Here is a 136,439-nt window from a genome sequence, read left to right as displayed (position 1 = left end):
AAAGGAATAAGAACCTTTTTTTGACTCTGAAACATCAAAGCATTGTTCTGTTAGACCACTAAGGCACCCATCAGTCTTAATACAAGCACCAAATCCAGTAGTTGTGATGATATTACTCTGACTATGGGGAGAAGCACCATTTCTGTGGTAGCTTGGAACAGACTTCTCTGTTTTAAGTTCCCTCTCAAACCTCTTCTTGGGATTGAATACTTCCCAAGCTCAATCAAGAATAGTGGTTTAGTATACTGTATTTTGCATCTACAGAGCACTTCTTATCCTAGGTGATCTCCGGTAAGCTTCAGCCCCGAACAAGTCAATTTACACAAAAGGTGTTCAGATACACCAGCATTAACTGGTAATACAAGAATAGTGACTTGTCTAACCTAGGTCTGATTTTAACAGAGCTACCATACACATGTTGCCCATTATCATCAATCAAAATTTCATGAGAAAATTGAAAAACATCACAGTACGCTTTCAGGGCTATATTCACAAGTTGTGAGTGCTACACAAGACTTTGTGGCCAGTCAGTGAAAAGAGCCGTGTATCTCTCAAGCACTGTTCAGAGGGTCTAAGTAAGGCACTATGAAGGCAGCACTGAGAATTAGTGAGCTGTAAACATCAGGCACAGAGATCTGGAAGGAATGTAGGCATTTTAAAATGGCTTACAGTGCCTCTGACAACAAGAGGCATACATCTTATTACAGACATGGAGATCAGTGCACTGCCACAAGTCCAACACTTAGCCCAACACTGCAATCAGGAGATTGCAGCGTAAGTGGTATCTATAATGCTGCAGCCACAACACGTTTAAAACAAAAGGGAACAAAGCATGCAAGACAAACCTGCCTAGGATAGTGGCAGCTCAGTAATCTCTGATCAAACAGAACATCTACCTGCTCAACAAAAATTTCTAGGATAATGGTTTCACACTTCAAAGAGTTTCCTCTTAGGTACTTCTGGAGCATGATTAAACATTCAATGCCTAACTTTTTTTTTTCATCTGCATTGTTACTGCAACCTCCTTCTTCATTCCAGCTGTAGAGTTTTCCAGTTTTCAGTACTTTAACCTCTCTAGTTCTGCTTACTGGTTCATGAACCAGTAACTTCGAAATTACCTTTATCACAGAGTCAACTGGCAATCTCTGTTTCCCTAGATGAAGTTGCTATCTTCCCCTTTCCTAAAAACAGCTTTTTATATTACTACTCAAGAAATCTTTGTAAAGACAAGATGTACAAAAACTATTTATCACTGTCATAGCTTTTCAATGAAGAGGCTTAATGAGGCACATAGGAATATGAAGGATTTCTTCAAAAGGAACAAATTATACAGTTTTTGCCTCTATCTTTAAAACCTTTCTCATCCCTGGTATCTCAGCATCTGTTGGAAATTCATCATTCTCAGAACGGAATCTGCACAGAATTCTCCAGCATTTCACAGCAGGAGATTTTTTTGGGCAAATCTGCTAAGCTGTAGATACGGATGTGTAGTTTTGGTGCTCACAAATCTCCTGGTGATATTCATTTAGAGAGTACTTTCAAATGCATAAACGACAGCCCACTGCTAACCACTGCTTGCACCTTTTTTATACTTCTGCAAACTATACCATTCAGATATGTTGAGCACTGAAAATTATCATGTGTCCAAAGGAAACACATCGTAGTAATGTCCAAGAGCCTTACTGTGGACTGTGCTAGGTGCTGCATGCACAGAACCAAAAGATCGACTCCATCCCAAAGACCTTTCAGTTATGTTCTGTGATCTGAACTGCATTTTTCATTTAATTCACTGTCATTCCTCAACCTTGGATAAATTCTAAAAAAAAGTGAAACAGAAATATGAAGATGAACTAAACAGGTATTATATAACTTAATGTGATCACACTGTCATCTGTGTATCACTCTCATACAAACACCCACATATACGGAGAGTAAAAAATGCTATTATCTCGATATATTCTTAAAATAACAAACCCGATTGAGCTTCCATAGTGGCTTGTTTTACCACACATTTCTTACAGCTCCAAAAGAAACAAAGCTGTATACGCATCAACTAATAAACTTAGTTTTATTATATGGTACTTGTGAGTGCATACACTCACATTAAATAAGTGCTGAGCAGCATGGCTCCCACTAAAGTCAATAAAAGTTGCAGATGGTTCAACTACTTCTAAAAACCGGCAACTACAATCGGGCAGGACAAAATTCTGCATACCTTATTTCTTGTGACTTCTCTTCAGGAAAATAATTAACACTGTGCTACCCAGGTGGCATGGTTATGTATTATTGTTCATACCCATGCTTTGTAGCCTGCTTCATTGAATTAAATAGCATTACCAAAATTGCAATGGTTTTTACAGTGCAAGTAATACTTTGGTCCTTTAATAATACTTTCTACAGGACTGATTATACAGAATTTGACCAGTATTAAGGGGAGAGGAACCAGAAAACTATCAACCTCAACAAGTTACATAGGAGCCTATCATTTCATTGTGCATCTGTGATGCACAAAAATGTCACCACAGACATATATAGAGCATATAATACTCACCGGGCTCCTAAGTGCTTTCTGAAGCTGCCTGTGTTCCAGTTAAATACTAGAAAGAAAATGTAGCAGTGCTGAAAGATAAGCAGTATATGATTCACATGATGCTCAAAACAAATTGCATCCAAGGGGAAAATCTGAGACTAGAAAGATATGCAGTTTTCACAGATGGACTACTCACAGGGAAAAACTGTCATTTAGGTTCCATGTAGGTACATGCCAATTTAAGTTTTTTTTTCTCCCCTAAACCATTTGAGAAGGTGTGTGGAGAATAGACAAATATAATAACAGGAAGTGTCAACACAGATCCTCAAGATCAGTGAAGAGTAGATTAGAATAGTGGACACTACAATGCTAGATTTCTTCTACATCACTCTGTATCTGGGAGGTAGAAGAAATCACTTCAAGAAACGTATGGGTACAGAGGAATGAAAGATACTGAAAGGCCAACTGAAGAAATGCAAAGGAAGGCTAACAGAAAGGCTAAGGTACGGAACAAAGAGGAGAAACAACATGATTAGTTTCACAAGAAATTATCTGCAGTATAGCGAGGAATCTGTACCCCCACCTAAGGCTGGGCTAGAGTGACAAAGGCAAATTCTTTGGGTTCCCCGCTATTGATCGTCTTCTGATAGTTTCACTCTAAATCAAATCAGCTTCAAAACATATTTTAAAGTAGTCTGAAATTAGTGGTATAATAGTTATATTTTTACTTCTAACTAAACTAATCACTTCTAGTACTAAAGGTCTCCACTTTAAAATATCAATGTTAATTTAACCTTTTGGACCTGATTCATTGTTTTGTTAAGACTGAATTCCTAAAATGGTAAATTCTCCTAGTGAAAAGCTGCAATAACTATGAACTATATCAGACACCCATGTGTCAAAAAGAATTCCATTTTTTATGATTTGAACTGTTAAGCAAGTTAAACAAAAGGAGTAGCTTTTTTACAAAGATCAACTAAAAGTTTGGTTTCCTAGAGCAAAGTATCTTCCTAAAAGTGAAAAATAAGAGCTAATGGGCTATCTTTTGCTCTCATGACATTGGTGTAGTCCGTTTTTTCACAAATGACAAAAGAATAGAAAGACAGTTAAAGTAGGGCAGACACTCTTATGTTGATCTAAAGCTGCCTTATAACTGTTTAGCTTACAACCTAGGGGCATGGACAAGCCCTATAATTAACTAATGATGAATAATATTTCTTCCATACAGAAGATTCTTCCTCCCTTCCTTAATCCTAAATTTGCCAAGTGGCTTTTTATATTATTTATATATGTATAAATTTAAATTTATATATTAAAACCTTTATATTTCATGTATCTGAACCTATATTTCATGTCTATGAACATTATATGATTAGATTTTTGCTTGTAAGAATATTTTCCAAAAAGAAAACACTAAACTGTTGTAGAAGGTATTTATACAAAAATATGTATTAGAAATATTCTGGAAGCATAATCTGCAAATATAAGTGATGTTGGATTTTTTTTCAGAGTACAACTTATATAAAAAAAAGATGAAAATTATATTGAAAACACCAAATGATGCCATTTATTCAATCATGAGTAGACAAAGCATGATGATATGCGGTAAATTAAACCGATGAAGAAGAAAAATAGAAAGTATTCTGAGACATATATATTTAGCTAAAATGTCTGAAATGGATAGCGTCTCGAATATTACTTTTTCTCAAAGTCTTAATGTGCCAATCATCTCTGTACATTATTTTTTAATTACTTCTAATTTTAGAATTTTTAATGAGGGCACACACACATGAATCAAAGTACATAACACCCCAAATAAACACCATGAGGTTTTTATCTCAATATCTAATCTATCTCACTACAGGTTACATGAGACCTCTGATAGTTTTTTTCTCCCTAATCATAAAGGGATGCCAATTCCATAAGGTTATATCACTCTACCACTTACTCTATGATCTTTCTGAAAGAAGATATCAATACCAGTTTTTGAATTTTTCTCAACATGGAGTCTACTATGCTAAAATAAAGACTATGAATCAGTAAGTCATATTATTCCTACAAAGGCGAGGCCTCATCATGAGCAGGTGCAAATAATTAAAACGTCAGCTTATGTAAAAGCAACAAGAAACCCAACAGTCATACAGGAAAGTAGGATATAATGACTTTTTCTTGAAGAAACATTGTTCATCTTATATAAAATTAGCATCACGGAAATATATGCATAATATATAGCTGCTATAAATGAACAGAGAAATAGGACACTGCAACAGCTACATAGGAATAGAAACAAAAATAAACGATTTTATGTATTTTCACAAATGTAAATGAGAATACAGTCTGTCCTTGACTTCACAATTAAATAACAGAAAAAGGGGGGGGGGGGAGGGGGGAAGAAGAGGGCAGAATTCTCCTGATTTAAAAATGTAACTTAAATCAGCAACCATCCTTCAAATGCTTGCTCTGATGAAATATAAAGCTGCGAGTCGGAAAAGTCTATTATTTTTCTATTTTCATTTAAATATAAAAAACTGCATCAAAATCTTTAAACTGGAACATTCAATGCAAGAAACATCTTTCCCCTTATTAAATCCGTTGGATCGGCCTGTGGTATTTTCAATAATGATTTATTATTTTAGTCTTCTCTGGCAGCAGCAAAGAATGTTGTTGACATTCCTTTAAATGTTTAGCCTAAATTATTGCTAAACTGCTCGAGTCTGGTAATCTAATAAACCAAGAATTTGTTCAGCAGAAACACTAATACTTCCTTAAAATGTTGTCACTTTTTTAAACCTAACTACCATAAAGATGATATTTTAACCGCTTTGAAAAACATAGCAACAGTATATTAATTTGCTTTTTCACTGACAATAGAAGAATTGCATTACATTGACCCCACTAGCTGCAACAAAATCTCTGTTGTTTTTTTTTTTTGGGTGAAATTATCATTTAGCAAATGACACAGCTGATTATTTTGGTTTATAACATATGTAGGTGTATCTTATAAAAACAGAGCTCTCTCAATGACCACCTAAAACACCTTTCTGGATCTAAGACATGAAGGCAAACTGTGGTTGCAGCCATCTTTCAGCTGTATTCAAAATCTACTGAAACCAATGGAAAAGCTCCCATTAGTTTCAATTAGTTTTAAATCAGGTTCCCAAACACTGAGGTCAGAGGGTAGCTGCCCCAGCATTTGAGAACTATATAATATAGGAAGTAACGTATAATAGTGTTTCTAGTATAGATGGTCTTTAGCTAGTACTTCATTAATCTATACTGTTACACAGAAATAGTGATTGTTAACAATGAATGACTGTCACAGAATTTGGGTTTGCATTTTTTAAGAGGTATGACATAAAACAAGAGTTTGTTTTTAAAAATGTGAGCACAGGGCATGCTCAAAAAGAGACTGGATTCATTTCACGATCTTCTAACACCAGCAGATTTCAGCAAGGACATTTGGAAACCCAAACAGATCAAATGCACAGAGATCAATGCGTCCGCACCTCTGACCATCTTTGCTCATACAAGGTCTCCTGATTTTGAAGAAAAGGGCAGTGAAAGTAAATTCACTACATTCTTCTTTAAAATAAGTTCTGCAGAAAACGTGTCATATGCACAGGGTGCCAGCGCAATGAAAAAGCCATTGCCAAAGGTAACTGTATTCAGTATGCCTAGAAAGGCAGCATAAAATTTCATGGGAAAAAAAGTGCTTGACAGTACTTACAAACAGTGAAATATGTGTAAAAATAATGTTTAAAAAATCCACTCTTTGCCTTGAGCTTGCATTTGACTGCTCCGTTATTTAGATAGTAGATGTGACCTTATTTTACTAATATAAAGAAATTTATATTTACCAATATAAAGAATGGTGTACATTAAGTAGGAATGTACACCAAAACCAATGCCAGGCAGCACAAGGCATGTATGACATCAAGGATCTTTCCCTTTTACTGAATTACTATATGCTGTACCAGGTTTTATCTCTATTTTTATATCCTTCAGATTACACAGAAAAGCCTCTGACTTAAATATATGAGGAATTCAACTCATACTAGACACTTAATTCCAGGGCCAAGGCCTTGGACTAGTGAGAAACAAACAAAACTACTGACATGAAAGTATAATTTAATGCAGTGCTTAACGCAGGAGCAGTCCTCCCGGAAAAACCTGCCGGAGAAAGGGAGAAGTCATAGTCAGAAGAGACAAACTAACATGAAATCAAATGGTTCACAAACATAATTGTCATACTAGCATAAAGTAGGTTTTCAGACTGCATGAATTAAATAAAAACAGGTAGTAAAGAGAAAATAAATACAAAGCTACTGTTCAAGAAACAGAAGGAGCACATGGTAAGCAATGTATAGTCAGGAGCGAGTGCCGACAGAAGAAGCATGAAGAGATAAGAATAGTATTTTCTAAAACAAGGTCACTGCAGAAAAGGTTTCAGATTGCAGTCTGTGTTTATAGCCTTTGGTGTCAAGCTGTCCAAGAACAGATCCAGAAAGACTGACTTTGTAAAAGTAAATTTTCTCTGTCATCGTTTTTCTCACCCGAGATGCTATTCTGTCAAGGCCTATAAACTTCACTGTAGATATATTATGCTAGTAAGACATGAAATACTGTATATAGCTACAAGGAAAATAGCGTGCTTGTATCAAATATAGCTTCCTGTTCACTGATGCAAGATCTACGGAGCATTTTCTCTAGATAAATTGGTTTGGAACGACATTAATTTAAAATTATATTCCCAGTCGGAGGCTGACTATGCAGACAACAGACATGTAAGCAATTCAAACATTGCTGTGAATAACTGTACTTATAGTGAGCCTTCCTCGCACAAATGTTTCAGTGGTGGATATATAATTAATACAAAAGCAGCACACTTATCTACATTTTGCACCTGAGGTAACTCAGTCAACAAGTTTTAAACTTTTTCAGAGTTTTCCATAACTCTCATTTTCCACAGCACTGCATGGGTACTGTGAGGGCTCAGTATCTCTTAAGATTTGTGCTAGGGAAAACAATAGTTCCGAAGCACTCTCTAATTCTTACTGGTTAATCTATTTTCTCTGAGATGCTGCTGCTCAACTTCTAAGAAAGCTAGTGTCTAGTATTCAGAGTACTCAGAGGTAGCTAACTGCCTAGCTTGATTTTCAAACTCAGTCAGGTACCTAATCCTCACCAAAAATCACATGAGATAAGTGTAAAATTGCTTTTCAAAGACAGCTGAAAAGCTGTCTCCATTTCTAGGTCCATTGACAACCTCATCGCACAAGCATTTTTTCCCTGTAATACATGCTTCTGTGCATCTGTGTGTTTAGGGTATTTTTGCAAGGTTTCATACTCTATTTTGCAATGTGAGGATTTTTGCTGGAAAGAAAATTAAGTTCGCCTTGAGAGAGTCCTCTTATGCCTTCCTACAGGAATTGTGCCTTCCTGTAGGAATTGGAAATTTCAAGGCATGTTAAGGAATGCACACACACAGTTCTTACACCAATGAAGCGAAACATTTGTACTTATATGTGACATCTTCATGTGTTATATATGAACAAGTTTTACACGAATACATAGCCTCATTTCCTATTAATGTTTATAGAGATATACACAACTCTAGACAAGTAGTAGCATTCAAAATTCCTTTCAAATCACTGCAGATTCTCTTTGTTACGGGTTCTTCTGTTTGTAATGCTTCTGTATTTGGCTGGCCCTTCTCAGCATTTCGCTGAGTGGAGGTACTAGGCAAGAGTCCTGTTTTTGCCTCTTTCTAGCCCCATCTCCACCATTTAAGGTCCACTGCTTTCTCAAAGCTGCTGCTTTAGCATATGCTATACCTGTAGGTATCTGAGTTACTGCCAAATGGCAGATGCCGATATTGTTCCACAGTTAATAATCTGCCTGCAGCTTCAGCTCCAGCTGATGCCTTGGGGTCGAAAGCAGGGTTTTCAAAGTATGTGTTGCCCTGTTTTCATATCTAGTGCTTTCACATTCAAGATGCTCTGAGCATACCTAAGCCAAAAGGTGACCAGCTGTCCAGACGTATACAGTGGAAGAGATGGGTGCTTGTCTTTCCCTGTCAGCTGTTCTGACAGGGAGACTTGAACTTCTCCAGCACGTGAGATATGGGAGTTCAGGATCTCTCTGAATCATACTGGGGAGACATATCTCCATTCTGCATGTGTATCTACCACTTTTTTCACATCTCTCTCTTGTTCACACATTCATGGAAGTGATTTAGACATAGGCCTTTAACTCCAGGAGAGTTCATGGCTGGGAATCTCAAAAGAAAGCACCTGCTTGCTTAAAGACTGTCCTAGACCCACCACTGTTCTTGATGTTACTGTCTTGGCTAGCAAGACAGTTGCTTCTCCACACAGCTGATATCTGTGGCGACTCTGTGTTGCCCAGTTCTTCCCTATAAAATTGCTTGTGAGAATACTGGCGCTGAAGACTCATAGGCACTGAAATGCTCAAATACCTTTAAAGGTGTAGGCCCGAGCAAGCCTGCTTTCTTTTTGTCTCAGCAAGAGGCCTTTTAAATACTTTCATGGGACTGATGTAATTTGTCACAAAAGAACAGAACAGTAAGCTCTGAAAGCATTCAAAATTTTAAAGGCCTATTAAAGAGACTCCTTTAGGAGAAAGATCTCTTAAACTCTCCAAAGTACAAAACCCATTAGCTCTGAAATTCTTGATAACGCTTCTTTTAGTGGATGCAAAAAGTTTACACAGTTTCAAGTAAACTGCACAAGTGCTTGCAAGAAAGATCCATTGAGGATTACTAGACTGAAAAAACGTATCAGATTCACAAAATCTCATGTTGAAAATAGTCAGCACCTGTGAGAATAAGCAGGGGAAGTATCACATATGCTTGCTTTATTTTTGCTCTTTCTGAGTCATTTGTTTACGGCCACTGTTCTTTTGCTTGCATGCTTTTAATAAGACACTTTGAACAATTAAAAGTGCAGTCCTTGTTTATATACAGTGGTTGTCCCTTCTCTACATGCTGTCAAGAGGATACAGAAGCAACAGAAGGGATCTTAGAAGGCATACAAGGTGTGGACAATCTCCATTCCAAATAAGTCGAAGCTCTTAGGGCTAACGGGGTTCCACTTCCAGGAGATTTGGACTTATGTCCACTAGTATCTCACAGCTTGTTGTTAAGGGCACTAATGCTTACTTACTTGCAGCTCCGTATGAAATCCTAAACTACCAGCATTGGAAAGAAGAGGTCCTTGCTGGGTTGCTGACTTAATTAACTCTTTTCTATTAGGTGCTTGGTTCTCATCACACATATCATTGAGCACAGCTGCACAACTTAAAGATGGAGGTTTCAGTAAGTACCAAGGCACTTAAGAGTTAGGCTTAAAACATGCCAGGTTTCTGTGAACATAGATCTCTGTCTCAGTTTCTCACCTTTACAAATGGAACACTGATGTTGCCTTAACACATGGAGGTATTAAAAGACTGAATAAGGTCGTCAGAATACAAATACTATAATGAACTGTAAGGCTTACAAGGAGCTGAGAGATAAACAGAAAACCTGTAGTATCTATTCAAAACTTGGAAGAGTTTGCTAGTGGCCATACAAGACACTCACCTTGAAACTAGAAAAAGAGAGACACAATAGTATGAACCTACTGAAGGATACATATCTGCTCAGTATCTTTGTTTTCAGGTAAACTGCTAGCCAGGCTGTCTCCACTGCTTAGTTCTGCAGTGTAATATGATCTGAAATGTACACTATAGTACTGCAGAGATGCCAGATTTAATTTATATGCTTGAATTAAGTGCACTTAGGATGCAAAGCTGAAGCCAAATGTGGATTTACATTTAAAAGTAACCAAGGGAGACTAAAGCAGGAATTTTATACTTTTGCAATGGAAGATAGAAAGGTTGACAACTGTCATGCTTACTTGCATGACAGCCATCCCCACAATGCAGCAGGCATAACATACAAAATCCTGGTAAAAAGGCCTACACTAAACTCTTTGCAGAAATTCCTTCGTAAAGGCGCCTCACTCCTTCCTACGGAAATAATTATTTCTGTAGAAAATCCTAGGAGAACTGAAAAATATGATGCGACCAAAGGCTCAGAAGGTGAAAAATATTCAAGGCAAACATGTCAAAGGGGTCAAGGACCCCTAACTCCTTGAAGGTTTAAAGTAGGAAACTGAAGGAGGGAGGGTGTAGCTATAAGCCTGTACTCTTGAAGTTATATCAACTTCTGCAATTAGAAGTCACCCAGATAGATGATTTCCAAATCATGCTGGATTCAAACTGTTCAGGACTTTGTAAACTTGGATCAATCTCTTCAAATAAGGCAGCAACAACTTCCCACAGTGACCAAAGTTTCCAAGTGATTGCAGTGCATTACTCAAGATACCATGTACTATACTAATCTACTCAAGAGGCGACAGAGGCACAGAAAACTCTGTAAGGCCTGCATCTGAAAGGAAAGGTTGCAAACTCTTGGGCAAACACAAACGATAAAAGCATTCCTGGCGGCTGTTGCTATCTAAGCATTCTGAAACCGCCAAGGACATCTTCAGAATGGCACGATATCATCTTCAGAAACTCCATTCTCATTATCTATTTTGTTTGTGCAGTGCTTGTTTTGTCCCTCAACAACCTAGTGTGACCCTTTTTACAGCCAATGGAAGTTAAACATACTCTCAGGCAAGAATAAAATGGAAATCAACTCCTTACAAAACAATTGCACACAGGCTTTGATTTGACAGCCAAACCTGAATCCAGTGACATTTTTGGATAAATTTCATACTGTAAATCTAAGTAAGAACAAAAAATTGCAATTGTCAATGTGTTGGAAATGGACTGGACACATCTTAAAAATAACAAAACCACAAACAAAACCTAAATACTTCTATAGACAGCGATGAGAACAATCAACAAAAATCCAGGATAAAAGCTGAACTGATTTGAGACAATGTAAGTCTGCGATCATGCCCCCATATTTCACAAGGGCAACACAAGACGCCACACTGCTCAAACCTAACCCAAAGCCATACATATGTCCCTCTTCGTCCCAAAGCCTGAATTTTACAATAAATCTGTATCCTTAGCTTGCCTTCTTCTCCTTAGTATGCACAAATGAAGTAGCCTCAAGACTTCATTCAGTGCTCTCTACAAAATCCATAAGCACTCAGTCACTGACAAAGCATTAATATCTTTCTAGTGTTGTTCTCACTGTATCTGTTTTCTGAGCATCCCCATCCACGGCATACAACATCCTGGAAAAAAAAAAGTTCATGAGAGAAGCTCCAGAAATACACAGCCAGTGCTTACTACATAGTTAATGATGTTGTCCCAGGTGATTATTTTGCGCCTTCTGATGTGTCCTTTTCCTTCAGCCAAGTCAAGATACAAGCTTAACTCTGAAAGGAAAATCAGTCAAATTCTGTCTACAGTTCCAACAGTGTAAACCTGGAGCAATCCCACTGTGCAATTCCCAATGTTACAGCAATACAAAAACAGTATTTTAGTCCAAGAGCACAGTGAAATGTGATTCATAGCTAAAGTCAGGAGACTCTACTAACACAGAAAGATTACGTTTTGGATTAGCAGCGTTGCCCCAATAGCACACAAGGAAAACAAATGCAAGATAACTTAAGGAGGAATAATTTGAATATCCTCTAAACATTGCTAAATTCTAAAGTAATCCCAACAAAAAACCTTGCTGTCATTGGTGAACAACACACTATTCAGCATCTATTAAAAACAATAAGGAAAATTAAGAAATATTTAAGAACAGAGTTAAAAAAATTATACCTCAAATATAAAGCTATGTTAAATGTAATGCTCTCCTCTAGTATAACATGTTCAGTTCATACTGTATTGAGAATTATATAAGAATCAAGTGGGATTAGAAGTGCATAATAAGGATTTAGAGATATTTTTATGCATGATAAGAAATTGTTAAGACTGGAATTGTGCACAGATAGCAGAGTGTAGGACAGAGATCTGTTGACACACAACTTATCCAGCAGCAGTACAGTAATACATTGCAAACCACAGCTTTCCCATAAAAATATTTCAGGTTAATTAAAAGCAAATAGTGCCCCACAATTCAGCATTTTTTTTTTGATAAAAAGTATTAATGTAACACATCCAGTCTACACAATGATTTGTGAGATGGCTTAGCAAAAATATCAGTACAAACAGCCAAGATTAAAAAACACTCTTAAATACGGCAGATTTAGAAGATTTCTATTGTGAGGCTAACACAACTCCCAGCGCCTAATTAGACTCTCCAGGTAGTGTTCAAGGACAGAGAACATCTACCAAATGTCTTTACAGGGAAACAATCCTGAAGTAGTTACAAACAAGCTACAAAAGCCAAGACACTAGAAGAAAAGATGTGCTACAAGAGTACCAAACGGTGAGACAGAACACTCCCAAACAGAAAATGGCTAGAAAACAGCCAAAATAGTCATTTGCACTATGATTCCAACACACACTGGAATAATACCTTGCAGCTACTAACAGCAGCTCTTAGTCCAAGAGGAGGCTCGGGTGTATAGACAAAATCAAGGGAGATAGTATTAATTTCCCTGTTTCTTGAAGACATCCTAGATACTTTTGAAAGCACTTTTGTGCAAGCAAGCGGTATTTATACTTAGACTCAGGTAAATGACAGTGATCTCCTACAGCTCCAACTAACAGATCCATCTCACCTCTGCAGAAAGTTTTGAGAACAAAAAAGCAGCCAGCCACGTGAACAGAAAGTGCATGGAATTCAGGGATAGCAACCGCTTACAGGGACTTGCCCCTGACATCGTCACTTCTGGCTTTTATTGACTATCTTAAAGTCTTCATTTCAAACTATGTAGCTTTTATTAGCATTTTTCTTCTTTATTTAACATTAGGATGTACAACAGCTATGAGAAGCCTTTTGTAGCAACTGTGTCAGGGGGCTGGAACTAGGGTTAAGAGTACAAATAACATGTTCATACAAGACATAATATGGTTGAAGCCTTTACATGCTACCACAAAATAAATTTTAATTAGCAGTGCTACTTTGTGATATACTTTTATTACAGTTAATGCTTAATCTTGTATATTCTTTGCTAACTAGTCTTGCTAATTTTGATTGCTTCCTTTGCTTATAATAATAACCCAACTTTGATGTCCTAATTACATACTCCAGTGGTTTCTAGGCCTTTGGGGAGTAAAAGAGAAGGACACAGCTGCATCACATGACAAAAACTCTCTTCACCATCCCTCTTAAATCACTAGTGTCAGCTCAGAAACGCACCAGAAAGATGTTCACTGCTTTTGTCATCCTTAGACTCTCACTAGTCAGAGGCAGTGAACAAAGGGTTCTCAAATAATGGTAACGCAATGAACAAGCGGCCTGCAGCTTTCACGCCAGTGGGAAAATTCTGACCTTTCCTAAGCCAAACCAGGAGACCTCTGTGTCTAATATATGGCAAACATCAGTTTAAACCTTTATGAACAGCTTCTTGTTGCCTTTTAGTACAGAAAAGATTTTCAGAACAATGGCGACAGATGAGCCCCTAATTCTCACTTTCTCTTGGAAAATCTCTCTTGAAATAATGTCACTGGAATCTACAGTTAAATATTCCTTTTCCTTACTTGTATTGGATATATCTTTTGCATTTCATACCAGCTATCCCATAGATTTAATTTGCTTAAAACTCCTAATGTAATTTTTTCTGCTATGAAACACATTAGCATTTGATGTTTACTCAGGATGGCTGTTCTAATGGGTTTTTTTTAAGCTGCCCTTTTGGCTTATTCTTTTATAAATTTACAGCTTATTCAGAATCATGCTGCTCCTTTAATCTCTTGCTGGACCTGCTGTTCTCTTCATGGTACTATGTTATTTGTTGAGCTACATTAAAATGACTTGGAAACTGAGAAACAGGATTAAATCCTTGTTCTTAATCTTTAAGACTGTAACAAAGCCTAATGACAAATTGGACGGAATTCAGAGAAGAGTGAAAATGACTGAGGTGCTCAAGGCGGTACATATTTAATCGCTTTCAGAAGGCCGTGGCTAACTAAAGTGGGTGTAACTAATGTTAAATAACCTTTGGTGAGTATCTGAGAATTACAGGGTTAGATTCACAGTAGTGTGGGAGATAATTTTTTATTACAACGAAAAGAGATGGAGCACAATGAAAGGAATATTTATACTAAATAATAATCATGAAGTATTTTAAAATGGTAAATCTTAAGTTCTGAAAACATCAAACAGGAACATTTTAGACTGGTAGAAAATACTGTGCAAGGGATTACATGACATTGGTAGAGAGAAGGACATTACTTCATGAACTATTGTATTGTGGCTTTTTATAGTTTTATGAGACTATTCTCCTTTTTTGTACAACTGTAAGACAATTTTCATGAACGTGTGAGTCACTTCTATGAAAAGGTGCAAGCAATAGCGAGGTCAGGAGCTTCTTAGATATAGTCCTAAATTTGCTTATCTATAAGGTTCTAAATGAAATTCTGTTTTTCAGAATACAGAAACATCATAATTTGATTTTTACAGAAACTTCCTAATCCTGTCCCAAGATGGTTTTCACTGAGAAAACAGGCAATAGTGTCCAAAGGGTTCTACTGCTAGCATGCTAATCTATTTACAAAATTTGGTCAGCTATTGTCGTGTCCAGCCAGGGAGCTGAGTTCTTTGGTGAAGGTGGCACTATGGGTATCACACACACCGCAACACAGGAAAAGGTCCTTTGGGAGTGACACGAGGGAAGGTAGGAATATTCTCATTACTAGATGAAAAGGGACCTCAGCCTCCTTGCAACCAAATGCAATCACACTAAAAATTATGTTTAACTTTCCACTCAACCAAAAACACTTAGCAGATAACCATTGAAGGTTGAGGCCAAATGGAAATGTTCAGAAAGTGAAAAGCAATATAGTATTAGATTTTATAGATAAAACTCTCCTTGATATAGTAGGTTCATAAGAGGTCCTAAAACAATAGACTAGAATCAAGAGACTTAACAGATGGACAGGAAGCGTCCTTCCGGGCTTACAGAAGAGCTTTGTGGCAACCTCTTAAGCCGGTTTAAAAGTGTCCAGTATTTCCAGCTGAATACATCACATATCTTCTGCCAGAGGCCGGAGAATGCCATGTGCTATGACCTCTCTCCTAGCACACTGTAGCTAATCATACAGCATGTCCATGCTTCTAGGAAGTTTTGAGTTTATTACACCTGCATAGACCAATTCCTGCGCATGGGCACAGAGCCTGCCTGAAGGTGCTCTATGTCTGTAATTGCACAGTTTGGGACAGAGAGCAGCAGGGCACCAGTGATGCTCCTTGAGTAATTCATGCAGCGTGCTTCTGGCTGTTCTTTTCCCTAAGCATCCTTCAGGCTCCAGCACAGAGTTACCTGTGATAGATGCAAATTGTTCAAGTGGAGGCAGCTTGCTCCTGAAACCATTTTTTCCTGGAGGACCCTCAGCTCCATGCCTGTCATGTATTTGATGGACCTATGGGATGTCACCTAGCAAAGAGAGCACACAAGAGTGGGCAACTGCCGTCAACTCTTCACCCAGCCTGCAGTCTGTCCTTAAGGTGCTCTAAGGAAAAGGCATGGCCCAAGCAGCTCACTGACTACGAACTGCCTTGCTCCACTGACTGGAAATCAGCAGTCAGTGCTCACCGTAAGATATTGGACATACCATTGATACGATGGCAATCGTACAAGTTCTTCAATTAAAATCTGTGTTTAAAGAGCCATCTGTAAAACCACAAAGCTGGGATTTCTCCATGGTACCTAAAGAAAGCGACACTTCAAAGCCCAGTGGGAAATGAAGGTCACACATTCTACGCACCTCCAAAAACCTCAGCCTAAACAACCAGGTTGTTTACCTCAGAAACAGGCTCTCCCACTTAACCATGTAACAACCAAGACTGAGGATGCCTTAAGCTAACAACTCTTCGTACAGGATAGATTGGAGGAAAGATTCTTCATTTCAGGGAAGAATTCTTAATTCTGGAATCTGTTTTGCCATTAATCTACCAGAACTTCACTGACTATCAAACCACGCTGCGACATGTTTCTTATACACTGAAAGAAAGGAAAATTTCAACAACTGTGGGTTGGGGAGAAGGAGGGCATCTTCTATTTAAAACCCTATCACAGTTTTTGCTTATTTTGTTTGGTAATTCTTTTAAAGACATGCTGTGGATTCTAGAAAGAAATATTTTAGTACAAACAAATAAATGGGACAGTGCCACTTTGCCGTATCTCCTACTCTACCCCCACCTTTTTCTTGCTTTACAGGAACACCAACGCAGAGGGAGCTTGACTTCTTGGCAGTTAATGACCAAGGCAAAAGGTCACCTACAAGAACTTAGCTTCCAGGAAATGCACAGTTTAGCAGTTATTACTAATTGATGCTGAAGAAAGATCAGATTCCAAGCACCCAGACACTCTATTTCTTCTTATTGGTCAGTGTGTTAATTGCTGCTCTATCTTCCGCTGCAGAAGAACAGCACCAGCCACTGAAGAAACTAGAGTGCCCAGCTTCTGAAACAGTCACATGCATTGACCCAACTTTCCCAAATGATATTTCCAAGGCCTTTTTGTGCTGATGTTTAAAAAACACGTGAGAATTGTGATTTTTCTTTGCTGCCCCTGATTATACAACTAATCAATTTCTCACTAAATGCAACAGCAATTTTAATATCGGCTGCAGCAGGAGCGGAAACATGGAGCTATATTTGGCATTATAAGATGTTCTGCTGGTCACAGGGTCATGGAGTTTGGAATCCAGAAGAAGCTGTAACCCCATCAAGTTACTCTCATGCTCTCGGGTTTATCTGAAAGAAGCTTGTGCTGTTTTTCAAAGAGGTTCTCTGTGGATATATTTAACCAGATCCTGGGAAAATCCTTGTTGTGCTAAAATTAGGAGTCCATGACCATAAATGACAAAAGTCTCAAACTAGGTAAAAGTATAATCGGCAAAGTCAGTCTTTAGACTAGATCATCAGTCTTTATCCAACAATACACTGCCATCGTGTGGTTCAAAGCATCAGCAACTCCCAGGATGTTTTCATTGATCATTTATAGTTTTAATTTCTATTATTCTAGCAATGCATCAACTTTCTGTTTTCACAATATTTATTAAGAACTACGTTCAAAAAAAAAGGAAACAAAGAACAGGATAAAATGAACTGTACTCTGATTGCTTTGCTTTAATATCAGACTGGTTCTAATGCAGACCACTGCCACCCTCCTTCCTTTTTTTTTTTTTTTAATTAATCCATACAAAATGAGTTCTTGGAATAACTATATTGTTTTAACCCAGATGTTCTGTTGAGATATCCTATGCACACCTATCAACACAGAATTTACCCATTCTGCTTATCTCCGCACTATAGCCTTACTGTTCTTATTGGAAATAAAATTTAAAAAAACCTTAAATATCCCACAGGCTAATCAGAATTAGTTCAAAAATTGTCTAGCTGTGGCTAGACGTAATTTTAAAGTGACTGTATCTAAGTATTACCATATTCACTGTGTGTTTATGCACATAACTTTATTGGATCTCATGTTCACAGTTGTTTCTTTGACTTGAGAAAGAGCAGATGGCTTCCTAAATATACCCCCAATCCTTTACCTTCTAACAGCACCTTGCTGTCTTAACTCTAAGTGTTCAGCTGTGGGTCCCAGCAGTCCAACCCACTGAAAGTCTCCCATGGGCTTCTGCGGTCTGTGCTAGAGCTCTGGTCTTAAACAGAGTTGCACTGGAAAAGGTGAGCTCACGTAGATACTAGCCGTGAAGGATCTTAAATTTTAGGGGAAAGGAATGTAAACAATTTTTAGTGCACCCACTGACTGATCTTTCAACAGACAGAAGAGTGAGACTATGTCTAGTCTCCTCCAGTCTATTACAGCAAAAAAAAAAAAAAAAAAAAAAAACCAACCTATGATGAGAGTGACCATAACATCCACATGGGGCGAGCCGCTTCCTCCCTTTGAAACACTCATGCAGGGTGCTGGCCAATCCACTTAATCCACTTACATGCAGCTGACAAAAAGTCACTCACTGTTTCTTTTCCTTCTCTAGAATCTTCTTTCTAATAGCTAATCCTTTTAAAAAAATTCCATCTGGCTTCATAGCCCTAGGAAGTCAATGCTGGTGAAGAAACTCGGAGTTGTAGCACTTTATCCAGGATGGTCCTTTTTAGGAATCTGACTTTAACATGGTAAGCTGTCACAGGTATAGGTTCAGAGCTGTAACTGCAAAGTGAACAACTCCAATGGCATACTTTAAAAGATTTTTTTATTAATTTTAACCACAAGGATTGCAGCGGCTTCTCTAAGGGATACTGAGCCTACTACTTTCAAATAAGCAACAACTTGCTTGGAGAAGAGGGCATTTAAAGCTCATAGTAGGCATTTGCTATCATATGTCCATGGGAAAAAAATCTTACTGACCCAGTCATCAGTTCAGTTACATTATGTCCCAGCATGCAGTAGTAAATATTTTTCTGATCTAACGTTCACAGAAAATCAAATCTGCTTTTCTTTTCAACTGTATCTTCTGGCAATGAGTTTTATAAGTTTTTATTTACATATATGTATGTATGTTTTTTTTATAGGTGTGTGTACGTGTGTGTGTGTGTATATCATAGATATATAAATAAAACTTATATTGCCTTTATATATTCAGCTTTTCAAGTTTATACTGTCATCCTTAGCTGTCATACTGGGAGGATCGGTGCACTGGAATATCCCACCGGTTGTTCAATATGTTATGCAACATATACGCTACTATATCATTTTATATTATCTCCTACAAAATACAGAATTTACAATAATTAGGATTATAAGAAAGCCTTTCCAAGTTCCTCATCCTGCTCATCACCTTTCTGTGGATGTTTCTCTTTCTGTATCACTTTTTGCATGACGTACACGCAACTTGACACAGTAATCCAGATGAGGGCGTGCTATTGCTTCGTATAATGACCTAGTATACTGGAACTGAATCCAGTTATCTGTGAGGAGGGGAGAGCAAGGAACTAGGACACTGCACAACAGCGGAAGATCAACAGTGCATGTATCACATGAACGGAACAAGAGATAGTTCAATAAACTAAGCTAAGACGCCCTGCCTCCACCTTATTTTGGGTAGATCTGAGCGCTCAGTACAATTTATCTTCAGAATACAGCTGTCCACCTGGACCTCTGGGCTCCCTGGAATCTCTTTACTTATGGGTGCTCTAACTCCGCGTGCAGCCTGTTCCCTAAGTCCTGCCTCCCCGGCACACCAGCAGTCTTTCACCTGCTCTTCTCCAAACCTGTCTAAGGAAATTGTCCTAGAGGTTTCCTAAGATTTTGGGGAACTTGTTATCACTTCAGTCATATGAAAGCAGCATAAGATTTTGACCCTAGTCAATTATCTGAGCTGCTACACATTGGGAAATGTGAATTTAGGTTAACTCACTACAAACCCATGTTTGCTATGGGACCTGAGCCAATTTTTGCTGGAGAGCAGTCCCCATATCCCTTATGAAAAAGAATATTCAAAATTAGACCCCAGGCACTCATGACATCATTAAAAACAGCTCTTCTGCAAACAGACACCCTAATGAAAAAGAAAATGCATCCTAACATATTATGAAATTTTAGGGATAATGAACCAACATAAAAATCTTGCCAAGGGATCCGGAAAATTTTGTTCTAAGAGAAATGCCTGTAGGCTCAGCATCTTTTGAAGAAGCTATGAAAATCATTTTACTAATTCTGTATCTGGGGAAACCCTTAATAAATCATTCATGAAAGAAATCCTGCCTCTGCAGAAGAGTTCTCTTTTAATCCACACCTCTTATTGCAAGGAATTGTTTTATTAAGTTTAACATCTTTTGTATAATCAAACAGTATTTTTTAAAAGGGAAAAGACTTGACATTAAAAAATATTTTACTAACTGCTGGGAGGAGCATGTGTTTGTTTAAAATGAAACAAAACAATTTCAAATCACTCATTGGTTGAAATAAAAAAATACTACAGAAAAAGTGCATTTCAAGAAAATTACAATGCATGAATGTTGCAATATTTTAAGTATAAACTGTTTGTTATATTATTTGTTACATAACAATATTATATGGACTTAAGTATTTGAGGTATTTTTAATTTTTTAATTCTATTACTTTTCAATTACTTCTTCATGTAGTAAGTATTTTATTATCTGAAAGCCTGAAGAACAAACATCTGGGATAACTTTCATGTCTTTTACTACTTCTGCGCTGTATTACTGAAGTCAGTGAGAGCTTTGCCATTGACTTCGAGTAAGAACTGAATTTTATAGCTCTAGTCAAAGGGAAAGATCTCAGATCATCTTGATGAAAGATAGACATCTTGAATGAATTGTTAAACACAAGTTTTGACAATTTCTGGTCAAATGAATATCTTGAGGCAGTTATCAAAAGAGTAGACAGTATCACAGTCAGCTGCCCTAAAAATATACACTTCTACATCTTCAAGGGTTTTTAAACATGGATTTCCTGTCTTAATCTTTGAAATGTTACTGGGCATTGTTAAATAGTTATGACGTTTCATTCCAGAAGACCTGCATTTCAACAGCGGAGATACTGATCTTGTATCTGCAACACTGTTTGCAAAGTGCTTTGGGTTCCTTTCAGATGAAATAAACCATGGATTTAAGATGATCAAGCTGACTGATAGAACACATGATAGGGCCAGCATATGCTGTTTTATTTGACCAATGAAAATCATCATTCTTTCTACAATATTCAGCTGGTTCTGCAATTTTTCTCTCAACAGGAGACAAAATGTTAGGTTACAGAACCCTTAAAAAATTCCCTGCTGGATCTCACAGAATCTGCAAGTCCCACCCCGCGGGGAATGCCACTTTCCGGCAGTCCCTACACATTCCCTGAAAGAGTTCAAATTCTTTACACCAATTGAACGCATTTCTCGTCTCGTTTGAATGGCAGACTGAATGGAGACACTTGAGAGTTCTTGGTTGCAGACATTCTAATTGATCTCTTGGCTGCAGTATACTGTAATTTGTATGGAAATATGCATTTCTCTGTGTAGGCTGTCCTGCAGTGGACTAAGCATAGTCATGTCACCTAACAAGAGCACTTTATGAACCATAATTTTCTCTGTTCAAATTATATCTCTCAACTTAGGAGGTACATGAAGAACCTTTCCATATACACACACACAGGAGAGAACCTGTCAAAACACGTAGCTTTGATAACATTGACTCAAAACCTGAACACTTAACAACAGTTCCCTATGAAATAAAGGAGAAAGAGGCTAAAAATCTCGTTTTCCTAGACTGATGTGGTCTCCATACTATCCGTAAGACAAATTTAGCTGGGGAGCTTACAGTGCAATTCTCATTAGGCTGGTAAGTTACGCAGGCAGAAACAGACTTCTAAGGATTGTTCTGCAAAAAGGGGGAACTGGCAGCACACAAAGCACTTCCCTTCCCACTCCCTGTGCTCTGGGACCTGGTGAATCCCCAGCTGTGCTATAAAGCAGAGCTGTCAAGTCTCATGCACTGACTCATTCTTTTGTATCACACTCTTGTCACTGCCAGCCTTGCACATTTTATATAGCAGTAGCATGGCTTCTCTCTCACTTTTGGATTCCACACATCAGATGCAGGTGGTCAGTCTGATCTGTGATTATCTGACCAGCTGCATCTAATGTGAGGGTCAAGGAGCAAAAGAAAGGTCATGGTTCTGCACTGCAGCTGGGGAGTGTGCTGTTTAGCAGGGCTCTGTGCTGACAGGAGCCCTGCTAGAAGGCATGTTCCCCTCCTAAGGCCATGCACTGGAGGCTTTCAGCTCTCCAATGACTGAACGTATGCTTATCACCTAACCTTGCACAGAAACATGGAATCTCACATGTTTGAACAGTAGAGGCTTAAGAGGTCTGTATTACAGGTTTAGCTTTCTCATAAGATTTCTGCAAGAGAAAACAACAGGATGAGACCTCAGAGATCTGGCTGGTATTTCTTCAAAAAAGCTTTTTCGACCTGACCTTCTCCCTTGTGCTATTGTTGGTCAACTCAGCCACAGATAAAACTACCTGAATTCTGGTTTGCAATAAGGGCAATAAGGAAGTGCCTACAGTGAAGGTAACACTTGTGAGCTGACTCATGCCTACTTTGGGGTCTCTTTTTGGCAACCAAAAACTGTATTTCCTAAATACATGTTTGTATGCAGTTACTTAAAATGAAAAGATGAGTGTGCCATTGCTGAGGTTTTAAATGCCATTCACACAAGAACGCACTATAAACATTTCAGGCAAGGCCACTGACTGGCATAGTAAAAGCCTTAAGGCTGCAATTATTTATCAGTTGTGATTTTCTAGATTCTTCCACGTTTCATTCCTCTCCCCAAGTTCATCCTTCCCCCTGCATTTCACCGATAGGCATGTTAACAACAATTATGGTTATTCTTAACATTTATTTCTCTGGTCTAACTTCTCCACCACAGTTAAAACTACACCAAGGAAGACCAAGATCTGAGAAATACCTCTATGCAGAGAGTTTCCATATGGCCTTGTGTACAATTTACTGCACAATGACGGATACAGAAAGGCTTTCACTGATGCACATGAACTTCTGTGGAATTCCTGTAAAATGGGGGATAACACTTTGCATAAACAAAGGCATAATAAATTAGCACATTTTAACAATCTTCCTCATACGGATAGCCAAAAAAGTCCAGTAAAATAAGGCTGAGAAACATTTGTATAGCATGTGCCTTTACAATAATTAGGATCTTATGGTTCATTTGACAGAAGAACTCCCTGCAGCAGAATCTCCATTCACAACCACAATTTGCTCAATTATCATATCTGATGGAATACAGATAACTGTTCTTTAGGGTATTAACTACGTTATCTTTCACCACACATGAAACCCATGGTTTTTAGAAGTAAGGAATATTTCTGATCATAAAGACTGGACAGTGAGTATTCCTGTTAGATTGCTTAGGTCTTTATCAATAATGTGCAATTGCATTTATTCTTTATGTGCTGTTCCCTAAATATCTGCTAGGCTGGAAAACCTTCTTCATGCATTTTTTTTTTTATTTCATTACATCTAGAGATGCAAACACAAAGATGTAAGGAACAATATACCATCCACCCTAATCAAATATAATTGAAATTAAAATGTAATTTTGTATGTGACTAGATAAATCCCAAGCAGACATTCTGCTTAAAACTTAAAGTTCTAATCCATACTAACTTCTTTTACACAAAACGTTACGTTTTGCTCTCCATCAGTTCAGGTATTCAGCACTGGCACTGTGTCATAGAACAAAGACAAAAATGAAAAGAGCCAGATACTTTAACAATTCACAGTATGCTTCAAGGACAGGTAGGTATCAATATTCCTTCCCCCTTTTTTGTGCAAGAAAGCCATATGAGAGTTCAGAGAACTCATGAACTGACATTATGTCTAAGCTTCTATGGCAGTCTACTGGCTGTACAATATGCAGAACAGAACATGCATCTGCTTTCTCAAAGCATTTTCTTCTCTAGATACAGAAATTTCAGCAAATGTCCTGGGCTGCTATTTCTGATTAAAGTGGAATAAATATTATCTCCCACAGAGATTATTCATTTTTTCTTTTTGCCTATGGACAAATGAACCTAAACAACCACCACAGAACGTGAGTTTTCCTGTTCCCATAACTCCTTGATTTTTGTTGTTACATATAGTATTCCATGCTCTGCAATGGGAACAATGCAAATACTTTTGCACTTGTTACCATCAGCTACAAACAGCTTTTGCTACTGTTATTTCACTAACCCTTAAGGTTCTGCAGTCAGTCTTCAAACTGGTTGTATTAGTGAAGTCTCAGGCTCTACCTACCTCCCATCACATGGCTTCACCAAATCGAACCAGATAGGAACTAGCTTGGCTATCCTTAAAGTTATAACCCGCATGCAAGAGGGGCTTAGGAAACCTCCAAGACACATCTGCCTTTCTAAAAACATTCCCACCAGCTCATCTCTCCTTTCTCAGGTTTTGCTCACAGCTCCACCAATAGTAGATTTTACATGTCTACATACGTCAGTGGAAGCAGGAATGGGATCATCATTGCCAATTCCATGCATAATACAGCAACACACTTCCACTTAAAAGGGAAAATTTTATTGGAAATGTTCCGCAGATACACTATTTCAGGCAAAATTGATGTTTTGCATGCAAGGTTCCCTTTGTGTCCCCTGTTTTTTTGTTTAAAAAAAAAAAAACAACACATCTTCACAAGTCAGTCCTCAACAGCCTCTCTTCTCCCTCTCCTCTCCCCTAAGTATTGCTATTTAATAGCAATTAAAAAAAAGATACTCTATTTAGCCTTACTTCACTTCTGGATTTTCCAGTCAAAAAATAGCTTATTTTTAAGGAACAGATAATGATTCCTATTACCTTCCCAGCATAACAAAGGATTCAGCAATTATATTTCTGCCTTGACAAGTAATAATTCATACTCATACCCAGAGTTTTACTTACTTGGTTTGCTCAAAAAAGGACGTAAATTTTTGTTATTGAAATTTGATCTTTTCCCCTCCTCAGAATTTATTTGGTCTCATATTGCTATTGAATGCAAAACAGCTGGACCAGAGAAAAAAAGGAGAGGGGGAGGGTGCTCCAATGGCCAGGATTAATTAATCAAAGGAAGAGGATGTAAATGCCTCCTAGTGGCAGGTTTGAAGCTTTGTATTTTGCTTCAGTTGATTCTTTAGCAAAATCTAGAAATAGACACAGGGCAGGGAAACGAGAAGCAAAAATGCAGAGGCTGCTCTTTACTTAGTATTGATTCTAGCTTCCTCCTATTCTTTTCCCGCACTCTTTCAAAATAAGGAAAGAAAAGGCACACCACATGACTCAAATTTAGACTTATTTCCATTTTAAAAGAAGATTCGCTCCTTTTTATTTGAATACTGTAAAGGCTGAATACTCAACTAACCCACTGTGTTCAGGTTACCCTGAGTGTTTCAGAGAGATTTGTTAAAGATATAAAATAACACAGCAAACAATGAAAAAGCTTGCTTTCCAACCATTTTTGTTGAAAGCTACTTTGTGTATGTTCCTATGCAACAAAAATTAAGTTTATGTGTAGGTGTTCCATGTTTTTACAAACTCTACACTCCTTAGTTGTTATAAGATTAAAACAATTTTCTCCCTCAGTAAATGCTTCCCTTGAAAACCACTGGAAGCACATAATTCATCTGTCCATTTATAGCTTCTATTTTCTTCTAGGCACTGAGAAACTGCTGATTGTGATTGTTGTTTTCCCTTTTAAGAAGCCAATGTTGAACAAGTGACAGATAAGACAATTTAATGTTTCAGTGACCATACAGATCAATTTTTCATTTATTCTGAAGTTTAAAAGAAAAAATAGATAAGCAACCAATGTACGATGGCAGGGATTTTGTTTAGCAAATTATTCTTCTATACCCAGAAAATTTAACAAGAACTCTCATTAAACCTGCAGGGAATTTTAAGGTAGCTTTAGTCCTAATATTTTCCAAAAAATGCATTCAAAGATTTTTCTCTTGAATCATTTTCTGCTCTACGGAATCTATCAGAAAGGCTTAGAGATACAGTACAAGTCTTCAGCTGTGAATAACAGGAAAAGAAAGAAAGAAAAGAAATGTATTACTGCAAGCTGCAGAAGATCTCAATAAAAAGAAAGAGAAGTGAAAAGGGAATATTGTGTAGTTTGTGTTGAATACAGGAATGGAAAAACCACACATATTTAGGGAGCTGTTCCTACAGAGAAGGTACGGGATTGGTATCACCTACTAGCACTTACCCCATTCAGTACAAGTCATTACAGGGTGACGGACAGCTGATTTGCTCTTTCCACCTACTTCATTTCTTCCTGATTTTTCTCTGTGTAGACTTCTGTTTTCTCTCCCTGCAGGACCCAAGCGTGCCATCTGACACGCAACCCTATTAAGCAAGCTAGTATTACAGCACTGTATGTGGGCTGGCAAAGTATGTGTACTCAGCATATTCACAACTAGGTCCTAGCTACAAGAGGCTGCACACTTCATACAGGTTCAAAGGTGAAGACACTAAACATTCGTGACATCTGTTGCTCTACATGCAAAAGACCCTCCTGGGGAAGGGAGAGGGCCTTAGATATCTGACATGGGTGTCCTTAGGAAGATTAAGGACTAAGCACACCTAACTCAGAATCTCCCTCTTTCCATTTATTCATAAAGAGACTAAACTTAGCTGTCATGACTGTTCACAACAGTATCTAACTCTGCTGTCAAATAAGATGGCACTCACAGGAAGTTATGCAGTCCTTATGCTATGATCCCATTCAAAAAACAAAAACCTTAAAGGGCAGTTAATCAGCTGTGAATAGTCAATAGTGACATCTAAATTGGTATCAATAAGTTTCAGTGTCATCAGCCCACTGAATGCATGCAAGAAATTTAAAACTTATCCCAGAAGTGATTTTACAGGAGCCCTAAAAAACTTTTTTCAGTTATATTCACAGTTCTTACTATCTTTGCAACTTTAAGCATCACTAAAAAAATGGAAGTTGAGATTCAAAAGCAATTCAGAAGCAATTGCAGGAAGCAATTCTAGAAATAAGCCTGTTCCTTTTTCATTGTTATTATTTTTATATATAACATGAATTCAACCAAAAATAGCAGGAAATTCCCATCTTGGTTCATTATGGGACAAAAGTCTTGCTGCTTTTGGGCTAAATCCTGCTCATTTTACTGATGTGGGGTAGATCTTTAATCCCAAAGTGGACATTTGTGAGAGTAATTCAGAACATGAGTCAACAAATACTCATTTTGCCCAAGTAGTAATTACAAGATTTTTCATTGACTTAACTACTAGTGTTCTGTTTAAAAACATTACAAGTCTTAAACCATATAAATAAGCTTAAACCATATTAATCAGTATGTTTCTGTGTAAGCTTTCCTAGTACAACATAATTACATCACTATCAGTAACCTGTAAATAACTTTTGCCTCTGGCAAATACTAAAAGCAGACTTTATTGCCTCATATACCACTCTTGACCACACCCTCTCTCTTAATTAATTGCCACAAAAGTTAATTAATTAGACAATATAGACTCTAATCATTTTGGAATTTGGTCTATGTTCAGCTAGAATATCCTCCTTCCTCAACAACTCCCCTAAAGTATAGATGAAAATTAACAGATCACTCTTGTTTTTCATTCTTATCTTTCCAGACACTCAAGATTAGGATGGGAATATCATAGACTGATTATTACAGATTTTTCCCATTCGACTCCTTCTTCAACAAAATGGATGTTTTTGTGGGCTTGGAAGACTTCAGCCTGTTTCAGTGTGGGCGTTGAAACATTTTAACCTATGGTCAAATTCACAGAGTCAAGCCGTATTGCACAAATATGAAATAAAATTATTTAGGTTGTAAATTTGAGTCTGTAAGGGAGTATCAATCATCTGCAAAGGAGTTACGTTGTTTTTAAGGGAGTATCAATCACTAGAAAAGTAGTTATATTGTTTTTGTGAAATGAGGGAAAGCAAAAGCATGCATCATGGAAAGAAAATGATATTAATATTCTGTTTCCATTCTTCTTTGCAAACTCAGAAACAGGTTACCATTCTTCTCAACCGTTAGATTAAGACCTATCAATTATCTTTTAAAGATCTCTTTACAGATAAGGACAGCTCAAGCCTCAACTGTCCATGCATACAATTGTTATAGCATTAATAGGCACTTTGAGCTGTTACTACATAAAATGGGATTCAGGATCTGGTCCAAAAACTGAATGGCACATGAACAGAAATTGACTTAAACTTTCTGGGATAGGAACAACCTAACTGTGCCAAAAAAAAAACAAAAAAACAAAAAAAAACAGGCTTAAGGCAAGGAGAATTCCAGAAGCTTAACTCAATGACAGTTTATTTCTGAACTATCACAACTGCATATCATATGCATAAGTATTTTATGAAGCAGCTTATCAACACAAAAGTTGTATTTCCAGTATTTTTAATTGTTTGTCTACAAGATATAGCCAGTCTGTAAAACTAGTCTGTGTATGGTTATAGAATGAAAGTGCCAATGAGAAACAATATGATAAATTGGTTTGACTAATCATTAAAACCTATCTAGTATGATCATTTTAGCTGCTTTCATTTAAGTCATTCCCTGAAGCTGCCAAGAGAGTTCAGGGACAGGTCGATCTTCTGTTCGCATCATGCAAGGATCAGGCAGATAAATCCAATCAGTTACCTGAGCATTCTTGCATTTAAATGTAATTATTCCCTGTTGTTTTAAAGCTTCCATCTGGAAGAGAGAAATCTGTTCCGCTTGTGACTTTTTCAGACCTCATGTCACAGTATTTAGCTTTAACAGATGGACTCTACCATCCGAGATTGAAATGAAAGACTGGAAAAAGTGGAACTATATATGATCATTAAGGCCCTAAATCATTGCTAACTGCAGGTCAGTGGATGAATCTTCCCTGGCTTCCTGGGTCATTGCTCTGGCCTCGCAGTTTGTTCCTGCCCTAAACTGCAAAATAATTAAGAAGGCTCTATTAGGAAGGTGACTGGAACTATCTTCCTCTCTCTAATGTGCAAGTTGGTGAGAGCAGGAAGGATTGCTAACGCACACTGTACCTCCAAGGTCATGACTATTCCTAATAGACAGCTATGGTCTAAAATAAGTACCAGTTCTGAGCCATTCTGAGATCCATCTTGTGGAGGTAGCAAATCCTAAGTGCTCTGAGCTGTAAAGATTTCTGCAAGAGAGTAGAATTTTTCCTGTTTGTGCAAGGCTTTTCTTCCTGCTTTTGGCTAGATTGAGTAAATCATATATAACAACTTTGTCCCAAATTCATATACAAAACACCCCAATAAAGGGGTTTCTTTTTTATTGGTGCAAAAAAAACAAAGCAAAACAAAAGCAGGAAAAATTACCACACAGTAACAAATAATGAAAGGACTTCTCAGAATAATATACACATGAACTAGCTAGTCACAACGGCAGGAGGCAACTAAACTTGCATAATGTGAATATTCAGCTAGGGCATGCAGTCCATGCTTTGAGAGAAAAAGGATGAAAAAAACACATTTCTGAGCCTAACAAATGGAGAGAAATTCAGAGCAAAGCCTGATTCTGTATCCTTGGTTCAGTTCACTTTTTCTACTTCATGAAGACTGACTACAAGGCAGGGTGCGTGGACTGATGTACACTGCAATTTAATACCAACAAAAAATGCTACACAGTTTAGAGTAGGCTACAACAGCATAATTTCTGTGCGGACTCCGAGAACTGTACAGAACTGAGGAAGAGGGTTTGTGCAGCAGCATTCTCCTCCCCACATATCCATTTTAAGATTCATGAATTATACATGCATTTTAGGGTACTGTATGTGCTGCAACATGTGGATACAATAAGATAGAGAGATAAAGACAGATTTCAGTAACTACCTTTAAAAAAAATAGCATTACCTTCCTGGTGTTCTGCATTTTGCTACCCTTTTCATAACTGAGTAACTTCTCATGACAACCTCATCTTTCTGCAACTGCACTTTAAGAGGTTTGTAGTGCGTGTTTGATGCGTATGTTTGTTCAGCAGATGATTTGTAGGTTATTAGGTGTACAGAAAGAAAATTTTTCAGAGTGCAACAGAAATCAGTTACCTACCCTTTTAGACATATATATTATGACAGCAGACACTAAGACCAACTACATATGAAGACAGTGGACAGCATGCAGAAAATGAGGATTTAAATTTGGTAATACCAATTTGGTAATTGCCTTTTTGATATTAGCAGGGCACATCTGCATCCTCATAATGCTCCCACTGGAACTATCCGGCAATAAGTCTGTATACTGTCATTGTCACAAACGTTCCAGTAATAGTAAATTCCACTGAAACAAGTCTAGAATTCTTTCAGAGTGCAGGAAATTAGTAATACAGAAATATCAAGCATTCTGCTCCATGCTCTTTGACTTCAGCTCAAAATATCCATGAAATAGCTCTACATTCATAATACAAGCAGCACTGCTTTTTCTGAAAAATTGTATCAAAAGAAAAAAACATCCCCTCTGAAAATTACTCTGTGGGTTTGTTATCCAGCCAGCAACTGCTCTGCGTGTCAAACTCTTTTTAGTGACAACGTAATGAAATTTGGATATATAGTAGATATCCAGAAAGCAGATCAGATAAGATAATGTGAATCATTATATTCTCCGGTTAAGTTTTCTTCTGAAAGAAATGCAAGTCCCACAATTACCTCTTTAATTCAATATTTACCTCTTTTGAAAGACAGGGGTATAATCTTAATGAACTGAATTAAAAAATAAAGTCTCCCAATTTGGAATATCTTGCTACCATGAGAATAGTGGTCCTCACTGAAAAAGGAATATTTAACAAAACATTGGAATGCAATTGCACTTCAAAAGTTCCTGCTCTCATAAAGCATAACTGCTTCTGGGCTGCCAGTTCCCATTTCCCGCTGTTCTATAGCTCCAACTTTTCTGAATTCAGTGAAACAGTACTTGCTTTCTCCAGAGCTGAATTTCTTTGAGATGTCTTTTGGATCAGGGATTAGGGGGAGAAAAAACAGTTTAACATCATTAATAAGAAAGGATGCAACTGTTCCTTATTATAGTCTTCCTGTTTAAAAAAAAAAAAAAATGCTATCATTACATTATGACTGCAGCTATCAGGTGATATAATTTCCTGTATTGTTTCCTGTCTTTAATACTACTGTGTGCTATTAACCAGTTGCTTATTATCACCCAACTGCTACTTTTTACCTTAGCAGCTGTTTCATTCCAGTAGTGGCCACAGCAATTCCTGCACATACTGACATTCAGATTATTTATGTAAATAGGGAACGGTTAAATTCATTTGCTTAAACAGAGAAGTCTAAAATCTAGTTATAAGATCTGAAAAAACAGAACCTCATCAAGGATGAAAATCTAAATTATTTCAATCTTGTATTACTTTGTGCCTTTACTTGTTATTTACACAATGGTCAGCAATGTGTTTACACTTTAGAAATAAAGGACGACTTTCTCAGGTAACAAACAAGCATAACTCAACTGAAGTTAAAGTGATATTGACTAACCAAGTCAAGATACGATCTATTAAAAAAAAAAAGCCAATGCTCCAATATGCCAATAGTCCAATTTTATAGTAGTCAGACGTCAAGACACCTAAGACCGGCCAACTACCAATCAAAAGCATGTTGCCACACAGGAAGATGGTCCATGTGCCACTAAGAAACAGGTGAGGTCAAGGGAAAACCTTATTTATCTTGGTTGGTTGGTTGTCTTTTTTTTTTTTTTTTGAGAAAACATTATTGTTACTATAGTAATGAAACAAAATTTTAAACACATTCTAGGCTTTTATATGTGATTGTGGCAACTTTTTACATTTTCAGGGTACCTCAAAGATGCTTTGATATAAGTATTTAATATACATTAATAATAAAGAACAAGTGTTCCACAGAGAAGTAAAAAGGATTTTATTTAGAGAAGCATCTGCACTTACTACCTCTCATCTCTTTTTATATTTGGACTGCTCAATGCCTGGTTTCTGGAACCAATGCTTTTTCTGCACCAGTGCCTAAGGTTTATTTGGGGAGGGGAGGGAGAAGGACTGCTAATGATCTCCCAGAGATAAATGAAATTGCTGATTTAGTCAAGCTCATTCTTGACCTTGACACAAGACGGGACAGGCAAAGGGAAGAGCTCAAAATAGAGCAAATGAAAGAAGATGATCAAACGAATGCTCAGGTCTGGCCAAGACCCCCCTACATTCAGCTAACACCTGGCTGAGTTAGAAAACATGACCAGCCCAACCTTCCTGTTGGAGCCGATTGAAGCTGTCAGCTCCCAGCTTGTCACCCACTGCATCAGGAGGCCCCTGGGCTGCCACAAGAGCCCTAATTAGGCAGAAATGGCACTTCGGCAACTGACCCGCCAGGACCTTTGGCAAAGCATTTAACATCATTAGTTAACATTTTTATTAAAAAAAGTGTGAATGTAAATGAACAGCCAATGCATTTCAATAGGGTTTGTCGGTGGCATTGCGCCCCCCCCCCCCCCAACTCTCCTAACCACACACACACTTTTTTGCATGAATAGTTCACTTGTTTTCCCTAAAGGGGGATGGGGATGTAGAGAATGTTTTTCCAAGAGAACTAGACATGTTCAAAGCAGAAGCAAGGTCTTAAACAATCAGACGCAAACTCTTGCCTTTTTGGGAGCGTGTTGGGCAGTGAACAAACAGAACTAAATGCAATCTTACCTGCAACATGCCTAAGGGGACATCTGAAAGGGAAAGTATGCATACCGCCCCCAGAATAAAGACATACACAATCACATATGCATATGATTGTTCTAAGTATTCCTTCTATATTTGTTACACGCAAAGAACAAGTACCTAATGCACTAAGTCTGCAACCCCTTTGCTGGGGCTATCAAATACTACAGAAATATAAAAAGATGCATGCCTAGGAACATACCATCCTCCTGTTTCCTTATCACTTCTTGAAATCATTGCATATTACTTCTGATAGAAGATCACCAAATATCACTCAGGCATATTACGAACTCTACTTAAAACAACAGCCACTACTAGCAACAATTTGTGCGTGAAAAGTTATTTATACTTGCAGATGAGTATGCAGCCTTGAGACAGTGTATTAATACTCATTTTTTTCTGCAGGTTCTTTACTGAAAAATTTCCATAATATATCAATCCCAACCAATCTCCAAAAATCTGTGTCAGGAGCTAAAAGCCACAAGAAAATGAACTAATCGAAAACACACATTTTGACAAAGAAATGGGCAGGGTTTGCAGGGATGTCCAGTCCCCAGATATTTTATTTCTATTTGCCATAAACATTTCCTAGTCCACACTCCTTTTATTTCCCTTCAACCCATTAGCTCTTTTTTCCTCTAATGCAAGCCACAAAATATAACACTGGGGCTATTCCCTTATCCAGATAAGGACTATGTTACTTTCGGTTTTGGAATTTCTTTCCTCGGTCTATAATAGCCATATGCTACCAGCAACACCTACATTTCCATCAAAGAAAAGATTTTCGCATTCGCTAGGAACTCACTCCATTACGTTCAAGCTGCACTGATTATCACTTATACACTCCAAAATAAAGTAGAAAAAGTAATAAAAGATTAAAACCGACCTTCCAGACAAGGTACTCACAATGAAGATGCTGGAGATCTCAGTTCATCAGGTGACTTCTGCAAACAAAGGAAAGTTACCTTCTCAGTTACCTTTCTCAGGTCCACATATAAGAAACTGACACAACAGTATTGTCATTTTCTCACACACTAGCACACCCAGAGGTCCTGGCTCCTGAGTGCTTTGAAGCCACATAAACATCATATCTGGAGAAAACTTGGCTATGCACCTTTCCCTTCTATGTCCAGTTTGTTAAATAAGCAAGCTTTCCTCCTCAACCCTGACCTGACTAGAAAGGGAGAAACACTGCACTTTAATTAATCTCCTGACTCAGAAAACTAGAAGACCATGTCTTCAGAGTACATCAGGCAGCTTACAACACTCCTGCTCTGAGACTGAGATTCAGCAAGGTTTGTATCCAAAAAGCCAGACTAAGGATATAGCAGGGGATACTTGTACCTAATAGTGCAGTGCAATAGTGCAACCATTATTACTCTTTGGTTTCTTTTCAGAAAAATTTCTCTTATCTTCTGTTTGTGCTCTGCCTATCATCAAAAGGTCTGACTGGGAGTTTAGGCCCTCTGCACTAAAAAAAAAAAAAAAAAAAGAATACATACACAGTAACAAGATTTGCACATCCAAAGATAAGAAATGTTCCACAGGTAGGTGGCACACATGAATACAGTCACATACACAAGGACTGTTCACTGCACGGGTAGAACTCTCTCCTTTGTAAATGTTTTTGGGATCTACAGCTTATGTCATGTAACCCTCTTACCACATGTGTAGGTACACAAACAAGTGCATTCATTTTTTTTTAAAACAAGTATTTGTAGCCTTCAAGGCCACTCTAGAAACATTAAAACAATATAGACTTCTAAATATAGATTTCTAAAGCACAGAAGTCTAGAAATCCCTGTATGTATCCTGGCTTGATCTCTGACTTACCTGTCAGAGCAAGCAAGCAGCTAGTTTCAGCCAACATTCAAATCACTGGTAAACAGTGAATTCATGAAAACAAATCTCACGTCTTCCTTTCTAGAGCAGAAACATCAAGAGATAAATATTAAAAAACGTACTTGCTGACAATAATCAATGGGGATGATAACTTGCCTATCCTAATGATGCAGTTACATAAAAGTTATTAGTTTAAAAGCTTTACTAGGCAAAAAGAATAAATGTTCTTAATGAATTGTCAAAAAAGCTGAACCATCCAGGGCTCAGAAAGACGGTAACAGTAAGATGTCTGTATCTGATCCCTTTTCCCATCATACAACTGTTCTCCAGCCTAGTTCTTCAGTGTGGCTTCCCCTCTCCCCCTAGGATCAAGAGGGGCGAGTGAAGGGAAGGAGAGGTGACAGCTTATTGAAAAGCTCATGCTTCCCTGCCTAATTTTGGCACATTTTTTTGCAAGTGCCTCCCACTATAGCCACAATAGGCTTTGGGAGGGGAGGATTCAGACCTGTCAGCAGCTACAGGAGGCAACTCCACAGCTTTGTCTTACAGGCTAACTTCATTGTCTGCTGTTTTGAACCCTGCAGCATAGGCACCTGTTAATGAGATGAGCCCCTTTTTCTCTGTTTGTTTCTTCTTCTGTTTCTCTTGCCTTTCTATAACGATTTAACTTGATCATATTGGTTGGTTCCTTTCTAGTGGGGATTGCTCCAATGATCAGATAACATAATTGCCTGCAGAATACTGCTCAGCAACAACTATTACTTCCTTGCCTGAAAATGTCAGAGCAATTGAAAGCTCTTAGTGAAGTTCAAGAACAAGGAGGCAAAAAGCAGCAGCTCCTATATATGGGTGTACCAGTGTCTATATAGCAAGTTTACTGTGGTCAGCACTCTTGGAGTGTGATCTTACTTTATGAGCATCACTTTCAGCATATTTTCCATTTGCAGGACTTTTTTAAAAAGCTAAAGAACAAAAACGCACATGCCGATTCACATAAGGAAGTATTATTCTCAATTGCTTTGGATTTATATGTCATTTACTTCAGCTTTGAAAGACAATATTGTACTATTGCCTCCGTTTTCCATTTTCCCCATTTCCTACTTTGTTTTTTTATTTTGTTTTTTAAGAAACAATTTTGTTTGAAGGTATCACCTTAAAATGTTGTCTATGTGCAGGAAAATGCTTAGGGAAAGCCTGCAGTGACTTGGAGAAGTGGGTGGAGTTACCGAATAGTGGCACAAGCGTTATACCCTTCAAATCAGTCACTCACTAGCAACAGTGATTTACCAAATACTCAAACAAGACCATGTTTTGTGTAACTCTGCTCAGTAGTTTCATGAAGTGATAGTTTATAGGAAAACGCTATACCAAAATCTGAAACTCATGCTGTCACTAATAACAGACACACCATGATATTATGCACTGTTGAGCAATATAGGAGTGCACCCCAAGATTTCATGCTTTTTAATCAGTAAAGTATGTGGGCCCTAGAGATCTTGCAAGAAAAAAGAAGCTTAAAATCTACGATCTCAATTTATCTGACAGCACATATAAGAAAGAAAAAGCCCACACTTCTAAAAATTCACTCAGAGCAAAATCAGAAAGAAAATGCACAAAATTCCCCTCCTTCTCATTTTGCAAATCCAATCTTTTTTCGTACTACATATGTACGTACACTGTCACTGACAATACATCATCACAAGCTCGTAACTGTTAAATCTTTTTACCACAAATTCTATAAAGGATGAATAGCTGTTAGAAGCTGCTTAAAGATTTTGGAAAATGCAGGTGAGCTGGATCAACAAGCTAAGCTCACACGAAAGCTGAAAGTCCACCGAAAAGCCTTGTGAGGGTAATGTTTCTGTTGGATGACGCAACGCTCTACAGTAATGAAATAAAGAGGATTCAGCAGAAGTCTGCAGTATACTTTCCTCCCATAATTTATTTTCACGGATATGGTTTAAAAACTCAGTATTGCAATAGGCTCTACTTTTAAAATACACAATCCCACAACCCGTGTGTCACTAACAGAGGGCAGAATTTCTATCTAAAACTTCACCATGAAGAACTGTGACACAGGTAACATGAGAACAACTGATTTTACTTTGTGTCTGAAGCTCAGGCTAGTAAGACTGACTCTAGAGCCCTTGACAAAACCCTCACACTTCTGGAGAAAAGCTGGAAGTGGTAATTGCTATTGATGCTTGTCCTGAAAAAATATGGCCTTTGTATGAACTCCCATTACAGGCCAGGCTGGTGCAGTAGTTCACAAACACTTCATGGTAGTACTGAGAAAACTACCATGTATAATTAGGAAACAGAAGAGAAAAACTCTACTATGTTCTGACAAGCAGCCAGGGAACGCAAGATGTTCCCGTGCTCTGCTTCTCACCTGTTATAGCCAATGATCACAGGAGAAATAAGCAAGTGCTAAAACTAACATACAACACTGCTAATTGAAAACTATGTTGTTTATTAAGATATTTTGCTGCAAGCAGGCGTAGATTAATCTCAGTTAAACTCCTAAGAGAAAAAAAATTCTTATCTTGTAGATCATACACAGAAACAATGCAGTGCCTGTTATATACAGGAGGTCAGAGTAGATCATCTGATAGTCCTTTGAGGGTTTAAGCTCACAGTAATACAAATGCTAAGATTTCATTTAACTTTAAAATAGAATAGTAACGCTAAGCACTTTTCAAAACAATTACATGGTGCTATGCATTTACTGACAGCTTGCACCGCCAGAGTGCTCTAGCTTGTGTGTGTTGGACTGCTTTCCCCATCCCCTGAATGGAGCAGGTATCTAAGTGTTACTAAACTGGCACAATCTGTTTCTTAAAGGTTTTACATTACTCCAATAAATACAGTTATGTACTTTTGGTACTAATTTTGGCCTGATCACTAAACATCAATAGCTGGCAATAAATACATCCTTGCTTTGCTGTCTGAAGAGACTGGGTGATTATTATGATAGGTATTTAGACACATTAGATATGCTGATTGCTTTCTGGTTGAACCTTGACAGGTTTTACATGCTGTTCTTTTCACTGCTCTAGATACTTTTCACAAAGCATACTACTGAAGATGCACTATATTCCTGCGGTTCTAGAAGTTTTCTATAAACCATGCTTTACGTCAATTCCTCTTCTCATGTTGCTTTCAGTAGTAATTTGTAAGAAATGAAGAGTAGAAAACAGTAGTCCTATACCATAGTTAAAGGTACATTGCAATCAGTGAAATATACACTGAGTCTGTAATACTTTCAGTGGATTACATGTACTCTTTTTTTTTAAATAAATAAAAGAAATCCTGACAGAAATTTAGAGCCTGACCCTGAATTCTGTTCTCAAGCATAATCCCAACTATGCTCCACCAAACCATAATCTTTCTTATACTAGTATAATCAAATACACCGTGTTTTCACTGATGCAGTTTACAACATAGTATAGCTAGTTTGAAAGCCATCTGCTTTCCCTTCTAGAAATCTGAAATACCAGTTTAATATTAATAGCATTTTCTTCTAACAGTCATGATGTTAATAAGTAAAATTAACTTGTTACAGTTTTAATCATTATGTAGAACTAAAAACATTTTGCAAAACAAGTTACTTTCAGAAGTAAAAAAATCCCTATATTTGCCCAAATATATCTGATTCTTGAAAACTGGTTATCCATGCTTAAGCTGGAAAATGAAAGGAGGTACCTAAAAACAATCCTAGCACCTTTCGGGCAAATGCATCATGCCTGACAATTTCTCAGACAGTAACATCTTTTCCAAAACACTGCAAACCCATCAAATTGACTTTATGTTCCCAGACCTCTTTAATTTCAAGTCATTTTGTAAGAAATGCTGTGGATTTACAAGTCTTACTTTTATTGGAAGCCGAAGATGTTCAAGCTCAGAGGAACTACTTAAATCTTGTTTATGGCAATAAATAGGATCAAAGTAACTATAAGTGTACACCACTTTCATATGCTAAATTTTGTTTCTTGCGCAAAAATAGTGGCAACAGGAGGCAAGTTTGTTGAAAATTAAGGTGTTTTTGTATTAAATAAATTTGAATTACCACCATAGAAAAAATGAAGTCAGTTATAAACTCATATGATCCTATGTGCTTATCCCAGAATGATAGTCAGGCTTTTGCTCCAGATGGTGCAATAGTGTTTGTGACATCCACTTTGAACTGCGATCTAGTTATGTGCCAAGTAGGAGAGTCCATTATTCACAGCATCAATGCTGAGGAAAGAAGGTTAAAAGTTCAAGACATGCCCCAAGTGATTAGGGTTGTAAAAATCAGGAAATATACCATGGGAAAAAAAATGCCATTCTTCATTTTCTTCCATACTCAATTTATCCCAAAAACTATGTTTAAGGAAAAAAACAAGAAACAAAAACCAAAAAACACATAGAATGCAGGGAAAGCCCCAATTCTGTATAGCAATATGAAAATTACCTTTTTATTTGAGTTCTCTAAAGCCCTCTGCTACCAGCTTCACTTTTCCTGGAAAGAAATAGAAAAGCTTTTTTTAAGAAAACTGTCAGCAAGTTACAAGACTTGAGAACTGAAATAACACTTTTTCTCACTTATTGTGATATTCACTTCAACTATTATGTACTTGTAAGTAACTCTGATTTCTAACTTTATTTTTTATGTACTGCATGTATCACCAGTTCATCTGCAGTAGTCAGGCTTCACTGCTTAGTAATGTAAGCCTTTGATCTGCTAACCAGTAACAGACAAACCTACACATTGCTTCCAATCATCCCAAAAGTTTCTGTATGTAGATCTGCAAGTGCTGCTTCTCAAATAGCCCAGCATGTCAACTAAAAGTCATATGGTAGTTTTCTACATAAAAATAAGTCCTTTTTCTCAAGGTAATGTTGTGTAAAATTTAGGGGATTTCTAACCCACTCCAAAAGAAAAGAGGAAGACCCAAAGCCCAAAGGATCAAGCCGAAAAAATTCTAATAAAAAAAAAAAAAGAAGCAGCAAAATTCTTCACAGTGAGAGCAATGAATGCAAAGATTTACGAAATGAGGTCTTTTAGAAGTCAGAATCTTTAAAAAACAATTAAATCGTACTTTTCATTAAGGTATCTCATTTCAAGAAACTGGGGTCAGGAATGTAAGAGAAAATAATTCCTCTCCAACAAACTCAACTTTTTATTGTTACTTTTTATGACTTCTGTCATACTGTAAGTTCAAACTGGAACATCCAAGAAGATCATTCTGACTATAAGAAAGATGACAAACAGGAATAAATGACATTGATTTATGTAAAAATATGATTTTCTTAGGAAGTAATTATCCAGTCGCAGAATTAATGAATTTAAGCATATGTTCCTGCTTTTCTACCACTCTGTTCACCATTTAATTTCATTGCTGGTTTCTATAAATTAAAGACGTATTATGGTCACCTTGCCATAGCATCTCTGAAATTATATCAATGCCTCATACACAGTAACTGATGTATGAGCACACATTTTTATTTTCTTATCTAGGAAAATATTTGACACGAATTCCACAAGGCCATTTAACATTCACACTCTGTAGATATTCATTAGTGCATTAATATTTCAGAGTAAAATATTGACAAAAGTCATTATAAACTATCATGGCAACGAACCCTGCAATAGGTAGCCTTCAATAAGGCCTTAATGTTCAGAGCAGTTAGTTTAAAACGTGCGCACAAAGGAATCACGTAGTAAACCTCTGCTACCCTAAACTGAAACTACTACACCACTTTTCAATAACTTGCGTTACATAAAAAAATTTACATGTTTGAAAACCCACAAGCTTTAAAGAAATTTGAGGGCAATCTTATGTAAACTCAACAATCATCTCAAAAACTAGATTTTAAATATTGTCCGTTCCAAATAATCTTTAGAACGAGAATGACAAATTAAAGCCTATCAGCTCTCACAATTTAGTTCTGCTGCCTCTGGAGAAGTCTAGGCTCACCCTCACGCAGCAGGAGCTGAACAGACCCACAGGAAGAATCCTCAAACTTATGGAGAAATTAGTACCAAAAAAACATTCAACTTGAAATAACCATTGGAACAGAGAATGATTACTCAAAGAAAATGAATTCTTGTATGACTATCATGGTAATTAATACAGTAACACTAGAGGAAAAAAAAAAAAACAAATTGTTACTATAAATTTCCAAATCCCCAAATTCTTGGAAAGTTTTCATCCAGACTCAAAGCCCAATTTAAATTTTATGCTTGGCTGTGCCCTATAACCAAAGTTTTTGTTTAGTCTTGCACATGAAACCAAATTTAACTTTATTACTGAAGTTTGTCCTTCCCAGAATACAGGCTATTAAGAATTAAAAGAAACACTAGAAAAATATTATTAGGTGTACAAAGAAAAATCTTAAAAGCCTTTCTTATTCAAGAGGCTAGAATGCCTCAAAAGTGGCAATGTTCTTGCATATGAGTATTGGCACTACCAGACTAAAGAGGTAATCCTGATTTCATTGGAAATGTTATGCAGTTTCTATGTTCTCATACTTGATTTCAAAGAAGACCCTGTTAGTAGAATAAGCACACAATATTCATCTGTGAAATCCTACAAGAACACAGATGGCAGTGAGACCAAGATCTTAATTGAATTAAGGGGCAAGTTTACAGCAACATTTTAGAATAGCAAAAAGCAAACTCTTTATGCAATGCTTAAGCATGCCACATTACATCTGGTTTCAGAGTGCACCAATATATCATGATGATTAGCATCGCATATAGATACTGAAGTGAGATAGAATCTGGGCGGGGGGTGGAGGGGGCAGGAGGAATCAGCTATTCCTCCTTTACAATATTGTTTTTCCTGACAAGATTTATAGCGAAGACAAAAGGTAATAAAAATTTATGTATAGCTGCTCTAGAAAGAAATACAAAAATGATTTCTCTATCCACCCAAAGTACTATATGATTTGAAATACTTCTGTGGATAATCTGCTGGAAAGATATCAAAATACGGTGTTACTGCACAAGTAAGTGCTGATGGCAAGCTTAGAGTATTTGTGCTTCCGTACCTACTAAATTTACACGTTAAGTTTATATAACTCTGAGCCATCTCCACTGCTTAAAAGCAAAAAACTACCATAAGGCATTGTTTGTACCTGTTCATTTCTCAAAGGACAGATTCACACCATTCATGTGCTTTTTCCTCACTGGTTCCTTGGGACTTGCTACATATGTTTTGATTAGTGAGTTTTTAATTACACTTTAGCCTGTTAGCATTATGGGGCCAATAAAACTAAGAGAAATAGAACTAAACTCTTTTCATTCAACATAACTGTTAACTAGATTCCAATTAATTACACTCACACAAGCCTAATGAAGATAATGGGGTTGCAGAGAGTTCACTGATGGCATGAAATGGCTTGCAGTACCCTAACCTTAATCAGTTAACTACTTCATAATAGGTAGGATCACAGGATAAGTCATCCTCTTTCTATATACTTACAATTACTATTACTGCTAATGGAAATTACATGGCCATATAGGTAATTCACATAACACTCATTTTACCACAAGCCAAAAGTGATAAATATTCAAGGGGAATTCCTACAAATCTTACTAGTATTTCAAATAGGTTCTTAAAAAAAAATATAAAAGTATCAAACTGAGTATTAATCTCTTTCAATTCACTGTTTTCCTATAATTGTCTAGAGAAATCTGATAATTTCCTTCCCCAAACTGCTGATCGATACCCATAAGGCAAATGAGCCTGTTTCTCCACAATGCATTTTGTTTACAACCTGCTAAAAGGCAAAAGGTAGAAAATTGAGTTAAAGGCAACTGGAAGTTATCAAGCTGCATAACCTAGTCAAATGATGCTGTCAGAGTGCCCTATTAGAACCATCACCTTGAGAAGCACAGGAGGATTATAACAACTTTCAGTGCTCTGGGCCAAACATGCAGCTACCACACAGATTTGAAAAAACCCCTCACTTTTTCCATCTCGCTGACTGACTCTGCAAGCCCCTTCCTGAACAGGAAAATACCCAGAGAAGCAGCACCCCACCTTATTAAACTGTTCTGAACTAGGAAAATCTAACTAGATTTTCTATTTGCACTCTTTTTTAAGGAAAGGGTAGTGTCAGTTTAGAAACTTCTTCAGAGATGACTGTAAGAAGGGGGTTTAGCTCTCTGGAGAGGTACCATACCATTTCTGAAGGATGTGAAAGGAAAAGAAAATGATTCAGTAGGGATTTTTCTTCATTATCACCCAACCTAGAGAAGTGAACATACAATGAGTAAAGGTCTACACATATTGATTTTAGAGCCGAGGAAGTGTGCAGCTAACAGCTTTTTAAGTATCTCTATTTTCAGTTACTTCAACAAAATTACCAATGAACAGCGTAACAAAGTGAAAGTTTTTGTAGGAAATTGCAGACTAAAAATGATCATTTGGGTTGTGAAACGTTTCTTTTCATTGAAAGCAAAGGCCTTTTAAATGCAGAAGCAGAGTTACTGGGGCATTTTGTAGCTTTATCCTCACTAGACATTTCACAAACCATAATCTGTCTCCCTTTCAGGATGACAATCTTACACAATTTTGCTGTTCAGAGACTTTTACAACTGAACAGCATCTGCTTTAGGCATTCTGACTCTGAGGACCGCAACCGGCCTCTGAGGACAGAGCAGAGGCTGCGTGTATCAAACAAACCAACGAAAACCTGAAAAAAAAAAAAAAAAAACCCTGATTCCTCTAACCAAGCTAAGCTCAGTAACAAACCCACTTACAGTAAGGGCAAGCGCAGGATATTCGTTAACGTTTCAGCCCGAACAAAGCACTATTCCCTGAGCAGCCCCCAGAGCACCCCAAACGCCACCGCCACCCGCCTTGCGGGGACCCACCAGCCTGAGAGGCAGGCGGCCGTTGGCGGTTAACGGCCGTCGCCGCCGGGTGGGGCGGGGCCGGGCGGGCAGGTCTCGCGAGAGCGCGGCGCGGCCGCCGTCTCCTAGCAGCGTCGCGGCCCCACGATGGAGCCCGGTGGCGACCGGCAGCAGCTCCAGAGGTTGGGGCGGGAGGCAGCGGAGTATTACCGAAGCCACGAAATCCCCCAGCGCCTGGAAGAAGCGCTCAACACCCTCTTCCTCCTGCGCCCCACAGACCTCTACGGGGATTTGGTACCGCGGGGGAGGCGGAGTGCGCCAGCGGCCCTGTGGGCGCGGCGGGTGGCTAGTGCGCATGCGCCAAGGCCTGGCGGCAGCGGCGGCGCGCCTCGCCTCAGAGGGGCGGCCGGGCCTGGCAGAGTCGCTGGCGGCTCCTTCCCTGCGGCGGGGCGAGGGCGGTGCTCGGGCAGGCGGAGCCCTTCTGACCCTGCCTCGGTGCTCGGGAAAGGCGTGGTGAGCGCCGGTGGTAGTTTAGCCGGAGGGGCTGCGCGGCCGGGCGGCCCTGCGCGCCCTCGGCGGCGGGTGTCCGTCGCTGGGGCGCGGCCGTTGAGGCGCGGCCGGGAGCGGCGGGTGGTTGCGCCGCCCTCTCGGCGTGGCTGCCGGCCTTGCCCCTCGCCCTCGGACAGGTAGGTGCACCTACGGTTGCTTGTCCCCTGTGCAGGCGCCGAGGCTTCCATAAAGCAAAACGTGGATGAGCTTGATGCTTCCTTGACTACAGTTAGACTTCAAAAAAATAACTTTCCACTGACTCAAGCAAACTTTTATGAGGGCTTGATGTTTCTCACCTCTTGGGAGCGATGGTGCTTTGACCCTGGTCCAAATACATTCGTACAGTGGTAGAGCTTTTTGTTTTATGCTGGTCGGTTATGTTTACAAAATTGGAGAATGTTTTGCCTTGGGATTCTGAAGATGGGCATCCCTAATCTGCTGAACCCTGATGACTCAGGCTGGTGACAATAATAGGACACTGGGGAATATTCCAACTGCTGCTCTTGAAAAGCAGGCTTCAATGGAAGGGACAGGAATCAAACCAATTTTGTCTGGTACCAATTTGACAAAATGTTGTGGACAGCAGTGCTAATAACACATGTATTAGTGATGATGCTGGAATTGCCAACAATACAAATAGCGTGAGCTCTAGAAAAAATAATTTCTTCTGTGTTCTTTGATGTGAAAGTGTCTGTGGAAATAAAACATTACACGGTTGGCCATAGTTTTTTTGCCGTTTCCTTCTCCCACATGTTTTGCCCTTGCCAGTGGGACTGAGAACTAACGACATCTTGTCTTGCTTTGCTACTCCACGCCCCCAGTGAAACAATGTACTACTGTTCAGACCTTTGTAGAATAGTTGAAACTGATTTACAGTATTTGATGGTTACATGTTTTCCTCCTCTACATAGCTATATATGTTTTGTGGTTTCTCAGTCTGATAAGTCATGCTTTGGCTTTGGTGACTGTCTTTGATACCAGACTAAAGAACGAAACGAAGACAGTATACAGTAAACCTCAGGTAACAATGTAATCATAATATAATATAAATATAAAGCAACATCAAGCAATACAAAGCCACGTCAGTGTCCAATAGGTAAGGACAGAGCCAAAACCATACTCTTACAGTCAGACGCTACCAGTTCCTCAGGCCCATGAAATACCACAATGCAAAAAACAAGTAAAAGAACTCTGCTTGCCAGAATACTAGACTTCCACCTTTCTCACAAGGCTCAAAGCGTGCTAACCTAAAATTTCAGATTTACTGTGGAACACTGTCTGCTAGCTGCATCAGTCGTCTTGTATGCTGTTCCTAGGTGCAGCGTGCCCGCAGCGACTTGCAAACTATGCCTAGCTTGTTAGCTCAGTTCTATCCAACCAAGAAACACTTCCTCCAGTAAGGAGAGTCTGATCACAATGATAAATAACCTTACATCAAGGATGTTGTGTAAGGGAGGAGACTACAAAAGCAGTGGTTACCACTGTGATTGAGGAACTCGATAACAAATTTCCCTTCCTTGCAGATTAAGTCTTCTAGCTATCTAGATCTTTAACACTCAGTCACCTAATCAGGGCCTGGTTGAGACACCTGAGCCACTCTACATATTAATTTGACCAAGCAAACTTGAAAACATTGTTAGATATCTAGGACATTAAGTGACTTCTGTAGGCAAGAAATATATTCTCAATATACATGTTTTTTTTTTTTTATTTCACTGTAAATCTAAACTTTGGACAGATATTTTCTAGGAGGGTTAAGGAGGTTTTGATCCCCATCACTGACTTTGCCAAATAAAACGCCTGTTCGTATAACCTGATGTGGCTGTGCAGCCACTTCCCATGCTTAGATTTGAGGTGGATCTGTCCCATCTGTAATGGTTCCTCAGGAGATGTTACAGAAGTAAAAGTGCGGTGTAACACAAGTGTGTTGAATAATGGGCCTTGTAAATGGATTTACTCAGTGGTGGATTTAATTTAAATTTAATTTATTTAATGGAATAAAAACCTGTTTACAGAGAGATTGGCTTTTAATGGAGTTCTCTTTCTCTTATTTAAGGCTAACTACTTTTCTAAATTCGCAAAAGCTCCAGTAATATGCAAATTAGTTGGAAGAAAAGTTCTTGATGGAGTTGGTCGACCAACATTAGAAGTGGAAATATACTGTATAATTAAAAATTATGAGAAGGTATGAGCTACATCTTTCTGTATTATTTATTTTAATAAGAGACTATCAGGGAGAGTTACTCCTACTCCCATCCTAATGAACATTTTAGTTTCTGTCTTTACCGAAAGAATATGACTCCACATGGCTTAACAGTTGAGTAAATGGTCCTTGCAACTTAGAAAAAAAAAATCATGAAAAGTTAGATGGTGCCAGCAACTATACAAACTTCATTCTCTGTGAATTAAACAATACCTCTCTGTGTTTTGTGAGCCACATACGACAGTGCATCTTTGCACGTTAAACTTTTGTTTGTCCTACAATGCATCCTGGTGCTTTTCCTTGCATCCCGTATCTAAACCTGTAAATCCATTTTTCCTCTAGATTTTTCTTTCTTTTTATTCTCAGGTCCTCATAATTTTATTGCTACAGCACTGTTTAAGATAAATAGAGTGTCAAAATAATATAACTGGAGGAACTTTTAACAATATTGAGCAAATAGTTTGATGTGGGTGATAGTTAAGTCAAACATACCTATGTAAGCACCTGCAATGCAAAACTGATACTGCATTTCGCCGCCGCCGCCCTGAAATATCCAAGACTATTCTATTTACAACTCCTAATACTGTGGATTTGTTATTTACACTTTTCCTTAGTTAAACTATGAATCAGTACATTTTTGATACTAAAAAGGAGACAATTTAAAGTTAAAGAAATTAAATATACTTTCAAAGTTATTCATAGTGTGTTAAGTTAATGTTATTAATGAAGCCAACTCTGATATCTATTTTATAAGTATTGTTCATCCATATGGAAATACATATTTAAATTACCTCAATAATTAAGATAAAATGTAAGTGAGTATGAATGATGACACTAAATACAAATGGTGGTAAATCATGGTACAACAGACTGCCAACAGCTGCAATAAAATATGTCGCAATGACAGTATAATCCTTAAAATTAACTCCATTCTGTTCTGAGAATAAAATATATGCGATAAAGAGATCTGTCAGGAGGTTTATACCTAAATTGTTAATCATTTAATTTGAGAAACTTGGATAAAGTCTGTTCTTACCAAAGTATAAAAAAAACAGAAAGAGATGCTAGATGAAAAAGATAAGTAAGTGGCACAAACAGTGGATGTGGAGATAGGTACTTGCAGAATAGGTAAGGACATGTATGTTTCATTCTTTCCAAGTTAGAAATGAAAGAGTGTTTTAAGCCTTTTTACACTATTTTGCAGAGGATTTGTTCCACTGTAATCTCTTCTCATTCTCAAATACTTGAAAATGCTTTACCTGAAGCAACTGAGGCTGATGAGAAAGAAAGAAATGACTCTGTTAACACTGCTGTGGAATGGGTGAATGAATCACTGAACGCAATGCTAAGAGACTTGAAACCCACTGACCAGTGTAACATTGATAAGATACTTAGGTAAGGCTTGCATATTTTTTCTATTGCTTTACGCTACTGCAGAACAAATTATTGCACTTGAAATACACACTACATATTTATATTGAGAATGAAAAATGTATTCAATATTCCATATGATTTCTAATGTTATTCTTTATTACATACTTTTAGGATGTGATGTCCATCTCAGATACATTGCACTGTCCTATTTCCTACTGCTTTAACTTGTAATGTGATGAAAGGAAAATCATGCTACTTTACACAAACATTCAGGGAAATTAGATTTTTGTGGGATGAAAAATAGGGATCTCTAAGAAAAAAGTGCATAGACACGTGTTCATGAGCCAGAGGCCCCTGATTAAGAAACTCGTTCGGCCGTTTTCAGATGGCCACTCCACTTTCCTGTTCATTACCCTGGAGAAAACACGTGGTATGAAAGGCCTGTGTGTATGTGTCTTCTGCATCAAGCTAAATCCACACAAAACATACCTATGTATATCTATATTTATAAAAACACATATATATTCTATGTGTATGTGTGTGCGTATACAGATACAGACAGATATACAGAGAGATACAGAGACTGTGTGTGTGAGCGTGTGTATGTGTATCTATATAAATATATATACACACACACAGTATATATAGTTTTTAGGTTCTGGTAGAGTCTTTTTTCTATGTAGGTCACTCCAAAAAAGGATACTTACCTGTGGTAATTAGTCTCTTTTAGCTGAAGTTGTACACTTGCTTGGAAACATAATTTCTCTAATAACCTCATATATATTTTCTCATGTAAACATTTGTTTTTAGGAGAATCCCACAGTAGAAAAAATAGATATATTTTTATTATAAGGAAATATATCTGTTGTTTTTAAGGAAAAATAAAAGCTATGGTAAAAGCATCACAAATATACTCAAATGTATCTTTACTACAGCATTTGAGGAACTACCAGGCAGCATTATGTCTCTCTTTACCCTGGAAGCAGTGCTGTGGCCTGTCCTTTTGTGTAGCTTGAAGGGTTTCTATCAGCTGCCTCCCTGAAGGGAACAACGCTTTCTTGGAGGAGTAGCTGTTGGGTTGCCACGCTTGACACAAGCTGTAGCAAACAGACCAAAATTGCAGTCCTGGTGGATTGTCTTTGGGCATCCCTTGCTCAAGGGAATAGGGACTCAACTTGAAAGAAATTCCTGCAACTGAAATCTCAAGATTTTAATGTATTACTTGCATAACTTTATATACTATATTTGAATTGGGTGATTCTGACCCATATGTACAGTTTCCACTGGTGGTTGAAATTCAGCCACCTCTGAGGTTGCAGCCTCTCAGGTAAAGAGTGTACTACAACTAACCTATTACGTTAGCAACCTAGGCCGAGTTCTTCTATGCCATAAAGTTGTGATAATATCCTTTACTACCCATGTGTCTGCATGGAGCTGACTCTGTGTGATTTGAAAAGCAGCTGCTAAGGTTTGTAATGCTTGCTGGTGGTACATTTTGTTTGCTCAACATTACATATGGCTGCAGTAAGACAAAGTGATTTGTTGACTCCTCCAGCTTCACACAATGAGTCCGTGGCAAAAGCTCAAATAGATGCCCCTAATCCACCTCCCAGCATGTTCTTTAGTCAGTATCCTATGTCTGCTTTTCATATGCCTAAAAATATTTTGAGCTACTAATCATTGTGCCTTTTCCCTCAGTGAATACTTTATTAGAAAAGTAGAAGAAAAAAAGGAAATTCAAAAGGAAGGTGAAGAAGAATCCACTCTTTCCCTTCCTTCGTGTGTTCCATCAGCAACTGGACTACCCGAGGGAAAAAAAGCTACAACAATAGGTTTTCGTTGATTTTCTTATAATATATTCTTCAATGGATATTGATAAGGATGCTAATGTACTTTCTGAAGTATCCCCTAGGCACTGAAGAGTGGTATCAGTTCTTCAAAGGGTACGGTTTGTCTGTCCTAAATCATCTTTCTGATCACAGCAGTTTCTACTACAGAACTGAGAGGGAAAATACAACATTTTCTCATCACTCACATGCGTTCGTTGAGCAGAGTTTCTGCCTTTTGTTTTACAGCTGGCTTAGACAGGAGGTTATTACTCTTCAGGAGGAGGAATAAGAATGGAGGAGGATGCAAATGAAGAATAGAAATGAGAATGATAAGGAAGGAAAAGGGAATCATAGAACTGAAAAGGACAATGGAAATGGCATGAAGATAGAAGTTTAAAAGAAAGGGAAGAGGAAGGAAGGAAGGGAAGTTTCTCACAGAATGAGAAAAGGAGGAAATAAAGGTGAAAAGTGAAAGTAGAAAAGAAGGAAGGGAATGAGATGGGGAAGACAGTACAGAATGAAAAAGAAGTAGGCAAACAATGCTACCGTAGTGTGATAACAGAGAAATAGGAAAAGTATTTATAGCCAAAAAAGCGAGGGGAAAAAAGCACCACGTGCTACCCCCATATATGCATTATCCTCAGAAAAAAAATCTTTCTGTTATCATTTCTTATGAGAGCAGAAAATTGTGGCAAATGATAATTTTGTTATCAGTGTAGTTTCAATTATCATATAATGTCAGTAAAACCTCCCAATAAGCATGTTAGATGTATGTACAGTAAATTTACCTTTCACCTAAAATATAACATCTGTAGCTGTCAAGTCCATACAGATATTATGCCATATATTAAACTTTTAGTCAAGCTTCTATCGATACATGTTACCTATTTTCATTAATTGTAATTTCTTTCTATCTGATTGTACCATTGATAATAATATTGTTAGAAACAATATGTGATTATAAGGAATCAAGGATTATAGCTACTTGTTACAGTGGAGCAGTAACAGGTGGAGACTTCCATTAGCAGGTGCTTTCAAAGGTAGCATCTATGTTGTAATTTAGGCAGGTTAAAAACTAGTGCAGTGGAAAGAATCTCTGAAAAGCAGCACAGTTACGCAGGGTTCCTCAGTACTTGGTTGCTAATGCACTATGTGTGTGACTATCCTCTGGATGTAAGCAGTTTAGAATCTGCATATAGTATGGGAATTGAGGTATCAACTAATCTGCATATCCAGTTAAAGTCCTATTAGGCATATTTTATCTTATGATACTGTAGTTGTATCCTGCAGTATTTATATTTTATTGTTGAAAACCTCTACAGCGAATGAAAGTTTGCATGAAGCTCCTGTTAGGAACTAAAGTAGTTGGTTAGATTTATTAAAAAAAAAAAAAAAACCCAATATATATGATTTTTAAGAATCATACCACTTATTTTAACTTCATATAGGTTCTTTCTGTACATATTCATGTAAGAAGTATAAATAATAAGCATGGCAGTGAGAGCTGCCAGGTTTGAAACATTTTGACCAAACTTATTCTACTGTATCGGAAAGGGAAATAAGTTGTTTGGAAAATTTAACATGACTCTGTGTGTGCAACCTTTAAAAAACCTGTCGTCTTAAACTTGTTTAAAAATCTGACCCTAATAGGGCTATGTTTTTTTCTCACTGTTATCAGAAGAAATCAAGTATGTGTATTCCCAGGCAGCTTATAATGTAATATTCCAAGTTGTTTGTGCAGAAGGAGTGCAATAAAGAATACTGAAAATATGGTTATGAAAGGAACCTGAAGGATGAGATGACAATACTGCGTATAAATACAGATTAATACAGATATCAGTGGCTGAAAAATCTCTGAAATAAATGAATTTGAAAAACATTTAAAATCAGAGTGAGAAAAGATACTTTGCCTACTTGCAAGGTAATTTCATGTATAAACACTTGACAGGATAGTTTGAAAAAATGAATTCTTTTGTAATACCTAGAGTACATTACAGCAATGACAATATTGTATTTGCTCCTACAACTGTGATACATAAATACACACTTTTCTTTTAAACCAAGAAAATATTTAGCTACTGCTCTCCTTCTTATAGGGAAGAAGGTGCCAGGTGCAGAGACGACAATCCCACCTGCAGAACCCATTGAATCAGTGCTTTGTGGCAGCTTAGCCATTGGAGGAACATCACTTGCTATAGCTAAGGCTGGTGCCACTATTAGCGATATCCCATTGTACTTATATATTGCGCTGCTCAAACGTAATCAGGTACACGTGACTATTTTGTCGTTCTCTTTGTTTTTCCCAATTATCACAATTGCTCTATAATTCTGTAATCAACAGGCCTTAGTGGAAATTGATGATAAATGTACCTCATGAAATATATCCTTAAGTCTGTTGACTGTAGCAGGCTTTGAACTGGTCCTGTGCTACAATGAAAATATACAAGACATTTTTATTTTCACATAATACTCTCAATTACAGGATTCACCTAAGGAAATGACTATGCCACTGCCAATGGTTACTCTTTTGAACTGTGGGAAATTTTCGCCTGGAAAACTGAAATTAATGAAGGAAGTTATGCTCATACCACCAGTTCAGTTATCACTCAAACAGGTAGTTTCATTTTGATTTTTATAAATATGTTGTATAGAGTGTTTATATACATAAGCATATAGATCTTTTCAACACAATCCTTAGAAATGTTATTTTTCATTTCTGTTTACTTGCATAACAAATATTAGTGCAGAATTGTGAGGCATGGAATATTATAGAGATAAATAGATGATGTTTTAAACAAAGATACATGAAGATTTCAAGTTAAAAATATATGTGTTAGTATACAGCAAAGAAATCAAGGCAATGAAGATGGCATAGAGGAATTCTGTAATACAACAGTAATAGATTTTTAAATAGTTCTGTTTAAAATGTGATTTTACATTAATGTATTATAGTTTCATCATCTGATTCATAGAGCATACAAAACAACAAAACTCTCACACCTGTCAAAAAAATCCACAACAAAGCATAAAACCTTTGGGAACGAACTGTTTTAAAAATAAAATTGTCAAGATAGAAGGTAATACAAAGCAGAGCAAAATGTATTTGGGGTGAATGAGGCAGACTGGATCAACAATTCCTTTTTGTTTAACCATGTGTTGCATTAAAGAATGTATCCGCACAAGATCCCTACATTAAGGCTGTAATTTCTGTTTTGTATGCTGGTGACCTGAACAAATAGCTGAGCTTGATTCTCTTTAACTTCTAGAAATGTCACCAAGAGCTCTTAATAAGATTACCAGCTCTGCACCTCTCAAAGAAATAGTGCCTCCTAGTGCTTATGGCAGAGTGGCTGTTTGCTGCAGTGTGCTAGTCAGTTCCTCCTATGTTGATATGTTATCAACTGTGACTGACCTCAGCCCCCTTCAGTACTCCTGTACTGGCACAATTTAAGAAAATGTGAAGAAGTGTGGTTTAAGTTAGCATTATACTTTTCCTTACTCAGCTGAAAAGGAAAAGCAGTCTTCTGTTAAAAGCAATGGATTCCTTAATTAAATGGATCACTTAATTGGAGTGTTCTTCCATTCCCCTATGTTTAAAATAAAGACAGCATTTTTCCCTGTTATCTAAATATATTGTAGACGTAAATACATTCATTTTTGTGAGAGTTTCCAGGTGGAAGTCTTAGACAGAGTCACGATTGTTGATGGCGATTACCATCTTCCTACTTCTCAGATATTAGGACATTGCCTACTTGTTAGATGTGGGAAGGGTTCTTTTGAGGGAAGAACAGACCGTTTTTCTTACCTTCTTATCTAGCAGCATAACCAGACATCCCTGTTCATTCCACTGCTACTAACCCTTTATCATTGGACATTTGACTGTATTTTCTGGGTGAGGGATTGTGTTAAGGAAGTCTATTATAGTTTAAAAGCAAAAAAAAAAAAAAAAAAGGACTTTCTATTAGGGTCTGCATTTAGAAGAAGCATCCTATCCCTTCTGATTTATATTGCTAGAATAAAATGGATTTATCCTTGTTTTGAAGTTTATTATTGTTTAATTTGCAGAGTATAGAAAGGGCTTTGGATATTCAGAGAGAAATGATGAAGCTGTTGGAGCCTACATGCAAAGGGGTAAGACAAAAATATATATAATAATGATGTACTTCATCTGGGCTTTCTACTGTTGTTCCCTGTGTAAGCTTGAACATGGGAGATTTAGCATGTTACCAAGTTTACTCTTTTGGCACAATGCAGAAGATGTATTTTTCTAACGGAGAAATAAAACATTGGCCATTTGGTACTATTAAGTTAATGAAGATAGAATAAAACATTTTTCTAAGCATGGGAAGACTTTCTATTTCATTTTTTATACCAGAAAAAGTACACTAAGAAGGAAGGGTCTACAGTGAACATACAGCATATGGTTACTGCAGTAGTATATCAAGCTCAGTATGTGTATATGCGTTTTGCAAAGTTATGTTGTTGGCATTCTTCAAGTACAGACTCTAGTTTACCATTTTTGAGAGCTCGTGTTCTGTTAATAGGCAAGGTGGGAATGTTCTGAAAAACAAGTGATGGTTCAAGTGATGCCCACATGGAAATATACATTTAAAATGAGTTACTACCACAAAATAAAGCTGGATAGTTGCTGATAGTTTCTGTTTTGTCTTAAATACTATTTCCTAACTTAAATATTTGCAATCTCATTAGACCAAAATTCTGTCAACTTTTTTTTTTTAATTGAAGTCTCTGTGATATGCTTGGATTTTTCATGGAACTGGTTCACTGTTTCTCCCTTCACTCCCAGCAGCCCAGTCCTCAATTAGCAGACAGGAAGAAGGGCAGTGCACGTAGTACAGGGAAGAAAGTTCTGGTAAGAAAAGAAATTTTCATCTTAAGCCTTCAGCGTGTTATTAACGACAGCAGGGAACCAAAACATTTTTAAGATACGAAACATTAATCTACATTACCTTTTTGGAAGGGTCAAGGTGTCACTTTTAAATACTCCACATGCCCATATTTTATATAATAATTTAGATTCTTCTGTTTATACCTTGCCTTCCTATGGAAGAATAACAGAAAGGGGATATTCTTCTGGAATCTTGTAATTTTTTTCATACAGAAATCCTGATAAGTCATCCAACTGAGCATTTTGCGAGCCTGTAGCAGCAGCAGAGAGCATGTACCTTTGATCATGTAAGCCATAAAACTGTGACCTGTAAGACCTGTCATTCCATGCTGTGTCCGAACTCTGGAAGTACAATTCCCCTCTTAGTCATGCTGCATTAAATTCCCAGTTCCTGTTTGAAGTAACAAACGACGGCAGATGCAAACCATTAGTTAAAAGGGCAGCACTCATAATAGTTCACAGAACATTATTTTGTATAATTCAAATGATCTTTGCCTTTTTCACTTCAAAACCTGTAGTTTACAGATGAATTTTCAAAAGAGCGGGATAGAAATGCCATGCTGATTTTGCTCTCCATTCTGAGACAATTATAATATTATCAGGTAAGAATTGTTGCTGTTGTGGGGTACACAGAAGAGAAGATGAGCAGAAGTTTTCGTATTGTTGTGCTGGTTAGACAACATAGCAGTCTTCATCAGCCAACTAGCCACCATTTTTCTGTGTGGCTAATTTTCTAATAATTCTGTATTTTCTGGTGGCTAATTTCTGTATTCTTATCACAATATGGACTGTAGTAGCAAGTTAAAATAATTCTCTAAGATGAGCACAAAGCCATGCATTAGATTCTCTGAAAAACTCCCATTTATTTCAGTAGAAGAAAACTAAAGGAAGTATTGGCGGGACTGAATTTTAAACTGATGTTAGTTAGTGCCATGGGTTTTTTTGAGAAAAGAAAGGAAAATGGCAATGCAGGCAATGAAGGAAATTGCTGAAGCAAGTAAGTCACAGTTGTTTTTTTCAGTGTAGCGGTATCTTTAGAAGGAAGGGTTGTCTGCTCAAGTTTCCTTGACTCTCCTTTACAATAGTGAAAACTTAATTTTAATTAGACTCATTTTGGGCTTGAAGTAATTGAATAAATGATGTTTCCGGCATTTATTGTGCAGTATATAAAGCCCTATCATATATGAAATGCTTATGTATTTTTTTAAAAAGCACATTTCAAGGTAATTGAATCATATCTCCATAGTTTTTCCTTTATTTTGCTAGTTTGTTTGATCACTTGTGTTTTGTGTGCTTGTGTAAATATGTAATGCTAGGAAGCACTTATTTAAGGTTATAGCAGTCAAGACTAGACAGAAAAAATGTTTTTATAAGGATATACTATGCTTTTAATAGAATATAATAAAGCACACCACTTGGGGAGAAATCACACAGAAAAGCAAACTTAAGCTCTAACAGTAAATGCAAGCAGACTGCCGCATTTCTTATTGTCTGTGGCAGCAGGTTAATACTCCGGAAAATGCAGGTCTCATAGATTGTCCCTTCCTTCTTTCAGATTGCTACAAAATGTTCCCTCCCATAACAATCTGACCTATGTTTTCTTTTAAAATTTGGTATGTGAAGAACATTGCGATATTCCCTGTAGCTAGATCTGCCCTGTCCATTGTAGTTAGTTCCCTAATTCTCCTCAACGTTGATGCCTTCCAACTAACTTCTCCAGTCAAACCCAGGACTATATCCTGCTGATTTCATGGCAACTTAGTGTCATTTTTTATAATCTAAAATCCACAGATTTAAAATTTGAATTCAGTGTTTAAAAGTCTACAAAATGACTGAAAACAGAAGAAGATGTGAGACATTTGCTCAGTGCAAATCTGCTTGTGGCTAGTGTGCAGGAGGCAGAAAACTCTCAAAAAGGATACAGTTGTGCTAGAGATATTTCCCCTCTACAAAATTTATTCCCTCCAGAAGACGTGAAATATTCTAGTGTTTCTTGAACACTCCAAACAGGCAGTATCAAAGTTGTAATCGAGGGTAAATGAGTAACAGCAGTTTAAACGTGGAGAATATATTTATGTGGTGAAGGGGGGGGGGGGGGTCCACAGCGACAGAAACTTTTACACAGCATCCATTACAACTCAGTGGATGTTAAAAGAGCCTTTAAAATGCTTTTATAAACCCATACTGGACATACAAGTGTGAGAACTATATGACTAGCCATGTTTCCAAGGACTAAAGCAGCTTTCTACCTGATAGCACTTGATAAACACTCATTCATAAAGAATTGTCCCTAAAGATGCTAATGTCATTTCTGAGAAATATATATTGTTGACTGAAGTCAGACTGAAATGGCAGGGATTGTACTTATTATATATTAAAAAATACTAATAAGGGGATTGTTTCTGTTTTACTTTCAGCCTGCAGCCATGAAAAGAATATCACACTTAGGCTGCCTAATAACAGGATGTGATAATCTAGAACAACCTCTACTCCTACTGCAAACAGCTTGCAATAATATAGGTCTGGAGCTAGGAACAGATATGTATTTAGCAATAAATTGTGCTGCTCATGAATTGATAGATTACGTAAGTTACTTTCAATCTCTATGTTGTTGATTTTAAAGGGAATGTAATTAGTTGTTAACAGTATTCATTATTGCATTATAAACACACCTAGAAGCCTCTAACTCCATTTTCCAAAGTAGAAATCAAGCAAAACAAAATGAATGTCTATGCATTTTTAAAATACACTTGAATCTGTCCTAGAACTGTTGCAGAAATTGTATTGAATAGTGAGTGCAAGGGGACAAGCCACCAGATGTCCTTCAGGCGGCCTGATGGAGCAGGAGCAGAGAGGACTCTGGAGTACCAGAGTACCAGCCTGCTGGCACACCTCGTACGGGACAGGACTCAGTGAGCCAAGGCAGCCGCCCATTATGGCTTGCCTACAGGAATCTGTTATTTTCACAATTTGACCAGCCAGATTTAATTCTTTTCTCTGTTTATTTATTTATTAAGCTTTTTCTGATCAATCTGTGTCAAATGTAGCAAACTTTTAATGGGCGGACACGCAGTACATAACCAGCTTCATTTCACGTATGCCGAAAGACAATTTTGAATTAATATATTAAGTGGCAAATAGTCTTTTTTTCATTCTACCATAGGGTGTAAATACAGTAATTATCTTCTATCCACCTTGTTTTCAAAATTGAAGAACAAGAAACTATTTACACAAGTATACTATTATAATTCCATCACACCACTAATTGCTTATTTCTCTATTTTATTACACTGCACCTGTTGTTTTCTTCAAAATACCCTCGCCTTTCTGCATATTTTTACTATGGTAGGTGTATGCAGCCACTAACATTCATCTAATTATGTATAAAAATTCATTTTTAATTCTTATTTTTCAAGATTTTGATTTGACAAAGCTTATTTATCTCAGGCTGAAGTCTTAAAAGTTGTTGCCCCTTTTTCCAAGATCAATTTGGATTCTCTTTAAGTAGAAGGAAAAAAAGCCTTTGCTATTCTATGTGATTTAATTTTTCATGAGATTCTCTATAGCGACAAACCTTCTACTATTAATATCTGATCTTTGGCAAAAGCAGTGTGATATCCCTATTATATACCAGAATGAGCAAAACCTTAGCCAAAGAATTATCAGTAATTTTGTAACTTTTTATTATTAAACTGTTAAAGCGATTAAAGCAATGGCTATTGTGGCATGCTTTGACAGTTTGCCTGTAATAATCTGTGTATATGACAGTTTATGGTTCCCAAAATAATGAGATTAGTTTTAAATGAGTCTTTTTTTGAAAGGGGAAAGGGGTAAAAAAAAAAAAAAAGGCTATGTCTTCTTATTTTTGAGCATTGAGGGTGTACTCCTTTCACATAGCAGTATTTTTTTATGAAGATGAGGACTAAAAATTACCTTTTTTCATGCGAAAGTGAGATTTTTAATGTGTGATTTAGTAAAAATGTCAAATATTGCTAACTTATTGATAAAACTATGAAGACTGGCAGTGTTGCCTAGGAAATGCCGAAATAGATTTTATCCCTTGTTTTGGGAATAGTACCTGTCAGAGAGCTTGGCATGAGCCAGTTGGAACCCACTGTTACATTAGGCAGGGATTCCTATAACGAAGTACTGGCCACTTAGACACAGAATAAAGCAGATGATAGATAAATGAAAGTGTGCTTATTGAAGAACACACAGTCCACTGCTTTAGTGGAGTTATTAGTGTCACCAGATGTGTCTGCTTACGTTAGTAACTGTTTGTTAAAGTATTACCATTCTTATCTTTTACGCTTTTTGCTTTACTTTCTAGCATAAAGGAAAATATGAAATACTCACTGGAACGTTCAGAAGTCCTGATGAAATTGTTGATATGTATGTGGAACTGATTAATAAATTTCCTTCTATTATTGCATTAGTAGATCCCTTAAGAAAAGAGGTAAGATAGCTTATGTGAGACCTTACTGCCGTGCAGGCCGCCCATATTGATAAGTACCATAGGTGGAATATCACTGAACTTTTCACTTTTTTACAAAGCAGATAAATATGCAGTGTTGTCTTCTGTTTTTGGGGCACAGAAATATCGGTATAAAAATGTATGTTATAATTCACTTACATATCTGTAATTGACAGTCTAAATTATATAAAATTAAATTATAAATTGTAATTGACAATAAATGTAAATTTGACACTGTCTCCCATAACATCCTCATAGGCAAGCTCAGGAAGTGCGGGCTAGATGAGCGGACGCTAAGGAGGATTGAGAACTGGCTGAACGGCAGAGCTCAGAGGGTTGTGATCAGTGGCACAGAGTCTAGTTGGAGGCCTGTAGCTAGCGGTGTCCCCCAGGGGTCAGTCCTGGGTCCAGTATTGGTCAATTTATTCATCAGTGACTTGGATGAAGGCACAGAGTGCATTCTCAGCAAGTTTGCTGATGATACTAAACTGGGAGGAGTGGCTGACACACCAGAGGGCTGTGCTGCCATTCAGAGGGACCTGGACAGGCTGGAGGAGAGCTGGGCAGAGAGGAACCTCATGAAATTTGAACAAAGGCAAGCGCAGGGTGCTGCACCTGGGGAGGAATAACCCCATGCACCAGTACAGGCTGGGGGCTGCCCCGCTGGAAAGCAGCTTTGTGGAGAAGGACCTGGGTGTCCTGGTGGACAACAAGTTGACCATGAGGGCACAGCAATGTGCCCTTGTGGCCAAGAAGGCCAATGGGATCCTGGGCTGCATTAGGCAAGAGTGTTGCCAGCAGGTCGAGGGAGGTGATCCTGCCCCTCTACTCAGCCCTGGTGAGGCCACATCTGGAGTACTGTGTCCAGTTCTGGGCTTCCCAGTACAAGAGAGACATGGAGCTCCTGGAGTGAGTCCAGCAGAGGGCTAATAAGATGATGAAGGGGCTGCAGCACCTCTCCTGTGAAGAAAGGCTGAGAGAGCTGGGCCCGTTCAGCCTGGAGAAGAGAAAACTAAGGCGGGGGACCTTATCAATGTGTACAAGTACCTGAAGGGAAAGTGTCAAGAGGATGAGGCCAGATGCTTCTCACTGGTGCCCAGCAATAGGATGAGAGGCAATGGGCACAAACTGAAACACAGGCAGTGCCATCCGAACATGAGAAAAAACTTCTTTGCTGTGAGGGTGACAGAGCACTGGACCAGGTTGCCCAGAGAGGTTGTGGAATCTCCTTTCCTGGAGATATTCAAAAGCTGTCTGGACACGGTCCTGGGCAATGCGCTCTAGGTGACCCTGGTTGAGGAGGGGGGGGGGGGGTGTCTCTTCCAGAGGTCTCTTCCAACCTCAACCATTCTGTGATTCTGTAAACAAACTTGCATGTTTGACATAGTTCCTAATACAAAATAATCCTGGCAAGGATGGTAAGTAAAAATATTTTGAAGAATTACAAGAAAATGCATTTTTATCTGATTCCAATTGATAAATCACTATCATTTTAATCACATTTTTTCCTTCTTAGGTAAACAAGAAAGAATTCAAATTACATTATAGAATTTAAATTATGAAATTAATTTGATACATAAATGATAATATATTTTATGTAAGAAACTAAAGACTTGGATGTCATTGTATATGTCTTAGAATCACTGAAAATAAAATAAATAAATGCAATTCTATATGACTGAGATTTAAACCCAAAGACAGAACAAACCCGTAACTTGCATAATTGCTCAACAGAATTTTTAAAGTGGCAGGAGTACAGCATATATTTACCAGTATGGTCAAAGTTTCATGAGTTAATTGAGTGTGGCCAATGGCTTACAACAATAAAATAGAATACTATTAAGTATGTTATCAAGGTACAAATGGATGAAAGAAACTGATTACATAACCTTAAATATTAGCATTTATATATGATTAAGTTTTTATGAATTAAAAAAGGACAAAAATTTAGTTGTAGCAGAATCTGCAACTATATACCTATATTCTGTGGCTGCACAACTTAACAAAAACTAGTTCTGGCCATAGAACTGTACACTAAAAATCTTTTTAAAAAAAAAAAACCAAATATATGCTTTTTGTATTCATGTTTGTGAACAAAATATGAAGAACATGAATGAAGGGGAAACCAAGGTGATGTTGTCTGTGTGAATCTGCCTGAATCAATAATTCTGAAAAGGATGAACTGCAAAATCCATCTCATTTGGTTCTTAACTGGAACGTAAAGTTCACTGTTTCAAGTATCAGTGTTGACTGGTCTCTCTCCGTACTTAGCCTGGCTTAGCCTCACTGTTTCAAATTGGCTGTCTGAATTACCCACGTTTCAAAACACTGGATAATTCCTCGCTCCTGCCAGGACTACAAGCTTCCTTGTAAATTCTTACAAAGAAACATATTTGCAATACAAAAATATGCAGAATTATAACAGACAGTGAAGGACATTTGAAATAGAATACTATTAAAGGAAACACCTCCCCCGCTCCCACTCATCGCCCTGCCCCACTTTACCGTTTACCCATGCCACATCTTTGCCACGGATAATTAGATACTTGAGAATTAGCTCTGGTACCAATTCAACGGTTCATTGCCAGACAGCTGACCACTTCAGTACCTAACTTCAAGCATTTGCCCAGGTGTCAGTGACTTCATTTTCACTTAAATATGTGCTTGAAAGCCTTGTAGGAAGGGACCCTCATACAGCTTGCAAGTAGATGGGCACAAAATTCTTTATGATCTGTAGACAAAGAATTATTACCTGCAGAATTATTAACAAGAGAATGTGTGTGTTTTTAATATGAGAACTTTGCATTTTGTGGACACAAACAAAGCACATGAATTTGTAAATTTCTTGTTTCAGATTATTTACTTATTTTTATCATTAAATCTCAACAGCATATGAATATTGCACTAAAATCAAGAAACAAAGATCCTAAATAAATGGAGCTTCTATGTAAAGAAAGCTTTGCTACTTGCTGTTCCACATGGGTCAGTCTTAAGGCTCCCATCTTGCTGTCTTGATATGTGTCACAGAGTTTATGGCTGTCTCCTGTTTCATTATTTCTTATTTAAATATCTATTAGGACACTTCAAATATTAACACATAAATGAGTCCTCTGAATCCAAAACAGAAAATTATTTTATATTCCATTAAAACACTTTTTAAAACTAAATCTCAGGAGGAGTGAAATCAAAACAGCAGAATCCTACAGTTAATTTAAATTGAAATATTTAAAATTATGCCTGTGTGCAAGTAGCTTTGATTAATTCCAGGTTATAATTTATGTTTTCTAGCAAGATCTTAAAATCCAAGCAAAATGTTGGAGATGTATTTTTATTAGGTAGACACATTTAAAATATAATGTATGTATATGAAGGGTACCTCTAGGATGGAATCCAAATGAACTGTACTTTTTTAATTATTAACCTTCTGAATTAGGGGTTGGGTCTGTTTTTTTTTTTAAACTGTATGTGACTGTTTATGCAGGACAGAAAGCAGTGGAATAACATATGTTGTGCTCTTGGTTCCAAATGTTTCCTGATTGCCGAAGATGCAGCCACAAGTATTTCCAAACTCATACCTGATCAAGACATAAACCTACCACAATGTAGTGGCATTGTCCTAAAATATATTAATCAAACCAAGGTATCAGATCTCATAGAACTTACTGGACTTCTAGATGGTGAGTAGGCGGGGAGAAAAGGCTGGCTTTTAAACTTTTCCAGTCAATAAATGGTGTTGCTGTACATGTAAACGTTACACTTTTTATTTAATTATAGCCACTTCTAATTTAGAAAGTGCTTGTCGGAAGAAACTACAATTCATGATTGGATTATCAAATCTCTGTTTAGGATTTTAAAACAGGCTTCACTATAGCAAACTAATACACTGTGAATGTTTTGAATGTGCGTGCCATTTGATGCTACAAACATCATACATTTAGACATCAGAATTAAATCAAAAAAAGCAGCGTGATATAGCTGAGAAATCTGAATTTTGACTAATACTAGGTTATAATTAAAAAATCTGAATAAGTCAAAATATTTAAAATTGCAGCTTAGATAGATTATTGTCTATAATTAAGCCTTTGTGGTTACAGTAATCAGTACTTCTGCAGGTTCATATGTGAGATTTTTCTTTGTATTAAATTTTTCTTTATTCATTTTTATACCCAATAAATAGATAGACAAATTTAATGTATCTAAGTTCCTTCCTTATTCCTCAAAAAGCCCAGAATCACTATATCAAAGTGAGTAAACAGCAACTTAAATTTTAATTCAGTCTTGATGGAGAACTGGATTTCATAGTGATAAAAAATTATTGCTACACTAAGGAGCACATTTGAAATACACAGAACAGCATTCTACCCCATAGAATACATTACCAGATAGGCTAGAGCTAAGAAGTAGGATGGGATGTTAGATATAGCCTTATCCATGCTGAAAAGAAAAAGCATAATGTTAATGCCAATATTGTAGCAAACTAATACAGTTTACTTATTTTATGAGCTAGGTTTTATTGCTTTTACTCATGTTTGTATTTAATCCTGTCTAGCCCAAATTAAAATAAAAAAGTTCAAACAATTTCTATGTCAAATGTATAAAAATATATACTAATGAAGGTTATACACTCCCATTATATATAGGTCAAAGACATATTACCATATTAGGAAGTCCAGATGGAGAATCTTCTGATGATAGCCTTGTGGATCTGGTAAGTACTGAAAGCTGTTCAATTGCAGAATTGCCAAAAACACTGCTTTTATCATGAACTGGTTTTTAGGAGAAAGGCTGTTTCTGTGTGAGAAAGAAACAACCTTTTACAAAATGGGCTTTTTCTAGAGAGTTGCTTTTTTCCTCCACAGAGAGTTAATCTTTTAGGTTTAAAGAGAAGATACAGGCAATGTGCTAAAGCAAGTGTATATGATCTATTTTGTTGCATTAGTTTATAAAAATATTAAAACATTCCCAAATAGTAATGATATTTGATATAAAAACTCTGAATGCTGATATATATTTAATCTGTTTGTATTAAAATCAAATTTGCAAATAAAATATCATTTCTTAAACCAATGAAAATTATTGCTTGCATGCAACATCTCTTTCATTCAGTAACAGGTTTTATTTGTATTTAAAGGAGGGTTTTATCTGTAGAAAGATAATGAGATTGTTAAGTTAGAAGTAGGATACTACGTTAAATAATTAAGAATGACTTCACTTCCCAAACTGTACAGTTTTAAAATATGCACTTTCTTGTCTTAAGGCTGTTGGACTGGGTGCCAAGTTTATCAAGTTGGGAGGTCTTTCCCGCGGAGAAAGGGTGACCAAATACAACCGCCTTCTTGCTATAGAGGAAGAACTGGCCAAGAATAGAACGCTACGTATGAGCTTCTTTCTTACTTTGTTTTCAGCTTGCAGTGAATACAAGAACAAAGATTGGAGGGAGAATGATTGAAACTGCACCACAGGAGGGAAGCGGAATCAAAAGACTATAAATAAGTGCTGACAAAAAAAACCTAGGATAGCACTTGCCACAATGTATATTGTTGTCCTAATGGATTATCTGTTTACTGAATGTTAAAATAGACCCCTTCTTGAGGAATAGCCTACATTAAGCTTTTTTCCAGAATTAATTGGTTGCAGTCTTGAAGCCCATAGTGCAAAAAGAACAAAACAAAAGCCATGCATATAACACTCCAAATAGCTGCTAAAACGTAATTTTAGGGCAAAAAATCCAACCGCTTCAGGCTCCTAAACATATATTGCTAACAGAACTTCAGTTCACAACCCTCTTGTTTGTTACGTTTCCAACAAAATGTGTTGGGAAAGCTACAATTACATGGGTAAGCACTAAATAAAACCTGAGAAGGACCAAAGTTCCACTTGTATGCATCTGTGTGCGTTTCAGGATCTGAATCTTCTTTTTGCATCATTCTCTATTCCGTTAATACTTAACAGTTCATTAGAGCCACTTCTCATTTGCTCAGGTATCAATCAAGAGACAATAATGGCATCCATTTTTGAGGGAGGGCAGAGAGACAAGGGGCGGATGTGGGGCAGGGGGAGAAAGGAAGGAAAGAATTTGCACAAATTTATTATGACTAAGAAAAGGAAAAATTAAGGTTACTACTTAACTAACTCATTTACCCTTTTGTTTCTAGTCATTTTCCATGTTTGATACATAGGATAGCAACACTTGGCATCAAGGTGCTATAGAACAAAGTTTTTATTCAAAAATATTTTTTCATTGAATAATTTTCTAAATTATGGAATTCTCCCTCTTGCTTGTAAATTATCATGTAACCAATAGAAAAATACACAGCAATCGTTTGTACTAAGAACATAATTTCACAGACTATGCTTTCCAAAAACAAGCCAGATAATTATAAATAGTTAGAAGCTGTAACTGCCTCAGCAATATTAATATATAACCTATTAAAATGGATATAGTCTAAATAAAAGAGCTCAAGTTCAACAGATGTTTAACAGTATAGCTCATAAAATGAAACTGCACAATTCCTGAAGCTATTACTACTTTGGCAGGAATAAACTCCAATAGCTAAATCAACAGCAGGGAAATATCGTGATAGGGCGTCTGAGCTGCATGCCAAACACGTCATTTGGCTGGGCTGCAAGATACAAAATACGCTGGAGCGCTGAAAGGTGGTGGACTCTGTAAATGGTTCATAGACAGGAGGTGGCATTGACCTGTCAGGAGTCTCACCAGGCTCGACTGAACTGGGCATGCAGCTGGGCCCCCTGTAACAACGTTGACCTCAGCTCTCCCTGCCGCCCTGTCTGCTCTCACAGTTAGGAATGTAGATTGCGCAGAAGTCTTCGTGTAAGAGCAGCCCCATTGCTGATGCTGTGTTTCAGCCCCCAGGTACACGCAGAAGACACACATGAACTATTTGCAAGCTAAATCACAGACTGGCCATCCCTTTACCAAGAAGTAACTGGGGCAGGCATTGGGTATGTGGTGCACGCATGTTCCAGAAGGAATCCGTGAGGTTAGGGAAGAACAGAGGATCACAAACGTAGGACAAATAGCAGCGAGAAGAGAGGCAAAGTATTAGTTATGGGAGCAACATCTGAACTTGCGCTTATATAAAGCTGTTAGAGACTGGGATAGAGAGGGAACAAGGCACAGGCAGCTGATGGGAACTGCTGCAAGAGTACCAATGCAGGAGATGGATGTTTAAAAAAGGGAGGATGGCCAGAGCCAAGGGGAGTGAGCAGCAAGGTGAGATAAGTACATAAGAAAGGAATGCCATAAATATGCCAGCACAGGTTGCTGTGCACCACGTTCTAATCCTGCAATCAAAGTGCAGAAAATGCCCTTGTGTCTCTTAAGGACCAGACTTTTAGAGGTGTTTAGAGACTCTTGTAAGCATCTTCAGGAATTTTTTTTTTAATCTGAGTGCATCAGAGAAAATTCCCCAAAAAAGCGATTTCAACAAACATAAGAACGTTTCTTTTTTCTCTTCTCTTTCAGGGTTTGAAGCAAGCCTTGAATTTATCAATTTTGCTGAAGAAACACAGCCAGAACAACTTTTTGATCTACTCCCTTTGCCAAAGCAGGATTAATTGCCTCCACGGCCCTCTCAGCCCGTCCTGCAGGTTCAGAACCTGACTGCCCAGCTTGCACAGGACAGCATATTGACATAGGTTGTCCAAATTAACTTTTGGGTAAATTTTTAACAAATAGTTATTTTAGTACGGAATTTATATATTGACTATTCCTTAGTCTATTTGTTTACAAGCACTTTAGAAATGTTTAAAAGCATTCACATATTAGCTTGTCTTCTGCCAGGAGACTATTACTTTCAGATGAAACCAAGTTAATCGAGTAGTAGCTATCGTTTGAAAATACCACAAAATTCTGTGCTGTATTTACAAATTGAAAAAACAAATACCTCTGTGTTAATTCCAAAACTAAATGTTTGTTTTGAGACAGAAGAAATCTCTCTCCATACAAAGAACAAGCTATTGACAAACAGTAAAAAAACATTTTACAAAAAACAAAGGCCTTGACTGTTACGTTCCTCCATCCCCCCACGCACCCTCAATGCTGCTCTTAGATCTAGCCTACAAGGGAGATTTTGCTCCAGTTCTAGCTAGCTATCAACAGAAGTGCATCAGTGCAAACCCCAAATGTAGGGCACAAAGCTGTAATTTGCATCAATAGGAAGCCTGCTTCTGTCTGAAGCAGGGAATAACAAGTCAATTTCTCACAAGGTCTGGGAAACTTGTCAGTGGTCTTTTTAATAAGCAACAGTGAAAAGATAAATAATTTATATCATAGGTAACAAACAGTTTAAGTAAAAGAAATACTTTTAAAAAAACTTCTGGTTTTATATCATTTGAACATATAATATAGCAGTAATAATCTGAGGAAAATACATACATAAAATGTCAGATTTTAAATTCAGTGTATCATATATCTAAGTGCAAAATTAGCCACCAGGATTTAAAAAAAAAAAAAAGAAAGAAAGAAAGAAATGAAGATATACAACAAAATGAGAGACAAATTTCCCCAAATTTAGGAATTATACATAGTTCAGTAATTAGATCAAAAGATCAAATCCACGATTTTGTTAGCAAACATGCAAAAACACCAAAACAGATGTGGAACCACCACACTCATTACTATCATTTTATTTTTATGAAAAGCACCAGACAGTTGCATGCAGAGCCAAACCAACAAACTCGGAACATTCATTCTTTAGTACTATCACTGTTTCAGATCATTAAATAAAAAATAATCCAAGTGCATTCACGTACATGGCCACCCAGTTTCAGTTACACCAATTTTCTTTAGGTAAATCCCTGATTACATTTGTTTGCTCATTATAGAATAATTAAATATTGTGTTGAATTTTAAAAAACTACAATGGAATGTGAATTGGCAGTGGAGCAAATGATGTACCTATCACATTGTCTTCACTGGAAAGAAGGGTTGAGGCAAACTGGTATTTATTTTATTAAATAAAGAAATTAATGCCACCAATTTATACAATGCTCAGAGCAAAGGTTTATGTGTTAGTGCAACTGGGCTTGATCTGGGAGTTCTCAAAATATTGATTCCAAATAACCTGGAATCCTGTAATGACTGAATCCCAGATGTGGTCCATATTCGTGGGAACCTACGATAAGCACCTAAAGACTCTAGTTGCATTAGAACCAAACTTTGCTAGGTAACAATTAAAACAAAACCTAGGAGAAAGGCCCTCCTTTGAAGAGTTTTTAATCCAAATGACAACACCAGTCTCAACCCACAAACTTCTGACTTTGACTACCAGTACCAAAAGTCTTGGTATCAAAATGACGTGCTGCACTGCCTGTGCTTTTTATTCTTCCTACTAGCTGTCTACTGGGGAAACAAACTAAAGCAAAAGTGTTATGCTTGTGCTTTTAAATTTCAAAATAGTCAAAACAGGTTGTGTGGAGACAGCAATAAGGAGATCTCCAGGACGTTGTTTTAAATAGATATCAAAATTTTTTAAGGCAATGTGTCTGAGGCTTATTTTCTCATTGTTGATATTACCTCCCATACTAAGGATGATTTTTGTGTGTGATCACCTTCTTGGGGTCTAACCCAAAGCCCATTCAAGTCAAGACGGATGCAAGGGGCTTCCAGCAAGCTTTAGAACAGACCTTTAAAAAGAATCTTTTCATGAAAAGAATAATTAAAAAACCCTTTTTAACCACAGTTTTAAAGAACAGGTAACCGATAGTATCTAAGAAAATATTAACCATACCAGTGAAATTAAAATGTAAAAAGGACTGGGTAATGCATAGTTATTTAATCCATTAATTCATATAACAAAACTGCATTAAAAAAGAGTTTCAATTGGTATTATTGAAAACTGTTTGGAGTACAGACTGTAGCCCCTTGTAACACACCTAAGCAATTTACATGTCCAGATATAGAATCCCAAAAGTTACAGCCTTTTGGCATAACAATTAACAACTAGAACTGTCTGTCTCTTTTATTTTCTCGATACTAGTTTCTTTATGCAGTGCTTTGCTTTTTTCTTCCTTCTTTTTGTGTTGATTTAGCATGTTTTCAGACTCCCCACTGGTGGAAACAGGATCTAAAACTACAACAGATTCTGTCTCTTTTTCACTGGTAGAAGCTTTTCTTGTAAATCCTGTATGACTAGGTGATCTAAAGAAAAAAGAATAAATATATGAATACAGGTAGCAGACTATAGCTGTTACATATACATAGTAGTACACTAAATGTAAATCACATTACCCCTTCTGAATTATTTTTAAGCTATCCACACCAGATATTTAACAGGAAAAATTAACTTACAAAGCACTGAAAAAATCCTCAGACTATGAAGGAATCAGTTGAAAAATAATCTTAAGAATCTGTTTTCCCCCAGTATCTCTCAGAGCCGGATTTAGGTTCCCCTATATTCACTGGAGGAGCTGCACCCAAAGAAAAGGCATAGTTTCTGTAGGCTATAGACTAACAGTACTGTATCTTGAAGGGAGAACATGGCTTCTCCTCCACATCTGCATCCCAGAACAACTCGAACGGAGCTTCTGCTATACTAAACTTTACTGCATGCTAGGCAGATAGAGGTAAATAACCAGATTTTCCAGGGTGGCACAGCACCAACAGGCTGCTAGCAGTCTCAAGGGGAGAGAGTGGGAACAATTTCTGAGAATTCAGCTTCTGGATTTGCTGAAGTGCAGAGGGCACTGGATCTACATTCTGTACTTCAGAAATGGGATTATGTCTGCATGGCTTGCAATGAAGATATTTTTGTAGATAAAAAGTCCTCTGAGCACAGAGGGAGGAGGGTCAGAGACACCAGGATGATTTGTCTAGGCTAGCATCATGGTATAAACATTAAAAGCACTTGTACATATTCAGAATGTACATGTCACTTGTACATATTCATTTGTACTGGTGTAGGAAACATGCAGGAAATTTTTTAGATTAGATAAAATGCACCAGCACAAAACAAGGCAAACACTGGAACAGCAGGACCTCAGCAAGTCACAGGTAGGGATATGCCTGTGCCATCTTAAGGCTGCCCTCAAGACCTAGCTTGTTACATATATAGTCAGGCAGACAGCTCACAGCATGGGCTTACACTTCCTTCATGATGCTTTCCAGAGCATGTGGGACTCCACGTACCTGTGGGCTTCCTACAGGTTGGTATGTAACCTGATGTGTTTAGAGAGACTGTCCTCAAGGCAGTTACACATACATACTAGGCACATCTGCTCCGAACAGGGCCTTCCACAATGGTGTGAACACAATATAGATGTCTCCACTGATACAGCTACAACCACCAAACTGGTCAGGTACAAAAATGCTTAGTGCAGCAAGGTCCTACACGTACCAGTGAGCGCACAGCTCAGCTCTCATGGGAAGCCTCACTATAGAGCTGCTGAATGCAACTGCATCTACTAGTCAACAGCCATATTTTATTTTTCTGCTTACATAGAAGGAATGGCCTTACATACTGCTGTTAAGATAACACTGTCAAAGGGAAAAAGTAGAATCAACTGGAGGGCAGAAGAAGAAATTCGTGCAGTGGATCCACCTGCTATGGAACTATCCTCTACTGCGACAGTCTTTGTCTCAGAGAGAAAGACACAGAAAAAAAAGGGTCACTCTCACTCAACAATTAGAGCATGGAGCTGAGAGCACTGGCCAAATATACAGGTTAAAAAAAAAATCATAGAAACAACAGTTGTTGCATTTTCTGTTTCAGAAAGAATTTACTCAGCTTGTTACTGAAGCAATGGATGTATCAAATGAAATTCCATGTTCGAGCTTTAATTACAAGAATTGTCTCTAACATTAGAACTTCGGTATAAGTTAATTAATTCAGAAATTGATGCTAATAGATACAGTCTCAAACTCATTTGACTATCATCAGAAGGTAGTGATTTCATGAGGAAAATAATGCTTACTTTATGCAAAAGTTGCCAATCATTCCGGAAAATACAAGGTGGAGTATTTTGAATGTTATAGCAAATTAAACTTTTTAAAGCAGTATAACCAGAAGAGGGTTATTTTAAAAAGTGCTACCTCTGAAAAGCTGATTGCCCAACACTATAAAAATGGTCAAAGCCATAAATGCCAAGTTCATTTTTATTTCACTTTGGAGGTAACTATCTTTCAAATCCCAACAGCTGGACTATTTAATACAATCTGGTGAATCAAAGTATAATTCTTCACTGGGCTCACAGCGGGGAGTCTGCATTAGTGTATGGCAGCATTCCAGCAACCGATGCACAGCCAAACACTCTGAAGTCTGTTTCATTTATAACAAAAATGGATAAAACGGCAATCATATTTACCACCTTCAAAGGACAGAAAAATGAAAGATGTCGATATAAAGTAGTTTAATGGAGAAAACTAGTGATTAAATCAGCGTTTCAGGCATAAAAATAAGAATTACTACTCAGACTTCGTTTTACTAGCATTCCACTCTTCAAATCCTTCACACTGCTGCTGCACCGGCCTCAAGTGCTGCTGTTACAGCTGAGGTATTGTTAAAAATTATTAACCCATTTATCAGGTATTCATAGCTCATTTGCAACAGTTTGTCAAGAGCAGAATGCAAGTATAGTAAAGTTTCAGTGCAAGAATGAACATAATTTTGGTGGCCTCTCTCAAAAAACAATTTTTGCTGCTATAAATAAAGCTGGAAAAAGCAATTAGTGCAGATACAGCTAGCTACAGATTTGAACAGTGACAAATTTGTCGAGTCAAGGTATTTGCATCTAGCTCTATGCAGAGCTTTCTCTTCATTAAGATTGTTAATGTTAACAGTATTCTTGTTATTTGTTCAGCTATATATTTAAGCCAGAAATTGGAAACCTAGTGTTATTGTACTCATCTATATATAATTGTTTTAAGTTTGCATATATTGTAGTCACATGTATTACGACTAAATACACAAAATTCGTACTGTTTATCCATGATAAATACATTTTAGATTAATTGTATAAGATATGCAAACTCTCATGTAGCATTGTTAGAGTGATATAGGAGTATCACAAGCAATATATTCCATTTTTAGAGTTATAGAAGTTACAGAAGATGTAATAATAAAGGGTTATAACTCACGGACCTGTGAGCTATTGCTGTGCCTTCTGTAAATAATTTACAGTAGCAGTACAAAAACGCAAACTAAGGATTGGATTGTTAACTGATACGTGGATTTTCCTTGTTTCCATCGGTTACTATTACAAACCTAACATTATTTAACCTTGCTTGGTGTTTTATTCATGAAACTGTTTTAATATATTTCCATCAGAAATCAGAATTTTGTGTAAATATCACACAAATTTTTTTGGACAAAGTCCTGCCCATATGTAGATGCAGAAGCCTAAAGGAAACGATCCAAGGAAAACACTGTATTAAAATCCATGTTTCTTACACCCTACTTAGAAAACGCTGACAAAAGCCTATTCCAGCAAAGACTGGTTCCCCAAGTACATTGAGTATGGTATATTCCAGGTAGATACAATCTTGCTCTGCCTGGGACCTGACCTGGCATGACTGAAGTCATTTCTGATCCAAAAGCCAACATTTGGATGGCATCAAATGAGTATACTTCGTCTTTCAGCAAGCTCCCTAATCTAGCACACTGAAATGCCTATAATCTCTTTTCAAAGCAAAATTGCTTTTAAAGTTTCAAAATAAACTCAGCTGGTGCTATACCTTACCCCAGGAAGATCATACTGGAAGCGTTACGCTAATTTTACAGTTGCCCACCACCAGTTGCTTCTTCGTACCGATTAAAAACCATGGCTGCATCTCAGTAACAGCTTGTTACTTCTCTGCTCTGCCCCCCGCCCCTATTTTTCTACAGGATCCCCAGAACTGAAGACAAACTTCATTCATGCGCAACATAGCTCATACAAACGAGCTAGGCTCACAGGGGAGAACGGAAGCCTGCATGAAAAAAGCCTCTTACCAACCTATAATCTGGCACAGTACCACAGGGCAGTTTTACGGACTACTGCTACTCTAATCTCTGCATCCTTTCCGTACTGCCATACTAGGATAGCTGGCCAAATAACAACAGCTCAGCTGTCCTGCCTCTGACCCACATTAAACAGCCCATTGTGTCAGCCTATATAGGATAGTGGGTCTCAACTCTGCAGAAGGCCACTGCGGTCCATCTGTTGCATGCCAGACCACAAGAGGTGGGTCAAATTTATCCTCAGTTTATGCATTTATTAAATATTTCAGAACTTGTAACAAGACATGGAATACAACAGACAGGACCGAAGACTAACACTCAAAAAATAGCAAGAAACACACAAATTATTACTGTTAGTCTTATCAGTCTTTACTAAACCAAAAAATTCTGTCATGGTGTAGCATTTTTCAAACGGAAATTACAGGGCATACAGACAGTGACGCTAGCGAATTAAGTCTGTTGGTTCCTCGGGTCTTTCCTCCTCCTTCTGATACTTTCTAATGCTAGATGCTTGTGAAGAAAGTACAAGAAACCCTCTCCATGTCAGGAATCCCTCTACTAGCTGAGTAGAAATTTGTCAACATAACAGCAGAACTGAATTTTAGACAAGCTTTAGCATGCTGCAGTAAGTCATGGGAAAATTGTTCCCATTTTTAAGCACTTTTCTCTGACAATGCTCAAAAAGATGGGCAAATTAATTTAAATGATGACTCTTGAAGAGCTGCTACCCACACTAAGAGTCAGAGTACACAGAACATACAGTTTAAGAAAAATACATCTGGCAGTTGCTTTTAAAATGGTTAAAAATGAGAAGACTCTCAAACTTCCAGAACATCCCATTGTTTTCTTCCTCTGTTGTTCAGACTAAATTGCCCATGTTCAAGCTGCACTGGAAAACCTTTGTAGTTCTGCCTAGCTGAGGCTGAGCTGCTTCCCGCAGAGCTGGTAGATGATTCAGGGGTACTAAGATTACAGCCGGGAGAAGGAGGACAAATCCTTTAATTGTATAAAATCATCAGATTAAGACTAACCTCCTCTGTGGTTCACTCCGTTAACAGAGAACTCTGCTGCCCAGAAACAAAATGTTTACAAAGTGCTGGGGGAAAAAAAAAAAGAGGGGCAGAACCAGACACACCTTTCCTTTCTGTGTCTGCACGCCACAGGGAGCCACAGGAACTCTCTGCTCTCAAGAAAACAAAATTGTCACCTATTCTCTCCTGAGAAATTGTCACAGAATTACACTCATGCTGGGTCAAACATTTAGGAAGAGATTTGTAGAGGAAGTTACCTGAATACTGAAGGCCTCTGTTTCTCTATATGACACATGACTTGCACCTTTTCCAGCTAAACTCACTCCAGCTAAACTTCACACATTCCAAATCAGCTGCTTAATGGCCTCAGACCTTTGTTTTAATAATTTCCTGTACTGAATAATACCTAAATTATCAGTATAATTTGGGTTCAAAACCCAAATTTTTCTTCTGAATTAATTTCTCTGACTGATATATCATGAATTAGTTTGATTCCAGGGAAGTTTCAGAATTAACCTATATTTGTTCATGTTACAGCCCATTTCCATAATCCCTCCTTAAGCAACTAACACAAGCGTCCCAGCCGATTCAGTTAGGCTAACGCCTTCGTAACACTTAAGACCACGAGTAACCCCACTGATGTGTGGAGCCCTATTTAAACCAGCCACTGACATCCTGATCCCATTAGCACTAAGGTTAGATCGCCATCTACTAGGGCGGGAGGAGGAATCCAAGATTTTGCTCAATGCCCTGACTTTTGTGTAAGTATCGTTCATAGATATATTTTCAAGACTGGGTCTCTACCAAACACACGACCTTCTCTCTCCCTGAGACCAGGTGCGCTTAACTGTTACTCCACATGAAGCAAGAATGCTGAACAGGGCTGTGAGCATTTAACCATCTGTAAGTATTACTCCTCCTCCTTGAGATTACAAGCCTTTGTAAATGGCTGGTGTAGCAAAGAGAAACACCTCATGCATGAATATCTGTAAGGTTTTCTATAGGAAGCTATGCATTAAAATCTAGCTGAAGGAAAAAGGGTAAATACTGCACTGGAAGGGACACCTGGTAATTACGAGACGTGCAATCCTCTGCTGCGCTGTCAAAGGTTTGCTTAGCTGCTGAAAACAGTTGATGTAGGTCACGACTTTGTCAGTTTTCAAGGAACTGCAAAAGATGACAGCTACATCGCTTTACCTGAGGTGTGAACGAGGAGAAGAAGAGCATGCCTTTGTCATTTAGGGTATCTGGTCAAAGCAACATGTTTGTTTGGTTAACATGGGCTAGGCCTACCTAAGCAAGTAGTGTGAGGCAATAGGAGCAGAGCTGGAGAGAGAAACAATTTGTGCTGAGGAGCGATGTCCTCATAATATCTGTTTCAGGGGTTTTACATTGAACTAGCTCTTGTGTGGCCCCTGGCCTGAGCAGCCATTAAAGGCTGGAGCACATCTTCTGATTTAGTTTCACCCATAAAGAAGCCAGTTTGTGAACTGAGACCACATCAAAGCATAGCAAGGGGGGACAATAGGGAGATTTGCTTCAAAAATACACTCCTGATCCAAACTAAGCTATTAATATAGATGCACCCAGGGAAGTCCAGAAAAATGCTTAATTACAGAGCTAAGTCGTCAGACATGTTAGACAAATGAACTTCCTTCTGATGTCTGCTTCAAATGAGCCCTTTTCTGACACAACACTATACACCCTGGAGTCTGGAGACTGCTCCTGCTAACCTTTGCTGCAAACAGTACCCAGAAGAAAAAGAAAAGCAATTGCATTTCAACACAGTATGGAGCATCACAGCTAGTTCCAATCCTCCCTGGCAGCCAGCAGCAGTAGAGATGAGAGTCCCCGCACCTCTTCCTCACTGGAGAACAATCCTCCATCAATGAGTGTCTCCAATTAAGCAGGTTTACACCAGTGGCGTGGTGCAAAGCAGCCCTGCAGCACTAAGGTAATCTGGCCCACTACATTTGTTTGAATGCTTTCAACAGATAAATTAAAATGAAATGGGTCTTTTCGGATGTCACTGAATGGGCAAGCTGCAAAATAAATGGAGCTTCACATATGCTTTTGTAACACGTAACAACTGTGACTGTCAGCACAAGATCCTTTTCACTGTCAATTCACCACGCATTCTGCAAGACCTTGGGGCCTACAATTATTACATTTCCTTTCTTGTAAATACAGTTTCCACTTAGTTTGGTGGAATAAAAGGTAGACAAAAGGTGGTAGGAGTTGCTATATTTTCTGATTAAGGTTATCTGTTAGTATAAATCCACACACTGCATATGAGGTATTCTTCAGGAACAACCTCACCTTTCTATCAGGGTACTAGTTCAAGAAAATGTAATAGCATTATTCATGTCAAATTAATTGCTGAACATATCTTCATATTTCTGATTAAATTAAAATGAAGATCATCTTTATTTTAGGGATACTTAAATGAAATAAAAGGGGAAAATAGCTGACTGGAAAAGGCAGTCTGCTCTTGAAACTCAATGGAAATGAAATAAAACTGTAGGGCACAAAAAGGAAATTGGGCTCTCTGTCCATTCAAAAATAAATGATAAAAGTACCTGTAGGAGAGTAAAGTAAATATCAGTTCATGAAAATAGATGTGAACTGAACTTCCAGTTCATTTGTCATGGCTTACTCCTTTAAGCCAAGCAATGGAGACCTGCTAGAATTGGTAGTGGTGGTATTTTCTAACTGATAGAACAGGAAAACAGAGGTTTAATTAGCCATGATTACAATAGTCTGCTGATTTGTCCCATCTATTTCCTTTTAAGTGACAAACCAACAAACGTCCTGGCAAGGGAACTGAAGCAAGTCTGCAGCCTAATTTCAAAAGGAGCTTGGTATGTTATAAAACAAACTGATCCTCCATCAGATCTGTCTGAAATAAATATTTCTGAAGCAGAATTAACTCCTTGATGCCTAAATGGCACCTTGAAGCTTCAGTCTGTTGTGATAAAAGATGACTCAGCCTACCTGTGCAAACACACCGCTTTTTTTTTTTTTTGAATCTTAATCATGAGATGTAAAGGTAAGTCCGCATTTTGACCAACATTTTTAAGAGGGACAATGTACACTCCTTTTGGTCCAATGGAAACCACCCCATACACCTGCACACAGACCAGTATGGTTTATATGATATTATCTTTTAAAACCTTTGGTTAGAATCGCCTTTTTAAAAATCAAGAACGACATAATTTTGTCCCTTCTTCTCTGCAGGATATGGAAAAAACCTCAAATTTGCTATTCCTCAAAAACTTGTACTTTTCTGTAGCAGGGACCATGAAGCTCCTCTCTGCAGAATGTTCACAGGTTCTAAGGGAAGAGCAGCTTTATTACAGAGCCCAACCTCTACCCCCAAATGAGAATCACTGATAAAAACAGCGGAACATTAATCTTGTTAACTAAAACTGATGTGAAAACACTTGCAAAATGCACCAGCTAAACAGATCTGATATGAAAATATGGCTAGAGATCCATATTTTACTTACTTCGATGTACCCTTGGAACTTGTGCTACCCTTTAGCTGGTTAGAAACAGGATCTGAATCAGGTGCTGTGCAACTGAATTCCGTCTCCAGTTCTTTCTTGTTCAATGCTGTTTGAGCAGCGCTGGCTTCTGAGCCCAGCACAGGCAGAGATTTTGATTCTGATGTGGCCAGAATTCCAGTGGGACCTAAAATCCAAAGAAAGTTTAGCACTTCTGTTATCCAAGTTGACTGGCCTGGAAACGACACGTAAGCACAACAGAATTCAAGTTAACTGCAAAAATCAAAATGGGATTTTAAAGAACAGCATCCAGTGCAGGGAAAGCATCAAAATACCATATTTGCAGCTTTTGTTCTGTGCTCCAAAGTTAACCCCTCTTTGTACTGTAAGCAGGGCCTGCTATGTTTAGACAGTCATGCAGGCAGTCACCTTGCAACGGGAGATGGTAAGTCCTGCTGCCAACACAGCCCAACGGAGTCATAGCTTTACCGTGCTCTCCTAGCTTGAAGTGCAGCTAGAGTGAGGGCCAACCCACCTACAAAAAAGTCTGTTTTAACACTAACGAGTAATTAGTGAACTGTATCTACAAAGTCCAAGCTAACCCTTACAGTGACATTAAAACCAGCCAGGTCTGCATGGGCTCTGGCACAGACTTAATGCTTGCACAGCCTGTAGGACAGGCTAACCAAGTAGGACATCAATCGTTTCTTAAAGATGATGACAGTGAAGCATAGCTTAAAAACTACAGATCCGTGCTCTGCAGAGGAGGCTAATTCAAAACGGCATTCACATGCCCTCATTTCTTGAGTTGCCATTACTTTCAAGAGTACTTTGACAGGAGACTGAGACTAATGACTCTAATAGCAACGTCTTAACTCCAGTCAGGACGCAGGTATATGTGTGCATGGATGTGTGTGCAAAAAAATCCTGACAGGGGCATCTCTTGGAGAAAACAGGGATGCAAAAGGGACAGGGGTGAATGGGCAAGAGTCAGTGTAGAAGTAGGCAGGGTTCTACCTACTGGCTGAAACGGCAAGGGTCTGGGAGGCACCGCAACGCTTTAAGAGGCTCTTAATGCAGGGATAGGATGAGGACTACGAAGGAATCTAGCCACTTACTGCCACTGTCCTGGTCAGTTGTCACTTTTCGGCGTCGCAGAACTCGTTCTAGCTCTGTTTCGCTGCTGTCTGTTTCAAGGGATTTTAAGCTTCGGGAACTAGTAGATTTGTTAAGTGTTTCCTACAGCAAGAAATAGGCATGAAAAGCACTCTGAGTACATTATGCCCTGCCAAACATCCCATACGCACAAAGCAGATTAGCAGCAGTATATGAGAACGTTTTAAACTGCAGGAAAACAACGGCAGTTCTAGATCAGTGCGCAAAGCTTTCCCTCTTGTTTCACAGAAAGCCTCTGGGGTCTGATTCGTCACTCCTCCCCTTACCTGGATTTCCCTGTGTCTGGACTAGCCATATTTACCTTCCTTAGAGAGTTGATATTAAGCTTAACACAGATGCTCTGGATCACTAACAAACTCTGATGTTTGCAAGGATCCTCCAACTTCCTTCTCTTAAAATTTAAAGGATCTTAAAACACTGTTAGAGCAATATCACAGTCATAATTAACCTGTACGAGCAAAAAGGCACATTTCACTGTTCTTGCGTGTTTTACGTTGTGGTGTGCTCCTGTGTTGCACCCAGGTGTGCACACAGATGTGAAGAAGTCAGTACGTACTAGCTGCAACTGCAGCAGGTTACTGTAGTCTATAATCTAGCTGATCTGGCATATACTTGAGTCTATTTCCACATACTTCATGCTCACTTTCTCGTGCTCACAGGATCACACCGCTGGTTAAAATGGTGTTCTATGCATACAAAATACAAAGCCGTTACTGCCCTACCCCAACTGATGGGAGTTCACTGCCTCCTGGTTCAGTATCAAGTTGCCTGTAAAATTTCCCAAAATGTTTATAATGTAGCTGAAAACATGGGACCCATGTTCTATTTCTGTCTCCCTCTGAGTCTTGCCATCATTGGGAGTCCCCAGGAAGCCTGTTTATTCAGCCTTTGCATGTGTGTCAGACTCACACAGCATTTCTCCACAGCATGAATAACATATTCTTAACATCTTTTGTTGACAAGCACGTAACTGAGTAGGAATGGCAAATGACAAAAGGAAGTTACATCTCAAGCCACAAAAGCAGTGCTTCTTTCAGGATTCCAGGAAAATCACTTTCTCAACCCCCCTCACTAAGTTAAAAAATTTTCTTTGGCGAGTATTTGAAATTTAACTGAGCAGATATGTTATTAATAAGTAATATTCTTCAGATCTGTATAAATGATGTATGTATATAAAAGCAACATGAGTAACTGAGCCACTCTAACTCTGCAATTTACAGAATATAAATGTGCTTTGTTTATAACAATTATATGGAGGTCTACATGAAATGTATAATTAGCATAGTAACAACAAACAGGAATGTTTACTCCATCACCTCCCACCCCCATGTTTGTTGTCTGACTGCGCATAATGACTGGTCTCAAGAACAGGCTGGAATTGGATTTTATATAGCCTGTCTTATACTGCAAATATCCTGAAGGGCTCAAAAGCAACAAGCTAGATACAGAACTACAGTGACTTTCTGCTCCTTCTGAAACTGGTGTCCCAGGAGAGAGCAGGAGCTCAAATCAGTTACACTGAGAACCCTATCTACTGCACTGTTTGTGCAGTTCAGGGGCTTTACTTTGGACTAGATACATTCAGATCCCTCTTTCTGAGCGTCCCCATTTGTGAGTACTTTGAAGGTTTCCAAAGGACCTATTGCAGGTGTAGCCCATCCCATCCCCTGTAAGGGCAGGAATATACAATCCTGGAGAAGAATTAACGGGTTAGCTTTCTCCAAAACACATTTTGTTGGCAAGACCAAAACCATTCAGTGAATAGGACCAACGCAGCAAGCGGAAGTGAACAGGATTCACTCCAAAGTTGCTCTACAGCTTCAAACCAAAATGTTAATGCAGAACTTTCAAACACCCAGCTATTTTGCACAGAAGGTCCTGTCAGCTGTGTGAAGTAAAAAATGATACATAAATGACGAGTTTTCTTACCAGAATCCCTTTCAGTTCTTTCATTGCACTTTCAGAGGGTTTTGGTGTTTCTGGCTGTAAGCAATCATAACACATGCAAGTTAAAAAACCCCCCGCGTATTTACTAATCTGGCCCAGCTGAAACAGACCATGACAGATTTTGTGCATGAGGACAGGCATCATACAGGGTCTGCTGCATAGGTATGCAGTTGTATTATGTTTCTCTGGTCTCTTCTCTCATTGGCACACAGCTAACATTTAATCTATTTTCTTATGCAGATAGAGGGAAGAGTCTTAGCTCAAAAATTAACACTATAAACCACAGCCTATACATTAAGAAAGATTAATAGGGTACTATTTCAAGCTTTTATGAAGACAGTAAACAATATTTGACAGTAGGCATATTCACGTATTAGTGCTGAGTGTCACCTAAAAGGAGGAAATAGTGCTAAGTACAGCAGACTTCTTGACCATTCAACTTACACTACTAGTTATACTCTCAGTGCTTTTTGTTTCCCAGTGGCTATCTGTTTACCAGATGTTTGCTTTCATTTTCAAAGAAACTGGGTATTTGTGTACTGTTTGCTTCATTTTTTTTTCTGTTCTTCGGCTATATGTTCTGCTGCTCTATTTCATTTGATTCAAAACCAAGCAAAGCAAAAGAGAAAACCAAAGCAAATATATTCTTTTGAATGTGTTATGGAAAGTCTGATTTATTTTCAATATAAGTTTCTGTACTTGGTTAATAATAATTACTCTCCCGTTTACTCCAACCTTTGTTTTAGGTCTGCTTGACTGGTTGACTGGTCTCAGATGAACTCCCTTTTTAATTCTGTCCATCATTTCTTCAACAGCTTGTCTCTTCAGATCCGTAACTTCTTCACCTGTTCCAAAATCAGAGAGCTTATCCCATTACAGACATGAACTACAGAAAAATAGCCCAATGAAGAAACCTGTATGTTAAACATGTAACCTCCTAAATAACTTGCTTGTCATACAGACTGTTAGTATATTAAAGCATGTAACCTCCTAAATAGCTTGCTTGTCATATACAGCCTGTTGCCATAGTTACAAATTTAGTTTTAATCACAAAATGGCATTTACAGATACAGTACACTTAGTTATACTACCTATGGTAGTTCTTCATGCCTGTATGAGCAAGGCATATTGCTCAGATACAATCCAAATCCATGCTTTTTGCTCAGCTTTATTAAAAATGTAAATGACGTGCATAAATATACAGGCTTATTCTCCTCCCTACAAGCAGGCTGTTCACAGGGTCTTTCTTACAGGACCACTGTCTTACCCTTACTTTCCCCCACTGCAAAGAGGCACTTTACCTCACCCTAAGTATTACATCTAGAAGGTATTCCTATTTTCTACACGGCAGCAGAAATCAACAGTTTTTTCCTCTATTTATCTAGAATTCTGGTTTCTGCATTGAGGGCTACTAGGGATACTTGCTATCAGCTAAACTGTCACAATCTGTGCGAGGATGCAGTGACAGTTTACACATGTTGAGGATCCAGCTGCGGACTTCTCAGATGTCAAAGAGCAGCGCCTGCCCCAGTTTAGAAGAGCAATGCTCCCGGAAAATGCAAAACTCCTATAACTGTTTGGAGTTGCAAAAGCTAAATGCTATAGACTGAAGCACCAAGGAGTGAAAAATAAGCCCCAGTTCCAACATATCTGTTTACTATGGTTCAATAGAAATTTCCACAGCTTCGTTAACACGGAACAAGTTAACTGCTCCCCACGGTGAGGCCTACATCTAGCCCATTACAGGACTACAAAAACGTGTCTCCTATTTCAGGCAGGTTTAAGAACCTTCCTGAAATGATACACTGACATCTCAGACCAAACTAAAACCACGCATTTAAAGAACATGGCATTGAGTTAAAGGACAAAATTTAAACACCATGAAAGAAAATGGCTGCTTTCCAAGAGATGCAGTATCAGGACCGCAAAATATTCAGATGAAACTGGGAGCTGTGTGATGAAGCTAAACGATATCTAATAACTGATGAGTGTTTTGGATAATGTAACAAAAGACACAATATGCCATACAAAAAAGGGGAAAAAAAGACTACTTAAAGCAAAAACATGGAGAAATATGGTGGACGCTATTCAAAGCTGTTATGTAGTGCCTTATAAAACAGGAATTTTAAATAGACTTGCAGTTTCTGTATTGTAAGCTGATTTAATGTCAGGCTTTAATTTCACAAACAGGCTGTTTCAAGTATAAAAGATTAATTGGTGGTATGCGATAGAAATCACTCATTCTGAGTCCTTACCAAGGGTCAAAACAAGCCTCAAGTTGGATATAATAACTAGATCAAGAAAGAACTTGTCTCTTTTTTATCTTTTTTATTTTAAGAACAGCTCAACTATTAAGAGAAGAAGCAATTTATGTGTGATTGAAGAAAGGTCAGAACTGTTAAAAGTTTTCTAATAAATAATAAAAGAATGGGGTGTAGAGAACTCATAGTAAATTTCATAGTATTCCCTGCAATCACTGTAACAGTCTCAATAAAAAGGTGTAATCAAAACATCTAAGATGCTTGGAGATAAAGAAACTTCACAAATGAAGGCAGCATAATTGAACGTGAAAAATAAGATTGACTCTTCATCACAGATCTAGGTACAAGGTCATTTCTGTAATTATTTTACCCACACCAACAACCTTATTTCTCTCAGACTGGTAACCAGTTGCCAAAGGGCAACACCCCAAGGGACCTGCCAAAATCACTCCATTCCTCAGTTCCACATCTAAAAAATGGGACAGGTAGTACTTCCCTTTCTCCCACTTTCTGCCTGTTGGTCCCCTTTAACAATCCAGCCATGCTTGCATACAGTTACAGTCTGCTAAAATACATATTTGGAAAAAACTAAACTGGCTGCTGATCACCAGCTCAGTTGTGGGGCACCAACAGCAAAAAGGACTTGGCAAATTTTCTTGGAATCTTGAGGAAGTTTGCAATACCAAAGCTACAATGCCAAAGATATCACTTGGGATCTCTGAGCACGTATACCTGGGCTGCAATCATATTTCTAGACTGCAAGGTAGATGAATACACTGGGGACATGGACAGTGGTACAACTTTATGCATGAAAACCTGTACCCACAGTTCATTTTCACTAGCAGTATTGCAGTACATAGAGAATAATCCACATATTTTAAAAAACATGAGCCATACCTGACTCCTGCTGAGGAGGTTTCTCCTTCTTGCTCACATTGGTGTTGGAGTGAGATCTCTTACGAATCATTGACATGAGAGACCTTTCAGGAAAATGAAACTGCAGATTGTCATTCTGTCCTCTACTACACACGGGCAGAAGGAACTCTGAACATGACACACAAACAGCTTGCTTACTACCTGATTAAACAGCTACTTAGAAAAGGCTCATGTAACAATTCTCAAATGCAGACATATGCAGTGAATTATCCCCCACAATGCCTTCCCTCAAAATACAGAAGATAATTTTTTAAATTTCTTTCTAACAGACGTTAAGCACAAACCAAAACACTTCAACTTTGAGTATTAAAAGATAGTACCTCATTGTGACGCATGACAAATCAAAGCTACCCTGGCATAATAAAAGGAAGGAACAGCTGCTGATATCAAAGTAAAGTATTATTCTTCAGAGGACACTTAAATATGGTGATCAGTATCTCCTCACCAACTCCAAGATTTCTGTTTGTAATCTTCTTAGTGTTAAATAGTTATCATTAACTATAATCAAAACATAAAAGTCCAGGCAAGGAAATGATTCATCTTAAAGCCCATGTATAGTCACTAACACATATCTAATGTGTCAGTGGGGCCTATCAGTCTTTACTGAGCATTGGTCATGATGGAGAAGGAGAGTGACCTCACTGAGATAAGGGGTCAGAACCCAGTACCAGAAAAAAGCTGCATTCAGTGTCTAGCTTTTAAAACAACCTTTACACACATGAACCTCACAGTGCTTGAAAAAATACTCTGATTTAGCTACTACAGGGCTTAAAATGTGTCAGCTATCTTGATTATTAAAAGACCCACACTTAAAAATATAAAAAAACACAAATTAATTCATACTACATATCAGTAAGAAAGGAGCAGACAAGCCAAAAGAGTTAACGGAGGTAAAAGGAGGAAATGACCAAACACTGTTGTTCAGAAAATATTTTGTTTTGAATTTTTAAAAACTGTGCAACACACACAAAGGCATGAATTCTCCCTAATAATCACCAGGACTTCCATATTTAACTCAGTAGCTAACAAGACTCCTGAATGCAATTTCTAATGCAGCAGGTTGGAAAGTGTCACCGAAGTCCCTCTTTTACTTTTTTTTTTTTTTTTTTTTTTTTAAAGAGAGGAAGATGTTCAAAAACAAGTGCTTGCACAAGGCTGGAAGAGCTCCTGGATTTTCAACACGTCTGGAAAATTAAGTTTCCAAAACAAATTGGGACTGTTAGGGCAGGAAAGTGGATGTGAACTTCTGTCTCCCTAGGCCAGCAGTGCACTGGAGTAGGTATTTTATTTCAAGCATCTAAGTAGCCCCAACATGAATTTTAGCTGAGTTCCTGAAACTACCTGAGCACAACTTAGGGCTCCACTAATTTGGCTCTAATGACTGATACATCATATTGGTAATCCTCTTTTAAGGTGCTTTGAAAAATGCAGGCTTGATTTTGATAATTTCACCAAAACTGCTCAATGACAGGGCTATTTTCTTTTTAAATTATGAAAGCAATTGTGGGAACTCAACGGAGTCAGCATTTTCATCACCGGCATCTGACAGGAAGGGACGCACAGTAATCCAACACATCCTTTGCTTCAAAGGGGTATTCTTAGCAGCAGATTCAGACAAGCGTTTCTCAAGTTTATAATTATAGCTATCAGGTGAATTGAAAAAAATAATCTCCTAAATTTAGAGGAGACAGGTATCCCTCCCCCACCAAAGTCACAGTCTAGACAATTCATTAGGCTTGGGAAGGGAGACACTGTTCAAAATTGGTCAGGGTGGTGGTCTGTCACCTGCTGGGGCAGAGTGTCCTGTTGGTAGGAAGGAAGGAACGAAGCCCAGGATAAGTACAGAAAACCTTTTTTCTTTAAAGACACTTTTCCTGCTTGAATGCAAGCTCATGCAACGCATTCTGCTTCAGCAAAGAAGCAGAATGCATTAATGCTGTGACTCTTGATTTAAGCACTTACCGTATCGGGTTAGGAGGAGGAGGAGGAGGAAGAGGAGGAGGTGGTGGTGGTGGAGGAGGTGGTGGAGGATTTTCTGACTGGTGTACTCGTTTTTGAAGTTCATCAACTATGCAAGAAAATAAAATAAACTAGAGTGAGTTCTCTGTCTCTCACATCTACTGGAGCTCTACAAAGTATTCTGCTGGTTTAAGTAAAAAAGGCTGCTAATTAACTGGAAAACAAACACGACTAATCCACTCAATTGCTAGGAACTCCTATTTTTTGGCAACATTTTTCACCAAGAACAGTGTTCTAGATGCACAGGATTCCCATTAACCTAGTTATCTACAACCTAGTTTACTTTTGGAATTAAAATGACACTTTCCCTCATTTTGAATTCTTCAGAATGATAGGGCAGGGAAAAATGCATCACATTCACCTTGAAGTCTAGTTCATTCTCAAATGCAAACTCAAGTAAATGAAGATGAGAGAAAAAAAACAATTTTAGTTTCTGGTCTTATACCTTTATCTTGCTGATGGTGTTTTTTTCTCCCCCCCACAAAAAAGCCAAAACTAGGGGAAGAAATTCTTTTTCTCCTGTTGTTATGTTAGATCCCTGTCTAAACAAACGTGGGTACTACTCACTTTTCTGCACTTGAAATGTTGCCAAATGCAATTAACTGGGGAAGGTCAGGCACAGAGGAAAAGATGTCTTAAATTTCTTCTAGTTACAAAAATTCTTAGAAATTGATTGTGCATACAGCAAGAATTTAGACAGAATTACAGAATATGATTTCCAAAGTGGATATGGTTCTTCAGGTCTTGTGATGATGGATGCATATATTACATTCTACTTCAAATTAAAATTACAAATTTAATTTTTTAAAATTTAAACCTTTAATTTTTACATTTAAAGTAAAAAGAAAAAATAAAATCAGTTACTTTAAACTCCAAATATAATTTTTACATTGATAAATTAATTTTAAAGGACAAGCGTCTGGAAGGAAAGGATCTGCTTTGAAATTTAGATCTTTTCTAAAGCAGCTGAGAAGAACTCATATGGCCTGTCCACACAAATTTTTAAGGCTGGACAATGTAAAATTCAAACACCAAACAATTCTTCTAAGACAGCTAACAAGCTTAGAGGTAATCCTGCTGTTAAGGATTTGTTTCAGAAAGGCATGGCTACTCACTGAGTCTTAAATAAGGATAGGGACTTTGGCCTCCTTTGATCAGGGCTCAAATTCTTTCCTGACCAGGTATCATACATAAAACTAAGCACCTGCTTAAGTCTTGATCTGAACAAGGACTCAAAGTAAAGGCACATGCAAATACTTAACCAACGACAATCTCATGCTCGTTATAGCAACGCCACACAAAACAGGGGCCCTTTTTAAAAGCACTGCATCACAAATTTCCTCATTCAATAGGTATGATGCTGCAAGCAGGCCAGGCACTACACTCATAGGAATAACTGTAGGAATAGCCGAATTGCAATAGCTGCTCCTTTCAAAATATTCTGTGAATCATTTTTATTCATATTTCTGGGGCTTTAGTTTAAATCTTGAAGAAATGCATAAATAGTAGCTAGAAAGACCATTTCCTTCTTCTCAGTCACTGTACATAGAATAAAATGTTTGACTACAAGTACAAGGATTTAAATGAATAACCCTCACAGATACGAGCTATAAAAGTCTACTGAATTTGTTTAGCTAACTCCCTTTGCAGGGCTCTGAATGCAGTATTTACCCTTTAAATATCAGCAAGAAGAGAAAAAAAGAATAGAACTCCAAACCCCTTCACATCACTGGAAACTGTCTTCTCACATTTCAGTATGAAGGGCTAGATCATTCCTTCCATCTCACTGGTGCCTTCTGTCACAAGACTATTAAAAGCTTGGGTAGCTTGATAATTTCGGGATGTTTTTGTATAGTGCATATAATGCGCAGACTCCATTTCTGCAGATAAATCATCCTTCATCTTTGCCAAAGAATGACTACAGTTATCCAATTTTACTTTTTTTAAAAACTAGGAAAGAGGATACATTTAAACTAATACATTTGCACTGAATATGAAGCACTCTCTCTTTAACATAGAAATACATCCAGATATACATATCCACACGTAAGACTCAGTGCAATCTAACAACAGTATTTTATACCTTACAGAAATTTTAAAAGGTTATTCTTCCAAGTACATTGTAGACATACCTGTTCTGTGGCTAAAAACAGCTACTGAACTTAGTCTTGTTAAGCACAGGTTTGGATCTCAGTTACGTAACAGCTGTCAAATATAACATGTATAATTCTAGATGCGCACCACTCAGACAGCAAGGTGTACTTCTAAACTGAAATTCAGTACATGATTTTACCTGAATGCTTTAGGTCTCTAGCCTTTTCTTCAGAGCTGTGACACTTAAGCTCTAGTTCCTTTTTATCTTCTTCCAAAAGTTCTAGCTGCTGTTTAAGACGACTAATTTCCTTATGTAGTGCTTGATTTTCTAGCTGCTCTTCCAATTCTTTGACCTGCAGTCGGCAAACAACAGCATTCATTACAATAAAAGGTATTTTCTGTCCTTCACTTTGATGAATAACCCATCAGGCATGGTAATTCCTGAAAATATGATGTTAGTGTAACAGCGATCTACAATTTCCACAGAGAGGATAGATTTTTTTCAGTGACAGCTAGACAGATCTTTCTGAGAGATGTTAGAATCTTCTATTCTCATCCTAACTTTTTTCCCCCTTGGAAAACACCTTTAGCCCAAAAGTACCTACGCTATAAGTGTTTTCATCGAGTTTTTGTTGCTTCATTTGAAGAAGCTCCATTTCAGAACATTTCTTCATCTGAAGCACAAGAACATTAACATTCTTGTTCTCTTAATGACTGCTTCCACTGATAGTTTGTTATTTAAATTCTCTTGTCATAACTCACACAGTTATGTCAGTGGGTGAATTATGGAACATCAGGTTGAGAAGCAGCATTCAGGTATACAGTAACAATCACTTCGAAACCCCTTTAAATATATGCAATTTGGTCTAGTCTTGAAGAAACCAAAAATCAGAAGTCTTCTATAAACTGGCAATTATTCTCCTAAAATATTCGTTCAAAGGCATGAGAGATTACATACAGTCTTAGTGTCGCTGTATTCACAAAAGCACAGAAACTGTGTACCTCTTCCTAACACTAACATATTAACAAGAGTTATAAAAATAGATCTCACATCTAAGAGGAAACTCACTTTCATGCTCTCAGTGAAGCAATGGAGATTTCTCACAGTTAAAGATTGATCTATTCATCCTATTTCAAAAATTGTATTTGTTTAGATCCTATCACTTTTGATCCTCCTGCACCACTTTGCAGCACTTACTTAGCTTTTCCCTGCTCCAGTATGTCTGGCTCTTCCATGTATTTCTTTAGCAAGAGACCAGACTACAGGTATGAACTACTGCCTACCTCTTGCCTCTAGTCTTTTTAGCTTATCCTAAAGGATCAGCCTTTATACTCCTCGAGGTCCAAAACATTCTTCTTCATGTAATGGAACTTCATTTAACACTTATAATTAAACTCGGGCTTTACAGGCATCCAAAACAAAATACTTACTTAAACCAGAGACTTCATCCTGAAGGTTTTGCACTCATGTCTTACCAGTGACCCAGAAGAAGGGGATCACAATCTTCTCTGAAGCTTAGTTTTTAGACTATAAACACTTCTGAGGAGACAAGATCTTAAATAACTCTGAACGTAGCAAATACAAGACAACTCGTATCACTCATTAAGTTCAGGAAGTTTTCAAAAACCTCCGCATGAAGTAAAAAGGATTTTTGTTTCACCTTTTGTTGATGTTGAAGCCTCTCTTCTTCTAATGTATGAGTCAGCTTAGCATTTTCATCCAAAGCTTTCAAAAGCTGTTGATCAGGAGCAGAATTTTGCAGAAGCAGCTGACTTTGCCTTTTCATCTTGTTCTGTTCAATAAACATCTGTCAAAACAAAAAACACCCCCAACAAAAACAACGGTTACAGAAAGACTAATGCTACCCTAGAAGAAAAGGGCAATTGGAAACAAAATGAAGAAACTAACATGGTGTGAATATCAGGAGAGAGGTTACAAGGAAGGGGAAAGGAAGTTTAAGAGTAAAATTTACAAGAGCTAAGCTCACGCTGAAAGGAACCAGATATGTGTTGAAAGAACAACCAGCTGCTACACCTAAATTACCTGCATGCCAGCAGCATTCAGATTTGAAAGCATCTCTACATTTTCCTAGAAAATGTGAACAATTTGATCCCTATTCTGGGAGCTCTGGAGAGATTAAAAGAGCACAGGGTTGAGAAAAAAAAAGTCTAAGAAGTCACAATCTCCTCAAACACACCTGCACGCTCTGGCATAAAGCACCTTTATCTGAGGGTTACGTGGATATGTGAATGATGGAGTGTCCTTTGAAAATGAATTGCAGCCCATGTTTGTGCAATCAGTGTATGCACTTGCCCCGGGGAAAGGCATATCGGTGCAATTTCAGCCTTTTACTTCTGATGTTTATATTCTTTCCTCTTCCCCAGTTTTTTTTAAGTATGGAAAGTGGATAAATTAAAAAAAAATCTAACGGTCTACAGATATGACATTGATATAAATGATACAAGTGTCACATATATCTCTAGGCTTCACCTAAGAGGTGCTGTCAGCCTGTGCTGTGCCTTAGGTGACAGGATCTGCTCCTTTGAGTCCATTTAGGAATTTTGAGGGGAAAAAAAAAATGCTTCCTGCCAATAAAATTCCTCAAGGAATTTATTCCCTATCCTGCTGTGCTTTACAGGTAGAGGGGTGCCCCGGAGGCGACAGGGGCTTCCACCCTGGAACTCAGCTGTCTCCATTTTTACAGGAGAAATAGGGACTGGGTCAGGTTATGATTTCAGACGCAGAGGTCAGCAAAGCAAGCTGCCAGGAAATAACAGCCTGAGAACAGAGATACTCCCTCAGACTGCTCAAACACTGCTCCATAGCACAGAAAGAGCAAGATGTTTTAAGAACAAAATTTTAGATACATAAAAGCTCCATGAGATCTTGTCAGCTTCCTATACTATTCCATGAGCCAAAATTGCAGGTACTACATGCTCTCAAATGGTTTCTTTCCATCCAGAGCCAATATTGCGGTGTGTGGGTTTTTTTTTTTTCCTAACTACAATTAGATTTTGAAGAAACACCAGCTGACTCAGGTCTGCAGGAAGCATTCTACCCACCATTCGGCGTGGACGCTTCAAGGGAGTTTTCTTAGAAAGCGACTCTCTGTCTGCACAAACGGAAAGAGAAGCCTGCTGACCGTGCTGAACCTTTATTCACAGCGCAGCCTGCGTGACTCTGCGTACAAAGAAGAGTCGACCGATGCGGCCTTAATACTAATAAAACCAATAACGAACACTTCATTGGGCAAAGCTGTGCCATGAGGCAGGTAATAAAGAACTGGAAGGATCTGATGAAGAGGAAACAATGAATACAGGCTCCAATGCCATACTTTGTTATAAAACAAATAAAAAAAACACGTCTCCGGTAAGCGACAGGCCACTGCGTGGTACGGTTCACAGAAGCACAACAACGATAACCACCGCGACCGCCGGGAACAGCTGCAGCCGCTTCTTCTGCGGAGCAGAGGAAGAGTTTGCCTTCTTCCTGTCTGTCCTACGCAGTGAAAACGGGGTGGTCTGCCTCATGTTTACTGTAGGAGAAGACCGAGTACACAGGCAGTTACCACCGAGTGGTGACCGTGCTGCAAGCCCGCGTCCTAGTGTTTTGAACAGCAAAGTACTCACTGGAAGCAGACGTGGGGCAGAGAGCACCACAATGCGGTTGCATGCGGGTGCGAGGTGGCCGCACAGCTGCTTCCTGCTCGCTGTACCCACTGCATATCCTCCCGTTGTTGAGTTGCACCCACGTTATCTAATGTAAATTTGCTACATGTAGCAAATCATTCTGGACAACGCTAGAATCGTAGACAGGTACTCAAGAAAACTTTGTAGGCTGTTTTCAACTGAAATGTGTGCTTGGCATCAGTTTCCCATCCCAAAATGCAGCCGCTGAAATCGATTACGTTTGCATTATCTTATACTAGTAGAGCAAGAACAATTCAAAGGCAACAGAAGTTCAGAACCAAAGCCAGCCACCCATCCCAAGCTGTGAAGGTTTGCCTTTGTATTGCAACTCATCCATTTGTTTAATATTTTATCTTCTTTTAAAAAAAAAAAAGAAAACAGCATCTTTGAAGAATTATGCTTTAGAAAGACCTCTAAATCACTGGTAAAGAACCCCTCAGCACTGTATAAAAGCCTGCTACCCTCCTGTTGTGTGACAGAAACAACATCTCTTTAGAAGCCGTCTTTGTGTAAACATAGCAGTTTATCTACTGTGAACCTTCAAAGCAAAGTGAAAACTCGGCTTTTGGTTTTTTGGGATTCTGAAAAATTGTTTGAAGTCATAATTTCAGATTTTTTGTTCCCTGTGTTTCTCTCCAAAAGAGCAGAGAGCTGTTTCAGCCTCAGGGAGCAGAAACCCACTGCTTCCTTCTCCTTCTCTCCTTCCGTATCTGGTTCCTTCTGAAAAATGATATAGTATCAAAACAAATCAAGTATCATGACTGCAGCATATACTTCACCAAATGTAGCAAATCCATATTCACTTTGTTTCATGCTTTCTTAGGAGAATATGAACATTTTTCTCTTAAAGAGCTAGATGAAAACCTTCTCATTCAAAGTTTCCGCAAGATGTCCTGCGCTGTCTATTAGCTTTATAAATTGCTTTCATGACATGGCAAATATGTTTTTGCTTACAATAAGCGTGAAAGTCTTCACCACCACAAAAAACCTTTACTGTCTATAACTTAAGTCTGCAATCAGACATATGAGAATCATATAGAATTTTTTCTTACACATCTAGTTGAAGCACCATTACACCCTATACTGACAGGACAACACCAGACAAGACAGTCACGAGAGATAAAAGTAGAGAGAGATAGTGGTGAACAGACTGCACGTTCTTGAGAGGTTGCTCTGTGTTTCACATGGGAGGAAAAAGATACTTAGAAATTAATTCTAATTTTAAATTAAAACAATCAGTTAATTCTTCAGCAGGGTAGAAACTTAGCTGCCTGCACAAACTCTAAATATTAATTAAAATGACTGCTGAAAGGGCAAAATAGCTCCTAACAGGATTATTTGGACTAGGTGGAATTAAACCAATTGATAGATTAGTTCTGACTTTACCACCTGCTAGACAATTATCTGCAGAATATCCCAATCAATGCTAGAAACATAAGCCAATGCTTGAGGAATCTACTGAAACCACGACTGCAACTAAAGGCAGATCACAAAGGACAATAGTTTGCTTATACCTTTAACCTTAATTTAAAAAATCTCCCAAGTGCTGTGCACAGCAGCTAAGTATCTTTCCCTCTTGAGTTTACAAATGGAAGCTCTGAAGCGCAAAAAATCTGGGACTTGGCCACGTTCCATCATGGCGTTTGCACAAGAACTGAGGTAAGGGGGGAGGGAAGGGGGTGAAATACTGAAAATAAAAGTTTTTCCCTTGACCTCAGTGGGGCCACACCTCATTCTCAGACCCCTGCTCCAACCATTACCCTACAGAGCATTCACTGCAGCTGTTTTTTGTTTACACCAGAGTTGAAAAAGGAATTCTTCCTCATTAAAAAAGTTAGAAAGCAACTCTGTTAGTGTCAAACCCTGGGAACTCTGATCCTCATTCAAGTAACATTCAGGGTACAACTGGATGCTTTCCAACTAACTCTTCTCAAAATGAGGTCAAAGGAAATGCTTAAATATCCATACGTTGCTACACTTTCCATCTATAAATTGTTTGCGTACTTGCTATGTGGGCTAACTTATTTTTCTTAGCTGAAGTTTGAAGGGAGAATAATGTTTCAATACAGAAGAACTGTGCTAATAAGGTAATTATTGGCCCCATAAAGCAAAATAAAAATCACTGGCAAACAAAACTCCGCTATAAACGAAATAACAGGCACATATCACAGTAGAGTCCCGCTTCAGAAGTCTCAAATATAAAAGAGGACAGGACTTCAGTCAAGCTATCTTTTGACTCTGATTTCAAATCTGCGGCAGCACTGCTCCATCCACTCCACATCCTAGTGAGGAATCAACAAGTTATCTTTATGTAGTGGTAACACATCCATTTACATTGGTCACAATTTAGAGGAGAAGCTATCTTTCATAATATGAGCACTTTGAAGCCTTTCCACAATGCCTATGGTCTTACAGAATTTAGATGCCATCTAATATATTTAGAAATAGATCATATCCCACATGAAAGAAGGAAACTTCTTCACTTTTTTCCTTAACAGACTAAGCGCCTGAAGCAAAAAAAAACTAATAAGTAGTTTCCTAGAGCACACAGTTGTTACCATTTCACAAGTCTGTTCTTGGGAGAAAGCTTGATGAAATAGATTAGTCTTGTGTCATGCTTCCAAAGTGGTAACATTCAGGCTTAGGAGAATTCAAGTACTAACCACTTATCATGTCTCTTTAATTATTATTTGCAGTTCAGCCAGCTGGACTGCTAATTAATTAACTTCAGATACCAGTTTCTGTCAAACTATCCTTGGCAATGCACAGAGTGTAGTACTTGCAGTACAGCGCTGCTCCATGAGTGCTTCCCGGATTTGCAGTATCTGCTCATAGATGTAGCATGTTAATGCAAAAGTCCTCACGAATTAATGCAAAAGGTCACAAATACATCTAATGAATTCTTTGGGAGCTCATGTCTAACACAAGTCAATGAGATTACCAAATCCATTGCACAAAATCTCACGTGTACCACAGACCTCTGTAAGAATGAGGACGTAATTCTCCCTAGGTGTTACAAAATGATGGTCACCTTCTATCTTTCAACACCGGAAGAGTCAATCCTGGGTTAAGTAACATGTCAGCTAAGCACTGCAACGGGTCTCATAAGGAATAGAGGCATTTTGAAGTAAATAAGTTAAATGCAAACATGTTATTGTGCAATAGCTATTTAAAAACCATATACATCAATACAGTATGCTCTGGAACGCGTCCATAAATACTGGAAATCAGAGGGAGAGACAAGCAAAAAGATAGACAATGCACATTACTGACTCACTTCGTGTTTTAATCGATTTAGATCAGGATTACCTTGAACGTAGCCATTTGATCTTTCAAACTGCAAGCTATTTCACAGATACATAAACACTTGGGATGCCCCTCACTTGTTCCAAGTTGTGTTTTGGAAAAAGCCTATGCTATTCTCAGAAGTGAGAGGAACCCTAATAAATCTGTACGGTAGTTTGACATTGCGTTTCTATTTACCTGAGATACAGGGAAAAGAAAACAGCAGCCCAACACTAACTTTGGGAGCACACTGCCTCTTCTCAGTGAGGTTTCCAAAGTAACTTTAGGTGCAGAAGCTGTCCCCACGCCAGCACACACGACAGTAATAAACAGTTCACTTTACAAAATATTGTTGCAAGGCAGGATATATGCTTAATAAACCATTTATGCTAGATTATTTTATTAAACTCCTGGGATTTTTACATTACTAAAACTTTCAATTTGCATCTCTCCCTGTGTCCCACCCCTTTTGGCTTGCTTCGGTAGTATCTATTGTATTTTACTCATCTTTGTGGAAGAGCGCTTTTCAGCGCTAGCCTCTATATTACTGCAGTGGCCTTCAAGATACTCTCTACCTTCCTTTGTTTTCTTATGAACTGCTCCACAAAGAGCCGAGAGATCTTAAAGTCTCTCTTAAAACATGACACTAGAATTCTAGTTAAGCTTGCCAAGATTCCTGTGTTAACAACCCTGTTTTGTTCAGGTAGGTACAGATTTTTCCATGCTCCCGCCCCTTACACACTGTATTTATTTAGTTCTTTTATGCAGATTCCTGTACTTTTCACAATGGATTGTGACTCACTTCAAATTCTCTTTCTTTCTCCTTCCCCCTCTCCACACCACAGCTGACAATATTTACTCAGTTTCTTTAGAACCTCTAAGGAGCATGAATTCTAATGTTTGAAGTTAGATCATTTTTGATTAATTAAATATATATTATGGTGGTGCCAGCAGCATGACTATAATTAAAGCTGTATTGGATTTTTTTTTAATCAAAAGCTCTGATTTTCAAGTGTTCTCTCACTCTTATGGGTACTTGCTCCCTTCCTCTCCCTTACTCCTTGTCTCTTCTCTCCCCCATCTGTGTTCACGTATACACATGTGCTCACCCCCCCCACCATTATCTCTCACACCTGCACTTGCTCACATTCTGCAGCAAATTCTCATCTCGTATCAGAAGCAGAAGATGCAAAGATCATCGCTTTGAAATACAGCCTGTGCCAGCCACTCATATGATCTCCCATTAAAGCTGCAATGCAACCCCAAGAGGGCAACCTAAAAGATGAAGCCATGCTATGGAGAAAGTGGTCAATCTCCATACATTGGCCAACTCCCCAAGTCAAGGGAAGCTTCATATACCTGGGTCCCTTAAAAAAGAGTGTGTCCACCACCAGACACACTCCTCCACATACAATGAGTCTGTATTTCAGTGAGCTAAGACACATATCTAGGCTATTTGAGATGTCACAAACATATACAAATATAATACAAAAACATAATACAAAAATACTGAAATATGCTATGAAACACATGGTGTTGCCCTTTACTCAAAGCAGTTCCCTCTCTCCACATTGCACAGCTCATTACAGTGAACTGGTGCAGCTCCTGAAAAACTTAAAAGTAAAAAAACAGCAGGATTTTGTTTTTTAAAGAAACATTTTATAGGAACAGAGAAAACATATGGCTGATGAAAGAAAGAATACCAGAGTACTGTCACAATTACAAGCAGCAGAAAATCATAGCACATCTTCAGCATAATCCAAACAGCCCCTATAAGAACATCCTAGCATCTCCAGCTCTTAAATCATGGCCTCAGCCTTGTAATATGATCGGTGCAAGGGGACTCTCATGCCCACACAGATCCTCATCTGAGCATAAAGCTTTGCTGGCACAGATACAGTTGTGGTTTTTGGTCTGTGTATCTTATGCCTCAGATCACTAAAGAGACACCAGCAGTGTGAAACCAGGCCAACAATAACAGGTTTTTAAAGTAATCTGATGTGCTACCAGTTCCTCAAACACATCTGAGAAGTGGCTTTGCAGTTATATGCTCCTGTGCTTTAAAAACATTTCCAAAAATATTTCTAAAGAGCAAGGCACAAAGGGAAGAGAAGAGAGTACATACAGGAAAGACTAATGTAGGCCTGAAGCTCGCTGTTGTGACTGCCTCCATTTTGGCCAGCACACCTAGAAGTGGAGAACTTCCAGGTCTGGAAAGCCTGAACTGAAGTGCTAGCTTGTGACTCTGCAAGAATAGGGACCCATATTTTCAGAACAGACAAAAGCTCATGACAAAAAAATGAGCAAGAAGTACTTGTCTGCAAATAACTAGCATTTCTTTGGCACTGTACTTAACAGTTTGCTTGCCTTTCAGTTTATTACTCAAATACAAAAAACACTTTAAATATCATCTTTGAAAATATATAGCCCTATGAATGTTATAGTTATGAATCTAAACAGAAAAAACATTCTAGGCCCAAAGTAGCAGATAATGTTCTTTTATGATCTGAAAACCAGCTTAACTATGCAATTATACATTGCTCATTTCTGAGAGATATAAAGCCTTTACATACAATCTTCTGTGTCGTTTAATAAACAGAAGCACATAACTGTTCTATACTTCACAACATAAAGCAAAGCAATAGTATGAGATGTAAAACAGATATTGTAATAACACATGCTAAGTTAATATGCTTAGCATTCTCAGAAATTTGTATTCTGTAGATATCAGTTCTGCAGATATTACAATCAACAAATATTCAGCAGAATTTGCTAATAAAACAGCAATGTCTGCACAGTCTTGTGAGGTTTAAAGAAAAAAAGTGTATTATAAATACAGTTATCATGCAAGTATGGGTAATGAAAAAACCCGGGTTTCCTAAAATTTAAAAATCGTTACAGGAACATTTTATAGCATACACTGGTATGCTATAAACTACACATAAAATCAAATTAATACTCAATAGACATAGGCAATATTTAACCACTTTTGGCCCCTAATAAATGCTTCTATCTTGAATACATTTGAATGGGATTTGCAAATCTTATTTTTATTTCTGAAAAACTACAGTGAGCCTTTAATCAAAATTTAAATGGCCCAATGACACTGAAGCCATGGCAATGAGAGGTAGCCAGGTTTGCTCAGCAGAGGAATTTGGGCTGCAACTCACAGAGCTCTGTAAAAGCGGGGTTCAGAGGAGGCTGTATGTGAGATTTCTAGATTTCATAAATTGTTCCTCTTCAATGATTGCTCTTCTACATCTCTTGACTCTTAATAGCATCCTCCAAAACCCGTCTCTGTCCTGAAAATTTGGGAGTTGGAAAGACATTTTAATAACCACTAAACAATTTTCATTTTTATCATTTCATATTCCCTGGGGGGTAAGTGTCACCTGGTTTAGCTTTGCATCAAGTACAGTTATATTCTAAACACACGGCAGAGATACTGACAGCCATAGGCAGGAGACTGCAGGTATGTATATATGCGCAAGCTATATAAATTTAAATCTACTTCAATTACAAGTTGACTAATCAAATGATTAAAGCTTCAGTAGTGGAATAAGTAAAACAGTTTTTTTTTTTTTTAATCTAAAGCTAAAATATACCATATACCTAAATGAACGAATGAGAATCTGCCCAAACTTAATACACTTGAATTTGCAATTACCTTTCTCCTTTAACATTAGGATAAGTAATTGGCCCTGTTACTCAAATGCAAAGTTTCCTATAATAGAAAAAGAAATTGATCTGTACCTAGAGGTGGTTTGTTTTCTACCAATTTGACTTCTTCAAGAGGTTTCCCAAAGAGTCAACTGGATAAACTTGCAAAGGAGAGAACAGGAAAGAGTAGCAAAAGGTGGAAAGAGAGGAAAGGGAACCTCTGCTTTCAGCTGTACCCTTGACAGCTGCTGTATCAACCTTTGTCCATGGCACATTCACACAGAGAGAGAGGGCAAAATTGGGGTTGACTTCTTCACCCTTAACTTCCACATCTTTGAGTTTGTTTACAGTTTATTTATTATGCTTAAAATGCTGGTACATGATACTGTTCATATCCAAAGCATTAAAATACCCAGCCTAAAAGACAAGAGTAACAGCACACAATAAGTATATTCACTGTTTTCTATACAGTTTCAAAATGAATATATGTCCTTGTTTACAATCACTGACTGAGTGTAGTTAGATGTACAGGAGTTATCAGACAGATTTTTTTTTTTTTTTAAGAGAAGCAGCAGTGAAGATAAAAAGCAGATGAACTCTCTACTTAGGCAAAACTGATTTCTTGAAGGCTAAATATCTACTTGCTGGCAGCCATGGTTTCAAAATTTAAAATCCACTTCATAGCAGACTTCAGATGTTTCCCTTATTTACAGTTTTGCAGTACTGACAAGTCACACAAATTTCAGTATATAATGGTTTTCTTTAAACCTGAACTCCCTGAAAGAGGATTACTTAGGAAGTCAAACTTTTGGTAAGGAAATATGCACGGCTCTGCATAGAAAAGATTGAAAACATAACCTAAACGCAGAGCTCTCAAAATGCAGAATATAAACAGAAAAATCACAAGAAAAACAAAACAAAAACAAATTCATGATTTTATAGGGCTCCGGTCTAGCAACATAATGAAAGGGTTTTATTGGCATTCTCTGAGACAAATGACATTACGAGCTAGAAGATGTTTGAACAATCATTAGCCATTCCATAACGCTATCTCACAGCTCATTTTCCTCTTCAGGAGTTGATGTCTTTTCTAGCACATGGAATTTTTTTCAGCTTGAATTCTCCCTACAGATGTTACCCTAAAGGCACTTGTTAAATAGTAGACAAACTTGCATAAACCTGAATACAATATTTTTCAAAACTTTTTTTGTTAGTTCACACATTTTTCAAGAAAAACGCAACGCTCTAAATTATATCACCAGAAAGGCAGACAATTCTTCCCAAACTCAACTGCTACATATACTGCATTCAAATATTATGGATGTCTAAGCCCTTTCTAAATTTAAAGCCTCACTGGAAAAAAAGAAAAGAAGTAACACTGCTTGATAAATGCTGTTGAAATAGTAAACCCATTTTACAAATGAAGTACAGATGTTAAACAGTGCACAGAAATTCAAAGATATATTTTGTATGAGAATGGGGAGCGGAAACTGAATCATCTAGGCTGGTAGGTTTTTCCCCCAATCGTGAGATCTTCACTTTATGAGATCTTTTTTCTTGAACTACTCACCTCTTGTGCAAATGACTCTGCTTTCTTCCGTAGATTCTTTTCCAGTTCAAAATTTACATGAAGTTCTTCATATTCCTCTACTGCCAGCACAGACACTGTTTATAAGAATAAAACAAAATCAGAAGTAAAGAGAGGAATGATAACAAACCATCAAAACAAAAATAAAGTACTACTTGATTTATCCAGATAGGCTGTTATTTGCCAGTACTGTGAATCCTTGCAATAAAGGTGCAACTTAATTTTACATTTCCATATACAGTCCACACTGCAATATTTGTAACGTTTTGCTCTAAATTTCCTCGTTATTTATACACACAACTACTGGCCTTCTGAATACTCCTCCTGCCCTGCACTGCTGGACAATGTTACTGCAGAACATTGACTGGTGAATTCTGCATCAAAAATGGCTGTACCTCAGAAATGGATGTTTTGACCAGGTATCTACTTTATACCTGTGTGTACAGAGGTAATCACCCCATGCATACCTACACAAACAGGCATTGTAACAGTAGGAAAAATATTTTGGTATATTTGTTTTCTTACAATAGCATATGATTTTTACTGTTCTTCTGTTTTCTGAAGCATTAGGCAACTTGCTTTGCTCTCTGCATTTTTACTTTCTGTCTGTAAGCAATGGATTGGAAACACCTGATGTTTTTTAGCTTAGTTTTATTTTGGCATTCAGCACAATAATGCAAAGTTAGACCAATTCCATAGCCATTTTACCCTTATAATTACAAAGGAAGCGTAAACTGCTCTGTCCAGAGATTACCATCTCTGACCCCGTCCCTTCTTGCTCTTTTTCCCCATATGCCTCTCACCTAACGCTACATCATTGCCAGTTAAGAGATTTTAATGCAGGAATGCGACAGAAATAACGAATCGTTATTAGTTGTCTGCAGTCCCCACAGCACCAAGTGCTACAAAAACCACAGAAGTCATGACCCCTACTCCTGCAGCATTTTTGTCTTCCTCTTAAGCTAGGTAAGGGAAGCAAAATAAAAATTAACTTCTATTCATTAAGAAGTTCCTCAGGTCTCCTTGGAAGAGCCTCCCCTCCCCCAGTTTGGCAGGGTATTAATTACACTTAACTGAGAAATCTGAGTTTCTGTTCTGTTAGACTGGCATATAAATGGTCATCCCTCCATACTGACCAGAAAGTTACACTGAGCCATGGATCTACTTCTTTCTAACTTGTTCTAGAAAAGGAGTAACTAAAGGTAGAGAGACCATCTTTTGGTGGAGCCCAGACTCAAGACTATGGTAACAAACACCAGGTAGCCAAGATGACGTTTTCCCTTCTTGGGCATGAGCAATAAAAGACTCAAGAGAGCCTTGCTCAACCCAAAGATTACATGTGTTTTGGAGGCATCTGGCCTAAGTGGGGTAAAAAGCATCCCTTTACATCAGAGATTTAAAGGAGCTTCAAGAAGAAACTAGCACGATTTTGTGTTGCCCATGTTTAAACTGTGCTCACACAAGCAAAGCTGACACAGGTGGCTAAAGCTAACCATGGGGAATGCTTCTCCAAACTATTCTGAATAGACCTCAGTCCAGGACAGCAAATATAATCTTCAGTTCTTACTGGCTGCAGATTAGTTTCCAGAGTGATGACAATGGATTTCTAAAACTGTCCTACACAAGTCCCTTGCTTCTTTGCAGACAAGCATAACAGTTTTTACAGCTAAGTGCCATAAGTGGTACTTTAGACAGTGGAAAACACATCTCATCCCATCTGACTCTCAAAGTGATATCAACTTTCTTTTTAAAAAATACACTTAGAAAGATTTAAAAGAAAATTTCACCAACTTTGATGGGAAGGTACTGATTACACAACTCCAAGACAGCATCACAGAAACACAGAATACAGCAGGTGTCTATTCAATATGCAGCAATACGCTTTGGTAGCTCATTTGAAACATATAAAAATCTTGGCTTACATTGCCAGTGCATTAGGACCTATCCTGGTACAGCCCCCTCTCCCCTTCCTCAAAAACAGGTATCAAATGTGAACCAAAGGGTTGCTCTTTCGATCACACTGAGGAAAAAGAAAACATTTCAGAAACCTTTCAACTGCCATACCATCCCATCAAAAGCTTCCTCTGGCTGGTCTATCTAATCTATCTATCATTAAGTTTGATGTTTTAAGAGTTTCCAAGTATTGCCTGTCATAGGGCAAAGCAATACAGACACTTGCAAGAGGTGAGGAGCGAACACTTGGTGAAAGGTAACAGAGTATGCCCTACTGCTCTGCACATCTCCTCTCCCTGTGAGGCGCAGCTGCAAGATTGACAGAAGATGAGAAAACGGACTGCAGGGGGAAGGAGAGAGGATCATTTCCCACTAAAAGGCCATACGTGTCTCGGTAATTCAAAACCCAGCTGTTTTCTCAAGCACACAGACTATGCTGACCTAGTATACTTTTTCCAAAGAAAAAGGGAGCATTATTGGCAGGCCAGGAGAGCACGTTTGGCACCTTTGCTACTTCAGAGGTTGCCTTCTGGGGTTTCCCTGTGTGACTATCACCCGCCCGTAGCTGGATGTTGGTCCTCCTGTGAGGACATGGCAGCCTTGGCAGTTCCCTGCACTACCTGACCACCACGTCAGAACTCCTGGGAGATGGGACGGGCGCTTTTTATTTTTCTCCCTATGCAAGGAGGTGGAAGACAACTGCAGAGCAACAACTTGAAGATAAATCAGAATAGCATTAGGCACTGCGAATGTGGCTGAATTCTTCCAGGGTATATTGTTAAGGTGCTGTTGAACAAGTAACTGAATGACTTTGGAAGGCAGAACAAGTAAAACATCAAGAAAAAAAACAGGTGTTGGAGGCCAGTCCCATTCTCCGCCACTTTAGGAAAATGTGAAACAGCCATGGAGACATTTAACCTGCAAGCTTTAATTTGACAGGGCTAAACAAACAACAGAAAAATGCAAGGTAACCCAAGCCACTAAAATCTTCCCCTCCATGCCCCCCCGCCAACTGCTTTTGAGCCAACTATTTCTCATTCGGAAGCATTCTCCTTCATTAAGAAAAACCTTTCCTTTCCTGAGTCCTATTTCTCTGTAGATTATCTCCAGTCCCCGTCCCTGTTTTACCTCTCTTCTCTTCCCACTTGGCTGGGTCCCCGCTTTCATTCCACAGCTTGGAAATCCCATTGACCTCACTCTCAGCATCCTGGTCCCGTTCCCTGCACCCGCTGAACGCACGACCACATGCTCCCAAGACCTTAGATACTCAAAATTATTAGCTGTGACTCAACTAAAAGGCAGGCTAATATAACAATTTAAGAAAGTAACATAAGATTAGGATTCAAACTCCATCTCTGGTTCAAACTCCCCTCCTGCCCTAGTCTGCATTTATCCTTCTATTTACACCATCACATTACATCTCCCTAGAGTAGAGACAGTCTAGAATAGCTTGTGTATTTGTGCAGTGCCTACAGCGATGAGGCCTGAGTGTCAGATCAAGCCTGCAGTCAGTTTTGTAATGTATTCTTTGTACTGCATTATAAAAGCTCTCAAGATTATTTGTAAAGGATGTACCAAACTGTTAGAGAGAGGGCAGTGGGGGAGAAGGAACCTGTTGAAAAAAACACACCTCTGTTACACTTTTCCAACAGTTTTTGTTGCTTACTAACTTCCGTTGTCAAAACTGCCTTTTCTTCTTTCACTTTATTCACCTAGAGAAGTGTAAGGAACAGATTAAAAAGAAGAATGTTTTTCATTAGTGGCATAAGACACATGGCACATTACATAATGCATGCAATATTTGCTTTCAGAAATTCAGCATCTTAGGTTTGGCTTGATGCTAGGGTTTAACAATGGGATATGAGAAACTTTTACCCCAAATTATGGACCCCCATCTCAGATAGTATTAAAAGGTTCTGAATTAATGCTTCACGTGGGGCTCCCATGGCCCATTCTCATGGCACGTACTAGTTGCAGCTGCAAATATAAAATCTTTACAGTCTTTCAAAATGAGGCACCATAGCACCTGGTTAAAAAGTTACTGGCTTGTCCTTGACTGTGTGTATTTTAATGTAGTTAGGCTGCTGAGGTTTTTTTTTTTTTCTTCTTGTCTAAGAGCTGTCAGCTGTGTCCTTCTGAATGTAAGTGTTGCACAGACAGGAAGAGCCTCTCTGAGTCCTGATTTGCATCAGTACTTGGCTGATCCAGTTTTCAAGCAGGAATGAAACTGCTGGCTCAAAAAGCCAATTTGCTGGTCTAATTACCATGACAGAGCATTGCCAATGGCTAAAAACAAGGATATGCTCAATGAAGTAGCACCAGTAATTAAACCAGGCATTCTCCAAAGTATTTCTTGCACACCCGCAGACTTGAGGAAAAGCAGACAACAACAAACAAACAAACAAAAAATAAAACCAGGAAAATGTAAAAATATGGGCACTAGAACGGATCAGGAAGAGGCATGTGCCAGAGACAGCAGCAGATTGGACTCTGACTTAAAAGGCCCTTCTAGGTGTATGCTCTAAGTGGTCCGTCACATGGACAAGCTGGCAAGACTTCCGATTAGAGAGTATTCAATTAACTTCACAACTGAGCGTTTTCCACAAAATTAGAAACAAAAAGTACCGACTACACACTAATGTAGTCTCGCCTTCCATGGTACAATACATACTTCTTCAATTACTTCTACAAGTTTGCACCTCAGATTTTCCAGTTCAATGGCTAAGGTCTTCTTTTCCTCATGAGCAGCTATAATTTGATCTCGCAGCTCTACATTTTGAGGAAGGAAATGACATATTTTTATTTCATTCTCAGAAGAAAGCAATAAAAGAAATATAAGCATGCAAGTACAATCGAGTACAAAACACCCTAACTGCAGATAAAGTATCAGCTGTATTCAAGGTACATCCTCAATAATTTAGGAACATAGGTGTCGAGTAACAGATCTATAATTGGGCTACAGTTTCAGATTTACTTTATTGAGGTAAGCTTCCTTATCCAGTACTGCTGCCTTTATTTGCATTCTGAATGATTCATTTCCTCCTATAATGGGGTCAACCCCGCCACCACAGAGCGTCCTCGGTCTTCGTCAGGAGATAGTCACGTTACACGCTAGTGTACTAGACTAGCACTGAGGCAGCGGAAAGCAGTTTTTAAATAGGCATCCTTTAACACAAATTAATGCACTTCAGTTCTTTTTGGATCATGAGTTCTTGTCACAAGGGAAATAAACAAAACAACAGGCAGTTAATACTTGGGAGGTTTTCACTGAAGAAATTGTCCTGAACACCTGCCAATTTATAGCCTTTGTAACATTATGTGAACACAGGCAGAATATAACCTTTACTGATGGAAGAGCTAATGCTTGTAATTTTCCCCTCAGAATTTTTGTTCCTTAATTATCAAAATATGAAATAAATTAAATTCACAATGGAATAAAACATTTGATTATAATCACTTCTTAACAGCAGATCAGTTTGCATACATAATACATCAAGGTTTAGGTTAACATAGAAACACCACAAAAATATAAATTTACTGATATATATTAGTTTTCAGTAAGTGCTCTCATTCCCCACCTGCTTCCAGAATTTTGTATCACTGCTGTTCTTCGAATACCAACCACGACTTAAAAAAATTGTTCCTAATCAGTTGCAGATGATGATCACATACAGGATGCCATTTTGTTTCATTTCAGACCTTCAGCATCGTTGACTTTTTCCTTCTCCTTCTCCTCCCCTCCCCTCTGTTCAAGAGCATCAGATTTATTTTCCTCCCAATTAATGGCAGATATATTCTAAAGTAAAGAGAAAGACTTGCTTTCCCAGATGACCAATAAGCCAAGTTTTTTTGTTTTATGGATGTGTTTTCTGGTGGAGCTAATGGAAAATTCTCTCACTGAAATTTATGGGACCTGGATAGATAGATAGATGGACCTAAACACGCACAGAAGGAAGCATAGCCATGTACCTAAATCTTTGCAAGCTTCTATAAGAAAAGTTTCTTTTCAGCTACAGGTTATGCACTCAGCACAGCTGAGTTTTCAGTTCTTGTTACGTTCAAAAGGAGAGAGGAGGAAAAAAAAAAACCAACCAAATAAAAATTCTTCCTTTATTTATATATCATTCCACAGAAGTGGTGGAAAGGGAAAGAATCTTTGCACAAGAAACATCCAATATTTTGCTGAATGGTGAGAAGGCTAAAGGAGGTTTGAGATACCCACCACAAAACACAACTCTTGGAAGCATAGGCCTGCATAGAAGAGCAGATTTCACGTTGGGCAACTCCACACACCCTCTTTTGTTACATATGATCTTTCATTTAGGAGGCAATCCCTGATGTACTCTCAGATTGTTCCCTGAAGACAAATGGCATGCAGCTTAGCTGAGGCTTGGGACAGAGCCTCCATGACGCCTTTTAGAACAAATTGCCAGATCTTTGTTACCATACATGCACACACTTCCTCCAGGTACACGGGTAGCAGATCTTCTTCTATGGCAAATGGGATGCCCATGCTTTTAAAATAGTCAGCACTTGCAAATGTAAGAATCACAGAATCGTTTAGGTTGGAAGGGACCTCTGGAGATCATCTAGTCCAACCTCCCTGCTCAAGCAGGGTCATCTAGAGCGCATTGCCCAGGATCACATCCAGACGGGTTTTGAATATCTCCAGGGAAGGAGACTCCACCACCTCTCTGGGCAACCTGTTCCAATGCTCTGTCACCCTCACAGTGAAGAAGTTTTTTCTCAGGTTCAGATGGAACTTCCTGTGGTTCAGTTTCTGCCCATTGCCTCTTGTCCTGTTGCTGGGCACCATGGAGAAGAGGCTGGCCTCATCCTCTTGACACACCCCTTCAGATACTTGTACACGTTGATCAGATCACCTCTCAGTCTTCTCTTCTCCAGACTGAACAGGCCCAGCTCTCACAGCCTCTCTTCAGAGGAGAGGTGCTCCAGTCCCCTCATCATCTTTGTAGCCCTCCGCTGGACTCTCTCCAGTAGCGCCATGTCTCTCTTGTACTGGGGAGCCCAGAATTGGACACAGCACTCCAGATGTGGCCTCACTAGGGCTGAGTAGAGGAGCAGGATCACCTCCTCGTAAGGTTATTAACATTTAATAATAAAGCCAAAGACAGAAGAGCTCTAACTCCTTTACAACATACTTTTTGTTCCCCAATGAATTCCTCAGCAGGAGAGGAAACACACACATCAGGGCCTTTCTTGAAATCTTCTCTCCTTTGTCTCTGCTGTCCTCCTAAATACATTCTCCCCCGATCTTCAGCCAGAATCTTTGCCCTCTCTAACAATGTCCTTGACATTTTTCTCCAGTAGAAGACTCCATGATTTTATTTCTGATTCAGACGAGTTGCATAGTGTGGCTCTCACTATTCTCCCTCATCTCTTTTCCTATGCCTACACAGTGGAAAGCTGCTTACTTTAGAAGGGTGCTGTGACATTCTGTAAGGTTTTTTTTTTTTTTGAGTTTTTAAAACACTCATGCTTTTTTCTCAGTGATACTTTGCACCACTTCATTGAGGGCACAACACTCAAGTAGACAATAATTAACAAGGTCAGGTTTACAGTTTAAGACAATTGTATCTATAAATCATTTGCAATTGCAATTATTATCAGAAAACCGCTGAAAATTCTTTTAAAAAAACTGAACCACTATGTGCTCTCTCCATTTCTAAAAAATGATGAACACAGACATTCCCTTTTGTTGGATGCTATGATATAGTAACATACACAAGATCAGGATGACTTCATCACAGAGTTAGGCTAGAAGGGAAGGCAGTTTTTGTAATGAAACATAAACTGCCTTTCAAAAAGGTACCAGAAATTTCTTAATAAAGTACAGATTTCTGATATCAATGTAATTATATGTTCCCAGGCTTTGCTGTTTTCCCTGATAGCAGTCCGTTCTTAATTTGCTTGTTCAGTAATAACTCTAGAATATGAATGAAGCTTGTGTATACAAAAGTACACAAAGGAAGTATAAATGGAGAGTCCTGTCTTCCAAGGCTTTGAAATAAAGTCATATAAATAGCAGCTGAAGCAATACCAAGGTGACCTTGTCCTTCTGCTTAACTACAAATGAACTTTTACTGTGTTAAGGATCTGAGGAATTTTTTTTTTAAACCAATTCAGTAACATTGAACTCTTGGCTGTGTATATACTATTCTCTTGTTGCACACACATTATACAATATCACGATAGGCCTGCCATGTCCTTACAGTCTTTCCTGGAAATCCTCTGCTGACCACTGTCAGAGGTATAATCCTGAGCAAGACACATTTCTGGCCCAAAAGAACATGGTCATTCTTTAGACAATTTTTGCCCTGTCTGGCACGGTAGGCTCAGCAACAATTCTCACCTTTTATTTGACGTTGACAATGCACAGAGTTGCATGATCCAGAGCTAGCTTCTGTATCTGTGGATGAATCTTCCTCATCAATGTTAATCTCTTCAGTGATAATTTCTGGGCCCAGTTTCGCCATATAAAGCATACTAATTCTTTTCAAGGTCTTATTTTCTTTGTTCAGCTGCAAGTGCAGAAGTGCAAACAGTAATAAGCTAGTTAGTCTGTCTTTAAGGAGCTGTGCAAGAAAAAAAAATCAAATGGATTTTTTTCCTCCTGTCATTAAAAGATCAATCAAACAAAGAAGCAAGATAAACAAAAATGACATTAATTTAAACACTCCATTTTACACTAAAATGGTTTGAAGACAGGAAGCTTGTCCTCTTTCTCCTCTGAGGAGGCTTGAATTCAACATGCTGCTTCACTCATGCCCTTTTCTCCATCAGGGAAGACAGAGTCCTCTCTGGTACTTCTGACTAATAAATACCCTGTGTAAGTTCACATCAACTCAACTATCAAGCTTACTTAATGCTATCCATTCTTTGCAATAGCTGCTTCAGCTCCTGACCCTTAAGCATGTACTGCTACTAACAAGAGCCCCAACTGAATGACCTGAAGGGCTTGCATGCCTGAAAGCTTGTCTGGTTTTGCCAGCCGTATCAGTTGGTCCTATCTCTTCCTACAACCTTATTCTACTTATAAACTACAAGTAACAAATATCACAACTACTATACACCCAGTCATGACAGAACTACCTTATAATCCTTTTGAATTATTCTTAGTTATCTGAAATTATTACTGTAGAATCAACATATGTAAAACGAAAGCCCTATCACAAACAAATTCTTTATGGGCCAAACCACAAGCTAGAAATCACTCTGGGCAGTTGTTCTAGATGCTTAAGTGCATGCCTGGATGGTGAATGACACAGAAGAGGTTTGGTTATATACATATATATATATATATTTGTGTGTGTGTGTGTGTGTGTATATATATATAAAATACATACATACACATATATATGTGTGTGTGTATATACGTATGTGTATGCATGCATATGTATATTTATATATAACTCCATCTTGACCAAGGTGGTTACTGCTGGCAAGATAAATTTAACAATGGGGATTGTTGCCAATGTTTCCCTCTCACCATTTCTTTCGCTGTTCTGCATCTAGACAACCCAGGCCAGTGGCTCTCAGCAAGCTCACCACAGTCTCAGGGGTGCTCAGATAAATATGGGGTCACGGTCCACCCACAAGCCAAGCACTCCCTGCTCTAAGAATGAGGCTTAGTTTTCCACTGATGACACACAGCGCATCCAGTTCAGGGTGCAGAGGTCCAATTTCTGCCTTGAAATAAAACACATTCTGTCCAGTTAGACTGATCCTGATTTCTTCACCCAAGCAAATCATCTTTGATCCCCCTTTCTTCAGCCCCTTAACTATGGAAGGTTTACTCAAGTAAAATGTTTCTTTAACATCTCATTCCCAAAGAATGAGACTGCACAAGCGGGAAGGGTGGTGTGGCGAACCCTACATGGTTTAGTCAGCACACACCAACAAACAAGTTAGCTTTGGCAAAGCAGCCCCAAGGGACAGGGCTAGTCTTTCAACTACCCCTGTACGTGCATTACAGGAAAAGAGCAGAGAAGGAAAAGTTAAATACATTCATTTTCTTACTTATATGCTGATTGTCTATCTTATGAATTCTAATATAGTGTCATTATGCAAACAATTAAGTAAATACCTCCAGAAAGTACATTGCTAATGCATCTAAATTAAAGTGATTTCTTGCTGGTGTGATTTTTACCATATCTAAAGATGTACTTTGGGCAGGGGGTGGGGAGAGGAAAAAAAAGGCAGTCAGCCTTGCTAATGAAATTTGGTTCAAAATTGCTGTAGTCCATTTTCTGATGAAGTGGTTCAGATGCATTTTACACAGCCAAAAATATATAACACAGAGATAAAAACATTCTTTAATAATAATGCACTTCTGATGAGATGGAATATAGAAAATTACACGCTTGCTAAATTCATCAGACTAGACGCAATCAACAGAGCAGTGGAGGTCACCTTTCCCCTGCCCTCGCTTTGCTTTCATAAACAATCACCTGAAATGTAATGCAGTGGTTGACTTTTTCCATTTGATTTAGACGCTGAAATGCTCATTATTGTTTTATATCTCACATGGGATAGTTCTAAAACTTGTTTTCCATTTAACCTGCATGCACATAAAAACTAGATACCAAGAAGTCGGTCCTTGACTTACTGTTCCAAAAAAAAAAAAACTAAATTCAAATGGGTATTTCTTTCATCAACAGCCAGAATTGCAATTTTAAGTCTTGCATATGGCTTACAGTTTAGGCACCTCAAAACAATTTCACGGATCTGCAAAAGTATGCAAAAACAATGTAAGGGACATGCATGTCTCAATTTTGCAATCTCAAGATGAAAGAAAAGAAATCAGATGAAACAGAATAACCATAATTCTCCTCACCTTAGAAGCCAAAGCCTCAGCACTTTCACGGCACGTCTTCTCAATTTCAAGATGGTTCTGAATACAGTTTACTTCCTCAATAACCATATGAGAAACTAGGAGAGGGTTTAAAAATTAGTCAGCGTTTTCCTGCACTTGACACATGCATCCCATGATCAGAAATATTACATCTTTTTCTGCTAAATTTCTTATGTAAGCATTTCAAACTCGGAGAAGTTCCTACTTTTATAACCTTTATGGATGAGAACTGTTTTGAATAATGAATATTTGCATCTTTTCAAGCAATTCAGATGTGTTAGCAAGGGATTATTTTCACGTTCCAGCCTTCAGGTTTAAACGGTAGTTTAAATACCGTCACACTTGCTAAATGCAGTGTACCAGAAAAACTACAGGATGGACATATAGCACAGGCCTGTAGGAAGTTTACTTGGAAATGGAGAAGAGAGTTAAAGTACTGAAGCCTCCACATTTGCAGTGCCTGCTACAGCAAATGCTCCAAAGAGGTCAAATCACTACACTGCACCATCGCTTCTCCTTCTGCTCCATCAGCTTTGAAGCTGGCTGTAGCCAGCTGGGATACAGCCTGATGGATTCACCGCTGATGGACCTCAGCACTGCTGGTACTTCCTGACTTTTGATGGCTTCAGCTGAACAACCTAAACTCTGTATTATCATACGGCTTCAGTGTTTTAATTATTTCTTTCTGCACTTGCGTGTATACTAAAATAAACATCACAGCCTCACACTGTGCCTTTACAGTCCTACACAAAGATTCAGACACCAGGATGTATGTGCATGCATGCACACACAATCTTCCGTGAGACCAGAGCGAAGAGCTAGCTGCCTGACTGCATCGGGGTTACACATCTGTGCTACTGCATTTGACATCACTGTTGGAAATGCAAGAGATGCATCTATCCTACAGGGTCCCTATTACCATAACGAATACTTCACTATGTCTAGAGTGACCAAAAATGTATGTAACAAAGTAAGATTTGTTCCATAGGAGGTAACAGGACTTAGAGAGGTTTTAAAAGCACAGATAACATTTTGGCTTGTAACCCCCCTCAACTTTCAACAACAGTTAAGCACCTGTGTACAGACTGCTGAAAGTCTTCTTTTAAGTGACAAGCTCCATGTCACACAGGGGATCTGAGGCAGAGCAAGAAACTGAACAGCATTTCTCATTTCTCAAGCTAGCACCTCGATCACTGATGCAAATTCCTCCTTGCCTTCTGGCACTGTCACCCAAGCAGTAGCTTGGACTCAAATTCTGCAAATCATTTCATGGCACAGATTCCTTTTCAATACAGTGTCAAGATTTTAATGTGCAAAAAAGACTATGCACAGCTTAACAATACTTTGCAACAGGGACAAGGCTGGTAGCCTAAATAAGGAGGACTTTTTCCTATTATCTCCTTTAATTTTCATGAAGATTAACTTTAAAAACTAACGATATCATACTAATGATAGAAAGTCTCTCCTGCCCTCCAAGAATTTTTTTCCCTACTGTGAATAAAGAATGATGCATTTTAACATTTCCTAAAATTTGAAAAAAAGATACTTAAACCCTGTTTGTTATCCAGAGATCATCTTAACAGCCTCAAAACAGGATTTTAGGATAGGAACATGCAGGCAGCTAAGAAGTTTTACTATTAATTCATGACTGCAGTTTTACTGATGCTACAGTAGATAGTAGCACAGGAAATCATCAATACTTTGGAGTTCGCTGTCAAATCAGTAGCTGCATGTGAGTGACAAGATCTACAAACAAGAGCAGTTTTCAGATTGCCTGATGTGAGGCCCTGTGGTTCAAAAAAAAAAAAAAAAATCAGAGCTTCTCTGAAGTTCTGTCTGCTAACTCCCCTCTAGAAGAAAAAAACCAACAACCACCACCACCACCTCTTGGACCACAGACCATCGGTACAAGAGGTCTTCCAATAGTAAAAAGACAACCAAAGAGGAGTGGTTGCACTATTGCCACTTTTTCTGGCTTTGGGAAAGTTCTCTGCTCCAAGCATGTCACACCAGCTACTATATTTAATTTAAGAGAGGAAGAGCTTCGGGTAAAACCTGTTCATATAGAAGATATCTCTTCCATTTCTGCTCTACCTAGCCTCAGAAATTTGGAGCAATGAAATGCATTCGTCAGGATGAGGGAGCAGTGGAGATGCAGGGCTGCTCCCATCTTACAGACAGGGATCTAATGTCCTCAAGCAAAGCTAGCTGAAGTTAGGAAACAAGGACTGGGCTCACATGGCACAACTAGAGATTACTCTTGGTTCATTTAAACTTAATTAACCTGCAATTATGATTAACTCAGGGGAAAAAAAATCTTTCCAAATTAAATACAAAAATATATTATTTCCTAAGTCTGTCCAAAGTTCTTATTATGTCAATATTAAAATTCATAAAGCGGCACTAAGTGGCCTGAAACATCTCTAACCTTGACAGTTTTTTTCAGGGGTAATAATAATCCACAGCAAATGCAGGCCAACCAAAAACCACTTAACTAATTAGTAGTTGCAGTCACCGAGAAAACATGAATCAACACTGTTATTACAAGTGGCACATTTGAGTGGCATCTAATTATGACTTGATGAGCACGATACTTGCATTATCAACATTACTACCGCATCCCATCAGGGACTAAAAGCCGCTGATGGCATTGACTGCGAGAAACTCCCACTCAATGGTACGGCAGCACCCAACAATCTCCTTGGCAGGGGCACCCTCACTAAATGACATGTTAAGCATAATTACTGGTAGACATTGTAAATAAACAGGATTGGAAGTGAAAATTGTACCAAGTGCATAAGACACAATCTGACACATTGGAAGTGGCAGCCTTAATTGAGAGTTTCTTTGACTGCTCAAGATCATTTCAACTGCATTTCTCGGAGGACAGTGATTATAACTGTGGAGACAGACGGCATAATGGTATCAGCACTGCTGACAGAGCAGTGAATTAAATTGTATCTGCTGTTGTGTGAAAGCCTTGATGAGAGGTACAGATCCTTAGTGGTCTTATCATTATAACACAATGGTCATGTTGTCATCAACCTTGCTGGCTCCAATTGAAAAGAAATGATTGTGTGTTGAAGCTTTCCCCCCCACCACCACCTTCTATCTCCTGTGCTCAATAGAACCAATTTTCAGAGAGCTATGAAATCACGCAATAGGGCCTAAAATGCAGCTGCTTGGCATACAAACGGGGCCCCATTAAACTGGAATCACACACAATATGTGTTTATGCCAGGAGAACAAATAGAAGCTGAGTACAGGCCAAGTTTATTCACAGACACAAAGCCGATGTAGCTCTTCATCAATATAATTGCCTTTTATATTGTCGTTTAAATAATGGGCTCTATTATTGCCTTAAAATCCTAATATTCCTGGCATTTTATCACTATGTTTACAAGGTATGTCCTTTAAAAATGTGAAAGGAAGATAAAAGAAACCTATAAAATTTTACAACTTCAAATATAACTTCAAATTTTAAGTCTTAACTACTTGACATTTTCTGCCACACTCTGGTATTCCTTGTATCATAACAAAAACAAAACAGGCTGCAATTTTTTCCACAGGAATTAGACTTCTTAGAAAACTATTCTATGAGGCAAGAATATTCTCTATGATCATTTAAGACTGTAGAAAATCCAAAATCAACGGCGATCATTTCCTATAATTATATCATACAAGCAATTATAAAATAGAAGTCAGAAAATTCCTCTACTAACATAATCACACAAAAGTATAGACTGTGTGGCTTCCTTATCCTGCATTAACTTCATCCACATTTCTAATGCTTTGTCCTGTAGTTCACCGTACTGGCACAAAGCAGACATAACAGACCACAACCCTATTGTAACTGTCTCTTCTAAGGAGCTATTCCACTAGGATACTTCCACTCCCATTAGATGCGCTTTGTTGCTTCCAGACACCGTACAGTATCAATAGAACCATTACCATAAAAGTGCAAAACTGAATATTGACACTCTCACAGCCTGGACAAAATAGAACTTGCTGTAAAAGTTATCAAGAGACATCAGTTCATGCTAGAAATCTTTAATGCTGCCTCTATGCTTACAGTAATTTTACTCCTTCTTCCTGGAAAAAAAAATTATTAATAGCAGCAGCAGTAATTTCAGCAACAGGGTCAAATCCAACTCAGTTCAAGCAGATGTTATTCCAAAAGTCACTTGCAGTATTCTGGTGAAATAGAGCAGCGTTTGTACCACTATGTTTTCATCACTTGCACCTTAAGGATGGTTACCTGTTTCAGGGTTTTTGAATGCTGTGACAGCAGTTAGTCTGATAAGAGCCAAAGTCTTATGAGATTAACTCCTTAGTGTGGGGCTTTGAAAGAGAGACGGCAACTGAACCTGAATCGCAACAATCCTGCCTCACGGTACTCAGAGCTACGTTCATAACTCTCTATGCCAAAACATTCCCACTGACATAACAACTTACTTTTCTGAAACTCCTCCAGTTTTTTGACAGCCTCATCTCGTTCTTGTTTGATTTTGTCACACTGTAGAAGAGAAAATTGAAAAGAAGCACTGATCCCAGTTATTTAATTAGCCATCAGTCACAACATGCAAAATCAACAAAGATCAATTGCAGGAACAATTATGCACAGAAGCCTATCAAAGCATCATTTTTTTTGCTGTCAGTCCTGTAAGATTGATGGAAAATATGCATTAAAAAATTCATTACCCAGAGTATTTCCTAACAACACTGAGAAGCTGTATTTGATTTTAGGCTCCAATTCAGAGCTACACTGAAAATATTTTAGAAGAGCCACATTATCCAAAACTGATGTAAGCAAAATCATACATGTTCTGTAGCAATAACATTAATACTTGCATGTCATGAATATACTTTAAGCCTAGTTTCTCTAACATACATATGATTAGGAACAGAGGCCTACGTTTCCAAACCTAATATGTACAAAAGGAAAAAAAAAAAGCCAATAAACAGGGACGTCTCATTCAGTTTCATGACACTGTGAGCAAAACTTTGACCTTGAAAACAGGAGGATACGCATTTTCGTGCTTTGAGGATATCTCACCACCCATTTTATTAATTTTGGGGTTAATGCTAATACTATATAGAGTGGTAATCACTGTTCTTACAACGGAAAAATTTATTCAAAGAGAAAGAATAAAACAGAAGGGGTTTTCCTGAAGCAGTCTGATGTCTATAAGCAAATGAAGGAATCTGAAGAAATGAGTAAACTTTACAAGATACTGTCAGTGATTAACCACACTGTGAAAACCCCATGACCCCAGGGGAAGTATGACTGGCACACAACCTATGTTACACACACTGCACGTTCTTCCTCACATGCAGCTGTATATGTTCATAGTAATTTATCATCTTACATTAACTTATTAATTCTGGAAGAGATGTATGCGACTGACTTCCTTAAAGTGTAACTACTCTGGCAATTACAAGAATTCCAACCATTGACAAAGAATGAGGAAAAAAAATAGAAAACTACAATGATTTTGATCTATTTTCAGTTTTTCCACATGAGGACCCACTTTCAATTAGCTACGAAAGGAACCCGCTGTTAAATAATAATTAGGGGGAGTCTGATGCAAACGCAGCTAAATACAAGGAAAGCCCATCTACCAGCTCCAGAGGACTTTGGATGGGTCCCAAAGAATGATCTGCTCTTTGACAAAGAGAAGATGCCATCAATGTTGCCTCAGTGGTAGCCTCCATGCAGGCTTTGGAAGCCATTGCTGATAGCTACCTGTGAAAGCAGGAGGAGCTGCACTCAACAAGCAGTCTCCACTCTCACGGCATGGGGGTGACGAGATGAGAAACTGCTGCTGAGTAAGGAGGACTGCTCAGTCACCTGCTGCTGCTGCAAAGGTTTGTGAAACAAGGAAGAACCGCGAAAGGAGCAAGGCATGCTGATGGTGCCAGAGGAGACCTTACCGTTTCACCTGCTGCTGCGGGGAGTTAACAGAGAAGCTGTTTAGAGCACTTTGCTTAGGAGGGGTGGGGAAGGGAAATCTGTGCTTGAACCTTGCTGTTTGGTGCCTGCCCTCTCAGTTTCCTCAGCGGAAACTTCTGTCTTACCTCACTGGTAGAAATACAGTCTGAGACCAGAAGGCAGTAAAAGACACAGAAAGAAAGTATTTCTGACTGTTCCTGCAGAGCACAGCTGTGCTGCAAAGGGGATCAGCGTGAGCTGCTGCCTCTTCACGTTTTGCCACAGAGACGCTGGCATACTTCACCCACAGACTTTTCTGTGCTCTGCAAGCATTCAGCCCACTGCAAACTGGAAGTGAGCAAATACTTTGAGCGCTCAGCTCAAAAATCAGGAGGATCAGCATTTTAAGGACCTGATCTGTTGCCTGTAGAAGTCAACAAGATACTTTCTACTGATGGAAGAAAAACCCTGATGTAGAGGATGCGGTACACTCCTTATCCAGTGGCAGATAAAACTCCTTTCGAAATCCTCCAGTAACACACTGTAAGGCGTAACAGCTTTCCATGTGCAGCTAAGGGGAAGTTAAATGACCCAGTCCACTTCACCTTGAGTGCTATTTGTGACAGAGCTCCATTCGGACCACAGCAAGCTGACTGTTCTCCTACTAGTTACACACGTTTCTTTGCACAATTGAGGTCTGTAGGTTTGGGTCTCCGCAGAACAATTCCTGCTTCCAGTTGCAGCTTTCTGAATATTTTTTTTTTTGCTGCTACCGTGCTTCAGAATAAAAGAGCAGGAAGAAAAGGAAAGTGGGAGACTGTTACCCTTGCTGAAATGATCAATGGAAAGCACTTTGCTTTTGTCTTGCAATCAGACCCGTTCAAACAGACCTGTTTCACAATCTTACAAAAAAAAATTTTTTTTGATTTATTTTCAGTTTAGCTTTAAAAAAAATACAGATAAAATTGAGATTGTCTTCAACTGTTTGTACTGTTTAAAAATGGGAAGCTGTGCAAATAAAAAATTCATATAAAACAATTAAGATTCATAATAAGAAACATTGCCTCCACTTAAAATAAATTATCTTACCTTTAAAAGAGTAAATAATTAAAAATATAAGATTTAGAAGTGTTAGTTGCTCTCAAAAATGGAAGCCTTCACACAGAAGCCTTCAAAATTTTGCAACTACCTCCCTTTCTAAAAAACGCAGTTTGAGGCATATACAGTAGAATGGCTAATTGACAAGAATATAACCATTCCTGAACACTGAAAGACAAACAGTGTAATATTACTGTAAAATCTACTGTTGAGTTTTCACATTCAAGTGCATACGATTGCTGAAAAGAAATAGTTTTAAAGTCCTTTACTAAGTCTCTCGTTGTCAGTGCCAGCTGATAGTTCCATATTCAACAGTACCCTCAAATGAACAAATTTAGAAAACTCTTGGATTTTCTGTCATTTCTTCTGTTTTTTACTCCTTTTTATTAAGAGTTCAGGCTTCTCTGCAGAGAAAAATATGCATTTACACCCTTGTATGTACTATGTGGTTAATGTAGTATTTATAGTACCATTATCCCAACAAAACAAAACTAACAGACAATATTGCCATTCCAGTCATGAACTGACTATAAGAGTCAGTTTCTTGGCAACATAAAGTCAGTGCCTTTGTACTTTTAAGAAGCAAATCACAGTTCAATTTCCTAAATTCATTTTGTGACAATAATTCCTAACAGTTCTTCATCTTTAAAGGCTCAAGCTCAGGAGCTTTGCCAAACACAGCTCTTAATTTCAGATTTTTGCCTTGTAGATACACAAGGTACAGGCAATACTTTAGCAGCAAAAGCCAAGTCTTCTTGCACCTCAGATGACTACTACCATGAAACCCAAGACGTTCAGACAGCTAGACTTCCATTTTTTTGAAATTCCATTAGTGAAAGTTGGTATTTAGAGACTCTGGCACCTATTTTTTCCCTTAGAGAAAAGATCATTTCTAACATAGTATAACTGACTATTAGGCTGACTACTTCTAACAAGCCAGTCACGTAAACGTCAAATACTGGTGTTCAAACCAAATATTGTATGTGTTGCGAGGTGAACAGCAGCGCATGAACTTTTTGGAGCTAGCACAATACCGAAGGAGCGTTGTGCCGGCATTAGAACCTGATGCTACAACGTGGTGTTGGGAAGTTGATGCACACAACCACCTGGAGCCCTGTGGATACACAGATCTCTGCACCTTCTCTCCCACAGGTCTAATGATTCTTTGCCACTAATTTCAGGAAGGCCGGGATTTCTTATTCTCTTGTAACAGACTTCTTTTCCCCCCAACTATTGTGTACTCCCTGCGATAAGCTCCTACTGACTTAAGTAAAGGGCCTTCAAAGGGCAAAAAACAAGGAGGACACTGTTTAGTACAGAATATTAAAATGCAAAGAGTTCATACCGTGGACATATAGTGAATTAAAGCCATTTCTAAACAACACAAGATATATTCTTTTCAATTTATACAGACTATAAAATTTAGGCTGATTTTATGGTTGTTCTAAAACTATGAGTATGGTACAGTGCTCAAAAGCATGCTATGACATTTGCTACTCTCTACTTACAGAGAGAATGAACATGTCATCAAGACAGAACCGCATCTCTGTTCCCACTCGGTGACAAAAGCACATGAACAGAATGGATTATATGTTAACTGAGCAAACACCATGAATGCTGTATCAGAGATACAGTATTACATCTAGTGTTTTGGAAAGCTGTCTTGCCTTTCTTTCCCCTACTGGCAGAGTGACAAAACACTGTCAAAACCAGTGTTCAGAGTCATTTCTGTCTGATTAGCAAGTAGTCAAATATTATTCATGATCTGACTCTGAATACATCAGAACTGCATATTAAGTTACCTACATTTGTGTTCAGCTGAACATGAGATATCTAATTTTGGGACTGGTATGCATGTTTAGTTGGTTACTTCAATTAAAAGGATGACCTAAGAAGTAATCTACCACTGTCATTTTTGCTCCAGTTTTTGAAAATATTTAAAAATGCTAATAAAAAAAACGCTGCTTCAATTTTGTCACAGACTCCACCAGAGGTCTCCAAATTGACAGCTTAGTGAGGGAATGAGGAAGAGACATTGCTGATCAAAGAATTTATTTTTGGCTCTTGCATCTCCAAAGTTATTAACATTTTAAGCAGCAGTGTTTTGAATAAAATAACCTACATAAAAGTCAACTTATCTGCTAACCTTAAAAAGATAAGAAATTAAAGCTATAGATCTAAAACAAAAATTAAATTAGGTCTGACTAAGTTAGCTATCTGTTGTATACTTAGTTGCATATTTCTAATATAAACTAGGATCATTTTTCCATTAAAAAAAAAAGTTTGGCAGAGCCCATCTCTCAGCACCATGTAAACGTGCTGGTGATTTAAAATAAAATTCCACTAAATTTATCAAAGGCATATACATATAGACCTCCACTTAAGTCCAGTGTGGTACTTCCTACAAATAGTCTGCAAATCATTTAAAAATATTTAGTTATCTCTTACCTTCCTCCTATCAATGCAATTACATTATCGCAATTAATACAGAGGAAAAATTTGCTTATACTCATACTGACAGAAAGTGGTGGAAATGGGACCAGAAGTTCACCTGCAACTTCAAGATCTACAGGCACAGGTACCCTGTGCCATACTTCCTCCAACATTTACCCACGTTTGATCCTGCAAAGCATTAACAAAGACACAAAGGTACACAGATGCTAAGGAGCTTTCAGGATTACAAAGCCATACAGTAATATGAGGAAAAAGTTCTTTGATACTGGCACTGTAAGTAAACGTAACTATGAACTGTATATCAGTACGTTGCTTTGTGGAAGAAATGCACTTAGGGCCTCACACTTAACCACTTGAGTCCAAGCACTTACACAATTAAACAGAAATGTTTACATAAGCACACCAATCTGCAGGATGGAGGTTCTTGCATCCCCGGTAAGGCAAATTAGCTAAGCACATGCCCAGTGTTGGAGGAGTCTCAATTGTTATTCAAGTATTTTTAAAAAAGTACCACATTGATCTTCAGAAGAAACTCACAGAAAGGTGACTACAAATATGCAGAGCTACAGAATACAAGTCTTGTGAAAGAGCAGCAAAAAAAAAAAAAAACCAAGAATGTAAGATATGAGCTCAGAACAATTCACTTCTTGATTTTTGGAAACAAAATTTCTCATTCGAATTGCTTTTGAAGAAAGGCATGTTCTAAGTAAAATTCAGTTCAAGAAAACCTTCCCTCAAATCTCCCCCACATAAACAAAGCTTTGCTGAAGAAACACCAAAGCTCACAGGACTTGGGTTCAGGGCAAAGACAGGGAACTCATTCTCCACGCAAGGGCGGTCCAGCTGCTGAACTCCTTTCACGTGATGGAAACTAATAATCAATACAGGCTCAAGGGGAGACTGGTCAAATTCAAGGAAAAAAAAATCTACTGAGAGTAAAACATACAGAAACCACATACAGTTCAGGAAGTCCCTGGGCTACAAAAAGGTTGGAGACTAGAAGAGTACTCAGGGGATGTAATATATGCGGTCTTACGCTCTCGTCTCTGCTGCTGGCGGCTGTCAGAGATAGGATACTGGGCTAGATGGACTCTTGATTTAACTCAGTTTGAATCTCCTTTTTTTCTGAGCACTAGAAAATGAACTGCCACAGTCTTCCTACTGTAAAAGTAGAACTGGTTTCCTAGAATATCTGAGGCTCTGGTGTAGGGCAGCAAAACAAGAGCATACCACAATAATGCAAAAACAAGCACTGTAAAAAAAGACAAGGTCAGCAGGCAGGAGGGAGTGAAGTAGAGTATGCTCAGCTCAGTTGAAATATGCATAATCATTGCTAAAATTTAATGTGAAGATAAGCTTCAAGTTTTCTTTAATAACGAGAAAGCAATCAAGGACAAAGTCTTCCCATTAGAGCCTTAAATTGCAACATATAAAACAGCTAGACTAAAGTTGGCCCTTCACAAAAAGCAAAACTAAACCCACATTCCTTGGCAGCTAATAGGGACTGGGAAACCAACACATACCCTGCAACTTCAGCCCACTGATACTGGAGAAAGGGGAATTTCCTTTGTTTACAATACAGAACAGCACTGCCCCACCGCCTTCCTTAGTATCTAGGACCGATAAGAGGCTTGTGCTGCCCACAGTTTCTTTTGGCAGGTACCTGCTAAAAACCTTTTGCGCATTGATGGGGATTTACGCGACACAACGCTGCCACAAAAATCTCTCCCAGCACAGAGTTCTCTGTTCTTGCCTTCGTCTCACAAGGCGAATGGGAGTCCCTGGGGGGCTAGCAGGGGGAAGAAGAGGTGCATTACTGAATACGCTTAATTTCACTACTACAAAGATTGCTTATCGTAATTATACCGGGCAATCTAGAAAATGGTCAGTATTTCTTACTCCAGTATCTACAGACATCCTGAAATGAAGCCTACAGTAATGTATGAAGTTATGTCCATACATTCAAAGTCTCTTTTCAGGTTGGACAGACTCCTTCTGCGTTTTCGCAAAAGGATATGTGATGCTTTGAGAATATGTTTTTTGCTACAGTTGCAAGTTGAGATAAGACATCTTTCCAACTGCACACACCTTTCCTTCTGAGCAATGTCTGGGATAAACACTGGCAGCTTTAGCATACTTACAGCTTCTGTTCCATATATTTAAGTTCGGGGAGAGGGGAGAGGGGAGAGGGGAGAGGGGAGAGGGGAGAGGGGAGAGGGGAGAGGGGAGAGGGGAGAGGGGAGAGGGGAGAGGGGAGAGGGGAGAGGGGAGAGGGGAGAGGGGAGAGGGGAGAGGGGAGAGGGGAGAGGGGAGAGGGGAGAGGGGAGAGGGGAGAGGGGAGAGGGGAGAGGGGAGAGGGATCTAAATACCTGAGTTAGTCCATGCTGACACTGTAACCATCTGCAAACCGGCTGCAGCTGCAGTCACTTAAAAATATGCACACATTTCACAGAATCACAGAGTGGTTGAGGTTGGAAGGGACCTCTGGTGGTCATCTAGTCCAACCCCCCTGCTCACGCAGGGTCACCTAGAGCACGTTGCACATGATTGTGTACAGACTACACTAACTTCTTAGAGTACGATAGCTAGAATAGCTGCTGGAAGTTACATTTATTGCTCCTTAAGTACCATTTGCACCTATATGTATTATGAGTGATGGCCTTATACGTAAACAACTTTGAGCTTTTAAAAACAAACAAACTCCTGTAACCAATAAGGTATTTGGATAGTTAGCATTTTAGGTATTAAAAAAATAGTCATTAAATACAAACCTCCGCTTTCGTTTTCTTATTTTCTGCTCTAAGCTCTTCATATTCGCCAATAGCTATTAAAAAAAAAAAAAAAAGCATTAATATTGCAGCATACCCATTACCCAAATTAGCTCTGTTTCACTCATTTTATAGTTCTTCTGGCTATGTAGACAGACTTCTTAAATAATATGGGTCATAAACTTCATTAATAGCTTATGGATGAACTGGAATATCCTTTTAGAAGTGAAGTAATTGAAAAGTGTCTGAAAAAGATGGTGGCTCCCAAAACAATCAATTTTTGATCAATGGAGAGTTAAACAGTCTTATTGATTGAGTTCAAAAATTACAAGGTGAATTTACTGGCTTAGGGTCACCATTTTAAACCCACACTGGCTCAGGTTACAGATCAATGCTAGAAAGCACAGTTAATACAATACCATTACACATTCTTATCTCCGGAGTAGCTGAGCATCTTAAATGGTTTAACGTTTTCTTCAAACAACAGTCCGACAAGAGTTTTTTTATTTTTGATTCCACAACAGAGATATGAAAAGACTGTATGATTTGCCCAAGATCAGACAAGAATGCCGCTGTGGAGCAAGAGATCAAACTGAGGGCTCTGGACATCCATTGTTTCATATTAGTGAATCAATAATTAAAACAATCAACTTGTTACCAGTTAAGCTTCCGCTTTATTGTATATTTTCGTGTGCCCTTTTCCAACTTTTTTTTTTTTTTTTTTTTTAAAAACACTCCCTTAGGGACATGCCTTCATCGCCATGCCTTCCCCAGTTCCATTGTTCTTTCGGTGTGACCCACGTGGACCGTTCGGCCTTCAAGGTCATCTAAATGTTATTGTTCTAAAGCAACCGAACACACCTCCGAGTGCTACAGAAACAAGCGGACTGCCAGAAAGGAACACTGTGCCCTTAAGATGCATATGGCAAGAATAAAACTAGATGACTGTAGACATTATTCTACACCTTCTTCCAACATTTCTTTATCTCTTCATTATTTATTACTTGTATATAGAAGAAAGCTACATTAGAATACGGTTGTTATTTTCAGCAGGTTTAATCATAACTGGACAAAGGGTTTGAGCATGTTCTCTTGTTTAAACCAGGTAAAACTGGGATCACTAGCTTCAGGATTCAGACACAGCTCTTTTCCCAAGCTGGCCCCAAGTTAGAGGTGCAGAACTCAGGCACAGACAGGTTAACTGGCTTGCTTAAGATTATATAGGAAATCTGGGATACAGACTGCAGTTTTACTTCCTAGGCTAGAAGCTCTAAACACAGGACTCTGCCCTTCACAGGGCTGGGAACTGGCAACATCCTACTGACTATATTATCTAGAAAGTGAAACTGAACAACCCTCGAGCCTAGAAATCACTTAGCCGAAATCTCAGCTCTGCTGTTAGCAGCAGCTGAGAAGAGACTGCAGTCAGAACTTTAATAGATGCTTAATAACAAACAAATCTCAAATTTCTGAAATAAACTACTAATTTTGTTCTAAGTGGTGGAAGCCACAAAGTTTCAGTACTCTCAAGGGGATAAAAAAAAAAAAAGTGAAATAAAACCACAGAAGACAAAACCACAAGCCATATACAAACTCACGGGAAGGTCTGACAATTTAAACAGATGAAAAAATCCCCGTTCCTGCTCGTTCAAGTAAAAACAGCTTTCTAGCAGTGGAGTGAACAAAGTCTTACAAATGTGCGTGGCAGGCCTTGGTTCTACTGGTGCAGGGATGCAGGACACTTCTCTTCATCCTGTTCCCAGGTCCCTTTACCTACCTATGAAACCCCTACCCATCTTGCAGATCCCTCCCATATTCACCAGCTAGAGACTGTATAACAAGCAGTATGTGCCACAGATTGAGAGTTACTAGCATGCTGACCAAGCATCTGAGAAGCCAAAAAAGATAAGTTACAGGTGAGACCGCACTGTCGTCTTTTCCTTACTGGAGACAATAGTTTGCGGAGTTCTCTTTTCCCCAGACAAAAATTTTCACAAAATTTAGAGGAACTTAATATCTTTGTCACCCCTTATCCACTATGAAGTATGGTTGCAACATTTCTGGAGGGAAAGAAGAGGCAGAAGAAACCAACAGGTAGGTGAGCAGGAAGGAAATCAGGTTAATGTAGTTGCTCCAAGAAGGGTACAACACAAAGTGAAACAACACATTCCCTGCGCAAGATGTAAAATCTATGCCCCTTGCCCACTGTTCTACTTCTAAGCTATTTCTGTGTTCCCTTCAGGAAAATAGAGAAAGATTTCTAGAAGTCAGCTTCAAGATCAAGAAAAGGAGTGAAAGCTCTATCAATAGATACAGCTTCTTCATGCTTGAAAACTGTTAGCGTTTGTTTGCCTTTGTTTAAAGCAAACTTAAACTTGCTATTCAATACTTTATAAATGACTAAGAACGTACACGTGGAATTTCTCATTTGTCTCACCCTTGACAGCTCTCCCCACATGCTCCACCAACCAACAGCTCTGAAGTGATAAGCCTTTAATGCACGGAAACAAGAACAAGTTACCACAAAACAAGCCAGGATATGAACTTACACAACACTAGCAATCCACAGCAGCTGCTCACCTATATGTTAATGGGAATTAAACTGTATGTTCAAGGTAGCCTTTCCCTCTTTTAGTGCATAGCATAACCCACGGCACATTTGTCACCAAAGGAAAACACAGAATCATCAGCTACTCCACGCTGAAATCACTGCAGCTTTCCTCAGCATCTTCTCGGTGTGCCCATCCTCTTACTATCACTAAGAAGCTATTACTTCTTCCCTGAACACACCTAGTACATATCAAGGATTTGACATTTTATTTTAAGATCTTTCTTCATGGATGGTAACCTCTAGCTAATATGTACATATAGGTCCTATCAACTGGATTTTAGGGTATGGATTTTTATAAACCAAACTAACTGAGAAACAGTTCTCTTTGTCAGGCCTGGCAACTGAAAAAAAAATTACTACACATTTTCTGCTGACTTAGAAGGGTGACTGGAAAGTTGGTGGAGTTTTTTTGGGGGCGGGGGGAAGGGAAGGAGGCTGGGGAAGTACTAAGGTTTTTCTGTTATTGAATTTTTATACAAAGCTTCTCAAGTGTTTTATGTACAATGAAGTTCTGAGGCCACTTCAAAAAAAAAAAAAAAAAAAAAGGTCACGCATTCACAACCTTCAGTAAAACACTAAATTGCGTAGAAGTGAAGACTCTTTGCTCTAAAACTATCCTAGAACAATTAATACCAGCAGCAACTAGCAGCACTTTAAATGGTCCAAATCTCATATAGATCATCTAATCTTAAAGTTCTCTTTGGCAGGTTAGAAGGTATCATTATTTCTCTTCCATGAATAGATAAGCCATCAATCCTGGTTTACTAGGATCTGCTTAAACTTTCTCTGAGAGCCAGGACCACATTTTTCTCTTCACCTATGAGTGCTCTCACACAATATACATGACTATGGCACCTGAGCATTTCTTCTCAGGTCTCACCTTGACCCATTCAGATTATGCTACAGATAAATTTCCCTAGAATAAAGATTATGGATATCTCTCCCCAATAAATTAATGTTAGTGGTTAGCAAAATAAGCAAGTGAAGATGCTTTACTATAGGTGCTACTATAATTCTAGAACAGCCATATGTTGTTTCCTCAAAGAACCAATGTAATATTTATTGATAGTAAAATGCCTATTTTGCAACCATTAGCCTTCAGAGCATGTGAATCATGAGGAGTTATAATATGTAATATGTATCAGATACCTCTGGGGTATTCCTGTTGTCTGACACTAAATTTCACAGAATTCATTAGAATAATTATTGACATATAGTGGTATTATAGAAAGTAATTTAGCAGGATCTAAACAACATTTTTTTGCTTCAGGCTATCTGCATGCAGACTGAAGACAGCATTGCAACTCCAATTTAGACTTAGGAAAGAAAAAAGTTGGAAATGGAAAAGAGAGCAGAAGATTTTTAACTGATAGCCCTTAATCCACCCAAAGCACATTCCTAGACAACCTTATGCTTATTTTAAAATAGCCAAGCATCAAAACAGCCAGCATGAGCAAACATAGCACGCTCCTTCATAATACAACCTTGCTCACTCAACAACTATTTACTTATTCCACAGCTCAGTTGGCCAGAATGGACTACCCTGTAAGCACGTATTGATGAGCTTCATTTGTATTAAATTAAGCAGATAACTTTGTATACAGCAGCTCCTCTAATTATACCTTAGTCCTTTGATTTTTACTTATGAATTTGTCTCTCCTGAACCTGGATTTGCTAACAGTTAGATGTTTTATATATTAGATACTTGTTACGCTAAAAAGCACTCATTAGTTAAACAAGGTCATAAGGGTGCAAATACTCAATGACAACAGAAAAAGACACCATTTATACAGAGTGAGCTGGTGAGACTCTACTCTTTTTACAAAAAGTTTCTTGAAACCCTTTTCTAATGTTGCATGTAAAAAAAAAATACATACATACATTCACATATTTTAGTATTTATATTGCAAACCAGAGTGGTCTTCAAGTAGGTTGAGAGCCCTTCCATGCCAAATCAACCAGGGATTCAACATCAGCCTTTCAACCCTCCTTATTTAATCAGAAAGTAACAAGATCTGCCAAGAAAAGCAAACATCATTCCATTATTTATTCTGGCGGACTACAGACAGGGAAGTTTTTGCTGGTACAGGCATGAGGCAAAGCTTACAGTGCAAAAAAAATACTTCCATTGGTATCACTCACACTGGTCCCCCAGATGAAATAAGCTATCCTAACAAAGCCATTTTTTGCGGGGTGGAAGTATATTAATACCCGGCCTTTTGCAGGTTCAGGTATACCATTAGGCATAGAATCATACCCTATAGCAAGACTACAGTAGAAGTCCTAAATGCACTGCTACTGCTGCACTCCTAATATACTTGGAAAATGAAGACTCAGGCTGAGTCTGTTGCACAAAGCATGTCCCAAACAGCAACAGTCTCCCTATAAGAAAAAATTGAACAAGACCTGTGAATTGCTGTCAAGAGAACAAACAAAAGTTAAAAAGGGTCAATTTTTCTCTTGCTCCCAATTTTAGGCTCAGAGATCACTTCCACTTACCCCATGTAGTCTCTATTTCAGTGGGATGAGGTATGACATTACTAGCACTAGCCACGTACAAACTACTTCACACTGGTGTTTGGGTAGTATTTATACATCTCCTGGGCCTCCATGAAAGAGAAATGAAGCTGAAGAGCTTCCCCCTTATGGATTTTTGTAAAGGTGAATGTGTGCGGTCATGCCCTAGAAGCAGCAGACAGGTCTGGCTGCACTAATACTAATACTGAAGAAAAAAATACGTTACCTGACACTTTAGGGTCAGGTACATGACCATGTTTAAGATAGCGAATAGAAAATATAGGCTTAAGTTCTGCTTTGCTTTACAGTTATAGAGGTTGGAGGAAATACCAGCACAGAGATGCAGAAGCCCTCCATCCAAATACCAACAGAGCAGGAGAACTTGACCTTTTTGCTACTAGGCGAAGGCAACTCACAACCTACAAAATATGCATTGATTACAGGCAATAAAGAACCCCAAGAAGGAGAATACTGGGTTTCATAATAAAAGAGGTATGCGACATACTCAAGTGTCTTGATTTGGAATCCTGTCAATGCAATATTGTATGACACCATCACTACATAACAGTGATGGTCTTTTCTCCTTCCCCTTTAACCTGCAGAAATTAAATCACTACCACTGGCTCCCACATGCTGAACAGTGACATTAGATAAGATGTCAGCACAGGCTGTACTGCACACAACACTATTCAGGACACTCATTAATATTAAACGCCTAAGTACTTAGATGTGTATTCAAGCAGTCTTGTGCAGAAGAGTTTGTATACAAGATGGAGCCTATTTCACACACAGTTAATTACAACTAATCCACAAATACTATGGGGAAGTAAATGTTCCAGATTTAAAACAGGAAACGGGACTCTGCCGTCATGATTTCTTGCACTAATTTACTGAATTGGAAACATATACATGAATAAACCATTTTTGCCGTGATAGATACTGCTCTTAAAATGTCAGTTCTAGGGTGGAAAAAAGGCTTGCGATATAGTGATGGTATTATATCATGTTACTTCAAAATGGCTCCAAATTGTGAGTCAGTTGGAAGATATAAACCTACTATGAGGCCTAAAGCTTATATGATCAAACCAAGCTTTTGGCCATGTATTAACTGCCCTAGCTGATATCTAGGAAATCAGATTACCAAATAGATCTTTTAAAAAAAAATCATGTATGTAAGTATAAAAATGTTAAATAGGAGAATATAGGTCAGATCCTGCATTAGTGTTACCATATGCTTTAATTTTACTCAGCTCTGTAGATGTGCATACAAAGAATTTTCCCAGTAATACGCCAAATTTGCATCCTGCCATCTCCCAGCTTCCTGGAAACCGGAAAAGGAAATTAAACATACCCCTACCTGATAAAGCCTGTCAAGCTCATACCAAAAGGTTTGCCTTCAGAAGTTTCTGAGAAATAGATACGGTTAAACACACAAAAGTGAGGTGGGAGAACACTTAAATTCTAATAAATGACTAATTCATTCAAGCAGGACGGGTTCTGCTGGGGAATGACCACTGCCAAGACCCACATACACAGGTGCATGGAGAAAAGCTATAGAACAGATGACAACAGGGGGGAAACACAACACCCAAGAAGACATCCTACCCTGAACGAAGAAATTCCACTGACCCATAAAAATTACCTCTGCGCCCCAGAGAAGAAAACATTTGTCAAGTCACATAAAGAACCTGTTAATAGCATATGTTCAAAAGGTATTACTCTGAGATGTTTCTGCCAGACTGGCAGCCTGTTCATTTGAAGATATAGGGTATTCCCTTATTCAAAGTTTTTGGTATGTTTTATAAACAGATTGAACAGATCCAAAAAAAAATCATACAAGGTAGTGCTTGGGACTAGAGACTGGAAATTATCACACTTCATCAAATAACACCAACAAACAAGCAGTACGATAAGATCTTTAAAACCGGTGAAGAAAGCCCAGGCAATATAAACAGGTTTAGTATATCTGTAGTTAACAGTAGTTAACTACTGTAAATCAGGAAAGCAATCAGAAATTTGACAACGTCAGTTGAAACATAGTTTTATCTAGTTTGTAACTCCAGATATTTTGGTTGTTGACTGCTGTTTTCAACTGTACAAAGATGTGATGACAGCTGAAGGTGATTCTTTATCTTAAAGGACAAATACCTGCACTACCAATAAAACCATGGATAAACAAAGCCAGTCTTCCAGGCAAGTAATCAGTCACTGTTATGATGCAGTTGTTAGCCTGGTTTGCTATGGTTCCTCAGGCTCTACAACAAACCATTAACAATGCAAGGTTTTGCCCAGCTGATTTTGTTTCCAGAAGCGTTTTGTTTCAATTTTAAGTCTTAGCTGTAGAAATTACAAGGGTCAGTTGAATGGAAATGGTGACTTGCTTGAAATATCACTTAGAGTACATTTAGATAATGCTAAAAATTACAGCAGATCTGTTCTGGCTCATCAAATCATTTCAGAAAGTTATTCACAGGATTAAGCCCAAACAATACTTTAAATCCTAAATGTCATCCATACAGAGATCACGTTTCTTCATGATGCTCACCTTAAACTTGGTAACGGAGTAAGCCAAAGAATGATCAGTATCGGGTATCTAAGTGTAATACACAGGGCTTGGAAAATTCAGCATGGGCAAAAGATAAGCGTATCGCGCACACAGACAGTTTCAGTGTCCTTGTCGCCATTCAGAGCTATGTCAAACAGCCAAGTAAATTTGTCTAGACACCAGTCAGTGTCACAGCTGCCAATGAAAATTGTGTGAGCAGCAATGAAACCACCTGCCTTCATCTACTGACCTTGTTCAGGAAAAGCATAAGCAGCAGTTGAAACATGATGACAATCAACCATGTACACTGCTGCATTCCCCTCTACCTTTCACGTCATCTCTCGGCCAGTACGGTTATTTGTTGTTATATGTCAGATGAGCTACTCAAGACTAGAAAACACTCCCTGAAAGAGGAACCAAACAAGGTCCTACTGAATGTTCTCTGAAACGCCTTCAAATCAATGGGAGGTTTTCAAAAGCCTGACTACAGACCATAATATTACAGTAATCTGACCTCTTACACCACCTTGAATGCAGCAATTACTAAGACTCCTGAACAGTACGCATGCCTGCTACCCCAAATATTCAGAGAGAGTAGACCCGTCCATCAACTCCATTTACCTTCAGGGTAATACTATTACCTACACTAGAAAGAGTAAAGAAGAAAAAGACTAGAAGCAGGGTTGTTTTTTTTTTCCCCCTCTCCTTAGACGCTGCTTATGCTTTACTGCGCGTCCTAAAATTATTTGAGGAAAGTTGTTAGTATCTAAAATACCTTCCTCTTATCTTGTCATCAATATCAACGGAGGCTGAACTGTACATTCAAGCTTAAAATACGTAAAAAGGAAGTAAACTTACCTAACTGTCGTAACAATATTTAGATCATTCTTGTTAGGATAACTTTAAGCATCTCATTACCTTTTCATCACTTAGGCTTTTTATTCTGGACAGTTCACGGACTTGGGACTTGTCAGTTAGCATAATTTAACTATAGTGTCCTACCATAATACTGCATTATTTCAGATGCAAAAACAGAACACAGAGGAGTAAGTATTTTCAAAAGTTTTTCACGCGATAATTTTTTCATCATAAAAATCAACCTTCTAGCAGGCCATAAAATTATGAAAACATTGGGTGGTCTCGTAACAGCATACTAAAAACGTCTACATTTAGGGCAAAAACGTATCAAGAACAAAGCTTTACAGGACACAATCTGCCTGTTACAGTTTCTATTTCAACAGCTTAAGTGGATCTAGGACAGCTGGTACTTGAGTTACAGTATCTTTTCCTTGAACTAATTCCTAGCGTGTCATAAACTTCATTAGACATTAAAGGATACTATGACTATTTGGACAGAAGACTTCCAGATATCAAAACTGAAACCTTAGTCCTACTGAAGACAATAAAAAACTTCCAACCAGTTTGAAGGAGGCTAGGATTTCTGTGAAAAGTAATCCAAACTTTCCATTTTAGCAACTGCTTGTTGACACTTCAGCAACTGTCATTTTGGCACAAACCACTCTTTTGGAGCCAACAGTACCAGTGGCAAGTAGTCAGGCCTATCAGCAAAACTAGATTTTTAGCCTCATTTTTTGGTCCTGCGTTATCGAAGCACACAGCTATGCGATCATGGTAAGTTTTACACTGACCGCAATCATTAAAAGTCAGAATCTAGCAGGGGCAGCAGATAATCACGAAATCACACTGCTGAATGTGCCAGGAACAAAGAAGAAAGAAGTGCCAAGACAGGCGATCATAAGTATTCAACTATTGGTTAAGGAAAGCTCCTGCTGCACAGCAAAGACGACTGAATGAGTTTATAGTCAGAATGAACCACAGAAAAGGGGTATTGATCCACCACCACACGCCAGTAATTTCGATCTCCCCATTAAAAGTTTGCACCCTTTCAAAACAGAGCCCTTCCCAGGTTCCACAAGGACCACAGGCACACCGCTGTGGGAGCTGTAGCATCAGCCACACAGGGCCGGTATTTCGTGCCTACCGCGTATGAAGCTGTGAGACAGGAGGTATGCTGGCACACATCTACAGATACGTGCCTACAACTCAAATAGCTGGTAACATGCTGGCCCTTTGAATGTCGTCTACCTCTTTACTAGACAAGGAATGAATGTAGCAACTTTGTTAGACCAGCCTGGCTTGGGAATACCCTGACCAGTAGCGTTAGAAAAGCAGGGTACCTTTTGGAACATCCAAGCCCTTTCTCAAGTCCCTTCTCGCAGAACATGAAACATTACGTTGTTTTAAGTTTTCTAAAGGAGCTGAACACCTATGAAGTAGAAGCATTGGACTTTTCTACAAAAGCCCCAGATACAGACTCAGAAGCGGAACCAAATCAAAATGCTTTATTTCATTTAACTGGAAGTTACACAGACTCCGCAGAAGCCTATGGCATATCGGGGCTAACCCTGACCTCTTGCTGGGAAGTCTGCACACCCACAAGGAGCGGAATAGAGAGGATTTAACGGGTAGGTGATATCACATCTAACAACACACAATAGGAAAACGGAGGTGAAGTTAGCTCAGAAACAATAAGGAACTTCATATAAAATTTGCCTTCCACGGGAAGACCACTAGACAGATGGACTTTTACCTCTCGGAGCTGGCCAGCGTTTCTGCTCAAGACCGTGTGCCTAAGAGGCGCACAGAGGACGGGTATCCAGGTTCACCACTATCCGCTCCCGTTCACTGACAGCAGGATTAACACCACGGGTTAGTCACACACCTTTTCCCAGCGCAAAGGCTAGCCTGCGCTCGAGGGAGCGGCACCTGGGCTACCAGCGCTCACAGCTCACCCGCTGCAACACCCGGCCATCCCATCGGCCCAAATTCACGCGCGGTCACCTCGACGCCAGCGCCGACCTAGCTGCAGCAGCAGAGAAGCAGAGCAGGTGCGGGGAGCTGCCCAGGAACGAGCACCGACAAGGGGAAGAGCCAAAACGTTTCAACTCCTTTTTTTTTTTTTAAATAATTAAACAAAAAAAAATAAAATAAAAGGGGGGGGGGGGTCCTGCCCCGCCCGCACAGAGACAGGGACCTGGAAACGAGGCAACACCCGACGGCGGGGCCGGACCGGGAGGCGGCCGGGCCTCGGCAGCCGCGGCCCCCGCGCTGCCCGCGGCCCTGCCGAGCGCCGCGGCCCTGCCGCGCCCGCCCGCGCCGCTCTCCGCCGCCCGCGCAGCCCTCGCCTCACGCCGCCCCGCCCCGCCGCGGTCCCGCCGGCCCCGCCGCCGCGGCGGCAGCAGCAGCAGCAGCTACAGGGCGGCGCCCGCCCGGCGCTGCCTGCCGTACCCTGGTCCTTGAGGCTGGTGAGGAGCTCCAGCTGCTTCTCCTCGTCGGAGCTGTTCATCCTGCCGCCGCCGCCGGCGACCGGCTGCCCCGCTCCGCCCCACCTAGCGCGGCTTCACCTGGGAGCGGGCGGGCGGGCGGCGGCGCACGGAGCCCCGGGGGGGGCGGGAGCGGCCCTGCCCGCTCTGCACATGCCCAGACTCCCGCGGCGCCCCAGTGAGCATGTGCGAGGGTGCGGGGCACGGCGGCGCCCTCCGCCTGGCGGGCCCCCCCCGGCTGGCTGACTGGCGGCCCCCCCCCCGGCTGACTGACTGGCGGGCCCCCCCCCCGGCTGACTGACTGGCGGGCCCCCCCCCCCGGCTGGCTGACTGGCGGGCCCCCCCCCGGCTGGCTGACTGGCGGCCCCCCCCCCCGGCTGACTGACCGGCGGGCCCCCCCCCCGGCTGACTGACTGGCGGGCCCCCCCCCCCGGCTGGCTGACTGGCGGGCCCCCCCCCGGCTGGCTGACCGGCGGGCCCCCCCCCCGGCTGACTGACCGGCGGGCCCCCCCCCCGGCTGACTGACTGGCGGGCCCCCCCCCCTGGCTGGCTGACTGGCGGGCCCCCCCCCGGCTGGCTGACCGGCGGGCCCCCCCCCCGGCTGACTGACTGGCGGGCCCCCCCCCCGGCTGGCTGACTGGCGGGCCCCCCCGGCTGGCTGACTGGTGGGCCCCCCCCCGGCTGGCTGACTGGCGGGCCCCCCCCGGCTGGCTGACTGGCGGGCCCCCCCCCCCCCGGCTGACTGACTGGCGGCCCCCCCCCGGCTGGCTGACTGGCGGGCCCCCCCCCCCGGCTGGCTGACTGGCGGGCCCCCCCCCCGGCTGGCTGACTGGCGGGCCCCCCCCCCGGCTGGCTGACTGGCGGGCCCCCCCCCGGCTGACTGACTGGCGGCCCCCCCCCGGCTGGCTGACTGGCGGGCCCCCCCCGGCTGACACGCGCTGACCGCCCAGCACCGGCGGGCGGGCACACCGCTGCCGCGCAGCTGGCAGCGCACACACACACACACAACACCCCCCCCTCCACCACCACCACCACCACCACCACGGACGCACGGGGTTGGCGACCGGTTTTGTGGCTCCCGTTTGCACCCCTGCCAGCCGGCCCGAGGCTCGGGGCCTCCCCCGGCGGGGTGCGGGGGGCCGGTGGGGAGCCGCGGGCAGCGCGGGCGCGGAGAGGCAGGCGCTTCGGGTGGGCGCTTCGTGGGGGGAAACGCAGGAGAGGGCATGAGGAGCCGGGACGAGGGGAAGCCGGGACAGGGCCTCGGAGCACAGGTTTGGATATTAATTACAGGGTAGGAGGGAAAACGCAAGCCACCGGTCAGAGAAACCATCTGCGCTCCCCATCCGGTTTGCTTTGCCCTGGTGGCTTGCTACGGTCAGCGTGGAGCGGCCCGTGCAAAGGCGTGGAGGGAGCGAGGGCAAACCCTTCCCTCGCGCCCTGCCACGCGGGGCTCTCCCACAGCAGCAGCAGCAGGATGCGCCCTCGGGAAGTGGCAAGGAAGCGCCTCCTCCAGCAGCTCACGGCGCAGCCCCGTGCGTCCACGCTTCTGAAATAAGTCTTTCACGTGTGATTTACAGGCGGCAATCTTCTGTTTGGGCTCAACGCGCTGCCCGAAGCGTGTCACGCTGCACGCGCGCCCACAGCTCGCTGTGGCAGACGGGTCCGAAGAAACGGCATCGCTGCAGACAGGGCAACAGGAGTTGGAAATATGCAGGGAGGAAATTAAAAAAACCACCTCACGTAATAACAAACTCCGAAGAGCTGCTCAGTCCTCCTGCCTCCTTCTTCTCAGGTCTTCTCTTCTTGCGCTAGTAAGTCTTAAAAACATGATGAGACTCTGTATTAACGATTTACGGCACTATCTGTCCTAGAGCTAGTTAATAAAACCTGAGACGTGCTGGAAAGCAGCCGGGAGGGCTGTGCGAGGTATACTTGTGCTACCTTGTAAGTGAGATCTGCTCGTGTAAGGCTAAGGAGGCCACGCCGCAAGTTTGTAAGTAAGTTAGCTTGCTTTGGGCTCGTCAGAACAGAACATATTTCATCAAACCAAATGCAGAGTTCTAGGTCCATACTCCTAGAGGTGAAGTCATATGCAAAGAATGAGAAATTATCTTGGAAAACAAAGACTCTGTAGAGAAAGTGGGAGATTAGATGAACGAGCAGTCACACGCATACTGCCAGTAAGGTACTGCGGCAAAAGAGTTGGATATGCACCAGCAGCGGGAGAACGATTTATTCTAGGACACTGACAAGGCCAAAATAATGATACTGTATCCAGTTCTTCAAAAGATGGAGACATTGAAAAGTGATCC

The 136,439-nt window shown here is 39.0% G+C and overlaps 2 protein-coding genes and 1 long non-coding RNA gene across 8 annotated transcripts; 1 reads left to right on the top strand and 2 right to left on the bottom strand.

Annotated features, from left to right (window-relative positions):
- Positions 1-23,101: 23,101 nt before the first annotated feature.
- LOC138067923 (uncharacterized) lies at positions 23,102-43,565 on the bottom strand. Its single transcript, XR_011142393.1, has 5 exons — positions 43,446-43,565; positions 39,147-39,194; positions 34,682-34,771; positions 33,755-33,792; positions 23,102-23,161 (listed from the first exon to the last, which is right to left on the bottom strand). It is a non-coding gene; the product is annotated as an uncharacterized lncRNA (long non-coding RNA).
- A 55-nt stretch (positions 43,566-43,620) lies between these two features.
- On the top strand, positions 43,621-66,996 carry ENO4 (enolase 4). Of its 2 annotated transcripts, none has more exons than XM_068951626.1 (14): positions 43,621-43,832; positions 46,144-46,272; positions 47,495-47,685; positions 49,363-49,496; positions 51,590-51,759; positions 51,976-52,107; positions 53,559-53,624; positions 54,301-54,366; positions 56,820-56,987; positions 58,733-58,858; positions 62,358-62,553; positions 63,517-63,584; positions 64,134-64,251; positions 66,366-66,996. In XM_068951626.1, the coding sequence occupies exons 1-14, from the start codon at positions 43,686-43,688 to the stop codon at positions 66,455-66,457; spliced, it is 1,803 nt and encodes a 600-aa protein (XP_068807727.1). In that variant the 5' UTR covers positions 43,621-43,685; the 3' UTR covers positions 66,458-66,996. The 2 variants fall into 2 exon arrangements, with proteins under 2 accessions (XP_068807727.1, XP_068807728.1); XM_068951627.1 differs by having other exon boundaries at positions 43,633-43,832; positions 54,304-54,366.
- Positions 66,997-67,109: 113 nt separating this feature from the next.
- On the bottom strand, positions 67,110-134,296 carry SHTN1 (shootin 1). Of its 5 annotated transcripts, none has more exons than XM_068951621.1 (17): positions 134,093-134,296; positions 123,114-123,166; positions 115,314-115,374; positions 110,841-110,935; positions 108,357-108,525; positions 104,655-104,752; positions 103,614-103,695; positions 100,013-100,107; positions 89,469-89,615; positions 88,007-88,160; positions 85,657-85,762; positions 83,656-83,738; positions 81,233-81,342; positions 80,480-80,533; positions 78,493-78,613; positions 77,378-77,561; positions 67,110-69,041 (listed from the first exon to the last, which is right to left on the bottom strand). In XM_068951621.1, exons 1-17 carry the CDS (start codon positions 134,148-134,150, stop codon positions 68,837-68,839), a joined length of 1,875 nt encoding a protein of 624 aa, XP_068807722.1. In that variant the 5' UTR covers positions 134,151-134,296; the 3' UTR covers positions 67,110-68,836. The 5 variants fall into 5 exon arrangements, with proteins under 5 accessions (XP_068807722.1, XP_009666915.1, XP_068807724.1 ...); XM_009668620.2 differs by lacking the exon at positions 134,093-134,296 and adding an exon at positions 133,395-133,637; XM_068951623.1 differs by lacking the exon at positions 123,114-123,166 and having other exon boundaries at positions 134,093-134,189.
- Positions 134,297-136,439: the final 2,143 nt, after the last annotated feature.

This window comes from Struthio camelus, chromosome 7, assembly GCF_040807025.1.
Source record: "Struthio camelus isolate bStrCam1 chromosome 7, bStrCam1.hap1, whole genome shotgun sequence".
NCBI lineage: Eukaryota > Metazoa > Chordata > Aves > Struthioniformes > Struthionidae > Struthio > Struthio camelus.
Note: the sequence above shows the minus strand (reverse complement) of the source record. Positions and strands in the feature narration are given on the sequence as shown.

Coding starts and splice junctions, on each gene's coding strand:
- ENO4 (XM_068951626.1), top strand. CDS start 43,686: ATGGAGCCCGGTGGCGACCGGCAGCAGCTCCAGAGGTTGGGGCGGGAG. Junction 46,273..47,494: donor TAATTAAAAATTATGAGAAG/GTATGAGCTACA, acceptor ACTATTTTGCAG/AGGATTTGTTCCACTGTAAT. Junction 51,760..51,975: donor CGCTGCTCAAACGTAATCAG/GTACACGTGACT, acceptor TCTCAATTACAG/GATTCACCTAAGGAAATGAC.
- SHTN1 (XM_068951621.1), bottom strand. CDS start 134,150: ATGAACAGCTCCGACGAGGAGAAGCAGCTGGAGCTCCTCACCAGCCTC. Junction 115,375..123,113: donor ATAAGAAAACGAAAGCGGAG/GTTTGTATTTAA, acceptor TCTCTTCTACAG/TGTGACAAAATCAAACAAGA. Junction 78,614..80,479: donor AAGAACTGAAAGGGATTCTG/GTAAGAAAACTC, acceptor TTCTTGCTGTAG/GAAACACTTAACAAATCTAC.